At 49.4% G+C, this 144,179-nt stretch overlaps 3 protein-coding genes and 1 pseudogene across 4 annotated transcripts in view; 1 reads left to right on the top strand and 3 right to left on the bottom strand.

Annotated features, from left to right (window-relative positions):
- The window catches only part of LOC140208640 (uncharacterized), a 9,100-nt gene extending 875 nt beyond the window's left edge, over positions 1 to 8,225 (top strand). Inside the window, exons 2-3 of one of the 2 annotated variants that reach the window (XM_072277474.1) lie at positions 3,551 to 3,695; positions 5,747 to 8,225. In XM_072277474.1, coding sequence (XP_072133575.1) covers positions 6,071 to 7,528 — 1,458 coding nt within the window. In that variant the 5' untranslated portion in view covers positions 3,551 to 3,695; positions 5,747 to 6,070 and the 3' untranslated portion in view covers positions 7,529 to 8,225. Of the gene's footprint in view, positions 1 to 3,544; positions 3,696 to 5,746 lie in introns of those variants that run through there. The other variant, XM_072277475.1, reaches the window with a different exon arrangement.
- Positions 8,226 to 13,830: 5,605 nt separating this feature from the next.
- Positions 13,831 to 15,609, bottom strand: LOC140207858 (uncharacterized; annotated as a pseudogene).
- A 17,782-nt stretch (positions 15,610 to 33,391) lies between these two features.
- LOC140208617 (uncharacterized) lies at positions 33,392 to 36,025 on the bottom strand. The gene is made up of 2 exons (XM_072277422.1): positions 35,917 to 36,025; positions 33,392 to 35,278 (listed from the first exon to the last, which is right to left on the bottom strand). Exon 2 carries the CDS (start codon positions 34,952 to 34,954, stop codon positions 33,581 to 33,583), a length of 1,374 nt encoding a protein of 457 aa, XP_072133523.1. The 5' UTR covers positions 34,955 to 35,278; positions 35,917 to 36,025; the 3' UTR covers positions 33,392 to 33,580.
- Positions 36,026 to 46,535: 10,510 nt separating this feature from the next.
- On the bottom strand, positions 46,536 to 111,946 carry LOC140208616 (NACHT, LRR and PYD domains-containing protein 3-like). The gene is made up of 9 exons (XM_072277421.1): positions 111,855 to 111,946; positions 105,114 to 105,686; positions 79,557 to 79,723; positions 78,601 to 78,772; positions 78,437 to 78,502; positions 48,429 to 50,166; positions 47,895 to 47,981; positions 47,572 to 47,739; positions 46,536 to 47,425 (listed from the first exon to the last, which is right to left on the bottom strand). Exons 1-9 carry the CDS (start codon positions 111,862 to 111,864, stop codon positions 47,338 to 47,340), a joined length of 3,069 nt encoding a protein of 1,022 aa, XP_072133522.1. The 5' UTR covers positions 111,865 to 111,946; the 3' UTR covers positions 46,536 to 47,337.
- Between the last annotated feature and the right edge of the window lie 32,233 nt (positions 111,947 to 144,179).

A 144,179-nucleotide genomic window follows, 5' to 3' on the forward strand; every position in this document is an offset into this window, starting at 1 on the left:
GCAAAAGCTGTGGTGAGAAAATACTTCATTACCCGCTACGGGCCTGCTACATAAGTTATGCGAGAGTGCAGATGAATTCGATCAAACCTAGAGGACATCAAAGTTTTTATTGACAGTGATTGCTAGCTGTTAAAATGAATAGCTCAAAATATAAAATTTAGTGCCCACACGTTGTCACCGGGCAAAAAATTGCACAGCACAAGATTTTTCCACATTTTTTACACCTCCCTGATGCCCTCACCTACAAGATGTGCATCCAGCTGCAGCTTGTCACCCTGCACTTTAAGGATTTGGAACCTGAAATGGATGAATTCTGGATCATCCAGGAGTCGGAGGGGGTGATAGATATGACATGAAGAGAGGTGAGTTACACCCAAGGTGCAGGACACAGGAAACAGGGTGAGAGTCAGGAAGGGGAATGTGGGTAAACAGCCATTGCAGAAGACTCTTGTTGCCACCCCCACAACAACAGGAAGACCACTTTAGAAACTCTTGGTGGAGGTAGTTAGGATAGTTACTGTGATCTCCGGACACCGTGACCTGCAATCTCGGGACAGTCCTGCTCTCTTCCCTCTCTCTCAGCCCCACGATCCATACATGGGCCCTGGGGAGCTTCCGGCTGATGAGGGAATGGGAACCGATGGATCTCTCAGACAGAGCTGAGCTCCAGCTGTCTAAATGCAAGGATTGGGAACTCAGAGAAAGGGAACAAAATCTTTTACATCACCAGTTGAGAAAATCACCTTTGTTCTACCTCCAATCACAAACAAGAGAAACTCTGCAGAGAGGGCACAGTTTTAAGGTGCTTGGAAGTCAGTACGAAGGAGATGTCAGGGGTGTTGTGTTCTTTACACGTACCGTGGGTTACTAATAACAAACCATATTCTGGCAAAATTGAACTTTTATTTAACAGCAACAAAACCACGTTTTACACTGCCATGCTTTTCTATCATTCTTCATTTCTGCGCATGCTCAGAACTCTGTCCAGTCACGTCCTGACACGTGATATCACCACAAGGGGTAAGTTATTTACACAGAGTGGTGAATGCGTGGAATGGGCTGCCGGTAACTGTGATGAAGCCGCATACGTTAGGTTCTTTTAAGGGGCTCCTGGATAGGTACATGGCGCGTAGAAAACTACAGAGCTATGGGGAACTCTAGGGAATTTCTAAAATAAGTAATGTTTGACACAGCATTGTGGGCCGAAGGGCCTGTATTGTGCTGTATAAATGGGGAAGTCACTTACCCATGACCTCTGGTTGTCGTCCCGCCCAACATCAGTGGAAAAAGCTGCTTGCATTTACCCCATCTATACTCCCATAATTTTGTATACTTCTAACAAATCCTCAAAGCAATGTATAATTTCCGTGTTAATGCTTGGAGCCTTTTTTAGATGGATAAGATGATGAGGGGCATTGATCGTGTGGATAGCCGGAGGTTGTTCCCCAGGGCTGAAATGGCCAACATGAGGGGCGTAGCTTTAAGCTGCTTGGAAATAGGTACTGAGGGGATGGCAGGGGTAAGTTTTTTACACAGAGAGTGATGGGTGTGTGGAATGCACTGCCAGCAGAGGTGGTCAAGGCAGATACAATAGGGTCTTTTAGATAGGTACATGGAGCTTAGAAAAAAATAGAGTTTTATGTGCTAGGGAAATTCCAGGCAGTTTCTAGAGTAAATTTCATGGTTGGCACAACATTGTGGGCTGAATGGCCTGGAATATGCTGTAGATTTCTATGTTCTATGTTGAACAGCGAAATAACTTTGACTATCCTACAATCCTCTGATAATCCCCCGTTGCTAAAGATGATATAATTATCTCTGCCAGGGCCCCGACAATTTCTGCACTTGCCTCCCGTGGGGTCCGAGGGAACACCTTGTCATGCCCCGGAGATTTATCCACCCTAATCTGCCTCAGGATGGCAATCATCTCCTCTTCTTTAATCTGTACAGGACCCACGATTTTAATGCCGCTTTTCCACACTCTCATTGATACTCTGTCCATCTCTTGAGTAAATGACATGGAAAAAAATATTTAAGATCTCCCCCATCTGCTTTGCTTCCACACATGGATTGCCATTCCGGTCTTCCAGAGGACCAATTTTGTGCCTTGCAATCCTTTTGCTTTTAATCTATCTCCAGAATCCCTGAAGATCATCCTTCATTTTTTCTGCGAGGGCAATCTCATGCTTTCTTTTAGCCGTCCTGATTTATTTCTTATGTGTTCTCTTGCATTTCTTATACTCCATAAGAACCAACCTGCCTATCCCTGTTATGCAACTCCATTTTGTGCTTCACCAGGTTCTCAATATCTCTTGAAAACCAAGAGATACAGTTTCTATCTTTACCTTTTATTCTGAAAAGCACATACCCACTTTGTACTTACAAAATTTTGTTTGAAGGCCTCAATTTACCAAGCACACCTTTGCCTGATCCTAGTATCTAAATTCCAGGTGTTGATCCATGCCCTGAACACATCCGCCTTTCCTACACTGCTCTTTGTATTGAAATATACAGGGCTCAGCATATTCACTGCACCATGCTCAACGTTTTCATTCCTGGCTTTCCATCCTTTCCACAATCTGCTCTATTATTCAGGCTCCCATTCCGTCTGCAACTTTAGTTTAACCCTCCCTTACCCCCACATCCACCATGCAGCTCTATCACCCCTTTGGCTTTCCTCTCCCAGATCAATAAAAAGGAGGCGCATACCAGGTACAGGCAGATAGGAACAAATGGGGTACTTATTGTTACGTACCCCGTAACTGGGTTGCCAAACCAGCAGAAATGGAACACTCGTTGGAGTCTGGATTACTAGGAACTAATAAAGTTTTATTAAAGAAATAAGTAATACAGTACACTAATCGTAAGGATATAAATGCAACAGGTTAGCAATGATAATCCACGCATATACACAGAACTAGGGTAATAGGAATGAAACAAGCTCTATCGCAGTCTAGGGGTAAAATGATCAGTCTTAAGTGAAGCAGAGTTCAGTTCAGTTTAGTGCAGTTCGCAGTACCGTTGGAGAGAGAGAGAGATGCAATTTGGTTTCAGGCAGACCTTTTGATGTCTCGCAGTTGGTTTCGGGCAGACCTTTTGATGTCTCGCAGTTGGTTTCGGGCAGACCTTTTGATGTCTTCTAATCCCACTGTGGTCACCGACTGTGACCCCTCCGTTCCGGATATGATCATTCTTCCGCAGTGAACCCGGCACCCAGGCAAGGGTGGACACACACCCCAGGTTCCCACCTATCGTACCTTTACACCCTGTGAGCCTCTGGTCAGTTCCCGTGAACCGGCCCTCCAAACACTCACCAACTTGTGGGGGCACACTGCTCTTTCCAGGGTTTCATGGTGTGTCATGCCTTAGCAAACCTGTTCCTTTTATCCCCCTGCTGGGGTATCACCTGTCTATCAAACTTCAAACAGTTCAGGTTCAAAGCAACTGGTCTGTCAATATCTGAATTGTGTTTTTTTCCTGTTAATTCCTCTCTTCTCTCTTATTAGCATTTTGAATGTTTCTCCATTGTCTTTCTTATCTCTCTCATTAGCATCATCCATCCGGTACCTCTGCTTGGCGTCACACATGACACTATGAAGTACAGGAAATTCAAGTGAACACTTATGAAAGAAATAAAAGAAGGCATGAGGTTGCCCAGCAGACATGGTGAAGGAGAATCCTCAAGGATTCTGCAGGTGTGTTAAGTGTGAAAAGATTGCAAGGGAAAAAATTAATCCTCTGCAAGATCAGAATGGTAATCCACATGAGGAGACAAAATAGATGGGAGAGATTTTTTTTTGCATCTGTATTTACTCTGGAGATGGACACAGAGTCTATAGAAGTGAGGCAAAGCAGCATCAACTTCATGGACCCTGTACAGATTGCAGAGGTGGAGGTGCTTGCTGTCTTAAGGCAAATTAGTGTGGATAAATCCCCAGGGCCTGACAAGTTGTTCCCTGGGACCCTGCGGCAGACAAGTGCAGAAATTGTCGGGGCCCAAGCACAGATATTTAAATCGTCCTTAGTGACAGGTGATGGATTGGAGGATTGGAGGACAGCCAATGATGCTCCGCTGTTCAAGAAAGGCTCTAAAAATAAACTAGGAATTTATACGTTGGTGAGCCTGACATCAGTAGTGGGAAAGTTATTGGAATGTGTCTGCAGGAAATGGATATACAAGTATTTGGATAGATGTAGATTGGTTGAGGATAGGCAGCATACTGGATGAGACACTGTCTTTGGGAGAAGCCAGAGTGTGGTAGTAGATGGTTGCCTCTTTGACTGGAGGCCTGTGACTAGTGGTGTGCCACAGGGATCGGTGCTGGATCTGTTGTGGTTTGTCATCTAGATCAGTAATCTGGATGATAGTGTGGTTAACTGGATCAGCAGATTTCTGGATGACACTAAGATTGGGAGTGTAGTGGACAGTGAGGAAGAATATAATGTCTTGCAGTCTGATCTGGACCAGCTGGAGAAATGCAAAATGGAATTTAATGGAGACAAGTGCGAGGTGTTGCATTTTGATAGGACCTGGGTCTTACACAGTGAATGTTAGGGCACTGAGGAGCGCTGCAGAAGAAAGGGATCTGGGAATACATGTCCATAATTCACTGAAAGTGGTGTCACAGTTAAATAGGGACAGAAGGAAAGATTTTAGCATATTGGCCTTCATGAACCAAAGTACTGAGTACAGGAGATGGATATTTTGTTGACATTGTACAAGACATTGGTGAGGCCTGATTTGGAGTGTTGTGTGCAGTTTTATCACCTACCTACTGGAAAGATGTAAAAGAGGTTGAAAGAGTTTAGAGAAAATTCACAAGGATGTTGCCAAATCTGGAGGACTTGGGTTATTAGGAAAGATTGAACAGGTCAGGACTTTATTCCTTGGAACATAGAAGATTGAGTGGAGATTTGATGGAGGTATACCACTATTTTGAGGGTTATTGGTGAGGTAAATGCAAGCTGGCTTTTACCACTGAGATTGGGTGGGACGACAACCAGAGGCCGTGGATTAAGTGTGAAAGGTGAGACATTAGGGGGAACATGAGGGGAAATTTCTTCACACAGATGGTCATCCGGGTGTGGAATGAGCACAAATGGTGCATGTGAGCTGAATTTCAACATTTAAGATGTTTGTATAGGTACCTGCATGTTAGGGGTACGGGAGTAGGGAGTTGAAAAGCCTCAGCACCAACTAGATGGGCCAAAGGGCCTGTTTCTGTGTTGTAATTTACTATGACTCTGTGTCAAGAACATGAAATAATACTAATGTTTACTCTAATTCCTTCTAACAGCTGAGCAGACCAACCATACATCTGAGTTGGAGATATTTACATGGCGTTAAAACTGTGGCACTTTAAATTAACAGTACATACAAGAAAATCCCAGCTGCATGTTAACCAAGGCTATTTGTGTGAGAGTGTTTCAGTTACTGTGGGGCCAGGAACCCATGCAGCTCAGTGGGAACAGGGAATAATACCAATAGAGAGAGTCAAACTGAGCCAGGTCACAGATTGGAGATGGCAGAAATGCCCCATTCTTAGAGAGACAGGAAGAGCATCAGAGAATTTGATGGTCATTCCAGATACCAGCACTGTGCCCAGTTAGAAGATGATTTCTCTCTCCAACTTGGGAGGAACTACACTGCAACAGTGTGATACCAGATCACACCTTGGCAACTAAAGTGATCTCATCTGAAATGTTGTCCTACACCCATTGATGGATTTTGTAAATCTTTTTACAGGTTAAAAATGGCAAGGAATTTGTCTACGGGAATCTCGAACACAACACGACAGTTTTGCTGTCCCTGTCCAGATATTTAAGAAGTGGAGCAAGGGATTCACTCGATCATCCTTCCTGCTCAGACTGTGGGGAGGGATTCACTCGATCATCTCAACTTTAGGTACATCAGCAAGCTCACACTGGGACAAGGCCATTCACCTGTTCTGTGTGTGAGAAGGGATTGAGTCAGTCTGCCAACCTGTGGACACACCGGTCAGTTCACATCGAGCAGAGGCTGGTCATCTGCTGAATTTGTGGGGAAGGTTTCACTCGGTTATCTGACCTAATGGCTCACCAGCGAGTTCACACTGGGGAGAGGCCGTTCACCTGCTCAGACTGTAGGAAGGGATTCGCTCAGTCATCTCATCTACAGAGTCACCAACGTGTTCACACTGGAGAGAGGCCGTTCACCTGCTCAGACTGTGGGAGGGGATTTACCCAGTCATCCAATCTGAAAGTTCATCAGCGAGTTCACACTGGGGAGAGGCCGTTCACCTGCTCAGACTGTGGGAAGGGATTCACTCTGTCATCCCAACTGAAAGTACATCAGAGGGTTCACACTGGAGAGAGGCCGTTCACCTGCTCGGACTGTGGGAAGGGATTCACTCAGTCATCTCACCTACAGACACACTGGTCATTTCACACTGGAGAGAGGCCATTTACCTGCCCAGACTGTGGGAAGGGATTCACTCGGTCATCTCACCTACAGAGTCACCAACGAGTTCATACTGGGGAGAAGCCGTTCACCTGCTCAGTCTGTGGGAAGGGATTTGCTTGTTCATCCAATCTGAAGGTACATCAGAGGGTTCACACTGGGGAGAGGCCGTTCACCTGCTCAGACTGTGGGAAGGGATTCACTCAGGCATCTCACCTACTGAGACACCAATCAGTTTACACTGGGGGGAGGCCATTCACCTGCTCAGACTGTGGGAAGGGATTCTCTCAGGCATCCAAGCTGAAGGTACATCAGAGAGTTCACACCGGAGAAAGGCCATTCACCTGCTCAGACTGTGGGAAGGGATTCACTCAGGCATCTCACCTACTGACACACCGGTCATTTCACACTGGGGAGAGGCCATTCACCTGCCCAGACTGTGGGAAGGGATTCACTCAGTCATCCCATCTACAGAGTCACCAACGAGTTCACACTGGGGAGAGGCCGTTCACCTGCTCAGACTGCGGGAAGGGATTCGTTCGCTCATCCAATCTGAAGGTACATCAGCGATTTCACACTGGGGAGAGGCCGTTCACCTGCTCAGACTGTGGGAAGGGATTCACTTTGTCATCCCAATTGAAGGTACATCAGAGGGTTCACACTGGAGAGAGACCATTCACCTGCTTGGACTGTGGGAAGGGATTCACTCAGGCATCTCAACTACTGACACACCAGTCAGTTCACACGGGGGAGAGGCCGTTCACCTGCTCAGACTGTGGGAAGGGATTCACTCGGTCATCTGACCTACAGAGACACCAGCGAATTCACACTGGGGAGAGGCCATTCACCTGCACAGACTGTGGGAAGGGATTCACTTGCTCATCCAGTCTGAAGGTACATCAGCGAGTTCACACTGGGGAGAAGCCGTTCACCTGCTCGGAATGTGGGAAGGGATTCACAGAGTCATCCAAACTACTGGCACACCAGACAGTTCACACTGGGGAGAGGCCATTCATCTGCTCAGACTGTGGGAGGGGATTCACTCAGTCATCTAATCTACTGAGACACCAGCGAGTTCACACTGGGTAGAGGCTGATCACCTGCTCAGGCATTGGGAAGAGATTCTCTCAGCCATCTCCAACAAATGTGCATCATTGAGTTCACACTGGGGAGAGGCCGTTCACCTGCTGTGAATGTGGGAAGGGATTCACTCCGTTATCTAACCTTTTGACACATGACCGGGTTCACAATGGGGAGAAAGTTTCAATAAGCTGAATGCTGGATATTTGTCCATCACTGTTGCTGAATGCAATTTCGAGAGTGACTGTAGGTGCTGAACTCTGCAATTATTGCTGCTGCTCACCACACCCAGTTCTGCACCCTGGTCACTGGGCATGGGAGGAGTTTCTTCTACATATTCACCTTTTGTGGGACTGGAGTTTAATATTCTGGATCTGTGACAAATAAATCAGTTCTATTTTAACTCTGTCTCCGGTACCTTGTGAATTTATAACACACCTAGTGTACAGTAGAGAGTTAACTCCGGCTGGCTGGACCCGGCCAGTGATTCTGTCCCATGACAGTCCTTTTAAATCCTCCCCTGTTGTTCATCTCTCGCTCTCCCTAGGGTGATGAGTTCCAAACAGTCACCACTCTGTGGGTGAGGAGGTTTCCGTTGAATTTTCTGCGGACTGAAGAAGTCGAGCTGACTGCAGTTTTGTCTGAGATGTTCTTCACCCCTCTCATCTCTGGGCTGTGTTAACCTCCTTATTCAGGGCTCATTTCCACATTATGGGTCATTTTCCCTGCTTCTAAAGGGTTGTTAGAAAACACCACTGTCCTCTAAAGACTGAAAGCAGAATGGGAAACCATTAGTTGGATGTTCAACGGAGCAGGGTCAGAAACCAGAGGCGGGTCTGCACAGGGCCGAGTTTGGGGCTCTGGACGATGGTTGGGGTAAGAACGTATGATGAGGAGAAGGGAATCAGCAGTGGGGTGTGGCAGCGAATGACAGAGTGGAAACGTTGGAAGCTGATTGACAGAGAAAATAATTCGGTTGTCAGACTGATGACACAAACAATGCCTGTGGTGAGGTGCTCCACTGGTCGAGGAACATGTGTGTGGTGGGAATGGTTTTATCTATTGAGGGAGTTGTTCCTGCGTGTTTAACCTGTAATATTATATCCAGATGTTTATTTTAGATTATCCTATCTGTAATAATGTATTGATTATCTTATAAATTGTGAGATTCTGTCCCTAACTGGATCAGGCTTGAATTTATGGTGCCTTAATGAAGTTATGGTGCTCATTCATGAGTTTGTATTTTAAAGCAAGATTTTGGTGAATGATGTTTGCCTCTTGATTGTGCCTTCATATGTAATCAGATTGAGTTAAACTGCTAGAGGATCCTGGAATGTGTTAGATTGTGTCTGGTTTCTCGGCATTTGCTGCATTTATTGCCTCGTTTGTTTGTATTATATGTATTTTTGATTTTTTTTTCTTTCTGTGAACCACCTTGTCCTGTATTTCTGCAAGGAACCCCTCTGTTTCAGGGAAGAGGTCTCCAACTCTCTGTCAGGTGTTCAATGCTTCCTTGTCACCATCTCGTCTGCTCAGATCATTGGGATGTCTCCCATGGAGGGTCATACTCATTCCACTGGTTAATCTTTTCTTCCATCGTGATGATTCATTTTTCTCAGTTTGCCTCTCATTTATGTTTTCTGGTCTGTATTTCTTACCATGATTGCAGATACACACCTGGAGTGCTGAATCCAGTTCAGTTTTGATGAAAATATATACTTGTAAGTTTTATCTGACAGGTTGTGATTTTTTTTCATGTGTGTTATTTCTCTTCCTCCTTCCATCCAAGGTAGTGTTAATCTAAGTGGGGTTGAGTGTAAATAGTCGGCCTTTTCTCCTTGGAGTGACAGAGGATGAGAGGTGACCTGATAGAGGTGTATAAGATGAGGAGAGGCATTGATCATGTGGACAGACAGGTTTTTTCCCCAGGGCTGAAATGGCTAACACAAGAGGGCATTGTTTTAAGGTGCGTGGATGTAGGTATAGAAGAGATATCAGGGGTAAATTTATGCAGAGAGTAGTAAATGCGTGGAATGGGCTGCCAGTGGCGGTGGTTGAGGTGGAATTGATAGGGTCTTTTAAGAGTCTCCTGGACAGGTACATGGTGCTTAGAAAAATAGAGGAGTATGGGTAAGCCTAGGTAATTCTAGGGCAAGGACATGTTCAGCACAGCTTTGTGGGCCGAAGGGCCTGTATACTGTGTTGTAGGTTTTCTATGTCTCTAAGTCGCTGCATGTGAGGCTGCTGAACAAGATCACAGCTCATGGAATTACAGGAAAGATGCTTGTATGGGTCGAAGATTGACTGACAAGGCAGAAAGAGTCAGAATAATGTGGAGAATTCTGTTTTGCTGTCGCTAACTAATGGTGTTCCGTAGGGGTCAGTATTGAGACCACATCTTTTCACATTAAATCTGAATGATATGGATGACGGAATTGATACCTGGGTGATGAACTTTGCAGTTGATACAAAGATAGGTACGGGACAGGTAGTTTAGAGCAAAGCTGGAGTCTGCAGAAGGACTTTGATAGGTTTGGAGAACAGACAACGAAGTAGCAGATGAAATACAGTGTATGCAAGTGTCCAGTCATGTACAATTGGTAGAATGAATAAAGACGGAGAGAAAAAAATAAATGGGAGAAAATACAAAAATCAGAAATAGGTACTTGGGAGTCCGTGAACAGGAGCCCCTGAAGGTTTGCTTGCAGATTGAGTTAAGGATGACAACTGTAACGTTAGCATATAGGAGCAAGGATGTGGTACTGGAGCTTTATAACACATTGGTCAGATCACGCAGTTTCCGACCTCCCATCTGAGAAAAAGATATGCTCATATCGGAGCGGGTTCGGAGAAGGTTCACGAGAATGATTCCAGGAATGAAAGCGTTAACTTAAGATCTTTGACCCTGTACTCACTGGTCCAGAAGAAAGAGAGGGGATCTCATTGAAACCTATCAAATATTGAAAGGCCTCGGCAGAGTGGCTATGAAGAAGATGCACCCTACGCTGTGTGGGTCTGGGACCAGAGGCCACGGCCTCAATGTATAGAGCATCCACTGACAGCAGAGATGAGGAGGAATTTCTTGAGTCAGGGAGTGGTAAATCTTTGGAATTCATTGCCATGGACGGAGGAGATGCCAAGTCATTGAGTATATTTAAAAAGGATGTTCAAGGATTATGGGGAGAAGGCAGGAGAATGGAGTTGAGAGAGAGAATCAATTGGACACGAAGGAATGGTGGAACAGACTCGATTGGCTGAGCAGTCTCTGTCTCATATCTCATGGCTCAAGAAGAGTCTAGTGAGGTTGCATTAGGGTTAGGGTATTGTTAGGGTATCCGCACCTGGATTATTGTATCCAGTTTTGGTGGTTCTGCTGTAGGAGAGAGGACGTCAATCTGGAATGAGTGCAGGAGAGATTTACGAGAATGGTGCCGGTACTCGAGGGACTGAGTTCTGGAGAGAGGCTGGGCAGGTTGGGACTTCACACCTTGAAGTGCAGGAGATTGAGGCTGACATGATGCAGGTGTCCCAAACCCTGAGTGTACAGAACTGGGGAACGTGCGCAGTCCTTTTCCCCACTTTTGTGGAACCAACAACCAGACGGCACCGGTTCAAGGTGAGAGAGGATTGATTTAATAGGGATGCCAGGGGAAAATTATTAATCCACTCTCCCTTCCGGTTCATCGTTTAACTAACTCGATGAGTCCACTCTCAGGTTAAAGGAGCAACACCTCATATTACATCCGGGTAGTTTACAACCCGATGGCATGAACATCGATATCTTTAACTTCTACCTCTTCCTTTTTATCAAACCCACACGCCTGTCTCCTCCATTCTGTCTCCCCACTTCTCTCTTCTCCACTGTGGACCGTCTCCCTCTGGTTCCTCTTTTACTTCCTATTTTCCCCATGGTCCGCTCTCCTATCCTATCAGATTCCTTCTTTTCAGTCCTTTGAATTTTCCACCTCCCACCTCACAGCGTCTCACTTCATCTCCCACCTCCCCCACCCTCTCACCTTCACTCTTACCTGGTTTCACCTGTCATCTACCAGCTTGGACTCTTCCACTCCCCGCATCATCTTGTTCCAGCTTCTCCCCACTTCCAGTCCTGATGAAGGGTCTCGGCAGGAAATCTCTGTTTTGATTTATCCCCCTCTGTAGAAGCTACCTGACCTCCTGACTTCCTCCAACATTTTGTGTATGTTACTCTGCATCTCCAATATCTGCAGAATCTCATCGGGACAGAGTGCAGAATGCAGAGACTACATCGGGTCTCACTAATGTCGAGGAGGCCACACCTGGAAAGCTGGAAACAGGAGATGACCCCAACAGGCACGATGTTGAAAAGTTGCCTCATGTGGAAGGACTGTTTGGGACCCTGACTGGTGGTGGGGAGAGTGGTTTGGGGCAGGTCTGGCACTTCATCCACTTGCAGAGTTGGCTTCCAGCCCCCTGCACCCCTCCATATCGCTGTAAACCTCTCCCTCTTGTGGACAACACTGCCACTTGGTGGTGATTTGCCACAATAACAGGAGCCCCTGATTTGTGGACTCCATTGTCACCAGGTGGCGCTCTGCTGCAGGAACACAGAGACAGAAATGTGACGCTGCAGTCTGCTGAAATGTTTATTCAAGATTGTTTAATTCCATTTCCAGCAGAAAAATGTAACTGAGATCAAAATAGTTATTACTCTGGATCCAAAGGAACACAAAAACACAATAGTAAAAACATATATCCACAGCTTATATACTGTGCACGGATTGATTGGATGTCCATAAAGTGACGCTCGGCAGGGGATGTCTGCAAATAAGATGACAGACAGGAAATTATAAAGTAGATGTGTTTGGTGATGTGGAATGGGTGGGTTAGTTGGGTAGAGACATTTATCAGCCTTACTGCTTGGAGAAAGTAGCTGTCCCAGAGGCTGGCCGTCCTGGTGAGGATGCTGCGTCGTCTACCCAGATGGGAGTGGGGCAAACAGTCCATGAGTGGGATGGTGGAGGTAGATTATGAAAATCAGGTTGGTGCTTGATCTCAAGAGAGGGAATTTGGAAAATACCAATGAGACTCCTTTTTGAACAGCTTGTAATTGTGCCCACTAGGGAAAAGTTAATTCTGGATTGGGTGTTGTGTAATGACCCAAATTTGATTACGAAGCTTATGGTAAAGGAAACGTGGACTTGGTGATCATAACATGTTACAATTCACCCTGCACTTTGAGAGGGGAAAGGTACGAGAAGATGCATCATTATTAGTGGAGTGCGGGGAACTACAGAGGCATGGGAGAAGAGCTCACCAAAGTTGATTGGAAGGGGACACTAGCATGGATGATGGCAGAATAGCAATGGCTGGAGTTGCTCAATTTGACAGCCTCAGGGTTGAAGAGAAACACATAATACTCCAGCTGCACAGCTCCAACCTGAAGGCACGAATATCGATTTCTCCTTGCAGTTAAAAAAAAAATCACTGCCCATAGCCTTTCCTTCTACTCTTCACCCTGGCCATTCACCATTAGTTATGTAAATATGATGCTACCATTCATTACGAGAGGTCTATCCATAAGGATATATTGTTGAGATGTTTTCAGGCAATGGTTAAACCACACGGACAATTATGAGCAGTGTAGGGACTCATTTCAGGAAAAATGTGCTGGAGTTGGACAGAGTCAAATGGAGGTACCAGTTTAACTTCCCGACTGGCCTCAAACTTATCACCAGAGTCTCACGCTAGACCCCTTTGCTGCAATCTCTCTATCTTTTCCAGCTGGAACATCCTCTACCTTTCTGATTCCTCCTTGTTTTTCTGCCTCTTCTCTCTGTTTTCTTGCCTCTCTAGCCTTAAACTGCCTGTGCCTTTCCACAGCCTCCATCTTTAATTTTTCTAATTTGTACAGGAGCCCAAGCTCACTAGGTTTACTTTCAGGAAACATCTCCAACTCCTCCACTTTAAACACACCCTCATATACATAATGTTCAGCTATTATCCTCTGCATGTGTGACCTCCTCATTGTCAATTTCACCTTAGCAAGTTTTAACCTTTTAGCAATAATCAACAACTCAATCCTTCTGGTGTCCTTTAGTGCCTCAGAGGTTGGCGCTTCCAGAAATCTATCAACATCCATTGCTGCTGATTTTCCACACACAAATAAATCAAAAGGGATTTCTCCAATGAAATCGATAATTAATCAATACGCCCTCAAATCTGTGCATATCCCGGATGCAAGCCCAAATTTTGTTATGAAATGTAACGCTTTAGAAACGAAACAGCAGCAATAGACTACACCTGGAGTCTGGTTTTGATGTTAAATCCACTATCTTTATTAGTATCTACTAACAATATAGTAACTTAAGCAAGATAAACAAAAGTTAACAGTGTTATGTGTACGTGTGTATAAATATAACTCCCAAACTATTGAGCTCGGGGGAAACAAGGCTTGGAGTCTTGAGATGGTGAACTATGAGAGTTCAGTTCAACCACAGAGCAGTTGAGGAGAGAGGGATATTTGTAATCCAGGGTAAATGTCGAGAGAAGGCAATAATGTGAATTCCACAGTATCCATGGTGGTAAAACGAGAGAACAGTCGCTGTAGATGTTATCCGTCGTCGTTCCAAATCCATTTATGAATTATCACAGAAAGTGACTTGTCACAAGGGGTATCGTCTTCAAGTGAATTACCACACCACACCCAGGCAAGTGTTAACACATAAATGGTCTTCACAGGATACCCCAAATCCGATCCACTCCTATGGATCAAATGAGGTGACAACCACACATTCAATGTTCGCTGAATCGATAATTAACCCACCCTTGTGGGCAGTGGAAAGTTCTAAACAGTGACCCTTGGCCAGTAGTTCCCTTGTTTCGATCCTTCCATTTATCCTCCTTCATCTCCGTCTGACTGAGTATCTGTGTCCTTGGTTAAAACTAAACAAGCAGTGAGCAATGTAAACAAGCTGCAAGTCAGATTGATTTCCATTCTTAATCTCTCTCTCTCTCTCTCTCTTAAAATGACAGTCCACAGAAAATGAAACCTAGGGATTCATAACAATGGCCACTCCCCAGTGTGAACTCGCTGATGACACTGTAGGTTGGATGAATCAGTGAATCTCTTCCCACATTCTGAGCAGCTGAATGGCTTCTCCCCAGTGTGAACTGACTGGTGTGCCAATAGTTTGGATGATCGAATGAATCCTTTCCCACATTCTGAGCAGGTGAACAGCTTCTCTCCAGTGTGAACTGGCTGATGACTCTGTAGGTTGGATGACCGAGTGAATCCCTTCCCACATTCTGAGCAGGTGTACGGCCTCTCCCCAGTGTGAACTCGCTGATGTCTCTGTAGGGTGGACGAATCAGTGAATCTCTTCCCACATTCTGAGTAGGCGAACGGCCTCTCCCCCATGTGAACTGACTGGTGTGCCAGTAGTCTGGATGACCTAGTGAATCTCTTCCCACATTCTAAGCAGGTGAACGGCTTCTCCCCAGTGTGAACTCGCTGGTGACTCTAGGTGGGATGAATCAGTGAATCTCTTCCCACAGTCTGAGCAGGTGAACGGCTTCTCCCCAGAGTGAATTCGCTGGTGTTTCTGTAGGGTGGATGAATCAGTGAATCTCTTCCCACAGAATGAGCAGGTGAACGGCTTCTCCCCAGTGTGAACTCGCTGATGTCTCTGTAGGTCGGATGACTGAGTGAATCTCTTCCCACATTCTGAGCAGGTGAATGGCTTCTCCCCAGTGTGAATTCGCTGATGTCTCTGTAGGATGGATGAATCAGTGAATCTCTTCCCACATTCTGAGCAGGTGAATGGCTTCTCCCCAGTGTGAACTCGCTGGTGAGCCATTAGGTTAGATGACTGTGTGAATCCTTTTTCCTTTCCCAGAAATTCAGCAGATGACCAGCCTCTACCCAGTCTGAACTGACTGGTGTGTCCACAGGTGGGAAGACCAACTGAATCCTTTCTCACACACAGAACAGATGAATGGCCTTGCCCAGTGTGAACTTGCTGATATACCTTCAATTGAGATAACCGAGTGAATCCATTCCCACTATCTGAGCAGGTGAACGGCCTTTCCCTTGGAAAGTTACGGGCATGTCAGTCAGTCAGAAGACTGAGAGAATACCTCCCCACAGTCTGAACAGGAACAATGGTCGATCCCTTGCTCCAGTTCTTAAATATCTTGACAGGGACAACAAAACTGGCGTGCCGTGTTTGAAATTGCTGGAGGCAAATTCTTTCTCGTTTTTAACCTGTAAAAAGATTTACAAAATCCATCAATTGGTGTAGGACAACATTTCAGATGAGATTACTTGAGTTGCCAAGGTTTGATCTGGTATCACAGTGTTACAGTGAGGTTCAACCCAAGTTGGACAGAGAAATCATCTTCTGAATGGGCACAGTGCTGGTATCTGGAGTGACCATCAAATTCTCTGATGCTCTTCCTGTCTCTAAAAGAATGGGGCATTTCTGCCATCTCCAATCTGTGATCTGGCTCAGTTTGACTCTCTCCATTGGTATTATTCCCTGTTCCTGCTGAGCCCCATGGATGCCTGGCCCCACAGTAACTGAAACACCCTCTCACAAATAGTCTTTCTTGACATGCATCTGGGATTTTCTTTTATGTATTATTAACTTAAAGTGCCACAGTTTTAACGCCATATAAAAAATTCCTGCTGAGATGAATGGTTGGTCCACACAGCTGTTAAAAGGACTTAGAGTGAATTTTTGTATTATTTCAGGTTCTTGTCACAGTCACAGAAAATTACAACACAGAAACAGGCCCTTTGGGCCATCTGGTTTGTGCTGAACTATTTAAACTACCCACCTCCATACCCCTACCATCCAGGTACCTATGCAAACCTCTTAAATGTTGAAATTGAGCTCGCATGCACCACTTGTGCTGGCTGCTCATTCCACACCCGGATGACCGTCTGTGTGAAGAAGTTTCCCCTCATGTGCGCCTAACATCTCACCTTTCACCCTTAACCCATGGCCTCTGGTTGTAGTACCGCCCAATCTCAGTAGAGAAAGCCAGCTTGCATTTACCCTATCTATACCCCTCTATCACAATCAAATCTCCCCTCGGTCTTCTACATTCTAAGGAATAAAGTCCTGACCTGCTCAATCTTTCCTTATAACCCAAGTCCTCCAGACCTGGCAAAATCCTTGTGAATCTTCTCTGAACTCTTTCAACCTCTTTTACATCTTCCTGTAGGTTGGTGACCAAAACCGCACACAATACTCCAAATTTGGCCTCACCAATGTCTTGTACAAAGTCAACAGAACATCCATCTATTGTTCTCAGTACTTTGGTTCAAAAAGGCCAACGTGCCAAAATCTTTCTTTCCATCCCTATCTAACTGTGACACCACTTTCAGTGAAATACAGACCTGTATTCTCAGATGCCTTTCTTCTACAGCAATCCTCAGTGCCCTAACATTCACTGTGTAAGACCTAGGTCCAACCAAAATGCAACACCTCACACTTGTCTCCATTAAATTGCATTTTGCATTTCTTATCCCATTATTCCAGCTGATCCAGATTGCACTGCAAGCCATGATAGTCTTCCTTGCTGTTCACGACACCACTAATCTTGGTGTGATCCACAAATTTGCTGATCCAGTTAACCACACTATCAACCAGATTACTGATATAGATGACACACAATAACAGATACAGCACTGATCCCTGTGGCAAACCACTAGTCACAGGCCTCCAGTCAGAGAGGCAACCATGTGCTACCACACTCTGGCTTCTCCCAAAGACAGTGACTCACCCAATTTACTATCTCATCTTGAATGCTGAGTGACTGAACCTTCTTGACCAATCTCCCATATGAGACTTTGCCCAGTGCCTTGCTAAAGTCCATGTAGACAACATCCACTGCCTTGCCTTCAACCACTTTCCTCATAACTTCCTCAAGAGACTCTATAAGATTGGATAGACATGACCTACCGTGCACAAAGCCATGCTGTCTATCCTTTATCAGTCCACACCTATCCAAATACTTACAGTATATATCCGGTTCCTGCACATACATTCCAATAACTTACCCAAAACCTGTTGGGAAACTTTCAGAAACCAAAAGCAGACAACTAAAAAAGTCAGGTGAGCTCAGGGCATGGAATCATGATACTGTTGTCATTCATGCGTCTTGGTAGCACCCAACAGTCTGAGGCATTTAGAGGAACAAAATATCCTGGCCTCAATATCTCTTGAAAACCAAGGTTCCCTGCACCTGTAACTTTTCAACTTTTATTTTAGCAGGCATGTATAAACTCTACATCCTCAAAATTTCACTTCTGAAGGCCTCCCACTTACCAAGTACTCCTTTGCCAGAAAGCAGCCTGTTCCAAACCACACTTGTCAGAGCCTTTCTCATAGCATCAAAATTGACCTTTCTCCAATTTAGAATCTCAACCCGTGGTGCACCTCTCGTTTTCCATATTTACTTTGAATCTCATGGCATTATGATCACTAATTTCTGTCACCAGCCCTGGGTCATTTCCTAACAGCTTATTGCACACTTCTACGTCAAGAATTCTACGTACAGATTAAGGGCACATTTGACAAACTCTACTCCATCTCGTCCTTTTGCTGTATGGGAGTCCCAGTCAATATATGGAAAGTTAAAATCACTTACTGGAACAACCTTTGCATCTTGGCATGGTGCAATCTCTCTACAAATTTATTTCTCTAAATCCCTCAAACTGTTGGATGCAACCAAGTCCCCACAATGGATACAACTTCATAATTCCCTGTCCTGAGCTCATCTGGATTTCCTACGATGCTTCTTGCATTGTGATATACACAGCTCAGCACATTCATCGCACCATGCTCAACCATTTGATTGCTGACTCTGTCTGAGGTCTGAACAACATCTGACTGGTGTCAAGAAAACAAACTCTCTCTCATTGTCACAAAAACAAAGGAGCTGATTGTGGACTACAGCAGGAATGGAGACAGGCTAACCCCTATTGACATCAATGGATCTGGGGTTAAGACGGTGAACAGCTTTAAGTTCCTCAGCATAAACATCACCAAGGATCTCACATATAACCATATAACAATTACAGCATGGAAACAGGCCATCTCGGCCCTTCTTGTCCACGCTGAATGCTTACTCTACCCTAGTCCCACCGACCTGCATTCAGCCCATAACCCTCCATTCCTTTCCTGTCCATATAGCTATCCAATTTTACTTTAAATGACAATATCGAGCCTGCCTCTACCACTTCTGCTGGAAGCTCATTCCACACAGCTACCACTCTCTGAGTAAAGAAGTTCCCCTCATGTTACCCCTAAACTTCTGCCCCCTAACACTCAACTCATGTCCTCTTGTTTGAATCTCACCTACTCTCAATGGAAAAAGCCTATACACGTCAACTCTATCTATCCCCCTCATAATTTTAAATACCTCTGTCAAGTCCCCCCTCAACCTTCTACGCTCCAAAAAAATAAAGACCCAACTTGTTCAACCTTTCTCTGTAACTGAGGTGCTGAAACCCAGGTAACATTCTAGTAAATCTCTGTATTCTCTCTATTTTGTTGACATCTTTCCTATTATTCGGTGACCAGAACTGTACACAATACTCCAAATTTGGCCTTACCAATGCCTTGTACAATTTTAACATTACATCCCAGCTCCTATACTCAATGCTCTGATTTATGAAGGCCAGCATACCAAAAGCTTTCTTCACCACCCTATCCACATGAGATTCCACCTTCAGGGAATGATGCACCATTACTCCCAGATCCCTCTGTTCTACTGCATTCTTCAATGCCCTACCATTTACCATGTATGTCCTATTTTGATTATCCTACCAAAATGTAGCACCTCACACTCACCAGCATTAAACTCCATTTGCCATCTTTCATGTACATGGTCTGTACATACCGGCTGTGTTGTGAAAAGAGCACAACAGCACCTCTTTCACCTCAGATGGTTGAAGAAGTTGGGGATGGGGCCCAAAATCCAAAGGTCTTTCTACAGGGACACACAATTGAGAGCATCCTGACCAGCTGCATCACTGCCTGGTATGGGAACTGTACTTCCCTTAATCACAGGAACCTGCAGAGAGTGGTGCGGACAGCCCAGCGCATCTGTAGATGTGAACTTCCCACTATTCAGGACATTTACAGAGACAGGTGTGTAAAAGGGGCCCAAAGGATATTGGGGACCCAATTCACCACGACCACAAACTGTTCCTGCTGCTACCATCCAGGAAACGGTACCACAGCAAAGGGACCAACAGGCTCTGGGACATCATCTTCTACCAGGCCATTAGACTGATTAATTCATGCTGATACAATTGTAAACTATGTTATATCGACTGTCCTATGTATAAACTATCTGTTATAAATTACTGTGAATTGCACTTTTAACATTTAGATGGAGATGTAAAGATTTCTACTCCTCATGTATATGAAGGATGTATGCAATAAAGTCAATTCCATTCAATTCACCCTCTCCACCATCTGTTCTGTCATTCTGGCTCCCATTCCCCCTACAACTTATTTTAACCACACCACCCCTCCCCCCATCACTAGCACTAGCGAGCCTTACCACTGGGATATTAGTCCCCTCTTATTCTGTTCCCCTAACTAACAAATCCCCTATCACCCCTTTGATTTTTCTCTGCCAGGTAATCTCAACAGTTTCTAAAGTGGTCCACCTGTTGTTGTGCGGGATGGACACAAGAGTACTCTGCGATGGCTATTTAACCTCATTCCCCTTCCTGACTCTCACCCAGTTTCCTGTATCCTGCACCTTGTGTGTAACTCACCTCTCTTCATGTCATATCTATCACCCCCTCCGACTCCTGGATGATCCAGAATTCATCCATTTCAAGTTCCAACTCCTTAAACTGCAGGGTTACAAGCTGCAGCTGGATGCACATCTTGTACGTCATGGCATCAGGGACACCGGAGGTCTCCCCACCTTCCCACCAATCTCCCCTCAAATTTGTAATGACCAGTGTGCACATAAAGCTTGTATTATGCAATTTTTCCACATGTGCACAGTGAATTTTATATAGAGAGGTATTCATTTTAACAGCTATCAAATCACTGTCTATAAGAACTTTGATCTCCTCTGGGTTTGTTTAAGTTCATCTACACTCTCACACAACCTATGTTGCAGGCCTGTAACAGGTAATGATGGATTTTCTTGCCAGAGCTTTTGCACACGGTCCATGTGTCATTTGCTTGCTAAATGACGCTTAAAAGTCAGATTTCCAAATATCACTCCACTTCTTCCCACTTGCAAATTCTTCAGCAACTTTTGCATCACCACAATACACACAGGTAACACCAGTTTCTGTATTGTATATAAATATTTCCCCTGAACCCTCCCCCAGGTGACTGACGGTGGTGAACTCAGTGATGGCAATGCCAATGAATATGAAGGGAAGGGCAGTAGTCTGTCTCATTGGAGTCTGGCACATTTGTGATGTGAAAGCTACTTGTTGCCCAGGACAAAGGTGTTTGATATCATTATGTACCCAGAGAGAGTGGGACAAAACATGTTCTCACGGGTAGAAAAGTCCAGAACAAGAGGGGGTGGAACAAGCAACAGACACAAAATGCTGGAGGAACTCAGCAGGCCAGGCAGCATCTATGGAAAAGAGTACTAATGCTGAGTTCCTCCAGCAATTTGTGTGTGTTGCTCGGATTTCCAGCATCTGCAGGTTTTCTCTTGTTTGTGACTGGAGGCAGAACAAAGGTGATTTTCACAACAGCTGATGTAAAAGATTTTGTTCCCTTTCTCCGAGTTCCCGATCCTTGCATTTAGACAGCTGGAGCTCAGCTCTGTCTGAGAGACCCATCGGTTCCCATTCCCTCATCAGCCGGAAGCTCCCCGGGGCCCGTGTACGGATGGTGGGGCTGAGAGAGAGGGAAGAGAGCAGGACTGTCCCGGGATTGCGGGTCACGGAGTCCGGAGTCACAGCAACTACCCGAAGTCGGTGTTGAAAACGCCGCCCGGTGAGACCCCCAACCCGGAGACCCCTTCTCACCTCAACCGATCATCCGGGGCCTTTTGTGCCCCGCGCGCTGGTGAGCTCGAGCTTGGTCGGTTTAACGGCTGGGCTACTAATCACGTGACCAGCTCCTCCCCCACCGCTGTCAACAGAGGAGTCTGGAGCTCCGCCATTCCCATTGGTGCGAAACGATGTCAATCACTGGTTACAACCAATAGTGGAGGCGGACCAGCCGAGAGGGCGTTACCCCCGCTGACACCGTCTCCCGAACTTTCCGTCACGGCGGGACAACCGTCAAAGTAAATGTCCGCTTTCTGATTTATTTCCATTTCCCTCCGAGGGAAGTTGGGGCGTTTGTGAAGCGTCTCCTGCGGCCGGAGTCTGATGTGTCGCTGAGAGGTAGGAGGAGACCGCTCGGCCCGTCGGTTTGATGCCGGTTCCCCGGGGAGGGAGAGGATGAAGACGGTGAGAGAGGGGGCGGACAGGATGTTTGTCCCGGTGGGGACAGGAGGGGCTCATCTGTGGAAATGTCTGAGCCCACGGTGGTGGCGATTCACCACATTGGGGGGCAAACACCGGCAGACTGTTGCCCTGCAAGCGGGGCCAATGGTCCGGGCAAAGTGACAATTATTTGTGTTTTGTTGAGACTGTACCGGGAATATGGTGTAAAATCCCGCTCCCCACACTAACACGGGTCACACAGACCAAAGAACAAACTGCCGGAGGAACTCAGTGGGTCGGGCAGCATCTGTGGAGGGAAATGGACCGTCAACATTTCGGGCCGAGACCCTCCCTCTGGACTGAGAGTGGACGGGAAATAGTCCGAGAAAAGAGGTGAGGGGTGGGGATGGGGCAAGAGCTGGGGAGTGAGAGGTGGATCCAGGTGAGGGGGAGGTGGGAAGGTGGAAATAGTGACGGGGCTGGGAGGTGAGTGGTTGGGGCAACACGGGGCTGCAGAAGATGGAAATTAATTCCATAGAGGATTAACAAAGAGATTAGAGAGTATTTGTTATGGAGAGTGCAATGAAGATTCACCAGACTGATCCCTGGAGTGGTGGGGTCATCATATGAAGAAAGATCAAATGCAATAACCCTTTCATTTAGATAATCGAGGACTGAGAGGTGAACACATTGAAATGCACAACATCATTACTGGCTGAACCAGGGATCCCAGTCTCTGAAAAAGGGGGTGGACTGTCCAGGACTGAGATGAGGGGAAATGTCTCCACTCCGAGGGTGGTGAATGTCTGTAAATCCCCACCACAGAGGGTGGTGAAGACTCAGTGATCGTCTTCACATAAAATAGAGGCCGGCAGATGTCTGGAGACCAAAGGGATCGAGGAAATGAGGATCGGGCAGAAACATGTGGCTGAGATGGGAGAGCAGCCACCATCTTGTTGATGGTTAGAGGGGCTGAATGGCCACCTCCTGCTGTTTCTCACTTGATGTTTCAGTGTTCCTGTCCAGTGAAGCTGGAGGAATGTGAATAGAAATTAATGTAAATACACATGGACGGATTTAAATAAAACCTGCACATTTCTGTTTTGGGTCTGAATTGTGTGTTGGAGCCTGTGACTCTGTGACCTGGGGGTGGAGGGAAAGAGACAGGGAAGATATGGAGGAAAAAGTGAAAATGTATCTGGTGTAAATATGGAATAATGTGGGAAATGCAGCGGATGGGTCGGACAGCGTGTGAGGGGCAAGGAGCAGAGTCACCGGTTCAGGTGGGAGACCCTCCACCAGTCACGTGATCCCATTTCCTGTTCACGTTTTTCCACAGATCTGCATCATCTGCCGGTCACTGCTCTACATGTACGTGTAGCTTCATCTTTCACCCGTTCAGACAAGTCAGTGAGATCCGGATCTATCACGTCCTCTCGTTGTGGGTGGACAATGATTTACTCTGCAATATTTTCAGCATGTTTCCATATAACCACATAACAATTACAGCACAGAAACAGGCCATCTCGGCCCTTCTAGTCCATGCCGGTGTAAATATGGAATGATGTGGGAAACGCGGCAGATGGGTCGGGCAGCGTGTGAGGGGCGAGGAGCAGAGCCACCGGTTCAGATGGGAGACCCTCCACCAGTCATGTGATCCCATTTCCTGTTCACGTTTTTCCTGCTCAGAATGTGGGAAGAGATTCACTGATTCATTCACCCTACTGGTACATCAGCGAGTTCACACTGGGGAGAAGCCGTTCACCTGCTCAGAATGTGGTAAGCGATTCACTAGGTTATCCGGACTACTGGCACACCAGTCAGTTCACACAGAGGAGAGGCCATTCACCTGCACAGTCTGTGGGAAGAGATTCACTCGGTCATCCAACCTACAGAGTCATCAGCGAGTTCACACTGGGGAGAAGCCGTTCACCAGCTCGCAATGTGGGAAAGGATTCACTCAGTCATCCCACCTACTGGCACACCAGTCAGTTCACAATGGGGAGTGGCCATTGTTGTGAATCCCTAGATTTCGTTTGCTGTGGACTGTCATCTTAAGAGAGAGAGAGAGATTAAGAATGGAAATCAGTCTGACTTGCAGCTTGTCATGGCTCGCAGCTTGTTTAGTTTTAACCGAGGACACAGACACTCAGAGTCAGACGGAGATGAAGGAGGATAAATGGAAGGATCGGAACAAAGGAACTGGTGGCCAAGGGTCACTGTTTAGAACTTTCCTGTGCCCACAAGGGTGGGTTATTTATCGATTCAGCGAACATCGAATGTGTGGTTGTCACCTCGTTTGATCCATAGAAGTGGATCGGATTTGGGGTATCCTGTGAAGACCACTTATGTGTTAACCCTTTCCTGGGTGTGGTGTGGTAATTCACTTGAAGACAATACCCCTTGTGACAAGTCACTTTCGGTGATAATTTGTATGTGGATTTGGAACAACGATGGATAAAATCTACAGTGACTGTTCTTTCATTTTACCACCGTGGAAACTGTGGAATTCACGTTATTGCCTTCTCTCGACATTTACCCTGGATTACAAATATCTCTCTCTCTCTCCTCAACTACTCTGTGGTTGAACTGAACTTTCATAGTTCACCATCTCAAAACTCCAAGCCTTGTTTCCCCCGGGCTCAATAGTTTGGGAGTTATATTTACACAGACGTACACATACCACTGCTAACTATTGTTTATCTTGCTTAAGTTTCTATATTATAAGTAGATACTAATAAAGATAGTGGCTTTAACATCAAAACCAGACTCCAGGTGTAGTCTATTGCTGCTGGTTCATTTCTAAAGTGTTATGGTTCGTAACAAAATTAGGGCCTGCATCCTGGATAGGAACAGACTTGGGGGCGTATTGATTAATTATTAATTTCATTGGGGAAATCCCTTTTGATTTATTTGTGTCTGGAAAATCAGCAGCAATGGATGTTGATAGATTTCTGGATATGCCAACCTCTGAGGCACTAAAGGACACCAGGAGGATTGAGTTGTTGAGTATTGCTAAAAGGTTAAAACTTGCTAAGGTGAAATTGACAACCAGGAGGTCACAGATGCAGAGGATAATAGCTGAACATTATGCATCTGAGGATGTGTTTAAAGTGGAGGAGTAAGAGGTGTTTCCTGGAAGTAAACATAGTGAGCTTGAGCTCCTGTACAAGTTAGAAAAATTAAAAATGGAGGCTGTGGAAAGGCAGAGGCAGTTTGAGGCTAGAGAGGCAGAAAAACAGAGAGAAGAGGCAGAACAGGGAGGAAGCAGAAAGACAAAGGATGTTCGAGCTGAAAAAGTTAGAGAGATTGCAGCAAAGGGGTCTAGCGTTAGACTCTGGTGATAAGTTTGAGGCTAGTTGGGAATTTAAATTGGTACCTCCATTTGATGAAGCAGAGGTTGATAAGTACTTCCAGCATTTTGAGAAGGTTGCTCAGAGTTTAAAGTGCCCAAAAGAGGGTTGGCCTATTCTCTTACAAAGTGTAATTAAGGGGAAGGCTCAGCAAGCCTATTTTGCTTTTACAGTTGATGAAGCAGCTGATTATGACACAGTGAAACAGGCTGTGCCCAAAGCTTACGAGTTGGTCCCAGAAGCATACAGGCAAAAGTCTAGACATTTGAGGAAATCTGTGAACCAGACTTGTATGGAATTTGCTTATGAGAAGTTTGTGTGTTTTGACCGCTGGTGCACATATAAAAGTATAAATGAAGATGTAAACAACTTCAAAGAGTTGGTTTTACTTGAAGTATTCAAAAGGTGCGTCCCTGATGACAAAAGACGTATTTAGATAAAAAGGATGCTGCCACTTTGCAGGAGTCTGCTAGATTAGCAGATAAGTTTGCTTTAACTCATCAGGTTAAGTTTACCCCGAATAAGAACTTCCAAAAGAGTAGCAGGGATAACCAGGGTAAACCAGAAATTAAAGCTGGGACTCGTGACAAGAGTGAGGATGAAGGGAAGCAGTTGAAGGAGAAATATTCTGGTCTTTACTTGTTACTATTGTAAGAAAGCTGGTCATATGATGGCTAATTGTTCCATCCTGAAGGAGAAAAAGGAAAAGGAGGCAGTCCCAAGTGCCTGTAATCAGTATGTTGAAGCACCTATAAACCACAGGTTTTGTTGAGGCTCAGTTAAGGACTGAGAGGTCTGACCGAGTTAAGAAGGGAGTTGATCCTTTTATGTCAGATGGGTTTGTATTAGTAAAGGAAGGGTCAACCCTGGTACCAGTGAAAATTCTTTGAGATACTGGGGCTTCTCAGTCACTTATATTAGACAGTGTTCTAAAGTTTGGTGATGAGACTGACATTGGTGAGGTAAATCTTATTAAAGGCATTGGGGGTGGCATGGTTTCTGTGCCATTGCACAAGGTCACTTTACAGTCAGGGTTGGTTTCGGGACCTGTTAGGATCGGATTATGCTCCAGTTTACCAGTGGAAGATGTTACTTTGCTGTCAGGGAATGACCTGGCAGATGGTAAAGTTGTTCCTGCAGTGCAGTTGACAACTAAGCCAACCACTGACGACCCACAGATGGATTTTAACATTTATCGCAATAACTCAAAGTATGGCTAAAAAGCCTGCCAATGCGGACCGTTCTGCGCAGCATGATTCTGATACCCATGATAGCCAAAGTTGGGATTCAGGTTATGATGACTTAAAACAGAGATCATCTTCCTCTTTCCGTTCTGCTCCACGGAACCAGACCCAGTGCTAGAGACCGGATCGCCGTGGTCGTCCTGTGTCAGGTCATCCCCCTCAACAGCATCCAAAACAAGATAACGATTACTGAGGAGGATGGCCACAGGGGTGCTCTCTACTATCTGAGCTCTTCCCATCCCTTCCCTGACAGTCACCCACTTATCGATCTCCTGCTCATGTTCCATTATAAGCTGTAGGTCATCAAGCTGCAGCTCCAGATCCCTAACACGTTCTCTCATCAGCTGCATCTCGCACACCGGGCGCAGATATGGCCGTCTGGGAGACGGGTAGATTCCCGGGATTCCCACATCTTACACCCAGAGCAAAGTACTAACCCTGCAGACATGCTCTTGTACATGCCTATATGCTCAGTAAACATGTTCACTGCTTAATCCCCAGAGGAGAGAATGAGATGGGAAATGTCCAAATATGCTGATAACACAGAAGCAAAGGAAGGAAATTTAATGATAACATTCTGGTTTTGCATCAAGTAATTCAAAAGGCAGATTGTATTTTGGCCTTCACTGCACAGGGAGTGGAGATTATGTAATGGGCCGGTGTAGCTACCATTGTACAGGGTATTAGTGAGGCCACACCTGGAATTCTATGCACAGTTTTAATCCCCAAGCAGAAAGAAATCTTAAGAGTAGCTATGGAGCCAGCAGTGCAGTTTGACCAGTGTAATACATGGGATGCTTTACCAGCAGAGGTGAGATGATTTGGCCCTGAATTTAGAACATATTCACAAATGATAGGGTATTTGTGGAGCATCTTGATAGAGTATCTCTTCTCATCAGTCAGAGAGCGTTCAATAAGGGATGCTCATTTCAAATGGAAATGTGTGAAAATTCCTGGAAATTTATATTTTCTATTTAATTTCGCATTGTGATCAATGAGGTATCTATGTATTTGAATGTACAATCTTTGGGTTTCACTGCCCCGAGGGTGGGAAGGCCGGTTGGCTGAGTTATTCTGAGTTGCAGATAGATAATTAATTAAGGGGAGCGAGGGGAATGGACACAGGAGCTTAGATCATGCACGGTCGTCCGATCATAAGACACAGTAGGAAAAATTTTTCCTCTTCTCCGTTGTAATTGATAAGTCCCACTATTCTGAGGACGTGTTCCCCTGGTCCCCGACTGCAGGAAAAATCCTCTCCACATACTCTCTTTCTCGGCTTTTCGGTGTTCGAGAGCCTCCCTCATTTTTTTCTAAACACTACAGGATACAGGCCCAGAGACATCAAATGCTCCTCATGTGTTTAACCTGTCAGCCTTGGAATCATTTTTATGAACCTCCACTGGACTCTGTCCAATTCCAGCACATTTTTCCTACACTGCTCATAATTGTCCGTGTGCTTTAACCATTGCCTTATAACATCTCAACAATATATCCTTATGGATAGACCTCTCGTAATGAATGGTAGCATCATATTTACATAACTGTAAGGTGAATGGCCAGGGTGAAGAGTAGAAGGAAAGGCTATGGGCAGTGTTTTTTTTTAACTGGAAGGAGAAATTGATATTCATGCCTTCAGGTTGGAGCTGTGCAGGTGGAGTATGATGTGTTTCTCTTCAACCCTGAGGCTGTCAAGTTGAGCAACTCCAGCCATTACTATTCTGCCATCATCCATGCTAGTGTCTCCTTTCAATCAACTTTGGTGAGCTCTTCTCGCATGCCTCCGTAGTTCCCTCACTGCACTAATAATGATGCATCGTGTTGTACCTTTCCCCTCTCAAAGTGCAGGGTGAATTCTAACATGTTATGATCACTGGGTCCACATGGTTCCTTTACCATAAGCTCCCTAATCAAATTTGGTTCATTACACAACACCCAATCCAGAATTAACTTTTCCTAGTGGGCACAATTACAAGCTGTTCTAAAAGGCATCTCATTGGTATTTTCCAAATTCCCTCTTTTGAGATCAAACACCAGCCTGATTTTCATAATCTCCCTCCACCCATCCCACTCGTGGACTGTTTGTTCCACTCCCATTTGGGTAGACTGCGCAGCATCCTCACCAGGACTGCCAGCCTCTGGGACAGCTACTTTCCCCAAGCAGTTAGGCTGATAAATATCTCTACCCAACTAACCCACCCTTCCACACACCAAACACCTCTATTTTATAATTTCCTGTCTGTCATCTTATGTGCAGGCACTTTATGGACATACAATCAATCCGTGCACAGTTTATAAGCTGTGGATATATGTTTTTACTGTTGTGTTTTCCTGCTGCATTGGAGCTGGAGTAATAACTATTTCGATCTCAGTTACACTTGTCTGCTGGAAATGGAATTAAACAACCTTGAATAAACATTTCAGCAGACTGCAGCGTCACATTTCTGTCTCTCAGTGTTCCTGCGGCAGAGCGCCACCTAGTGACAATGGAATCCACAAATCAGGGGCTCCTGTTATTATGGCAAATCACCACCAAGTGGCAGTGTTGTCCACAAAAGGGAGAGGTTTGCAGCGATATGGAGGGGTGTAGGGGGCTGGAAGCCAACTCTGCAAGTGGATGAAGTGCCAGTCCTGCCCCAAACCACCCTCCCCACCACTAGTCAGGGTCCCAAACAGTCCTTCCACATGAGGCAACTTTTCAACATCGTGCCTGTTGGGGTCATCTGCAGTTTCCAGTTTTCCAGGTGTGGCCTCCTCGACGTTAGTGAGACTCGATGTAGTCTCTGCATTCTGCACTCTGTCCTGATGAGATTCTGCAGGTGTTGGAGATGCAGAGTAACAAACACAAAATGTTGGAAGAAGTCAGGAGGTCAGGTAGCTTCTACAGAGGGGGATAAATCAAAACAGAGATTTCCTGCCGAGACCCTTCATCGGGACTGGAACTGGGAGAAGCTGAAACAAGATGGTGTGAGGAGTGGAGAGTCCAAGCTGGTAGATGACAGGTGAAGCCAGGTAAGAGTGAAGGTGAGTGGGTGGGGGAGGTGGGAGATGAAGTGAGACACTGTGAGGTGGGAGATGGAAAATGCAAAGGAATGAAAAGAAGGAATCTGATAGGATAGGAGAGCGGACCATGGGGAGAAAAGGAAGTAAAAGAGGAACCAGAGGGAGATGGTCCACAGTGGAGAAGAGAGAAGTGGGGAGACAGAATGGAGGAGACGGGCATGTGGGTTGATGAAAAGAAAAGGTGGCGGTAGAAGTTAAAGATGTCGATGTTCATGCCATCGGGTTGTAAACTACCCGGATGTAATATGAGGTGTTGCTCCTTTAACCTGAGAGTGGACTCATCGAGTTAGTTAAACAATAAACCGTAAGGGAGAGTGGATTAATAATTTTCCCTTGGCATCCCTATTAAATCAATCCTCTCTCACCTTGAACCGGTGCCGTCTGGTTGTTGATTCCACAAAAGTGGGGAAAAGGACTGCGCACGTTCCCCAGTTCTGTACACTCAGGGTTTGGAACACCTGCATCATGTCAGCCTCAATCTCCTGCACTTCAAGGTGTGAAGTCCCAACCTGCCCAGCCTCTCTCCAGAACTCAGTCCCTCGAGTACCGGCACCATTCTCGTAAATCTCTCCTGCACTCATTCCAGATTGACGTCCTCTCTCCTACAGCAGAACGACCAAAACTGAATACAATAATCCAGGTGCGGATACCCTAACCCTAATGCAACCTCACTAGACTCTTCTTGAGCCATGAGATATGAGACAGAGGCTGCTCAGCCAATCGAGTCTGTTCCACCATTCCTTCGTGTCCAATTCATTATCCCTCTCAACTCCATTCTCCTGCTTTCTCCCCATAATCCTTGAACATCCATTTAAAATACACTCAATGACTTGGCGTCTACTCCGTCCATGGCAATGAATTCCAAAGATTTACCACTCCCTGACTACAGAAATTCCTCCTCATCTCTGCTGTCAGTGGATGCTCTGTACATTGAGGCCGTGGCCTCTGGTCCCAGACTCACACAGTATAGGGTGCATCTTCTTCATAGCCACTCTGTCGAGGCCTTTCAATACTTAATAGGTTTCAATGAGATCCCCTCTCTTTCTTCTGGACCAGCGAGAACAGAGTCAAAGATCTTCAGTTAACGCTTTCATTCCTGGAATCATTCTCGTGAACCTTCTCCGAACCCGCTCCGATATGAGCATATCTTTTTCTCAGATGGGAGGTCGGAAACTGCGTGATCTGACCAATGTGTTATAAAGCTCCAGTACCACATCCTTGCTCCTATATGCTAACGTTACAGTTGTCATCCTTAACTCAATCTGCAAGCAAACCTTTAGAGACTCCTGTTCACGGACTCCCAAGTACCTATTTCTGATTTTTGTATTTTCTCCCATTTATTTTTTTCTCTCTGTCTTTATTCTTTCTACCAATTGTACATGACTGGACACTTGCATACACTGTATTTCATCTGCTACTTCGTTGTCTGTTCTCCAAACCTATCAAAGTCCTTCTGCAGACTCTGGCTTTGCTCTAAACTACCTGTCCCGTACCTATCTTTGTATCAACTGCAAAGTTCATCACCAAGGTATCAATTCCGTCATCCATATCATTCAGATTTAATATGAAAAGATGTGGTCTCAATACTGACCCCTACGGAACACCATTAGTTAGCGACAGCAAAACAGAATTCTCCACATTATTCTGACTCTTTCTGCCTTGTCAGTCAATCTTCGACCCATACAAGCATCTTTCCTGTAATTCCATGAGCTGTGATCTTGTTCAGCAGCCTCACATGCAGCGACTTAGAGACATAGAAAACCTACAACACAGTATACAGGCCCTTCGGCCCACAAAGCTGTGCTGAACATGTCCTTGCCCTAGAATTACCTAGGCTTACCCATACTCCTCTATTTTTCTAAGCACCATGTACCTGTCCAGGAGACTCTTAAAAGACCCTATCAATTCCACCTCAACCACCGCCACTGGCAGCCCATTCCACGCATTTACTACTCTCTGCATAAATTTACCCTTGATATCTCTTCTATACCTACATCCACGCACCTTAAAACAATGCCCTCTTGTGTTAGCCATTTCAGCCCTGGGGAAAAAACCTGTCTGTCCACATGATCAATGCCTCTCCTCATCTTATACACCTCTATCAGGTCACCTCTCATCCTCTGTCACTCCAAGGAGAAAAGGCCGACTATTTACACTCAACCCCACTTAGATTAACACTACCTTGGATGGAAGGAGGAAGAGAAATAACACACATGAAAAAAAAATCACAACCTGTCAGATAAAACTTACAAGTATATATTTTCATCAAAACTGAACTGGATTCAGCACTCCCTGTGTGTGTGTATCTGCAATCATGATAAGAAATACAGACCAGAAAACTTAGATCAGAGGCAAACTGAGAAAAATGAATCATCACTATGGAAGAAAAGATTAACCAGTGGAATGAGTATGACCCTCAATGGGAGACAGCCCAATGATCTGAGCAGACGAGATGGTGACAAGGAAGCATCGAACACCTGACTGAGAGTTGGAGACCTCTTCCCTGAAACAGAGGGGTTCCTTGCAGAAATACAGGACAAGGTGGTTCACAGAAAGAAAAAAAAATCAAAAATACATATAATACAAACAAACGAGGCAATAAATGCAGCAAATGCCGAGAAACCAGACACAATCCAACACATTCCAGGATCCTCTAGCAGTTTGAATCAATCTGGTTACTTATGAAGGTACAATCAAGAGGCAAACATCATTCACCAAAATCTTGCTTTAAAATACAAACTCATGAATAACCACCATAACTTCATTAAGGCATCATAAATTCAAGCCTGATCCAGTTAGGGACAGAATCTCACTATTTATAAGATAATCAATACATTATTACAGATAGGATAATCTAAAATAAACATCCCGATATAATATTACAGGATAAACACACAGGAACAACTCCCTCAATAGATAAAACCATTCCCACCACACACATGTTCCTCGACCAGTGGAGCACCTCACCACAGGTATTGTTTGTGTCATCAGTCAGACAACCGAATTATTTTCTCTGTCAATCAGCTTCCAACGTTTCCACTCTGTCATTCGCTGCCACACCCCACTGCTGATTCCCTTCTCATCACACGTTCTTACCCCGACCATCGTCCAGAGCCCCAAACTCTGCCCTGTGCAGACCCGCCTCTGGTTTCTGACCCTGCTCCGTTGAACATCCAACTAATGGTTTCCCATTCTGCTTTCAGTCTTTTGAGGACAGTGGTGTTTTCTAACAACCCTTTAGAGGCAGGGAAAATGGCCCATAATGTGGAAATGAGCCCTGAATAAGGAGATTAACTCCCAATGTCATTCTTCCTCAACCCAGAGATTAGAGGGATGAAGAACATCTCAGACAGAACTGCAGTCAGCTCGACTTCTTCAGTCCGCAGAAAATTCAACGGAAACCTCCTCACCCACAGAGTGGTGACTGTTTGGAACTCATCACCCTAGGGAGAGCGAGAGATGAACAGCAGGGGAGGATTTAAAAGGACTGTCATGGGACAGAATCACTGGCTGGGTCCAGCAGGCCTGAGTTGACTCTCTTCTGTACACTAGTTGTGTTATAAATTCACTAAGAACCGGAGACAGAGTTTAAAATAGAACTGATTTATTTATCACAGATCCAGAATATTAAACTCCAGTCCCATTAAAGGTGAATGTGCAGCAGAAGAAACTCCTCCCATGCCCAGTGACCAGGGTGCAGAACTGGGTGTGGTAAGCAGCAGCAATAATTGCAGAGTTCAGCACCGACAGTCACTCTCGAAATTGCATTCAGCAGTGGCGATGAACAAATATCCAGCATTCAGCTTATTGAAACTTTCTCCCCATTGTGAACCCGGTCATGTGTCACAAGGTTAGATAACGGAGTGAATCCCTTCCCACTTGCACAGCAGGTGAACGGCCTCTCCCCAGTGTGAACTCAATGATGCACATTTGTTGGCGATGGCTGAGAGAATCTCTTCCCAATGCCTGAGCAGGTGATCAGCCTCTACCCAGTGTGAACTCGCTGGTGTCTCAGTAGATTAGATGACTGAGTGAATCGCTTCCCACAGTCTGAGCAGATGAATGGCCTCTCCCCAGTGTGAACTGTCTGGTGTGCCAGTAGTTTGGATGACACAGTGAATCCCTTCCCACAGTCCGAGCAGGTGAACGGCTTCTCCCCAGTGTGAACTCGCTGATGTACCTTCAGACTGGATGAGCAAGTGAATCCCTTCCCACAGTCTGAGCAGGTGAACGGCCTCTCCCCGGTGTGAATTCGCTGGTGTCTCTGTAGGTCAGATGACCGAGTGAATCCCTTCCCACAGTCTGAGCAGGTGAACGGCCTCTCCCCCATGTGAACTGACTGGTGTGTCAGTAGTTGAGATGCCTGAGTGAATCCCTTCCCACAGTCCAAGCAGGTGAATGGTCTCTCTCCAGTGTGAACCCTCTGATGTACCTTTAGTTGGGATGATAAAGTGAATCCCTTCCCACAGTCTGAGCAGGTGAACGGCCTCTCCCCAGTGTGAAATCGCTGATGTACCTTCAGATTGAATGAGCAAACGAATCCCTTCCCGCAGTCTGAGCAGGTGAATGGCCTCTCCCCAGTGTGAACTCGTTGGTGACTCTGTAGATGGGATGACTGGGTGAATCCCTTCCCACAGTCTGGGCAGGTGAATGGCCTTTCTCCGGTGTGAACTCTCTGATGTACCTTCAGTTTGGATGCCTGAGTGAATCCCTTCCCACAGTCTGAGCAGGTGAACGGCCTCCCCCCAGTGTAAACTGACTGGTGTCTCAGTAGGTGAGATGACCGAGTGAATCCCTTCCCACAGTCTGGGCAGGTAAATGGCCTCTCCCCAGTGTGAAATGACCGGTGTGTCAATAGGTGAGATGACTGAGTGAATCCCTTCCCACAGTCTGAGCAGGTGAACGGCCTCCCCCCAGTGTAAACTGACTGGTGTCTCAGTAGGTGAGATGACCGAGTGAATCCCTTCCCACAGTCTGGGCAGGTAAATGGCCTCTCCCCAGTGTGAAATGACCGGTGTGTCAATAGGTGAGATGACTGAGTGAATCCCTTCCCACAGTCTGAGCAGGTGAACGGCCTCCCCCCAGTGTAAACTGACTGGTGTCTCAGTAGGTGAGATGACCGAGTGAATCCCTTCCCACAGTCTGGGCAGGTAAATGGCCTCTCCCCAGTGTGAAATGACCGGTGTGTCAATAGGTGAGATGACTGAGTGAATCCCTTCCCACAGTCTGAGCAGGTGAACGGCCTCTCTCCAGTGTGAACACGTTGGTGACTCTGTAGATGAGATGACTGAGCGAATCCCTTCCTACAGACTGAGCAGGTGAACGGCCTCTCCCCAGTGTGAACTCGCTGGTGAGCCATTAGGTCAGATAACCGAGTGAAACCTTCTCCACAAATTCAGCAGGTGACCAGCCTCTGCTCGATGTGAACTGACCGGTGTGTCCACAGGTGGGAAGACCGACTGAATCCCTTCTCACACACAGAACAGGTGAATGGCCTTGTCCCAGTGTGAACTTGCTGATGTACTTTCAGTTGAGATGACTGAGTGAATTCCTCCCCACAGTCTGAGCAGGAAGGATGATCGAGTGAATCCCTTGCTCCACTTCTTAAATATCTGGACAAAGACAGCAAAACTGGCGTGTTGTGTTCGAGATTTCCGTAGACAAATTCCTTGTCGTTTTTAACCTGTAAAAAGATTTACAAAATCCATCAATGGGTGTAGGACAACATTTCAGATGAGATTACTTTAGTTGCCAAGGTGTGATCTGGTATCACACTGTTGCAGTGTAGTTCCTCCCAAGTTGGAGAGAGAAATTATGTTGTAACTGGGCACAGTGCTTGTATCTGGAATGACCATCAAATTCTCTGGTGCTCTTCCTGTCTCTCTAAGAATGGAGCATTTCTGCCATCTCCAATCTGTAACCTGGCTCAGTTTGACTCTCTCCATTGGTATTATTCCCTGTTCCCACTGAGCTGCACGGGTTCCTGGCCCCACAGTAACTGAAACACTCTCACACAAATAGCCTTGGTTAACATGCAGCTGGGATTTTCTTGTATGTACTGTTAATTTAAAGTGCCACAGTTTTAACGCCATGTAAATATCTCCAACTCAGATGTATGGTTGGTCTGCTCAGCTGTTAGAAGGAATTAGAGTAAACATTAGTATTATTTCATGTTCTTGACACAGAGTCATAGTAAATTACAACACAGAAACAGGCCCTTTGGCCCATCTAGTTGGTGCTGAGGCTTTTCAACTCCCTACTCCCGTACCCCTAACATGCAGGTACCTATACGAACATCTTAAATGTTGAAATTGAGCTCACATGCACCACTTGTGCTCATTCCACACCCGGATGACCATCTGTGTGAAGAAGTTGGAGGTGGACTGTCCGGGACTGAGATGAGGGGAAATGTCTTCTCTCACAGGGTGGTGAATGTCTGTAACTCCCCACCACAGAGGCCGGTGAAGATTCAGTGATCGTCCTCACATAAAACAGAGGCCGGCAGATGTGTGGAGACCGAACGGATCGAGGAAATGAGGATTGGGCAGAAACATGTGATCTCTGTCCCTCTCTCCCTCTCCCCTCCCTCTCCCTCCTCCCTCTTACCCGGCCATGTCCCCCCTTCCCCTCCCCTCCCTCCTGATCTCTGTCCCTCTCTCCCCGACCCCGACCCCGACACCCAACTCTCCCCTTCCTCTCTCCGTCTCCCCTCCCTCTCTCCGTCTCCCCTCCCTCTCCCTCCTCTCTCTTCCCCGGCCATGTCCCCCCTCCCCACCCCCTCCCTCCTGATCTCTGTCCCTCTCTCCCCGACCCCACCCCCAACTCTCCCCTCCCTCTCTCCGTCTCCCCTCCCTCTCCCTCCTCTCTCTTCCCCGGCCATGTCCCCCCACCCCCTCCCTCCTGATCTCTGTCCCTCTCTCCCCGACCCCAACCCCCAACCCTCCCCTCCCTCTCGCTGTCACCCCTCCCTCTCCCTCCTCTCTCTTTCCCGGCCATGTCCCCCCACCCCTCCCTTCCCTCCTGATCTCTGTCCCTCTCTCCCCGACCCCGCACTTCAACCCCCAACTCTCCCCTCCCTCTCTCCGTCTCCCCTCCCTCTCCCTCCTCTCTCCTCCCCGGCCATGTCCCCCCCTCCCCTCCCCTCTCTCCTGATCTCTGTCCCTCTCTCCCCGACCCCGACTCTGCACTTCAACCCCCAACTCTCCCCTCCCTCTCTCCATCTCCCCTCCCTCTCACTCCTCTCTCTTCCCCGGTCATGTCCCCCCATCCCCTCCCCACCCTCCTGATCTCTGTCCCTCTCTCCCCGACTCCGCACTTCAACCCCCAACTCTCCACTCCCTCTCTCCGTCTCCCCTCCCTCTCCCTCCTCTCTCTTCCCCGGCCATGTCCCCCCACCCCCTCCCTCCTGATCTCTGTCCATCTCTCCCCGACCCCGACCCCAACCCCAACCCCCAACTCTCCCATCCCTCTCTCCGTTTCCCCTCCCTCTCCCTCTTCCCCGGCCATGTCCCCCCACCCCCTCCTCTCCCTCCTGATCTCTGTCCCTCTCTCCCGGACCCCGACCCCCAACTCTCCCCTCCCTCTCTCCGTCTCCCCTCCCTCTGCCTCCTCTCTCTTCCCCGGCCATGTCCCCCCATCCCCTCCCCTCCCTCCAGATCTCTGTCCCTCTCTCCCCGACCCCGCACTTCTACCCCCAACTCTCCCCTCCCTCTCTCCGTCTCCTCTCCCTCTCCCTCCTCTCTCTTCCCCGGCCATGTCCCCCCGTCCCCTCCCCTACCTCCTGATCTCTGTCCCTCTATCCCCGACCACGACCCCCAACTCTCCCCTCCCTCTCTCCGTCTCCCCTACCTCTCCCTCCTCTCTCTTCCCAGCCATGTCCCCCCACCCCCTCCCCTCCCTCCTGATCTCTGTCCCTCTCTCCCCGACCCCGACCCCGCACTTCAACCCCGAACTCTCCCCTCCCTCTCCCTCCTCTCTCTTCCCCGGCCATGTCCCCCCACCCCCTCCCTCCAGATCTCTGTCCCTCTCTCCCCGACCCCGACCCCGCACTTCAACCCCAAACTCTCCCCTCCCTCTCTCCGTCTCCCCTCCCTCTCCCTCCTCTCTCTTCCCCGGCCATGTCCCCCCATCCACTCCCTCCTGATCTCTGTCCCTCTCTCCCCGACCCCGACCCCAACCCCCAACTCTCCCCTCCCTCTCTCCGTCTCCCCTCCCTCTCTCCGTCTCCCCTCCCTCTCCCTCCTCTCTCTTCCCCGGCCATGTCCCCCCATCCCCTCCCTCTCCCTCCTGATCTCTGTCCCTCTCTCCCTGACCCCGGCCCCGACCCCGACCCCCAGCTCCCCCCTCCCTCTCTCCGTCTCCCCTCTCTCTCCCTCCTCTCTCTTCCCCGGCCATGTCCCCCCACCCCCTCCCTCCTGATCTCTGTCCCTCTCTCCCCGACCCCGACCCCCAACTCTCCCCTCCCTCTCTCCGTCTCCCCTTCCTCTCCCTCCTCTCTCTTCCCCAGCCATGTCCCCCCACCCCCTCCCCTCCCTCCTGATCTCTGTCCCTCTCTGCCCGACCCCGACCCCGCAATTCAACCCCCAACTCTCCCCTCCCTCTCTCCGTCTCCCTTCCCTCTCCCTCCTCTCTCTTCCCCGGCCATGTCCCCCCATCCCCTCCCTCCTGATCTCTGTCCCTCTCTCCCCGACCCCGCACTTCAACCCCCAACTCTCCCCTCCATCTCTCCATCTCCCCTCCTTCTCCCTCCTCTCTCTTCCCCGGCCATGTCCCCCCACCCCCTCCCTCCAGATCTCTGTCCCTCTCTCCCCGACCCCCGACCCCGCACTTCAACCCCCAACTCTCCCCTCCCTCTCTCCGTCTCCCCTCCCTCTCCCTCCTCTCTCTTCCCCGGCGATGTCCCCCCATCCCCTCCCTCCTGATCTCTGTCCCTCTCTCCCCGACCCCAACCCCGACCCCCAACTCTCCCCTCCCTCTCCCTCCTGTCTCTTCCCCGGCCATGTCCCCCCACCCCCTCCCTCCTGATCTCTGTCCCTCTCTCCCCGACCCCGACCCCGCACTTCAACCCCCAACTCTCCCCTCCCTCTCTCCGTCTCCCCTCCCTCTCCCTCCTCTCACTTCCCCGGCCATGTCCCCCCACCCCCTCCCCTCCCTCCTGATCTCTGTCCCTCTCTCCCCGACCCCGACCCCCAACTCTCCCCTCCCTCTCTCTGTCTCCCCTCCCTCTCCCTCCTCTCTCTTCCCCGGCCATGTCCCCCCCACCCCCTCCCCTCCCTCCTGATCTCTGTCCCTCTCTCCCCGACCCCAACCCCAACCCCCAACTCCCCCCTCCCTCTCTCCGTCTCCCCTCTCTCTCCCTCCTCTCTCTTCCCCGGCAATGTCCCCCCACCCCTCCCTCCTGATCTCTGTCCCTCTCTCCCCGACCTCAACCCCGACTCCCAACTCTCCCCTCCCTCTCTCCGTTTCCCCTCTCTCTCCCTCCTCTCTCTTCCTCGGCCATGTCCCCCCACCCCTCCCTCCTGATCTCTGTCCCTCTCTCCCCGACCCCGCACTTCAACCCCCAACTCTCCCCTCCCTCTCCCTTCTCTCTCTTCCCCGGCCATGTCCCCCCACCCCCTCCGTCCTGATCTCTGTCCCTCTCTCCCCGACCCCGACCCCCAACTCTCCCCTCCCTCTCCCTCCTCTCTCTTCCCCAGCCATGTCCCCCCACCCCCTCCCCTCCCTCCTGATCTCTGTCCCTCTCTGCCCGACCCCGATCCCGCACTTCAACCCCCAACTCTCCCCTCCCTCTCTCCATCTCCCCTCCCTCTCCCTCCTCTCTCTTCCCCGGCCATGTCCCCCCACCCCCTCCCTCCAGGTCTCTGTCCCTCTCTCCCCGACCCCGACCCCGCACTTCAACCCCCAACTCTCCCCTCCCTCTCTCCGTCTCCCCTCCCTCTCCCTCCTCTCTCTTCCCCGGCCATGTCCCCCCTGCTCCTCCCCTCCCTCCTGATCTCTGTCCCTCTCTCCCCGACCCCGACCCCCAACTCTCCCCTCCCTCTCCCTCCTCTCTCTTCCCCGGCCATGTCCCCCCACCCCCTCCCTCCTGATCTCTGTCCCTCTCTCCCCGACCCCGCACTTCAACCCCCAACTCTCCCCTCCCTCTCTCCGTCTCCCCTCCCTCTCCCTCCTCTCTCTTCCCCGGCCATGTCTCCCCACCCCCACCCCCTCCCTCCTGATCTCTGTCCCTCTCTCCCCGACCCCGCACTTCAACCCCCAACTCTTCCCTCCCTCTCTCCGTCTCCCCTCCCTCTCCCTCCTCTCTCTTCCCCGGTCATGCCCCCCCATCCCCTCCCCTCCCTCCTGATCTCTGTCCCTCTCTGCCCGACCCCGACCCCCAACTCTCCCCTCCCTCTCTCCGTCTCCCCTCCCTCTCCCTCCTCTCTCTTTCCCGGCCATGTCCCTCCCTCCCCTCCCCTCCCTCCTGATCTCTGTCCCTCTCTCCCCGACCCCGGACTTCAACCCCCAACTCTCCCCTCCCTCACTCCGTCTCCCCTCCCTCTCCCTCCTCTCTCTTTCCCGGCCATGTCCCCCCATCTCCTCCCCTCCCTCCTGATCTCTGTCCCTCTCTCCCCGACCCCGACCCCCAACTCTCCCCTCCCTGTCTCCGTCTCCCCTCCCTCTCCCTCCTCTCTCTTCCCCGGCCATGTCCCCCCACCCCCACCCCCTCCCTCCTGATCTCTGTCCCTCTCTCCCCGACTCCGCACTTCAACCCCCAACTCTCCCCTCCCTCTCTCCGTCTCCCCTCCCTCTCCCTCCTCTCTCTTCCCCGGTCATGCCCTCCCATCCCCTCCCCTCCCTCCTGATCTGTCCCTCTCTCCCCGAGTCCCCCCGTCCCTCGACACTCCCCACCGTTGACGGTTTACGTTTCCCGGTCTCCGGGTCCCCCCTTATCCCATCCCCCTCTCTCCCTCCCTCTCTCATCCCATCCCCCCTCTCCCTCCCCCCTTATCCCATCCCCATTCCCCCTTATCGCATCCCCCCTTCATCCCATCCCCCCTCCCTCCCCTCTCTCCCTCCCCCTCTCATCCCATCCCCCTCTCTCCCTCCCCCTCTGTCGCTCCTCCCTTCGTTCTCTCATCCCATCCCCCTCTGTCCCTCCCCTCTCCCTCTCCCTCCCCACTCTTCCCCTCTCCCTCCTCCTCTCTCACCCCTCTCATCCCATCCCCCTCTCTCCCTCCCCTCTCTCATCCCATCCCCCCTCCCTCCCCTCTCTCATCCCATCCTCCCTCCCTCCACCTCTCTCTCCCTCCTCTCAGGTTTTATCCCCCTCTCTCCCTCCTCCCTTCATTCACACTCTCTCATTCCTCTCCATTTTCACCTTTCTCCCCCTCTCTCTTCCAATTTCTCTATCTCTCTCTCCCTTGTTCCCATCCGCTCTTCCTTTCGACTTCCTGCTTCCTGCCTTCCTCTCGCCGCTCTCCTCCTTTCCAGTCTCTCTCTCTCTCTCTCCGTTCATCCGCCCCCGTCCGTTATCTCTCTCTGTCCCATCACTGTCCCTCCCCACCCCCTTCTCTCTGTCGTTCTCAGTCTATCTCTCTCTAAGTCCGCCCCCCCATACTCCCTCTCTCTCTCTCTGACACACACTCTCTCCCTCCCTCTCTCTCTCTCTCCGTCCATCCCCCACGTCTGTTATCTCTCTCTGTCCCATCACTGTCCCTCCCCACCCCTCTTCTCTCTGTCGTTCTCAGTCTATCTCTCTCTCTGTCCGCCCCCCCCACACTCCCTCTCTCTCTCTCTCTCTATCTCTGTCACCCCTTTCACACTCTCTCTCTCTCTCTGTCACCCCTTTCACACTCTCTCTCTCTCCCTCTCTCTCTCTCTGTCACCCCTTTCACACTCTCTCTCTCTCTCTGTCACCCCTTTCACACTCTCTCTCTCTCTCTCTCTCTCCCTCTCTCTCTGTCACCCCTTTCACACACACTCTCTCTCTCTGTCACCCCTTTCACACACTCTCTCTCTCTCTCTGCGACAGACCATCGCCTGCCTGGTCGCGAATGTGATCTGCGCTCTCGCCTGCCCTCCCGCCGTCATCCTGTACTCGCTGAACGTCCCGGTCTTCCCCTGCATCGGGTACTGCTACACCGGGTGCCGGATGGTGAGTGTTCCGCACCCACCCCCCCGCACACCCAACACACTGGCGAACCAGCCCTCAACACCCCCTCAACCCCCGGAGATCTCCACTCGGCCTTCCCCTCTCCCGCGACGCTTTCCTCCCTCCCGGTAGCGCTCCCTCCCTCCACGCCAAGCTCCCTCAGAACCCCCCCTCCCCTCGGTTGTAGCGTCCCCTCCCCCGGCAGCTCCTTCCACAGACGGGCCACCCTCTGGGTGAAACAGTTTCCCCTCGGAGTCCCCTATTAAATCTCTAAAACCTGCGCCCTCTGGATCTCGATTCCCCGACCCTGGGGAAATGTCTGTGTTCGTTCACCCTGTCTGTGCCCCTGGTGGTTTTACACACCCCTGTCAGGTCACCCCGACACTCCCGGGAATAAATTCCCAACCCGCCCGACCTCTCTCCGTAACTCAGTCCCTCCAGTCCCGGCGACATCCCCGTAAATCCCCAGGATCTCCGGTCTCCTGTTCCCGGTGTCCGATCCGACGATGGCGGGGATGCCGAACGCCGCCTTCACCGCCCCGTCTCCCCGTCACCCCACTTTCAAGGAACCGTCACCCCCTCTCCATCACCCAAAACCTGTCACGCCTGTCACCCCCTCTCCGTCTCCCCACTTTCAGGGAACCGTCACCCGAAACCTGATGTGTTCCGTGAAGAGAAAGCTACATTCCCGAGACAGGAGTTACCAGAGATTTCTCTCCACTCCCCCCAACACTTGTAAACACATCTCCCTCTCCCACACTCCCCCTCTCTCCCCACCCAACGCGCTCCTTCCCTCTCCCCCGACTTTACCCCCATACCCAAACAACTCTTCCCCTCCTCCTTCTTACCGGCCATCTCTCCCTCTTCACTCCCCCCCTCACTATCTCTTCCCCTCTCACCCCTCCCTCGGAACTACCCCTCTTCTCTCTCACACTCTCAACTCTCCCACACTCTAGCTCTCCTCTCTGCTCAACTTTGTCTTTCACCCCCCTTTCCCCCTTTCCGTCTCTCACCCCCTCTCTCCCCTCTGCCTCGTTCACCCCTCTCTGTCCCTCATCCCCTCTCCGTCTCTCCCCCCTCTGTTCTCCACCTTTCTCTCCCTCCCTGTCCGACCTCTCTCATCTCCAGCCTCTCACATTTCCCTCCCACCTCTCTCTACCCTCTGACTTCCACCACTCTCTCCCCCCCGTCTGACTCTCCCTTTATCAACTGTTCTGTGCCACCTCTCCTCTTTCTCCCCATCTCTCTCCCACCCACCCCCTCTCTTCCTCACCCATCGCCCCCCAGTCTCTTCCTCCCCGTCTGGGTCTCCCACCTCCGCCTACCCCAAACTCCCGCTCCCGACCCTACCCTCTCTCCCCCCTCTTCTGTCTCTCTCTTCCCCGGCCCGAGCCCTTCTCTCTCCCTCTCTCACCCCATGTCTCCCTCTCTCCCTCTGGCAGAGGTCTGTGAGCGGGGTGACGGTGATTTTGCTGGTGAACTGCCTGGTCTCCCTGGTGATGTCCGTCCTCACGGCCATCGTCAACTGCAGGAACCTCGAGTGCTGCGCCGTGCGGCCTCCGGTGGTGAGTGGGATCTTCCTGTGCACCGGGGGGGTGTGGGCGGCGGGGGATGGGACATGGGTGGGAGAGATGGGGGGAGATGGAAAGAGGGTGGGGAGAGATGGGAGGGAGCAAGAGAGAGAGATGGGGGCAGAAAGGGAATGAAAGGGGTGGGGAGAGGAGGATAGGGAGGGGGAGAGAGAGGTGGGAGGAAGAGATGGAGGGACAGAGGGGGTGGAGAGAGGGACGGAGGGAGAGAGAGGCTGTGGGAGTGGGTAGTGGATCCCGTCTCCTCTCCTCACCTTCTCTTTCTCCCGTCCCCTCCTCAATCTGATCCCTCCCTCTCCCCCACCCACAGAGAATGATGGTGATCCACGCTAACCAGCTCGCACCGCCGGACCTCGCCTCCATCTTCTCCAGCGAACCGGCGCCCACCCCGGCCTCTGACGGGCCCCAGTGCCGACACATTCCCCGCTCCACGGGACAGCCCAAAGGATTCGGGCCGAGCGGCCTGAAAGGAAAATCAAGGCCGGATTTTGGAGACGGAGTTGGGGGTGGGGGTTGGTGGGTAACATTCCCGTGGTCACATTCCTCCCCGTGGGAACCCCCCAGTTCAAGCTCCCTTGTTACGAGTCGCCCTGTCCCACCCGCGGCATCCGGTCACTCCTGACACACTCCGCTCTCTGTCCCCTCTATCACCGCCTGTCTCACCCTGGCTGGTGGCCATTTTGTGATGGTTATCATTGAAACTGCTCTCCCAGCATCGTAGAAATAGTCACACCCTTTTCCTCACCTCCCACTCACTTCCCTCCCTGTTTATTCAATCTCAACTCCTCATCGCCCTCTCTTTCAGTTACCCTGTGAGTCTCTCCACTACTCACTCCATCACTCCTGACACCCTCCCCTCTCCGTCCCCTTGTCCTTTCTCCTGCCATCCAACACATCCTGGGTGGTGAACGTTGTCCGATGGGAAATTTCGCTCCCTCACCCGATCCCTTCCCTCTCTCGTTGAGTGAGTCTCTCCCCTCTCCCTCCGTTCAGACACTCAACTCTCCGTCCCATCAGCCCAGATCGCGTCTCGACCTCTCGCTCCCCATTTCCCCTGTCCGCGCTCTCCTTCTTGCCGTCCGTCTTATTTGCGAAGGATCGAAATCACCCACCCTTCCCCCACACGCCCCATCCTGTTCCTGCCCACCCTCTCCTTTCAGACCCCTCTTTCCTGGTCCTGCAACTTCCCCTCCCTTCCCGTCCCATCAGATCCCCTCCCACCTCGTCCCATTACTTTCCCTCCTTCCTGGTCAGATCACTCCCGCTCCCTTCCTGTCGTTTCACTCCTCCTCACCCCGACTCTATCTTATCCACATCACCACCAGTTTGTGACAGGAACTTTCGCCTCCCCTTTTCGTCCCCTATTGAGTCAATGACTTCGCCACGGTCACCGTCTCATCAGTCCACTCCTCGTCCCGTCACTCCTCTTCCTCCCAAACCCCTCACCCCTCCTCCCCAAAACCCACATGTATATGTGTATGTGTGAATATCTGAGATATATACATTAGTTTATTCAATGACAAAATTATTAGAATTAAAACATACATGAAATACCCAAGACTATATAAAACACAAATTAAAATACTGTTATTACAATCAATAACACACTCAATCCCGGGATTGTATCCACGGGCACCGCATGTTCCTTCGCCATAGATTCTGTGTGCGACTGTGACCATTGTAAGTCAGTGTCTCACTCCATCCCTGGCGGCCACATTAACCAAGGAACACACACAAAAATTCTGGTGAACACAGCAGGCCAGGCAGCATCTCTAGGAAGAGGTACAGTCGACGTTTCGGGTCGAGACCCTTCGTCAGGACTAATTTAAAGAAGAGATAGTCAGAGATTGGAAAGTGGGAGGGGGAGGGGGAGGGATGGGGCCAAGAGCTGGACAGTTAATTGGCAAACGGTATACAGAGTTGGAGAAGGGGGGGGGTCATGGGACAGGAGGCCTAGGGAAAAAGAAAGGGGAGGTGAACCCACTATAGTGAGAGGGACAGAGGGAGAAAAAAGGGAGAGAAAAAATGGGGAAAAATAATAATGATAATAAATAATAAATAAGGGATGGGGTACAAAGCAGAGGTGGGGCATTAACTGAAGTTAGAGAAGTCAATGTTCATGCCATCAGATTGGAGGCTACCCAGACGGAATATAAGGTGTTGTTCCTCCAATCTGAGTGTGGCTTCATCTTTACAGTAGAGGAGGCCGTGGAAAGACATGTCAAAATGGGAATGGGACGTGGAATTAAAATGTGTGGCCACTGGGAGATCCTGCTTTTTCTGGTGGACAGGGCTTAGTTGTTCAGCAAAGCGGTCTCCCAGTCTGCGTCGGGTCTCGCCAATATATAGAAGGCCACATCGGGAGCACCGGACGCAGTATATCACCCCAGCCGACTCACAGGTGAAGTGTCGCCTCACCTGGAAGGACTGTCTGGGGCCCTGAATGGTGGTGAGGGAGGAAATGTAAGGGCATGTGTAGCACTTGTTCCGCTTACAAGGATTAGTGCTGGGTGGGAGATAGGTGGGAAGGGATGTTGGGGGGACGAATGGACAAGGGAGTCACTGGGATTGTGTGATGGAACGGCGTGGAGGGAGCTTCACGCTGTGTCTGACCCCAGGAGTGTGTGATGGGACGGTGTGGTGGGAGATTCACGCTGTGTCTGACCCCGGGAGTGTGTGATGGGACGGTGTGGAGGGAGCTTCACGCTGTGTCTGACCCCGGGAGTGTGTGATGGGACGGTGTGGTGGGAGATTCACGCTGTGTCTGACCCCGGGAGTGTGTGATGGGACGGTGTGGTGGGAGATTCACGCTGTGTCTGACCCCGGGAGTGTGTGATGGGACGGTGTGGTGGGAGATTCACTCTGTGTTTGACCCCGGGAGTGTGTGATGGGACGGTGCGGAGGGAGATTCACTCTGTGTTTGACCCCGGGAGTGTGTGATGGGATGGTGTAGAGGGAGTTTCATGCTGTGTCTGACCCCACGAGTGTGTGATGGGACTTTATTTATTGTTTCCCTTTTTTGTCCCCTTGCCCGTCCTCTGGGTTCCCCCTCCTCCCCCTTTTCCTTCTCCCTAGGCCTCCTGTCCCATGATCCTTCCGTATCCCCTTTTGCCAATCACCTGTCCAGCTCTTGACTCCATCCCTCCCCCTCCTGTCTTCTCCTATCATTTTGGATCTCCCCCTCCCCCTCCAACTTTCAAATCCCTTACTCACTCTTCCCTCAGTTAGTCCTGACGAAGGGTCTCGACTGTACCTCTTCCTAGAGATGCTGCCTGGCCTGCTGCGTTCGCCAGCAACTTTGATGCGTGTTGTTTATTATCAAAGTTCTTATTTGTCACCATATACTACCCCGAGATTCATTTTATTGCAGTCATTTACAGGACAATAAATCAATATAGCAGAATTTATGAAAAACTATACAAAAACGAAGACTAACCAACGAGCAACGTGCAAAGGAAGGGAAATTTGTGCAAATAAAATATTAAATAATACTGACACGAGTTGTAAATTATTTGAAAGTGAGTCCGTAGGTTGTGGAATCAGTTCAGAGTTGATGTGAGTGAAGTTATCCACGCCGGTGTCTCAGAAAAAACCCGCCATCATCGGGCCCTTCCTGTCTGTGTAATTCCCCGGCATCAAACGTAAAAGTTGCCCGTGGACGCAGCAGGCCAGCCAGCATTACGTACTCCCGGGATAGTCCCACCCCGGGACACCGGTGTCCCAGACTGAGCCCCGGCCCCCGGGCTCTTCCTGTCTGTGTCATTCCCGGGGTCCCGAACCCGCACATCCGGCAGAAGCAGCGCCACTGGACAGGAGGCAGAAATACGTCACCACGGGAGACCAGCGAACGACGCACAGCGCGAGCCTGAAGCTAGTTCCGTTAAAAACGGTTGGGAATTAAACCTGGCGCGTGGCCATTAAAGGTAAGGGGAAGTGGGGGGCGGGGGGTTAAAGGGGAGGGCGGGGAATCGGCCAAACTGTCAGCATCCCGCGGGCGGGGATGTTCACACATTCAGATGTTCACACGAACACTGTCAGTCCGGGTCTGGGTTCCTGCAGAGATCTCAGTTCCTTCTCCCCGGTCTCACTGAACCGATTGTCGTACAGCCTGAAACAGATGGGAGAATAAAGATGAAATAAACAGATTACACAACAGTGTCAGTAACAGGGGACAACACTCACAGACAAATATCACCAGAAAACCCGCGGATCCGCTGATATTTTATCACATTGAACATTAACACAAACACTCACCCGATCCGCTCCAGACTCGGGAGGGTCAGTATGAGGCGGCGGAGAGCGGGGACAGATCGGTCTGTCAGCGAGTTGTAACCCAGATTCAGCTCCGTCAGTGATGGGTTTGTACTGAGAGCGGAGACGAGATCCTCGACACCAGAATCTGTGAGACCGACCTCACTCAGCCTGGAGATGAGAGAGAGTGAGGGTGAGGGACACAGAGAGACAGGAGACGGTACAAATCCCCAGTGTTTATCAGTAACACAATTACTGATCACATTAATGTTCAGTGTCAGACACCCAGTGACTGTAAACACAATCTCCCACAGTCTGGTACTTACCCCAGTGTCTGTATTTTACACTCCGGGTTCCTCAGAGCCGCAGACACCAGTTTCACTCCTGAATCTCCCAGTTTATTAAAACTCAGTCTAAACACAAACAGACAAATTGATGCACAAAGTGATTCAAACTGTGGGTCTGAGGGAATTTCTCTCACTCGGATATTTCAGGAAACATTAAATCCTTCAGTAAATCACTGATCGGAGATCCCATCACTGTCAATGTCCCTCACTGCCCAGCTCCAGGGTATTCACCGAATGTCAGTAATTTAGTCTGTCGATGTGACCCTGTAAACGCCACATAGTCTGTCTCATTCCCCGATGGCTAGAAAAGTGTTCCTGATGTGAGAGGGTCGGGAGGGGCAGGGATGAAGGAGGAACGGGGATGGGGAAGAGAGATCCCACAGGACGAAGGGTGATGGCATTTGTTACAATTCTTCACAATCGTATTTATCACACTTTTACCCAAATCCCTTTACATTGAAACAACACAACTGGACAGTTTCACAGTTCAGAGTGAGAGATAAATCAAGTTACCTCAACTCCCGGCACTTGTGCAGCCCGGGTCCCAGCCGCTGGATTCCTTCACACTGAATGTGGCATTTCCCCAGGTCGAGCTGTTTTATTGTATCACAGAGTCCGATGACATGAGACAGGACCGCGCAGTCAATCGGGGTCAGTGTCATTTCACTGAATGAAAGTTTTTCCACTGATCCCAGTGCGGCCTGAGCCAGTCCACGATTCTGAGACTCAAACAGGTAGTGTAATGTGTTCAGGAGGCTCCTTTTACAAGTTTCACTCCTCGTGTTTCTACTCTGACGTTTAACCTCCTCCTTCACCCAGTCAATCACACGGCAGGTTGTTTGATGAGGAAATGGGCCCAGAATCTCCTCCAGGCCCCGAGCTGTCATTGGGTTGGAGAGACCAGCAACAAAACGGAGAAATACCTCAAATCGACCGTCTGTCGTGCTGTGGGCTTCAGTGAGGAATCTCAGAATATCCCCGGGATGTGGATTCAGGAATTGTACGACTGCAGCTACAAACTCTTGGATGGTGAGGTGTGGGAATGTGTACACCACGCTCCGGGCAGAATCCTCTCTCTCCAAAAGCTCCATCAGGAACCCGGACAGGAACTGGGAAGGCTGCAGATTGTATTTGATCAAATCTCCATCTGTAAATACAATCTTCTTCTCGGACACTCCTCTGAAGGCCATCTGACCAACCCTGAGTAACACATCACGGGGGTTCTCAATCTCACGGCCGTGGTTTTTCAGGATGTTGTAAATATAGTAGCAATATAGTTGGGTGATGGTCTTGGGAACTCTCTGCGGGTCCCTGACTCTTTGTGTGAAGTAAGGACCCAGTGCCAGAGCGAGGATCCAGCAGTAGGAGGGGTTGTAGCTCATGGTGTACAGGATCTCGTTCTCCTTCACGTGTCTGAAAACAGCTGCTGCCACCGACTGATCTTCAAAATGCCTGATGAAATATTCCTTCCGTTCCTCACCAACAAATCCCAGGATTTCAGCCCAGACACTGATCTTCGCCTTTTCCAATAAATGTAACGCAGTGGGACGGGTGGTCACCAGCACTGAACACCCTGGGAGCAGCTTGTGCTGGATTAAACTGTACACAATGTCAGACACCTTGCACTTGAATTCAGGATCTGTGCATGTGGACCGAGGTTCTGTGTCTCTCTGACCGTCAGCAAAATCAATTTTGTCATTGAATTCATCCAAACCATCAAATATAAACAGCAATCCCTCTGGGTTCTTCCAGACCTCTCTCAGGATATTCCCAAAGTAAGGATACTGATCCAGAATCAGTTCCTTCAGGTTTATTCTGCTGTTAATGGAATTTAAATCCCGGAATTTGAAACTAAAGGCAAACTGGAATTGTTGGTATATTTTCCCTGTGGCCCAGTCATAAACAATCTTTTGTACCATTGTTGTTTTCCCAATCCCTGGCACTCCGGCCACTGCTGCCGAACTCCCAGATTTGGATTTACTCCAGGAAAAGCTGCTCTGGAACAGCTGATCAGTGCGGATTTTTTCCAGCTGTCCGCGGAGATGTTCCTCTCTCCACTCCTCGTGGTCTCTGCCTCTTGCCAGCAGCTCATGTTCCACCAGTCTCCGATCTCGAACAGTAGAAATGACCGTGAGCTCAGCGTATCGATCAACCAGCTGGAAAACCTTCACCTTCTCCCTCATCAGGATCGTGTTCACTCTCAGGGTTTCAGTTTGTGGCCGCAGAGTCTCCTTGTGTTTCTGCTGAACATCTTCCATGGGAACAGACAGTGGACAAACTGTTAGATGCCTCAACTCAGAACTCAGTATTTAAGCACACAAGAGTTAGCTCAAAGCTATTGCATTAATTGGATTCATCAATGGATGCTCGAACAGTAAATTCCATTTACAGACCCCTGACTGGACAGAGAAGCCTGTTCCAGATAAACACCAGATCATCACATTTCCACACGCTGTGATGGTGAGTATTTCCCTGGTAGTTTACTGACCTCCAAGTGTCCCGTACTGGCCAAACTCCCACTACTGTCAGAGCTATCATTGTTCCTGTGGAAGAAACTTTTAATCTCCAGTGTTCATGTGGTGTATGGAGATGGAGAAGAATGTAGTGGGCATTCTGTCAAAGGAACAGGTCGGGGAATCACAGCTCCCCCTCCCCTCTCACCATCACTGATTCAAAATACAAAGAGGTAGCTTTGCTGATCAGCACCTGCACCGTGGCTGGGTGGTTGGGTTGTGTGGGATATTAAAGTGTGTTCGAATCCTGTCATGGGTGTTCGGACGCGGTCTGGACCTTGCCAGGAGTGTGTGGGATCCGACAGAGTATCAGGACCCTGTCAAGGGCGTGTGGGGTGTCACAGTGTGTCAGGATTCTGTCAGGAGTGTGTGGTGTCTCACAGTGTATCAGGTCCCTGTCATACATGTGCAGGGTCTCACAGTGCGTCACGAACCTGTCAGGGACGTGTGGGGTCTTACAGTGTGTCAGGACCCTGTCAGGAGTGTGTGGGATCTCACAGTGTGTCAGCGGTGTGTGCGGTCTCACAGTGTTTCAGGAGCCTGTCAGGGACGTCTGGGGTCTTACAGTGTGTCAGGACCCTGTCAGGAGTGTGTGGGATCTCACAGTGTGTCAGGGGTGTGTGTGGTCTCACAGTGTGTCTGGGGCTTGTCAGGGGTGTGTGGGGTCTGACAGTGTGTCAGGACCCTCTCATGGATGTGTGGGATCTCACAGGGTGTCAGGACCATGCTCGGAGTGTTTGGGGTCTCACATTGGGTAAGGACACTGCGAGGTGTATGTGCGGCCTCGCAGTGCGTCAGGAGCTTGTCATGGATGTTTGTCGTCTCACAGTGTGTCAGGAACCTCTCAGGGGCGTGTGGGGTCTCACAGTGTGTCAGGAACCTGTCAGGGGAATGTGGTGTCTCACAGTGTGTCAGGACCCTGTCAGGGGTGTGTGGGGTCTCACAGTGTGTCAGGAACCTCTCAGGGGCGTGTGGTGTCTCACAGTGTGTCAGAAACCTGATAGGGCCGTGTGGGGTGTCACAGTGTGCCAGGACACTCTCAGGAGTTTGTGGGGTCTCACAGTGCGTCAGGTCCCTGTCAGGGGTGTCCGGGGCTTCACAGTGCGTCAGAACCCTGACAGGGACTTAGGGGTTTCACATGGTGTGAGGCTGCTGCCAGGGGTGTATGGGTTCTAACAGTGTGTCAGGATCCTGTCAGGGACGTGTGGGGTCTCACAGTGTGCCAGGACCCTGTCAGGTGTGTATGGGGTCTCACAGTGTGTCAGGAACTTGTCAGGGACGTGTGGGGTCTCAACAGTGTGTTATGTCCCTGTCAGGGACGTGTGGGTCTCACTGTGTGTCAGGACCATGTCATGGATGTGTGGGGTCTCACAGTGTGTCAGGACACTGCCAGGTGTATGTGCGGTCTCGCAGTACGTCAGGACCCTGTCATGGATGTGTGTCATCTCACAGTGTGTCAGGAACCTGTCAGGGGCATGTGGCGTCTCACAGTGTGTCAGGGCCCTGTCAGGGGCATGTGGCGTCTCACAGTGTGTCAGGGCCCTGTCAGGGAAGTGTGGGGTCTCACAGTGTGTCAGGACCCTCTCATGGATGTGTGGGATCTCACAGTGTGCCAGGACCCTGTCAGGTGTGTATGGGGTCTCACTGTGTGTCAGGACCCTGTCATGGATGTGTGTCATCTCACAGTGTGTCAGGAACCTGTCAGGGGCATGTGGCGTCTCACAGTGTGTCAGGGCCCTGTCAGGGAAGTGTGGGGTCTCACAGTGTGTCAGGACCCTCTCATGGATGTGTGGGATCTCACAGTGTGCCAGGACCCTGTCAGGTGTGTATGGGGTCTCACTGTGTGTCAGGACCCTGTCATGGATGTGTGTCATCTCACAGTGTGTCAGGAACCTGTCAGGGGCATGTGGCGTCTCACAGTGTGTCAGGGCCCTGTCAGGGAAGTGTGGGGTCTCACAGTGTGTCAGGGCCCTGTCAGGGAAGTGTGGGGTCTCACAGTGTGTCAGGACCCTCTCATGGATGTGTGGGATCTCACAGTGTGTCAGGTCCCTGCCAGGAGTGTTTGGAGTCTCACATTGTTTCAGGACCCTGTCAGGTGTGTGTGGTGTCTCACAGTGTGTCAGGAACCTGTCAGGGACGTGTAGGATCTCACAGTGTGTTAGGTCCTTGTCAGGGACTTGTGGGGTCTCACAGTGTGTCAGGACACTGCCAGGAGTGTGTGGTGTCTCACAGTGTGTCAGAACCCTGTCAAGGACCTCTGGGTTTTCATATTGTGTCAGGACACTGTCAGGGGTGTGCGGGGTCTCACGGTGTGTCAGGATCCTGTCAGGATTGTGTGGGGTCTGACTGTGTGTCAGGAACTTGTCAGTTGTATGTGGGTTCGGGCAGTATGTCAGAAACATATCAGGGGTGTGTGGGGTCTCTCACTCTGTCAGGACCTTGTCAGGTGTGTGTGAGGTCTCACAGTATGTCGGGACCCTGTCATGGACGTCCAGGGCCTCACAGTGTGTCAAGAGCCTATCACAGACGTGTGGGGTCTCACAGTATGTCAGGACCCTATCAGGGGTGTGTGGGGTCTCACAATGTGTCAGGACCCTGTCAGACGTTTGCAGAGTCTCACTGTGTGTCAGGACCCTGGCAGACGTTTGCAGGGTCTCACTGTGTGTCAGGACCCTGTCAGGTGTGTGTGGTGTCTCACAGTCTGTCAGGAACCTGTGAGTGGTGTGTGTGGGATCTCATAGTGTGTCCGGACACTGTCCGGTGCGTGTGTGTGGTGTCTCACAGTCTGTCAGGGACGTGTGGGGTCTCACAGTGTGTAAGAACTTTGTCAGGGACCTCTGAGGTTTCACATTGTGTCAAGAAACCATCAGGTGTGTCTGGGTTCTGACAGTGTGTCAGGACACTGTCAGGTGTCTGTCGCGTCTGACAGTCTGAGTGGTGTGTGTGGGGGTCTCACAGTGTGTCAGGACCCTGTCAGGGACATCTGGGGTTTCACATTATGTCAGGACACCTTCAGGGGTGATTTAGGACACTGACAATGGTGTGTCGGTCTCACAGTGTGTCAGGACCCTGTCAGGTGTGTGTGGGTTCTCACAGTTTGTCAGGACTCAGTCATGGATGTGTGGTGTCTCACAGTGTGTCCGGGCCCTGTCAGGGTCCTGTGCGGTCTCACAGTGTTGTAGGACCCTGTCAGGGGTGTTTTAGGACTCTGTCAGCGGTGTGTGGGGTCTCACAATGTTTTAGTATCCTGTCAGGGATATGGGGTCTCAAGGTGTGTCGGTCCCATAACAGGGGCGTGTGGGGTCTCACAGTGTGTCAGGACCCTGTTAGACATGTGCAGGGTCTCACAGTGTGTCAGGAACCTGTCAGGAGTGTGCGGGGTCTCACAGTGTGTCAAGACCCTGTCAGGTGTGTGTGTGTGGTCTCAAGGTCTGTCAGGACCTTGTCGGGGCTGTGCGGGGTCTTGCGGTGTGTCAGGACCCTGTCAGGGACGTCTGTGGTCTCATAGTCTTTCAGGACACAGTGAGGGACTTGTGGTATCTCACAGTGGGTCAGGACACTGTCAGAGACTTCTGGGGTTTCACATTGTGTCAGGACGCAGTCAGGGGTGTGCGGGGTCTCACAGTGTGTCAGGTCCCTGTCAGACGTGTGCAGGCTCTCACAGTGTGTCACGACCCTGTCAGGAGTGTGTGGGGTCTCATAGTGTGTCAGGGGTGTCTGTGGTCTCACAGTGTGTCAGGGCCCTGTCAGGGAAGTGTGGGGTCTCACAGTGAGTCTGGACCAGGTTAGGGGTGTGTGGGGTCTCACAGTGTGTCAGGGCCCTGTCAGGGAAGTGTGGGGTCTCACAGTGAGTCTGGACCAGGTTAGGGGTGTGTGGGGTCTCACAGTGTGTCAGGACCCTCCCAGGAGTGTTTGGGGTATCACATTGTGTCAGAACCCTGTCAGGTGTGTGTGGTGTCTCACAGCGTGTTAGGTCCTTGTCAGGGACGTGTGGGGTCTCACAGTGAGTCAGGACACTGCCAGGTGTATGAGGGGTGTCACAGTGCGTCAGGACCCTGTCATGGCTATGTGTCGTCTCACCGTGTGTCAGGAACCTGTCAGGTGCGTGTGGGGTCTCACAGTGTGACAGGAAGCAGTCAGGGACGTGTGGGGTGTCACAGTGAGTCAGGATCTGTCAGGAGTGCGTGGGTTCTCACAGTGTGTCAGGACCCTGTCAGCGACGTGCTGGGTTTTACAGTGTGTAAGGACCCTGTCAGGAACTTGTCGGGTTTCACATTGTGTCAGGACACGGTCAGGGGTGATTTAGGACACTGAACGGGGTGTGTGGGTCTCACGGTGTGTCAGGACCCTGTAAGGTGTGTGTGGGGTCTCACAGTGTTTGAGGATCGTGTCAGGTGTGTGTGGGGTTTCACTGTGCGTCAGGACCTTGTCATGGATGTGTAGTGTCTCACAGTGTGTCAGGGCCTTGTCAGGGGTGTGTGGGTCTCACAGTGTGTCAGAGCCCTTTCAGGGACGTGTGCGGTTTCACAGTGTTATAAGACTGTGTCAGGGGTGTTTTAGAACACTGTGGGCGGTGTGTGGGGTCTGACAGTGTTTCAGTATGCTGTCAGGGATATGGCGTCTCAAAGTGTGTAGGTCCCCTAACAGGGGTGTGTGGGGTCTCACAGTATGTGGTGTCTCACACTGTGTGAGGACCCTGTCAGACGTGTGCTGGGTCTCATAGGGTGTCAGGAATTTGTCAGGGACGTGAGGGCTATCAAAATGTATCAGGACCCCGTCAGGGGTGTGTGGGTTCTGACAGTGTGTCAGTACACTGTTAGGTTTGTCTGGGGTCTCACAGTCTGTCAGGAACCTGTCAGGGGTGCGCGGGGTCGTTCAGTGTGTCAGGGCCCAGTTAGGTGTCTGTCGGGTGCTACAGTGTGTCAGGACCCTGTCTGGGACGTCGGTGGATTCACAGTGCTTCAGGACACTGTCAGCTATGATTTAGGACACTGACAGTGGTGTGTGGTGTCCCACTGTGTGTCAGGACCCAGTCAGGTATGTGTGGGGTCGCACATTGTGTCAGTACCCTAACAGGGCTGTGTGTCGTCTCACCGTGTGTCAGGAACCTCTCAGGGGCGTGCGGTGTCTCACAGTGTGTCAGAAACCGTCAGAGACCTGTGGGGTATCACAGCGTGTCAGAATCCTGTCAGAAGTGTGTGCTGTCTCCCAGTGTGTCAGGTCCCTGTCAGATGTGTGCAGGGTCTCACAGTGTGTCAGGACCCTGCCAGGGGTGTGTGGGGTCTCACAGTGTGTCAGGATCCTCTCATGGATGTATGGGATCTGACAGTGTGTCAGAACCCTGTCAGGGGTGTATGGCGTCTCACAGTGTGTCAGGACCCTGTCATGTCTATGTGTCGTCTCACCGTGTGTCAGGAACCTAGCAGGCACGTGTGGAATCTCACAGTGTGTCAGTACCCTGCCAGGAGTGCTTGGGGACTCACAGTGTGTCTGGACCCTGTCAGGGCTGTGTGGTGTCTCCCAGTGTGTCAGGTCCCTGTCAGACGTGTGCAGGGTCTCACATTGGGTCAGGACCCTATCAGGTGTGTGTGGTGTCTCACAGTGTGTCAGGAACCCGCTAGGGACGTGTGGGGTCTCACAGTTTGTCAGGACTCTCTCAGGTGCGCTTGGGGTCTCACAGTGTGTCAGGACCCTGTCAGGTGTGTGTCGTGTCTCACGGTGTGTCAGGAACTTGTCCGGGACGGGTGGGGTCTCACAGTGTGTTAGGTCATTGTCAGGGACGTGTGGGGCGCCTCACTGTGTGTCTGGACACTGCCAGGTCTATGTGCAGTCTCGCAGGGCGTCAGAAACCTGTCATGGCTATGTGTCGTCTCACCGTGTGTCAGGAACCTGTCAGGTGCGTGTGGGGTCTCGCAGTGTGTCAGGAACTTGTCAGAGACGTGTGCAGTCTCATAGTGTTTTAGGACCCTGTCAGGGGTGTTTTAGAACCCTGTCAGCGGTGTGTGGAACCCGTCAGGACCCTGTCATGGCTATGTGTCGTCTCACCGTGTGTCAGGAACCTGTCAGGAGTGTTTGGGACTCACATTGGGTCAAGACCCTGTCAGGTCTGTGTCGTGTCTCATGGTGTGTCAGGAACCTGTCAGGGACGGGTGGGGTCTCACAGTGTGTTAGGTCATTGTCAGGGACGTGTGGGGCGTCTCACTGTGTGTCAGGACATTGCCAGGTGTATGTGGGATTTCGCTGTGCGTCAGGACCCTGTCATGGCTATGTGTCGTCTCACCGTGTGTCAGGAACCTTTCAGGGGCCTGTGCGGTCTCATAGTGTGTCAGGAACCTGTCAGGGGTGTTCTAGAGCCCTGTCAGCGGTGTGTGGGGTCTGACAGTGTTTCCCTATCCTGTCAGGGAAATGGGGTCTCAAAGTGTGTCGGTCCCCTAACAGGAGTGTGTGGTGTCTCACTGTGTGTCAGCACCCTGTGAGGGACGTGTGGGATCTCACAGTGTGTCTGGACCCTGTCAGGGGTGTGTGGGGTCTCACAGTGTGTCAGGACCCTCTCATGGATGTGTGGGATCTCACAGTGTGTCAGGACCCTGCCAGGAGTGTTTGGCGTCTCACAGTGTGTCTGGACCCTGTCAGGGGTGTGTGGGGTCTCACAGTGTGTCAGGACCCTCTCATGGATCTGTGGGATCTCACAGTGTGTCAGGACCCTGCCAGGAGTGTTTGGGGTCTGACATTGGGTCAGGACCCTGTCAGGTGTGTGTGGTGTCTCACAGTGTGTCAGGAACCTGTCAAGGACGTGTGGGGTGTCACAGTGTGTTAAGTCCTTGTCAGGGACGTGTGGGGTCTCACAGTGTGTCAGGACACTGCCAGGTCTATGTGCGGTCTCGCAGTGCGTCAGGACCCTGTCTTGGCTATGTGTCGTCTCACCGTGTGTCAGGAACCTGTCAGGTGCGTGTGGGGTCTCACAGTGTGTCAGGAACCTGTCAGGGACGTGTGGGATGTCATAGTGTGTGAGGATCTGTAAGGAGTGTGTGGGGTCTTACAGTGTGTCAGGTCCCTGTCAGGGGTGTCCGGGGTCTCACAGTGTGTCAGGACCCTGTCAGCGACGTGTTCGGTTTTACAGTGTGTAAGGACCCTGTCAGGAACTTGTCGGGTTTCACATTGTGTCAGGACACGGTCGCTGGTGATTTAGGACACTGAAAGGGGTGTGTAGGTCTCACAGTGTGTCAGGACCCTCTCAAGGATGTGTGGGATCTCACAGTGTGTCAGGCCCTGCCAGGAGTGTTTGGGGTGTCACATTGGATCAGGACCCTATCAGGTGTGTGTGGTGTCTCACAGTGTGTCAGGAACCTGACAGGGACGTCTGGGATGTCTCAGTGTGTTAGGTCCTTGTCATGGACGTGTGGGGTCTCAGTGTGTCAAGACACTGCGAGGTGTATGTGGGGTCTTGCAGTGTGTCAAGTCTCTGTCAGGGGTGTCCGGGATCTCACAGTGTGTCAGGCCCCTGTCAGCGACTTGTTTGGTTTTACAGTGTGTAAGGACCCTGTCAGGAAGTTGTCGGGTTTCACATTGTGTCAGGACTCAGTCGGGGGTGATTTAGGACAGTGAACGGGGTGTGTGGGTCTCACAGTGTGCCAGGTCCCTCTCATGGATGTGTGGGATCTCACAGTGTGTCAGGACCCTGCCAGGTGTGTTTGGGTTCTCACATTGGGTCAGAACCCTGTCAGATGTGTGTGGTGTCTCACAGTTTGTCAGGAACCTGTCAGGGATGTGTGGGGTGTCACAGCGTGTCAGGACCCTGTCAGGGGTGTGAGGGTTCTGACAGTGTGTCAGTACACTGTTAGGTTTGTCTGGGGTCTCACAGTCCGTCAGGTATCTGTCAAGGGTGCGCGGGGTCGCACAGTGTGTCAGGACCCAGTCAGGTGTGTGTCGGGTGCTACAGTGTGTCAGGACCCTGTCTGGGACGTCGGTGAACTCACAGTGTTTTAGGACACAGTCAGGGGTGATTTAGGACACTGACAGTGGTGTGTGGTGTCTCACTGTGTGTCAGGACCCAGTCAGCATTGTGTGGGGTCTCACAGTGTATCAGGAACCTGTCAGGAACGTGTGCAGTCTCACAGTGTTTTAGAACCCTGTCAGCGGCGTGTGGGGTCTGACAGTGTTTGCCTATCCTGTCAGGGATATGGGGTCTCAAAGTATGTCGGTCCCCTAACAGGGGTGTGTGGTGTCTCACAGTGTGTCAGGAACCTATCAGGGACGTGTGCGCTATCAAAGTGTGTCAGGACGCTGTCAGGGCTGTGTGGGTTCGGACAGAGTGGCAGGACACTGTTAAGTGTGTGTGGGGTTTCACAGTCTGTCAGAAATCTGTCTGGGGTGTGCGGTATCGTACAGTGTGTCAGAACCCTCTCAGGGACGTCTGTGGTCTCACAGTGTTTCAGAACACTGTCAGGGGTGATTTAGGACACTGCCAGTGGTGTGTGGTGTCTCACTGTGTGTCAGGACCCCCTCAGGGACGTCTGTGGTCTCACAGTGTTTCAGAACACTGTCAGGGGTGATTTAGGACACTGCCAGTGGTGTGCGGTGTCTCACAGTGTGTCAGGACCCTGTCAGAAGTGCGTGGGGTCTCATAGTGTGTCAGGGGTGTCTGTGGTCTCACAGTGTGTCAGGACCCTGTCAGGGAATTGTGGGGTCTCACAGTGTGTCAGGACCCTGTCAGAAGTGCGTGGGGTCTCATAGTGTGTCAGGGGTGTCTGTGGTCTCACAGTGTGTCAGGACCCTGTCAGGGAATTGTGGGGTCTCACAGTGTGTCTGGACCCTGTCAGGGGTGTGTGGCCTCTCTCAGTGTGTCAGTAACTTGTCAGGGCTTTGTTATGTCTCACAGTGTGTCAGGTCCCTGTCGGACGTGTCTGGTGTCTCACAGTTTGTCAGGAACCTGTTAGGGACGTGTGGGGTCGCACAGTTTGTCAGGAAATGTCAGGGACCTGTGGGGTGTCACAGTGTGTCAGTACACTGTCAGGAGTGTGTGGGGTGTCACAGATGTCAGAATCCTGTCAGAAGTGTGTACTGTCTCCCAGTGTGTCAGGTCCCTGTCAGACATGTGCAGGGTCTCAGAGTATGTCAGCACCCTGTCAGGGACCTGTGGGGTCTCACAGTGTGTCCGGACCCTCTCATAGATGTGTGGGATCTAACAGTGTGCCAGCACCCTGCCAGGAATGTTTGGGGTCTCACAGTGTGTCAGGAACCTGTCAGGGACGTGTGGGGTGTCTCAGTGTGTTAGGTCCTTGTCAGGGACGTGTGGGGTCTCACAGTGTGTCAGGACACTGCCAGGTTTATGTGGGGTCTCGCAGTGCGTCAGGACCCTATCATGCCTAAGTGTCGTCTCACCGTGTGTCAGGAACTTGTCAGGTGCGTGTGGGGTCTCGCAGTGTGTCAGGAAGCCGTCAAGGACGTATGGGGTGTCAAAGTGAGTCAGGATCTGTCAGGAGTGTGTGGGGTCCACAGCGTGTCAGGTCCCTGTCAGGGGTGTCCGGGGTCTCACAGTGGGTCAGGACCCTGCCAGGGGTGTGTGGGGTCTCACAGTGTGTCAGGATCCGCTCATGGATGTATGGGATCTGACAGTGTGTCAGGACCCTGTCAGGGGTGTATGGCGTCTCACAGTGTGTCAGGACCCTGTCATGTCTATGTGTCGTCTCACCGTGTGTCAGGAACCTAGCAGGCATGTGTGGGATCTCACAGTGTGTCAGTACCCTGCCAGGAGTGCTTGGGGACTCACAGTGTGTCTGGACCCTGTCAGGGCTCTGTGGTGTCTCCCAGTGTGTCAGGTCCCTGTCAGACGTGTGCAGGGTCTCACATTGGGTCAGGACCCTATCAGGTGTGTGTGGTGTCTCACAATGTGTCAGGAACCCGCCAGGGACGTGTGGGGTCTCACAGTTTGTCAGGACTCTCTCAGGTGCGCTTGGGGTCTCACAGTGTGTCAGGACCCTGTCAGGCGTGTGTCGTGTCTCACGGTGTGTCAGGAACCTGTCAGGGACGGGTGGGGTCTCACAGTGTGTTAGGTCATTGTCAGGGACGTGTGGGGCGCCTCACTGTGTGTCTGGACACTGCCAGGTCTATGTGCGGTCTCGCAGGGCGTCAGAAACCTGTCATGGCTATGTGTCGTCTCACCGTGTGTCAGGAACCTGTCAGGAACGTGTGCAGTCTCACAGTGTTTTAGAACCCTGTCAGCGGCGTGTGGGGTCTGACAGTGTTTGCCTATCCTGTCAGGGATATGGGGTCTCAAAGTATGTCGGTCCCCTAACAGGGGTGTGTGGTGTCTCACAGTGTGTCAGGAACCTATCAGGGACGTGTGCGCTATCAAAGTGTGTCAGGACGCTGTCAGGGCTGTGTGGGTTCGGACAGAGTGGCAGGACACTGTTAAGTGTGTGTGGGGTTTCACAGTCTGTCAGAAATCTGTCTGGGGTGTGCGGTATCGTACAGTGTGTCAGAACCCTCTCAGGGACGTCTGTGGTCTCACAGTGTTTCAGAACACTGTCAGGGGTGATTTAGGACACTGCCAGTGGTGTGTGGTGTCTCACTGTGTGTCAGGACCCCCTCAGGGACGTCTGTGGTCTCACAGTGTTTCAGAACACTGTCAGGGGTGATTTAGGACACTGCCAGTGGTGTGCGGTGTCTCACAGTGTGTCAGGACCCTGTCAGAAGTGCGTGGGGTCTCATAGTGTGTCAGGGGTGTCTGTGGTCTCACAGTGTGTCAGGACCCTGTCAGGGAATTGTGGGGTCTCACAGTGTGTCAGGACCCTGTCAGAAGTGCGTGGGGTCTCATAGTGTGTCAGGGGTGTCTGTGGTCTCACAGTGTGTCAGGACCCTGTCAGGGAATTGTGGGGTCTCACAGTGTGTCTGGACCCTGTCAGGGGTGTGTGGCCTCTCTCAGTGTGTCAGTAACTTGTCAGGGCTTTGTTATGTCTCACAGTGTGTCAGGTCCCTGTCGGACGTGTCTGGTGTCTCACAGTTTGTCAGGAACCTGTTAGGGACGTGTGGGGTCGCACAGTTTGTCAGGAAATGTCAGGGACCTGTGGGGTGTCACAGTGTGTCAGTACACTGTCAGGAGTGTGTGGGGTGTCACAGATGTCAGAATCCTGTCAGAAGTGTGTACTGTCTCCCAGTGTGTCAGGTCCCTGTCAGACATGTGCAGGGTCTCAGAGTATGTCAGCACCCTGTCAGGGACCTGTGGGGTCTCACAGTGTGTCCGGACCCTCTCATAGATGTGTGGGATCTAACAGTGTGCCAGCACCCTGCCAGGAATGTTTGGGGTCTCACAGTGTGTCAGGAACCTGTCAGGGACGTGTGGGGTGTCTCAGTGTGTTAGGTCCTTGTCAGGGACGTGTGGGGTCTCACAGTGTGTCAGGACACTGCCAGGTTTATGTGGGGTCTCGCAGTGCGTCAGGACCCTATCATGCCTAAGTGTCGTCTCACCGTGTGTCAGGAACTTGTCAGGTGCGTGTGGGGTCTCGCAGTGTGTCAGGAAGCCGTCAAGGACGTATGGGGTGTCAAAGTGAGTCAGGATCTGTCAGGAGTGTGTGGGGTCCACAGCGTGTCAGGTCCCTGTCAGGGGTGTCCGGGGTCTCACAGTGGGTCAGGACCCTGCCAGGGGTGTGTGGGGTCTCACAGTGTGTCAGGATCCGCTCATGGATGTATGGGATCTGACAGTGTGTCAGGACCCTGTCAGGGGTGTATGGCGTCTCACAGTGTGTCAGGACCCTGTCATGTCTATGTGTCGTCTCACCGTGTGTCAGGAACCTAGCAGGCATGTGTGGGATCTCACAGTGTGTCAGTACCCTGCCAGGAGTGCTTGGGGACTCACAGTGTGTCTGGACCCTGTCAGGGCTCTGTGGTGTCTCCCAGTGTGTCAGGTCCCTGTCAGACGTGTGCAGGGTCTCACATTGGGTCAGGACCCTATCAGGTGTGTGTGGTGTCTCACAATGTGTCAGGAACCCGCCAGGGACGTGTGGGGTCTCACAGTTTGTCAGGACTCTCTCAGGTGCGCTTGGGGTCTCACAGTGTGTCAGGACCCTGTCAGGCGTGTGTCGTGTCTCACGGTGTGTCAGGAACCTGTCAGGGACGGGTGGGGTCTCACAGTGTGTTAGGTCATTGTCAGGGACGTGTGGGGCGCCTCACTGTGTGTCTGGACACTGCCAGGTCTATGTGCGGTCTCGCAGGGCGTCAGAAACCTGTCATGGCTATGTGTCGTCTCACCGTGTGTCAGGAACCTGTCAGGTGCGTGTGGGGTCTCGCAGTGTGTCAGGAACTTGTCAGAGACGTGTGCAGTCTCATAGTGTTTTAGGACCCTGTCAGGGGTGTTTTAGAACCCTGTCAGCGGTGTGTGGAACCCGTCAGGACCCTGTCATGGCTATGTGTCGTCTCACCGTGTGTCAGGAACCTGTCAGGAGTGTTTGGGACTCACATTGGGTCAAGACCCTGTCAGGTGTGTGTCGTGTCTCATGGTGTGTCAGGAACCTGTCAGGGACGGGTGGGGTCTCACAGTGTGTTAGGTCATTGTCAGGGACGTGTGGGGCGTCTCACTGTGTGTCAGGACATTGCCAGGTGTATGTGGGATTTCGCTGTGCGTCAGGACCCTGTCATGGCTATGTGTCGTCTCACCGTGTGTCAGGAACCTGTCAGGGGCCAGTGCGGTCTCATAGTGTGTCAGGAACCTGTCAGGGGTGTTCTAGAGCCCTGTCAGCGGTGTGTGGGGTCTGACAGTGTTTCCCTATCCTGTCAGGGAAATGGGGTCTCAAAGTGTGTCGGTCCCCTAACAGGGGTGTGTGGTGTCTCACTGTGTGTCAGCACCCTGTGAGGGACGTGTGGGATCTCACAGTGTGTCTGGACCCTGTCAGGGGTGTGTGGGGTCTCACAGTGTGTCAGGACCCTCTCATGGATGTGTGGGATCTCACAGTGTGTCAGGACCCTGCCAGGAGTGATTGGGGTCTGACATTGGGTCAGGACCCTGTCAGGTGTGTGTGGTGTCTCACAGTGTGTCAGGAACCTGTCAAGGACGTGTGGGGTGTCACAGTGTGTTAAGTCCTTGTCAGGGACGTGTGGGGTCTCACAGTGTGTCAGGACACTGCCAGGTCTATGTGCGGTCTCGCAGTGCGTCAGGACCCTGTCTTGGCTATGTGTCGTCTCACCGTGTGTCAGGAACCTGTCAGGTGCGTGTGGGGTCTCACAGTGTGTCAGGAACCTGTCAGGGACGTGTGGGGTGTCATAGTGTGTGAGGATCTGTAAGGAGTGTGTGGGGTCTTACAGTGTGTCAGGTCCCTGTCAGGGGTGTCCAGGGTCTCACAGTGTGTCAGGACCCTGTCAGCGACGTGTTCGGCTTTACAGTGGGTAAGGACCCTGTCAGGAACTTGTCGGGTTTCACATTGTGTCAGGACACGGTCGCTGGTGATTTAGGACACTGAAAGGGGTGTGTGGGTCTCACAGTGTGTCAGGACCCTCTCAAGGATGTGTGGGATCTCACAGTGTGTCAGGCCCTGCCAGGAGTGTTTGGGGTGTCACATTGGATCAGGACCCTATCAGGTGTGTGTGGTGTCTCACAGTGTGTCAGGAACCTGACAGGGACGTCTGGGATGTCTCAGTGTGTTAGGTCCTTGTCATGGACGTGTGGGGTCTCATAGTGTGTCAGGACACTGCCAGGTCTATGTGCGGTCTCGCAGTGCGTCAGGACCCTGTCTTGGCTATGTGTCGTCTCACCGTGTGTCAGGAACCTGTCAGGTGCGTGTGGGGTCTCACAGTGTGTCAGGAACCTGTCAGGGACGTGTGGGATGTCATAGTGTGTGAGGATCTGTAAGGAGTGTGTGGAGTCTTACAGTGTGTCAGGTCCCTGTCAGGGGTGTCCGGGGTCTCACAGTGTGTCAGGACCCTGTCAGCGACGTGTTCGGTTTTACAGTGTGTAAGGACCCTGTCAGGAACTTGTCGGGTTTCACATTGTGTCAGGACACGGTCGCTGGTGATTTAGGACACTGAAAGGGGTGTGTGGGTCTCACAGTGTGCCAGGTCCCTCTCATGGATGTGTGGGATCTCATAGTGTGTCAGGACCCTGCCAGGTGTGTTTGGGTTCTCACATTGGGTCAGAACCCTGTCAGATGTGTGTGGTGTCTCACAGTTTGTCAGGAACCTGTCAGGGATGTGTGGGGTGTCACAGCGTGTCAGGACCCTGTCAGGGGTGTGAGGGTTCTGACAGTGTGTCAGTACACTGTTAGGTTTGTCTGGGGTCTCACAGTCCGTCAGGTATCTGTCAGGGGTGCGCGGGGTCGCACAGTGTGTCAGGACCCAGTCAGGTGTGTGTCGGGTGCTACAGTGTGTCAGGACCCTGTCTGGGACGTCGGTGAACTCACAGTGTTTCAGGACACGGTCAGGGGTGATTTAGGAGACTGACAGTGGTGTGTGGTGTCTCACTGTGTGTCAGGACCCAGTCAGCATTGTGTGGGGTCTCACAGTGTATCAGGAACCTGTCAGGAACGTGTGCAGTCTCACAGTGTTTTAGAACCCTGTCAGCGGTGTGTGGGGTCTGACAGTGTTTGCCTATCCTGTCAGGGATATGGGGTCTCAAAGTATGTCGGTCCCCTAACAGGGGTGTGTGGTGTCTCACAGTGTGTCAGGAACCTATCAGGGACGTGTGCGCTATCAAAGTGTGTCAGGACGCTGTCAGGGCTGTGTGGGTTCGGACAGAGTGGCAGGACACTGTTAAGTGTGTGTGGGGTTTCACAGTCTGTCAGAAATCTGTCTGGGGTGTGCGGTATCATACAGTGTGTCAGAACCCTCTCAGGGACGTCTGTGGTCTCACAGTGTTTCAGAACACTGTCAGGGGTGATTTAGGACACTGCCAGTGGTGTGTGGTGTCTCACTGTGTGTCAGGACCCCCTCAGGGACGTCTGTGGTCTCACAGTGTTTCAGAACACTGTCAGGGGTGATTTAGGACACTGCCAGTGGTGTGCGGTGTCTCACAGTGTGTCAGGACCCTGTCAGAAGTGCGTGGGGTCTCATAGTGTGTCAGGGGTGTCTGTGGTCTCACAGTGTGTCAGGACCCTGTCAGGGAATTGTGGGGTCTCACAGTGTGTCTGGACCCTGTCAGGGGTGTGTGACCTCTCTCAGTGTGTCAGTAACTTGTCAGGGCTTTGTTATGTCTCACAGTGTGTCAGGTCCCTGTTGGACGTGTCTGGTGTCTCACAGTTTGTCAGGAACCTGTTAGGGACGTGTGGGGTCGCACAGTTTGTCAGGAAACGTCAGGGACCTGTGGGGTGTCACAGTGTGTCAGTACACTGTCAGGAGTGTGTGGGGTGTCACAGATGTCAGAATCCTGTCAGAAGTGTGTACTGTCTCCCAGTGTGTCAGGTCCCTGTCAGACATGTGCAGGGTCTCAGAGTATGTCAGCACCCTGTCAGGGACCTGTGGGGTCTCACAGTGTGTCCGGACCCTCTCATAGATGTGTGGGATCTAACAGTGTGCCAGCACCCTGCCAGGAATGTTTGGGGTCTCACAGTGTGTCAGGAACCTGTCAGGGACGTGTGGGGTGTCTCAGTGTGTTAGGTCCTTGTCAGGGACGTGTGGGGTCTCACAGTGTGTTAGGACACTGCCAGGTTTATGTGGGGTCTCGCAGTGCGTCAGGACCCTATCATGCCTAAGTGTCATCTCACCGTGTGTCAGGAACCTGTCAGGTGCGTGTGGGGTCTCGCAGTGTGTCAGGAAGCAGTCAAGGACGTATGGGGTGTCAAAGTGAGTCAGGATCTGTCAGGAGTGTGTGGGGTCCACAGCGTGTGAGGTCGCTGTCAGGGGTGTCCGGGGTCTCACAGTGTGTCAGGACCCTGTCAGCGACGTGTTGGGTTTTACAGTGTGTAGGCACCCTGTCAGGAACTTGTCGGGTTTCACATTGTGTCAGGACACGGTCGCTGGTGATTTAGGACACTGAAAGGGGTGTGTGGGTCTCACAGTGTGTCAGAACCCTCTCAAGGATGTGTGGGATCTCACAGTGTGTCAGGACCCTGACAGGGACGTGTGGGGTGTCTCAGTGTGTTAGGTCCTTGTCATGGACGTGTGGGGTCTCATAGTGTGTCAGGACACTGCGTGGTGTATGTGGGGTCTCGCAGTGTGTCAAGTCCCTGTCAGGGGTGTCCGGGATCTCACAGTGTGTCAGGCCCCTGTCAGCGACTTGTTTGGTTTTACAGTGTGTAAGGACCCTCTCAGGAAGTTGTCGGGTTTCACATCGTGTCAGGACACGGTCGGGGGTGATTTAGGACAGTGAACGGGGTGTGTGGGTCTCACAGTGTGCCAGGTCCCTCTCATGGATGTGTGGGATCTCATAGTGTGTCAGGACCCTGTCAGGTGTGTTTGGGTTCTCACATTGGGTCAGAACCCTGCAGATGTGTGTGGTGTCTCACAGTTTGTCAGGAACCTGTCAGGGATGTGTGGGGTGTCACAGTGTGTCAGGACCCTGTCAGGGGTGTGTGGGTTCTGACAGTGTGTCAGTACACTGTTAGGTTTGTCTGGGGTCTCACAGTCTGTCAGGAACCTGTCAGGGGTGCGCGGGGTCGTTCAGTGTGTCAGGGCCCAGTTAGGTGTCTGTCGGGTGCTACAGTGTGTCAGGACCCTGTCTGGGACGTCGGTGGATTCACAGTGCTTCAGGACACTGTCAGCTATGATTTAGGACACTGACAGTGGTGTGTGGTGTCCCACTGTGTGTCAGGACCCAGTCAGGTATGTGTGGGGTCGCACATTGTGTCAGTACCCTAACAGGGCTGTGTGTCGTCTCACCGTGTGTCAGGAACCTCTCAGGGGCGTGCGGTGTCTCACAGTGTGTCAGAAACCGTCAGAGACCTGTGGGGTATCACAGCGTGTCAGAATCCTGTCAGAAGTGTGTGGTGGCTCCCAGTGTGTCAGGTCCCTGTCAGACGTGTGCAGGGTCTCACATTGGGTCAGGACCCTATCAGGTCTGTGTGGTGTCTCACAGTGAGTCAGGAACCCGCTAGGGACGTGTGGGGTCTCACAGTTTGTCAGGACTCTCTCAGGTGCGCTTGGGGTCTCACAGTGTGTCAGGACCCTGTCATGGCTATGTGTCGGCTCACCGTGTGTCAGGAACCTGTCAGGTGCGTGTGGGGTCTCGCAGTGTGTCAGGAACTTGTCAGAGACGTGTGCAGTCTGACAGTTTTTAGGACCCTGTCAGGGGTGTTTTAGAACCCTGTCAGCGGTGTGTGGAACCCGTCAGGACCCTGTCATGGCTATGTGTCGTCTCACCGTGTGTCAGGAACCTGTCAGGAGTGTTTGGGTCTCACATTGGGTCAAGACCCTGTCAGGTCTGTGTCGTGTCTCATGGTGTGTCAGGAACCTGTCAGGGACGGGTGGGGTCTCACAGTGTGTTAGGTCATTGTCAGGGACGTGTGGGGCGTCTCACTGTGTGTCAGGACATTGCCAGGTGTATGTGGGATTTCGCTGTGCGTCAGGACCCTGTCATGGTTATGTGTCGTCTCACCGTGTGTCAGGAACCTGTCAGGGGCCAGTGCGGTCTCATAGTGTGTCAGGAACCTGTCAGGGGTGTTCTAGAGCCCTGTCAGCGGTGTGTGGGGTCTGACAGTGTTTCCCTATCCTGTCAGGGAAATGGGCTCTCAAAGTGTGTCGGTCCCCTAACAGGGGTGTGTGGTGTCTCACTGTGTGTCAGCACCCTGTGAGGGACGTGTGGGATCTCACAGTGTGTCTGGACCCTGTCAGGGGTGTGTGGGGTCTCACAGTGTGTCAGGACCCTCTCATGGATGTGTGGGATCTCACAGTGTGTCAGGACCCTGCCAGGAGTGTTTGGGGTCTGACATTGGGTCAGGACCCTGTCAGGTGTGTGTGGTGTCTCACAGTGTGTCAGGAACCTGTCAAGGACGTGTGGGGTGTCACAGTGTGTTAAGTCCTTGTCAGGGACGGGTGGGGTCTCGCAGTGTGTCAGGAAGCAGTCAAGGACGTATGAGGTGTCACAGTGAGTCAGGATCTGTCAGGAGTGTGTGGGGTCCACAGTGTGTCAGGTCCCTGTCAGGGGTGTCCGGAGTCTCACAGTGTGTCAGGACCCTGTCAGCGACGTGTTGGGTTTTACAGTGTGTAAGGACCCTATCAGGAACTTGTCGGGTTTCACATTGTGTCAGGACACGGTCGCTGGTGATTTAGGACACTGAAAGGGGTGTGTGGGTCTCACAGTTTGTCAGGACCCTCTCAAGGATGTGTGGGATCTCACAGTGTGTCTGGACCCTGACAGGGACGTGTGGGGTGTCTCAGTGTGTTAGGTCCTTGTCATGGACGTGTGGGGTCTCATAGTGTGTCAGGACACTGCGTGGTGTATGTGGGGTCTCGCAGTGTGTCAAGTCTCTGTCAGGGGTGTCCGGGATCTCACAGTGCGTCAGGCCCCTGTCAGCGACTTGTTTGGTTTTACAGTGTGTAAGGACCCTGTCAGGAAGTTGTCGGGTTTCACATCGTGTCAGGACACGGTCGGGGGTGATTTAGGACAGTGAACGGGGTGTGTGGGTCTCACAGTGTGCCAGGTCCCTCTCATGGATGTGTGGGATCTCATAGTGTGTCAGGACCCTGTCAGGTGTGTTTGGGTTCTCACATTGGGTCAGAACCCTGCAGATGTGTGTGGTGTCTCACAGTGTGCCAGGTCCCTCTCATGGATGTGTGGGGTGTCACAGTGTGTCAGGACCCTGTCAGGGGTGTGTGGGTTCTGACAGTGTGTCAGTACACTGTTAGGTTTGTCTGGGGTCTCACAGTCTGTCAGGAACCTGTCAGGGGTGTGCAGGGTCGCACAGTGTGTCAGGACCCAGTCAGGTGTGTGTCGGGTGCTACAGTGTGTCAGGACCTTGTCATGGATGTGTAGTGTCTCACAGTGTGTCAGGGCTTTGCCAGGGGTGTGTGGGTCTCACAGTGTGTCAGAGCCCTTTCAGGGACGTGTGCGGTCTCACAGTGTTATAGGACCGTGTCAGGGGTGTTTTAGAACACTCACGGCGGTACGTGGGGTCTGAGAATGTTTCAGTATGGTGTCAGGGATATGGTGTCTCAAAGTGTGACGCTCCCCTAACAGGGGTGTGTGGCTTATCACAGTGTCTGAGGACCCTGTCAGACGTGTGCTGGGTCTCACAGGGTGTCAGGAACTTGTCAGGGACGTGAGGGCTATCAAAGTGTGTCAGGACCCTGTCAGGTGTCTGTGGGTTCTGATATGGTGTCAGGATCCAGTTAGATGTGTCTGGGGTCTCACAGTCTGTCAGGAGTCTGTCAGGGGTGCGCAGGGTCGCACAGTGTGTCAGGTTCCAGTCAGGTGTGTGTCGGGTGCTACAGTATGTCAGGACCCTGTCTGGGACGTCGGTGGACTCACAGTGTTTCAGGACACTGTAAGGGGTGATTTAGGACACTGACAGTGGTGTGTGGTGTCCCACTGTATGTCAGGACCCAGTCAGGTATGCGTGGGGTCGCACAGTGTGTCAGTACCCTAACAAGGCTGTGTGGTGTCTCACAGTGTGTCAAGAACCTGTTAGGGACGTGTGGGGTCTTACAGTTTTTCAGGACACTCTCAGGTGTGCTTGGGGTCTCACAGTGTGTCAGGACACTGCCAGGTATATTTGTTGTCTCACAGTGCATCAGACCCTGTCATGGCTGTGTGTCGTCTCACCGTGTGTCAGGAACCTCTCATGGGCGTCTGGTGTCTCACAGTGTGTCAGAAACCGTCGGGAACCTGTGAGGTGTCACAGTGTGTCAGGACACCGTCAGGAATGTGTGGGGTGTCACAACGTGTGAGAATCCTATCAGAAGAGTGTGGTGTCTCCCAGTGTGTCAGGTCCCTGTCAGACGTGTGCAGGGTCTCACAGTGTGTCAGGACCCTGTCAGGGGTGTGTGGGGTCTCACAGTGTGTCAGGACCCTCTCATGGATGTGTGGGATCTCACAGTGTGTCAGGACCCCGTTAGGGCTGTGTGGGGTCTCACAGTGTGTCAGGTCCATGTCAGACGTGTGCAGGGTCTCACATTGGGTCAGGACCCTGTCAGGTGTGTTTGGTGTCTCACAGTGTGTCGGGAACCTGTCAGGGACGTGTGGGGTCCCACAGTTTGTCAGGTCTCTCTCAGGTGTGCTTGGGGTCTCACAGTAGGTCAATACCCTAACAGGGCTGTGTGGTGTCTCACAGTGTGTCAGGACCCTGCCAGGAGTGTTTGGGTCTCACATTGGGTCAGGACCCTGTCATGTATGTGTCGTGTCTCACGGTGTGTCAGGAACCTGTCAGGGACGGGTGGGGTCTCACAGTGTGTCAGGACCCTGTCAGGGGTGTGTGGGGTCTCACAGTGTGTCAGGACCCTCTCATGGATGTGTGGGATCTCACAGTGGGTCAGTACCCTGCCAGGAGTGCTTGGGGTCTCATAGTGTGTCTGGACCCTGTCAGGGGTGTGTGGGGTCTCACAGTGTGTCAGGAACTTGTCAGGGCTGTGTGGTGTCTCACAGTGCGTCAGGTCCCTGTCAGACGTGTGCAGGGTCTCACATTGGGTCAGGACCCTATCAGGTGTGTGTGGTGTCTCACAATGTGTCAGGAATCCCTTTGGGACGTGTGGGGTCTCACAGTTTGTCAGGACTCTCTCAGGTGTGCTCGGGGTCTCACAGTGTGTCAGGACACTGCCAGGTATCTGTGGGATTGACAGTGTGTCAGTACCCTAACAGAGCTGTGTGGTGTCTCACAGTGTGTCAGGACCCTGCCAGGAATGTTTGTGGTCTCACATTGGGTCAGGACCCTGTCAGGTGTTTGTGGTATCTCACGGTGTGTCAGGAACCTGTCAGGGACCGGTGGGGTCTCACTGTGTATTAAGTCATTGTCAGGGACGTGTGGGGCGTCTCACTGTGTGTCAGGACACTGCCAGGTGTATGTGGGGTCTCGCTGTGCGTCAGGACCCTGTCATAGCTATGTGTCGTCTCACCGTGTGTCAGGAACCTATCAGGGGCGTGTGGGGTCTCACAGTGTGTCAGGAATCTGTCAGGAACGTGTGCAGTCTCACAGTGTTTTAGGACCCTGTCAGCGGTGTGTGGGGTCTGACAGTGTTTCCCTATCCTGTCAGGGATATGGGGTCTCAAAGTGTGTCGGTCCCCTAACAGGGGTGTGGGGTCTCACAGTGTATGAGGACTCTGTCAGACGGGTGCTGGGTCTCACAGTGTGTCAGGAACCTATCAGGGACGCGTGGGCGATCAAAGTGTGTCAGGACCCTGTCAGGTCTCTGTGGGTTCGGACAGTGTGGCAGGACACTGTTAGGTGTGTGTGGGGTTTCACAGTCTGTCAGGGACGTCTGTAGTCTCACAGTGTTTCAGGACACTGTCAGGGGTTATTTAGGACACTGACAGTGTTCTGTGGTGTCTCACTGTGTGTCAGGACCCTGTCAGGGATGTGTGGGGTCTCACAGTGTGTCAGTACCCTAACAGCTCTGTGTAGTGTCTCACACTGTGTCAAGACCCTGTCAGAAGTGTGTGGGGTCTCATAGTGTGTCAGAGGTGTCTGTGGTCTCACAGTGTGTCAGGATTCTGTCAGGGAATTGTGGGGTCTCACTGTGTGTCAGGTCCCTGTCAGACGTGTGCAGGGTCTCACATTGGGTCAGGACCCTGTCAGGTGTGTCTGGTGTCTCACAGTTTGTCAGGAACCTGTTAGGGACGTGTGGGGTCTCACAGTTTGTCAGGACACTCTCCGGTGTGCTTGGGGTCTCAAAGTGTGTCAGGAAACGTCAGGGACCTGTGGGGTGTCACAGTGTGTTAGGACACTGTCAGTAGTGTGTGGGGTGTCACAGCGTGTCAGAATCCTGTCAGAAGTGTGTGGTGTCTCACAGTGTGTCAGGTCACTGTCAGACGTGTGCAGGGTCTCACAGTGCGTCAGGACTCTGTCAGGGACGTGTGGGGTCTCACAGTGTGTCAGGACCCTGCCAGGAGTGATTGGGGTTTCACATTGGGTTAGGACCCTGTCAGGTGTGTGTGGGGTCTCACAGTGTGTTAGGTCCTTGTCAGGGACGCGTGGGGTCTCACAGTGTGTCAGGACACTACCAGGTGTATGTTGGGTCTTGCAGTGCGTCAGGACCCTGTCATGGCCATGTGTCGTCTCACCGTGTGTCAGGAACCTGTCAGGTGCGTGTGGGGTCTCACAGTGTGTCAGGTCCCTGTCAGGGTTGTGTGGGGTCTCACAGTGCGTCAGGACTCTGTCAGGTGTGTGTCGGGTGCTACAGTGTGTCAGGATACTGTCAGGGACGTCGGTGGACTCACAGTGTTTGAGGACACTGTCGGGGTGATTTAGGACACTGACTGTGGTGTGTGGTGTCTCACAGTATGTCAGGACCCTGTCAGAAGTGTGTGGTGTCTCATAGTGTGTCAGGGGTGTCTGTGGTCTCACAGTGTGTCTGAACCACTTCAGGGACCTGTGGGGTGTCACAGTGTGTCAGGACACTGTCAGTAGTGTGTGGGGTGTCACAGCGTGTCAGAATCCTGTCAGAAGTGTGTGGTGTCACAGTGTGTCAGGTCACTGCCAGACGTGTGCTGGGTCTCACAGTGTGTCAGGAACCTATCAGGGACGTGTGGACTATCAAAGTGTGTCAGTCCCTCTCAGTGGTGTGTGGGCTCTGACAGTGTGTCAGGACACTGTTAGGTGTGTGTGGGGTTTCAGAGTATGTCAGGAATCTGTCAGGGGTGTGCGGGGTCGCACAGTGTGTCAGGACACTGTCAGGTGCGTGTCGGGTGTTACAGTATGTCAGGACCCTGTCAGGGACGTCTGTGGTCTCACAGGGTTTCAGGACACTGTCAGGGATGATCTAGGACACTGACACTGGTGTGTGGGGTCTCACTGTGTGTCAGGACCCTGTCAGGGGTGTGTGGGCTCTCACAGTGTGTCAGGACCCTCTCATGGATGTGTGGGATGTCACAGTGTGTCAGGACCCTGCCAGGAATGTTTGGGGTCTCACATTGGGTCTAGACCCTGTCAGGTGTGTGTGGTGTCTCACAGTGTGTCAGGAACCTGATAGGGACGTGTGGGGTCTCGAAGTTTGCCGAGACTCTCTCAGGTGTGCTTGGGGTCTCACAGTGTGTCAGAACACTGCCAGGTATATGTGGGGTCTCACAGTGCGTCAGGACCCTGTCATGGCTGTGTGTCGTCTCACCGTGTGTCAGGAACCTCTCAGGGACGTGTGGTGTCTCACAGTGCGTCAGGACGCTGTCAGTGACGTGTGGGGTCTCTCAGTGTGTCTGGACCCTGTCAGCGGTGTGTGGGGTCTCACAGTGTGTCAGGGTCCTCTCATGAATGTGTGGGATCTCACAGTGTGTCAGGACACTGCCTGGAGTTTTTGTGGTCTCACATTGGGTCAGGATCCTGTCAGATGTGTGTGGTGCCTCACAGTGTGTCCGGAACCTGTCAATGACGTGTGGGGTGTCACAGTGTGTTAGATCCTTGTCAGGGACGTGTGGGGTTTCACAGTGTGTCAGAATCTATCAGCAGTGTGTGGGGTCTCAAAGTGTGTCAGGTCCCTGTCAGGAGTGTCTGGGGTCTCACAGTGTGTCAGGACCCTGTCAGCGACGTGTTGGGTTTAACACTGTGTAAAGACCCTGTCAGGGACTTGTCGGATTTCACATTGTGTCAGGACACGGTTAGGGTGTGTGAGTTCTGACAGTGTGTCAGGACACTGTTTGGTGTGTGTGGGGTCTCACAGTCTGTCAGGAATCTGGTAGTGGTGTGTCGGGTGTCACAGTGTGTCAGGACCCTGTCAGAGACGCCTGTGGTCTCACAGTGTTTTAGGACCCTGTCAGGTGTGAGTTAGGATACTGACAGTGGTGTCTGGTGTCTCACTGTGTGTCAGGACCCTGTCAGGGGTGTGTGGGGTCTCACAGTCTGTCAGGAATCTTTCAGGGGTATGCGGGGTCGCACAGTGTGTCAGGACCCTGTCAGGGACGTCTGTGGTCTCACAGTGTTTCAGGACCCTGTCAGGGGTGATTTAGGACACTGACAGTGGTATGTGGTGTCTCACAGTGTGTCAGGACTCTGTCACAAGTGTGCTGTGTCTCATAGTGTATCAGGGGTGTCTGTGGTCTCACAGTGTGTCTGGACCCTGTCAGGGTTGTGTGGGGTCTCACACTGTGTCAGGACCCTCTCATGGATGTGTGGGATCTCACAGTGTGTCAGGATCCTGCCGGGAGTGTTTGGGGTCTCACATTGGGTCTGGACCCTGTCGGGTGTGTGTGGTGTCTCACAGTGTGTCAGGAACTTGTTAGGGACGTGTGGGGTCTCACAGTTTGTCAGGACACTCTAAGGTGTTTTTGGGGTTCACAGTGTGTCAGGACACTGCCAGGTATTTGTGGGGTCTCACAGTGCGTCAGGACCCTGTCATGGCTATGTGTCGTCTCACCGTGTGTCAGGAACCTCCCAGGGGCGTGTGGTGTCTCACAGTGTGTCAGGAACGGTCAGGGATCTGTGGGGTGTCACAATGTGTCAGGACACTGTCAGGAGTGTGTGCGGTGTCACAGCGTGTCAGAATCCTGTCAGAAGTGTGTGGTGTCTCACAGTGTGTTAGGTCCTTGTCAGGGACGTGTGGGGCCTCACAGTGTGTCAGGACACTGTCAGGTTTATGTGGGGTGTCGCAGTCCGTCAGGACCCTGTCATGGTTATGTGTCGTCTCAGAGTGTGTCACGAACGTGTCAGGGACGTGTGCGGTCTCACAATGTTTTAGGATCCTGCCAGGGGTGTTTTAGAATACTGTCAGCGGTGTGTGGGGTCTGACAGTGTTTCAATATCCTGTCAGGGATATGGTGTCTCAAAGTGTGACGGTCCCCTAACAGGGGTGTGTGGGGTCTCACAGTATGTGGTGTCTCACACTGTGTGAGGACCCTGTCAGACGTGTACTGGGTCTCACAGTGTGTCAGGAACCTATCAGGGACGTGTGGGCTATCAACGTGTGTCAGGTCCCTCTCAGTGGTATGTGGGTTCTGACAGTGTGTCAGGACACTGTTAGGTGTGTGTGGGGTTTCACAGTCTTTCAGGAATCTGTCAGGGGTGTGCGGGGTCGCACAGTGTGTCAGCACCCTGTCAGGTGCGTGTCAGGTGTTACAGTGTGTCAGGACCCTTTCAGGGACGTCTGTGGTCTCACAGTGTTTCAGGACACTGTCAGGGGTGATTTAGGACACTGACAGCGGTGTGTGGTGTCCAACAGGACCCTGTCACGGTCATGTGGGGACTCACAGTGTGGCAGGACCCTAACACGGCTGTGTGGTGTCTCACTGTGTGTCAGGACCCTAACACGGCTGTGTGGTGTCTACAGTGTGTCAGGACCCTGTCAGAAGTGTGTGGGGTCTCATAGTGTGTCAGGGGTGACTGTGGTCTCACAGTATGTCTGGACCCTCTCAGGGGTGTGTGGGCTCTCACAGTGTGTCAGGACTCTCTCATGGATGTGTGGGATCTCACAGTGTGTCAGGGCCCTGCCAGGAATGTTTGGGGTCTCACATTGGGTCTAGACCCTGTCAGGTGTGTGTGGTGCCTCACAGTGTGTCAGGAACCTGATAGAGACGTGTGGGGTCTCAAAGTTTGCCGAGACTCTCTCAGGTGTGCTTGGGGTCTCACAGTGTGTCAAAACACTGCCAGGTATATGTGGGGTCTCACAGTGCGTCAGGACCCTGTCATGGCTGTGTGTCGTCTCACCGTGTGTCAGGAACCTCTCAGGGTCGTGTGGTGTCTCACAGTGTGTCAGGAACCGTCAGGGACCTGTGAGGTGTCACAGTGTGTCAGGACACTGTCAGTAGTGTGTGGGGTGTCACAGCGTGTCAGAATCCTGTCAGAAGTGTGTGGTGTCTCCCAGTGTGTCAGGTCCCTGTCAGGGGTATGTGGAGTGTCACAGTGTGTCAGGACCCTCACAGGGACGTCTGGGGTCTCACACTGTTTTTGGACCCTGTCAGGGGTGTGTGGGGTCTCACAGTGTGTCGGGACTCTGTCAGATATGTTTGGGGTTTCTACTGAATGTATTTGGCTGTGATTGGGAGCGTAGGAAAACATTGATTGTGTACATATTTACTTTAGAGAGTGTGAGAATGGGAGAAATGATGTTCTTCAATAATCAGGGAGTGTATCTGTTTGATATTCAGAAATGGTTGTGGGAAATTCACTGTCATGTCTGTTCCCTCGGCAAACAACATGAGGATTAGTGAAGGACAAGCTTGTTGCGATTTACCAAACCCATGGTGCAGGGAAACTGAGGGGTTTCATTGACCGGATGTGGACTGGAACATCATTAACAGAGGTGACAAAGACATGAGTAGTTTGTAAAGTTCCTGATTCGTCTATCTCTGGTCCCAGATTTAAATTATTGTCTTTGGGATTTGTTCTTGTAAATGAAAGAGACTGAACCAGGATTCTGGCTGAGATTCCTTATATTTCTGTTAAGAGGTTCGAATAATCAGTGAAACATGGGCTGATGCAATGTTAATAAGTTTTGTGATATTTGTCTTTCTTACACTCTCTCCTCTGTCCAACTCAGTCTGCGGTGATGAAGCCTCACAATCTCTGAGCCCATGCACTGCCCCGGGCTCTATTTTCTCTGACGTGATGGGTTTATGGATGCAGTGAGCTTCCCATCCAGACCATCACAATTTAACTAATTACAATATTATTTATAGATGTTTTCAGTCCTTTGCACCTTCCTTGTCGCTATCCCACAACCCTCAGTTTCCCTGTCCTAATTCCCATCTCTCACCCTTCCACAGTGTCCATCACACAATGCCGGTAGACAGGAATTTCAGCTTCTGTAGACTGAGCTGAGGAATATGTCCCCCAATCTCACCCTCTCTAACACTGTAGCAGTGTTTGCACGAGGGAGTGCAGATGTGAACACAGCGGTGTTCATATGCTGCTCTGTGGTTGAACAGACCGGTTGGGATGTTACCTGCTTTTCTAATTAAAGTGATGCTATTATTACTATTCTGTGACTGGAACTTCAGTGGACGCCCAACTCTAAGAAAAGATAATCTGCAGGAACTGGGGGAGTTTAGAAAATGGTTAAGGATGAGGCTGTTCAGGAGGGGGCAGTGGCTGGCAAGAGAAGGTTTTGACTTTTTCGTGTGTTTTTTTTCCATTCTCCGGATCGCCCCCTTCTCCACCCAGACTCCGGTGGGGATCTGTAGTTGCAGGTCCCAGAGCGGTGTGACAACTCTAGTCAAACTCGCCAGCTCTCTGCCTCTTTCCTCAAAATGTTCTTTGAAATCTCTCCCTCTAGGAAACATGTTTTCCTGTGTCTCACTGTGTTCTCTGTCACAGTCCCAACATTTACCTGGTCAGATCTTTGTGGCTCAACAATTTAACCGCCTGACGTAAAGTACCACCGTTGGTGGAAACAGAGGTCAGGTCTCAACATTATGAACTCTGCTTCGGCCACATCTGGGCCATTGCGTACCGTTCCAATTGCCCCACTACCGGAGGGATGTTGAGGCTTTAGAGAGGGAGCACAAGAGATTCACCAGGATGCTGTCTGGTTCAGAGGGCATGTGCTATCATGAGAGGCTGGAGAAAATTAGATTGTTTTCTCTGGACCATCGGAGGCCGAGGGAGCTCTGACACAGGTTGACAACATTATGAGAGGCTTAGATAGAGTAGACAGAGAGAATAGGTTTCCTGGGGTTCAAATGTCTATTACTAGAGGGCCTGCAGTGAAGGTGAGAGGGGGTTGGATTAAGGAGGATGTGAGGGATAGTTTGTTTTTTTTTAAATCAGAGAGTCGTGGATGCCTGGAATGCACTGCCTGGTACGGTGGTAGAGGCAAATTGTTAGAGACTTCTGAGAGACGTTTGGATAGACAAATGGATGTAAGGAAGATGGACGCATATGGACATGGTGTAGGAGACAGAGATTAGAGCTTGGGTGTGTCTGATTTACTTCTTAGCTGTTTCGGCACAATATGATAGGCCTAATGGCTTATCTCAGCGTTATACTCTGCAATGTTCAATGCACGGTCACTTACCTTTCAGCTCACTGAGAAACTCTAGTAAAAGTTGAGCGGGAATTGGTCGATGGGAGGGATCACAACCTGATGAATTTAAACAAATTGAGGAAATCATTTTTGTAAATTTGTAAAGTGTGCTGTGTTGTGATCCAAATTTAAATTAATTGCTGATATTATCTCACCATATATCTGTATTTCCTTCAGTATTTTGTCCAAATTTGGGACACAGTTCTGCATTTTCACAAAGGTTTCCCACATCACCCTCCGGGCGCGGGAGCCTTTCTCCATCACCAGGCTCAGGAGGAGTTTAGAACTGTCCGCCCGCTCTCCCTTATCAGCGAGATCAGAGATTTTCTGTGAAGAGTAACGGTGAACATATTGGGGACTGACAGATTCACACAGAGAATGAGAAGTAAATAATGTGCTCTGTAACGGGATCACACTGAGCAGTCAAAATCCATAAATAATTCCTCACTGGATTAGATGGTGTAAACAGAAATCAGAAAATAATGATCACTGATGAAGAAGTTAGGAAGATTTTTATAACAGAGTGAACAGTCTCAGAGAAGTTGCAGAAAAGATGTTGTGATTCATTTCCTCAGTCCGCCAGTGTCCAACATGACAGCGGATTACCGGCTGACACCTGACGCCTTTCCTTTGCCTTTTCTGGTGGAGGTTTATTCAGTGATTACACATTACAACATGGCAGTATTCCCCGATCCACACTGTTTGCAGTTACAGATTGTAACACAATCATCTCCACCCAGAACAGAACACACTCCAGCTCCTGTGGCAAGCACTGAGGCTGTCCCGGTTCTCAGTGACATCCTGCCGTCACGCTGCACGGTCTTCCCAAACCGAAACCTCCCGTCATATTTCCATTTAATACCCTAAGCTCACACAACTGTTACCTGCTCAACTCACTCTGAACACTGAACACTGAGCAGCCACCCACCAGTCCGCGGGGTCTTTTCACCTCTTTCTATCACTGCTTCAGATTCACATATTTGTGATTGTATGTACAGTATTTATTTCCCAGTTGTTCGTTTATCTGATTTATTATCCGCTGAGTCAGAGTTCCGACACCCATCAGTCCTGTGATGTGTGACAATTCAAACCCATTCTCCCTCCCACTCACCCGATGTTCCTCTCCGCTGAACTGATTCTCGGCCGTTAACGCCAGGCTCACTCCGTGCACCCCTCCTTCCATCGCCTGCTCCAGCCTGTCCCGGTAGAAATCCGTCAACTGCAGCAGCTGGGAATCGTTCCAGCCTGCCAGGAGCTCGGAGATCTCTGAGCCCGGACCTGTGAAGCACAATGGCGAAAATTAAAGAAATTACTGACAGCATATTGAGCAGCAACTTTCTCTGTGGACCATAAACATCACGAAATACAGTCCAAAATATATAAATGGGGGTGGGAGTGCTGGAGAGGAACAGGGTTTATGGTTCCATCTGTTGAAAGCTGCTTTTTTTAATCCCCAAGAATATACCTCTGTGTTTGTAAAGAACTCTGCTTATTCCTGAGAGTATCATAACCCATCAGCATCACTCTCCTGGTACTGCCCATCACCACCGCTTTGCTCTGGGTTACTGTCTGCCTGCCTGGTCAACCCCTTCCTCAACAAATCTCTGGAATATCTCACAAAATGCAGGAGATACTCAGCATGTCAGGCAGCATCTATGGAGGGGAATAAACAATCAATGTTTCGGGACAAGGCTCTTCATCAGCCTGGAAATGAGGGGACAGAAATTCTAGATGTTGACACATTACTTTCTATTCCTTTTGGTCCTGATCCAAAACATCAAATGTTCATTTCTCTCCATGGATGCTGCCTGACCTGCTGAGATCTGCCAACATTTTGTGTGTCTTTTGTTGCCCGAAATTTTCAGCATCTGCAGAATGTCTTGTCTTCTGGAGTAACTCGCTATTTTAATGTGCATCACAATCTGTTAGAGGAGCAGGAGCAGATGGTAATTGTACTCCTTCCACGTGTGACTTTGTTTTCCCCAGAGATGTTAACTCTCTCTGCTCAGTTTTCACAAATACTTTGTCAATTGCCGATGTTGATTTAAACCCAGGCACAGAAACAGCAGAGTATTTATAAATTAAAATAATTCGCCAACATCCCCGTGTCCTTTCCCGATGTTGACGTCACTGAAACTCCTCCCCTGCTCGACCTTGACAAATATATAAATAAATAAATAACAGGCGGGTCTAACATTAATTGGGGTTTAAAGGAGAATACTTTTTTTTGTTTTTTTTTAAACTGAGGCAAACACTTCTAAACATCTTCGGCCTGTCCACTGAAGCCTTGACAAGGCCTGGTCCACCTGCGCCCATCCACCCACAGTCACACAATGTCCATTTCCGATCTCCCCATGGATTGTACACTGGGCCAGGATTCATCCACCCACAGTCACACAATGTCCATTTCCCCTCTCTCCATGGATTGTACACTGGGCCAGGATTCATCCACCCACAGTCACACAATGTCCATTTCCACTCTCTCCATGGATTGTACACTGGGCCAAGATTCATCCACCCACAGTCACACAGTGTCCATTTCCACTCTCTCCATGGATTGTCCACTGGGCCAGGATTCATCCACCCACAGTCACACAATGTCCATTTCCACTCTCTCCATGGATTGTCCACTGGGCCAGGATTCATCCACCCACAGTCACACAATGTCCATTTCCACTCTCTCCATGGATTGTCCACTGGGCCAGGATTCATCCACCCACAGTCACACAATGTCCATTTCCCCTCTCTCCATGGATTGTCCACTGGGCCAGGATTCATCCACCCACAGTCACACAATGTCCATTTCCAATCTCCCCATGGATTGTGCACTGGGCCAGGATTCATCCACCCACAGTCACACAATGTCCATTTCCGATCTCCCCATGGATTGTCCACTGGGCCAGGATTCATCCACCCACAGTCACACAATGTCCATTTCCAGTCTCTCCATGGATTGTACACTGGGCCAGGATTCATCCACCCACAGTCACACAATGTTCATTTCCCCTCTCTCCATGGATTGTACACTGGGCCAGGATTCATCCACCCACAGTCACACAATGTCCATTTCCGATCTCTCCATGGATTGTCCACTGGGCCAGGATTCATCCACCCACAGTCACACAATGTCCATTTCCGATCTCTCCATGGATTGTACACTGGGCCAGGATTCATCCACCCACAGTCACACAATGTGCATTTCCAGTCTCTCCATGGATTGTACACTGGGCCAGGATTCATCCACCCACAGTCACACAATGTCCATTTCCCCTCTCTCCATGGATTGTCCACTGGGCCAGGATTCATCCACCCACAGTCACACAATGTGCATTTCCAGTCTCTCCATGGATTGTACACTGGGCCAGGATTCATCCACCCACAGTCACACAATGTCCATTTCCCCTCTCTCCATGGATTGTCCACTGGGCCAGGATTCATCCACTCACAGTCACACAATGTCCATTTCCACTCTCCCCATGGATTGTACACTGGGCTAGGATTCATCCACCCACAGTCACACAATGTCCATTTCCACTCTCTCCATGGATTGTCCACTGGGCCAGGATTCATCCACCCACAGTCACACAATGTCCATTTCCCCTCTCTCCATGGACTGTACACTGGGCCAGGATTCATCCACTCACAGTCACACAATGTCCATTTCCGATCTCTCCATGGATTGTACACTGGGCCAGGATTCATCCACCCACAGTCACACAATGTCCATTTCCCCTCTCCCCATGGATTGTACACTGGGCCAGGATTCATCCACCCACAGTCACACAGTGTCCATTTCCAGTCTCTCCATGGATTGTACACTGGGCCAGGATTCATCCACCCACAGTCACACAATGTCCATTTCCCCTCTCTCCATGGATTTAACACTGGGCCAGGATTCATCCACCCACAGTCACACAATGTCCATTTCCACTCTCTCCATGGATTGTCCACTGGGCCAGGATTCATCCACCCACAGTCACACAATGTCCATTTCCACTCTCTCCATGGATTGTCCACTGGGCCAGGATTCATCCACCCACAGTCACACAATGTCCATTTCCGATCTCTCCATGGATTGTACACTGGGCCAGGATTCATCCACCCACAGTCACACAATGTGCATTTCCAGTCTCTCCATGGATTGTACACGGGGCCAGGATTCATCCACCCACAGTCACACAATGTCCATTTCCCCTCTCTCCATGGATTGTCCACTGGGCCAGGATTCATCCACTCACAGTCACACAATGTCCATTTCCACTCTCCCCATGGATTGTCCACTGGGCCAGGATTCATCCACCCAGAGTCACACAATGTCCATTTCCGATCTCTCCATGGATTGTACACTGGGCCAGGATTCATCCACCCACAGTCACACAATGTCCATTTCCCCTCTCTCCATGGATTGTGCACTGGGCCAGGATTCATCCACCCACAGTCACACAATGTTCATTTCCGATCTCCCCATGGATTGTCCACTGGGCCAGGATTCATCCACCCACAGTCACACAATGTCCATTTCCCCTCTCTCCATGGATTGTCCACTGGGCCAGGATTCATCCACCCACAGTCACACAATGTCCATTTCCCCTCTCTCCATGGATTGTACACTGGGCCAGGATTCATCCACCCACAGTCACACAATGTCCATTTCCCCTCTCTCCATGGATTGTCCACTGGGCCAGGATTCATCCACCCACAGTCACACAATGTCCATTTCCCCTCTCTCCATGGATTGTACACTGGGCCAGGATTCATCCACCCACAGTCACACAATGTCCATTTCCCCTCTCTCCATGGATTGTACACTGGGCCAGGATTCATCCACCCACAGTCACACAATGTCCATTTCCACTCTCTCCATGGACTGTACACTGGGCCAGGATTCATCCACCCACAGTCACACAATGTCCATTTCCCCTCTCTCCATGGATTGTACACTGGGCCAGGATTCATCCACCCACAGTCACACAATGTCCATTTCCGATCTCCCCATGGATTGTACACTGGGCCAGGATTCATCCACCCACAGTCACACAGTGTCCTTTTCCACTCTCTCCATGGAATGTGCACTGGGCCAGGATTCATCCACCCACAGTCACACAATGTCCATTTCCACTCTCTCCATGGATTGTACACTGGGCCAGGATTCATCCACCCACAGTCACACAATGTCCATTTCCACTCTCTCCATGGACTGTACACTGGGCCAGGATTCATCCACCCACAGTCACACAATGTCCATTTCCCCTCTCCCCATGGATTGTCCACTGGGCCAGGATTCATCCACCCACAGTCACACAATGTCCATTTCCCCTCTCTCCATGGATTGTACACTGGGCCAGGATTCATCCACCCACAGTCACACAATGTCCATTTCCCCTCTCTCCATGGATTGTACACTGGGCCAGGATTCATCCACCCACAGTCACACAGTGTCCATTTCCACTCTCTCCATGGATTGTACACTGGGCCAGGATTCATCCACCCACAGTCACACAATGTCCATTTCCAGTCTCTCCATGGATTGTACACTGGGCCAGGATTCATCCACCCACAGTCACACAATGTCCATTTCCGATCTCCCCATGGATTGTCCACTGGGCCAGGATTCATCCACCCACAGTCACACAATGTCCATTTCCGATCTCCCCATTGACTGTACACTGGGCCAGGATTCATCCACCCACAGTCACACAATGTCCATTTCCACTCTCTCCATGGATTGTACACTGGGCCAGGATTCATCCACCCACAGTCACACAGTGTCCATTTCCACTCTCTCCATGGACTGTACACTGGGCCAGGATTCATCCACTCACAGTCACACAATGTCCATTTCCCCTCTCTCCATGGATTGTCCACTGGGCCAGGATTCATCCACTCACAGTCACACAATGTCCATTTCCCCTCTCTCCATGGATTGTCCACTGGGCCAGGATTCATCCACCCACAGTCACACAATGTCCATTTCCAGTCTCTCCATGGATTGTACACTGGGCCAGGATTCATCCACCCACAGTCACACAGTGTCCATTTCCCCTCTCTCCATGGATTGTACACTGGGCCAGGATTCATCCACCCACAGTCACACAATGTCCATTTCCAGTCTCTCCATGGACTGTACACTGGGCCAGGATTCATCCACCCACAGTCACACAATGTCCATTTCCGATCTCCCCATGGATTGTCCACTGGGCCAGGATTCATCCACTCACAGTCACACAATGTCCATTTCCCCTCTCTCCATGGATTGTCCACTGGGCCAGGATTCATCCACCCACAGTCACACAATGTCCATTTCCACTCTCTCCATGGATTGTACACTGGGCCAGGATTCTCCACCCACAGTCACACAATGTCCATTTCCACTCTCTCCATGGACTGTACACTGGGCCAGGATTCATCCACCCACAGTCACACAATGTCCATTTCCCCTCTCTCCATGGATTGTACACTGGGCCAGGATTCATCCACCCACAGTCACACAATGTCCATTTCCCCTCTCTCCATGGACTGTACACTGGGCCAGGATTCATCCACCCACAGTCACACAATGTCCATTTCCCCTCTCTCCATGGACTGTACACTGGGCCAGGATTCATCCACCCACAGTCACACAATGTCCATTTCCACTCTCTCCATGGACTGTACACTGGGCCAGGATTCATCCACCCACAGTCACACAGTGTCCATTTCCCCTCTCTCCATGGATTGTCCACTGGGCCAGGATTCATCCACCCACAGTCACACAATGTCCATTTCCACTCTCTCCATGGATTGTACACTGGGCCAGGATTCATCCACCCACAGTCACACAATGTCCATTTCCACTCTCTCCATGGACTGTACACTGGGCCAGGATTCATCCACCCACAGTCACACAATGTCCATTTCCCCTCTCTCCATGGATTGTGCACTGGGCCAGGATTCATCCACCCACAGTCACACAATGTCCATTTCCCCTCTCTCCATGGATTGTACACTGGGCCAGGATTCATCCACCCACAGTCACACAATGTCCATTTCCCCTCTCTCCATGGATCGTACACTGGGCCAGGATTCATCCACCCACAGTCACACAATGTCCATTTCCACTCTCTCCATGGACTGTACACTGGGCCAGGATTCATCCACCCACAGTCACACAGTGTCCATTTCCCCTCTCTCCATGGATTGTCCACTGGGCCAGGATTCATCCACCCACAGTCACACAATGTCCATTTCCGATCTCTCCATGGATTGTCCACTGGGCCAGGATTCATCCACCCACAGTCACACAATGTCCATTTCCCCTCTCTCCATGGATTGTCCACTGGGCCAGGATTCATCCACCCACAGTCACACAATGTCCATTTCCACTCTCCCCATGGATTGTACACTGGGCCAGGATTCATCCACCCACAGTCACACAATGTCCATTTCCACTCTCCCCATGGATTGTCCACTGGGCCAGGATTCATCCACCCACAGTCACACAATGTCCATTTCCCCTCCCTCCATGGATTGTACACTGGGCCAGGATTCATCCACCCACAGTCACACAATGTCCATTTCCCCTCTCTCCATGGATTGTACACTGGGCCAGGATTCATCCACCCACAGTCACACAATGTCCATTTCCAGTCTCTCCATGGACTGTACACTGGGCCAGGATTCATCCACCCACAGTCACACAATGTCCATTTCCCCTCTCTCCATGGATTGTGCACTGGGCCAGGATTCATCCACCCACAGTCACACAATGTCCATTTCCCCTCTCCCCATGGATTGTACACTGGGCCAGGATTCATCCACCCACAGTCACACAATGTGCATTTCCGATCTCTCCATGGATTGTACACTGGGCCAGGATTCATCCACCCACAGTCACACAATGTCCATTTCCCCTCTCTCCATGGATTGTACACTGGGCCAGGATTCATCCACCCACAGTCACACAATGTCCATTTCCCCTCTCTCCATGGATTGTACACTGGGCCAGGATTCATCCACCCACAGTCACACAATGTCCATTTCCCCTCTCTCCATGGATTGTACACTGGGCCAGAATTCATCCACCCACAGTCACACAGTGTCCATTTCCACTCTCTCCATGGACTGTCCACTGGGCCAGGATTCATCCACCCACAGTCACACAGTGTCCATTTCCCCTCTCTCCATGGATTGTCCACTGGGCCAGGATTCATCCACCCACAGTCACACAATGTGCATTTCCGATCTCTCCATGGATTGTACACTGGGCCAGGATTCATCCACCCACAGTCACACAATGTCCATTTCCGATCTCCCCATGGATTGTCCACTAGGCCAGGATTCATCCACCCACAGTCACACAATGTCCATTTCCAGTCTCTCCATGGATTGTACACTGGGCCAGGATTCATCCACCCACAGTCACACAATGTCCATTTCCAGTCTCTCCATGGACTGTACACTGGGCCAGGATGCATCCACCCACAGTCACACAATGTCCATTTCCAGTCTCTCCATGGACTGTACACTGGGCCAGGATTCATCCACCCACAGTCACACAATGTCCATTTCCACTCTCTCCATGGATTGTACACTGGGCCAGGATTCTCCACCCACAGTCACACAATGTCCATTTCCACTCTCTCCATGGACTGTACACTGGGCCAGGATTCATCCACCCACAGTCACACAATGTCCATTTCCCCTCTCTCCATGGATTGTACACTGGGCCAGGATTCATCCACCCACAGTCACACAATGTCCATTTCCCCTCTCTCCATGGACTGTACACTGGGCCAGGATTCATCCACCCACAGTCACACAATGTCCATTTCCCCTCTCTCCATGGACTGTACACTGGGCCAGGATTCATCCACCCACAGTCACACAATGTCCATTTCCACTCTCTCCATGGACTGTACACTGGGCCAGGATTCATCCACCCACAGTCACACAGTGTCCATTTCCCCTCTCTCCATGGATTGTCCACTGGGCCAGGATTCATCCACCCACAGTCACACAATGTCCATTTCCACTCTCTCCATGGATTGTACACTGGGCCAGGATTCATCCACCCACAGTCACACAATGTCCATTTCCACTCTCTCCATGGACTGTACACTGGGCCAGGATTCATCCACCCACAGTCACACAATGTCCATTTCCCCTCTCTCCATGGATTGTGCACTGGGCCAGGATTCATCCACCCACAGTCACACAATGTCCATTTCCCCTCTCTCCATGGATTGTACACTGGGCCAGGATTCATCCACCCACAGTCACACAATGTCCATTTCCCCTCTCTCCATGGATCGTACACTGGGCCAGGATTCATCCACCCACAGTCACACAATGTCCATTTCCACTCTCTCCATGGACTGTACACTGGGCCAGGATTCATCCACCCACAGTCACACAGTGTCCATTTCCCCTCTCTCCATGGATTGTCCACTGGGCCAGGATTCATCCACCCACAGTCACACAATGTCCATTTCCGATCTCTCCATGGATTGTCCACTGGGCCAGGATTCATCCACCCACAGTCACACAATGTCCATTTCCCCTCTCTCCATGGATTGTCCACTGGGCCAGGATTCATCCACCCACAGTCACACAATGTCCATTTCCACTCTCCCCATGGATTGTACACTGGGCCAGGATTCATCCACCCACAGTCACACAATGTCCATTTCCACTCTCCCCATGGATTGTCCACTGGGCCAGGATTCATCCACCCACAGTCACACAATGTCCATTTCCACTCCCTCCATGGATTGTACACTGGGCCAGGATTCATCCACCCACAGTCACACAATGTCCATTTCCCCTCTCTCCATGGATTGTACACTGGGCCAGGATTCATCCACCCACAGTCACACAATGTCCATTTCCAGTCTCTCCATGGACTGTACACTGGGCCAGGATTCATCCACCCACAGTCACACAATGTCCATTTCCCCTCTCTCCATGGATTGTGCACTGGGCCAGGATTCATCCACCCACAGTCACACAATGTCCATTTCCCCTCTCCCCATGGATTGTACACTGGGCCAGGATTCATCCACCCACAGTCACACAATGTGCATTTCCGATCTCTCCATGGATTGTACACTGGGCCAGGATTCATCCACCCACAGTCACACAATGTCCATTTCCCCTCTCTCCATGGATTGTACACTGGGCCAGGATTCATCCACCCACAGTCACACAATGTCCATTTCCCCTCTCTCCATGGATTGTACACTGGGCCAGGATTCATCCACCCACAGTCACACAATGTCCATTTCCCCTCTCTCCATGGATTGTACACTGGGCCAGAATTCATCCACCCACAGTCACACAGTGTCCATTTCCACTCTCTCCATGGACTGTCCACTGGGCCAGGATTCATCCACCCACAGTCACACAGTGTCCATTTCCCCTCTCTCCATGGATTGTCCACTGGGCCAGGATTCATCCACCCACAGTCACACAATGTGCATTTCCGATCTCTCCATGGATTGTACACTGGGCCAGGATTCATCCACCCACAGTCACACAATGTCCATTTCCGATCTCCCCATGGATTGTCCACTAGGCCAGGATTCATCCACCCACAGTCACACAATGTCCATTTCCAGTCTCTCCATGGATTGTCCACTGGGCCAGGATTCATCCACCCACAGTCACACAATGTCCATTTCCGACCTCTCCATGGATTGTACACTGGGCCAGGATTCATCCACCCACAGTCACACAATGTCCATTTCCCCTCTCTCCATGGACTGTACACTGGGCCAGGATTCATCCACCCACAGTCACACAATGTCCATTTCCGATCTCCCCATGGATTGTACACTGGGCCAGGATTCATCCACCCACAGTCACACAATGTCCATTTCCAGTCTCTCCATGGACTGTACACTGGGCCAGGATTCATCCACCCACAGTCACACAATGTGCATTTCCACTCTCTCCATGGATTGTACACTGGGCCAGGATTCATCCACCCACAGTCACACAGTGTCCATTTCCCCTCTCTCCATGGATTGTACACTGGGCCAGGATTCATCCACCCACAGTCACACAATGTCCATTTCCCCTCTCTCCATGGATTGTACACTGGGCCAGGATTCATCCACCCACAGTCACACAGTGTCCATTTCCACTCTCTCCATGGACTGTACACTGGGCCAGGATTCATCCACCCACAGTCACACAATGTGCATTTCCGATCTCTCCATGGATTGTACACTGGGCCAGAATTCATCCACCCACAGTCACACAACGTCCATTTCCAGTCTCTCCATGGATTGTACACTGGGCCAGGATTCATCCACCCACAGTCACACAATGTCCATTTCCCCTCTCCCCATGGACTGTACACTGGGCCAGGATTCATCCACCCACAGTCACACAATGTGCATTTCCACTCTCTCCATGGATTGTCCACTGGGCCAGGATTCATCCACCCACAGTCACACAATGTCCATTTCCCCTCTCCCCATGGATTGTACACTGGGCCAGGATTCATCCACCCACAGTCACACAATGTCCATTTCCGATCTCTCCATGGATTGTCCACTGGGCCAGGATTCATCCACCCACAGTCACACAATGTCCATTTCCAGTCTCTCCATGGATTGTACACTGGGCCAGGATTCATCCACCCACAGTCACACAATGTCCATTTCCGATCTCCCCATGGATTGTACACTGGGCCAGGATTCATCCACCCACAGTCACACAGTGTCCATTTCCATTCTCTCCATGGATTGTACACTGGGCCAGGATTCATCCACCCACAGTCACACAATGTCCATTTCCACTCTCTCCATGGACTGTACACTGGGCCAGGATTCATCCACCCACAGTCACACAATGTCCATTTCCACTCTCTCCATGGACTGTACACTGGGCCAGGATTCATCCACCCACAGTCACACAATGTCCATTTCCGATCTCCCCATGGATTGTACACTGGGCCAGGATTCATCCACCCACAGTCACACAATGTCCATTTCCACTCTCTCCATGGACTGTACACTGGGCCAGGATTCATCCACCCACAGTCACACAATGTCCATTTCCCCTCTCTCCATGCATTGTACACTGGGCCAGGATTCATCCACCCACAGTCACACAATGTCCATTTCCACTCTCTCCATGGATTGTACACTGGGCCAGGATTCATCCACCCACAGTCACACAATGTCCATTTCCAGTCTCTCCATGGATTGTACACTGGGCCAGGATTCATCCACCCACAGTCACACAATGTCCATTTCCACTCTCCCCATGGATTGTACACTGGGCCAGGATTCATCCACTCACAGTCACACAATGTCCATTTCCAGTCTCTCCATGGATTGTACACTGGGCCAGGATTCATCCACCCACAGTCACACAATATCCATTTCCACTCTCTCCATGGATTGTACACTGGGCCAGGATTCATCCACCCACAGTCACACAATGTCCATTTCCCCTCTCTCCATGGATTGTACACTGGGCCAGGATTCATCCACCCACAGTCACACAATGTCCATTTCCAGTCTCTCCATGGATTGTACACTGGGCCAGGATTCATCCACCCACAGTCACACAATGTCCATTTCCAGTCTCTCCATGGATTGTACACTGGGCCAGGATTCATCCACCCACAGTCACACAATGTCCATTTCCACTCTCTCCATGGATTGTACACTGGGCCAGGATTCATCCACCCACAGTCACACAATGTCCATTTCCGATCTCTCCATGGATTGTACACTGGGCCAGGATTCATCCACCCACAGTCACACAATGTCCATTTCCACTCTCTCCATGGACTGTACACTGGGCCAGGATTCATCCACCCACAGTCACACAATGTCCATTTCCGATCTCTCCATGGATTGTACACTGGGCCAGGATTCATCCACCCACAGTCACACAATGTCCATTTCCAGTCTCTCCATGGATTGTACACTGGGCCAGGATTCATCCACCCACAGTCACACAATGTCCATTTCCACTCTCCCCATGGACTGTACACTGGGCCAGGATTCATCCACCCACAGTCACACAATGTCCATTTCCCCTCTCTCCATGGATTGTACACTGGGCCAGGATTCTCCAGGGTATCAACTCGCTATATTGCAGGCAAATCTCTTTTAAGAACCAATCTTGTTTTTTGGACCGGGAGTGAAGTGTCTACGGAATCACAAGGCAGGTTGAGCAGACAGCGCCCACTGTTTTAGTCCTCCTACCACTGGTGGCGCTCTGGTGGGTAACGGACAAGTATTACAGCAGTGCGGAGTGAAACATTTCTGCTGACCAATGGGACATCTATTCCTCTCATCACTGAATTATACAGATTTCTCAGTCACAACTGATTCTCACCGTCTCCTTTCATTTTAACATCGCCTGGCATTGACACCTATGGCAATATACGATTTGATTCAACATAGAAACATTCTGACATCCCTAACAACGCAATCCCACCCACAGCATCAAGACATCTAGTCCTAAACCGTTACAGTTTCTTTAGCAGGACTTTAAGACCATAATTATCCCCAGAACTCCGATCAAAATTTATTTGAGCATATCACCTGGTTATTATCAGATAGTTACATGGCACGTTGTTAAACACAATGTAGGCGTCATACATCCAAAACAACATTTGGCAAAAAATCTTTAAAATAAATAAAACAAAATGCTGGAATTATTGAACAAGACACAGGGTGTGTCAATATTTTTGGTGGAAGACCCTGTATCAGCACTGAGCCTGTGTGTCGGAGCCATGTACTGTTCTCTATCTACATTGTATTCCGCGTTGTGCATTTATGGTGCTTATTATGCTGACTAGTCGCATCAGTCGGGGTTTGGTAAACGCGAAGGGAATCAGTTACATATGTTGTTGCCAAAACTGAAAGAAGGAGTGGAACATACTATGAAGAAAATGTGAAAGGGGAAATCATCGGGACCAGATAACATTCTGGTTGAACTGTATGAAGCGCTAGACGATTTTGGTGCAGAGAAATTAGCAACCTTATTGAATAGAATATACAACGGTGGCAAAGTACCAGAAGATCTTTTAAAGACATTGTTTATTGCACTGCCAAAGAAACCAGGTGCAACAGAGTGTGGACAGCACAGAACAATTAGTTTAATGAACCACCCCACAAAGATTCTTCCTAGAATCATGATGCTCAGAATAAGAAACAAAATCAAACCAGAGATCAGTGAAGAACAGTGCGGCTTTGTCGAAGGCAAGGGGACATCAAACACCACTCATACTCTCAGGAATATTATCGAAAGATCAATAGAAGTACAAGAAGACCTATACTTCTGTTTCATTGACTACACAAAAGCCTTTGACACAGTGAAACTCCAGGTCATCTTGAAAATGCTTAAAGATGTTAATATCGACGGGAAAGATCTTAGAATAACCAGGAATCTCACTGGCAACAAAGTGCAGCCATACAGATAGACAATGAGATTGGTGAATATCAGCCAATAAAGCGAGGAGTCAGACAGGGTTGTGTTCTATCACCAGACCTGTTCTCCCTGTACAGTGAAAACATCATGAGAACCATACAAGACCTACCTGGAATAAGCATGGGAGGATACAATATCAACAACCTCCGCTCAGTACTGATAGCAAACAGTGAAGTAAATTTTAAGAAACTAGCATCTACCATCAACACAGAGAGCGAAAGACTTGGCCTAACCTTAAACAAAAAGAAAGCTGAAGTAATGGTAATATCAAAGAAACCTGATATCCAAACTGTGGGATCGCAAATGAAATCCTGAAACAAGTTCACAACTTCAATTACCTTGGATCATGGGTAACATCTGATGGCAAATGCGAAACAGACATAAAAGCAAGAATAGCAATGGCAAGAACAGCATTGACAGAAATGAGAAACATCCTAACGAACAAGGAAATAACGATTGACATCCGCCTTAGAACTCTCAGCTGCTGCATTCCTCCTATATTAGACAATAGACAATAGGTGCAGGAGTGGGCCATTCGGCCCTTTGAGCCAGCACCGCCATTCACTGTGATCATGGCTGATCATCCACAATCAGTATCCAGTTCCTGCCTTACCCCATAACCTTTGATTCCGCTACCTTTAAGAGCTCTATCCATCTCTTTTCTGAAAGAATCCAGAGACTTGGCCTCCACAGCCTTCTGGGTCAGAGCATTCCATATATCCACCACTCCCTGGGTGAAAATGTTTGTCCTCAACTCCGTTCTAAATGGCCTACCCCTTATTCTTAAACTGTGGCCTCTGGTTCTGGACTCACCCATCAGCGGGAACATGCTTCCTGCCTCCAGCGTGTCCAATCCCTTAATAATCTTATATGTTTCAATAAGATCCCCTCTCAGCCTTCTAAATTCCAGTGTATACAAGCCCACTCGCTCCAATCTTTCGACATCTGACAGTCCCGCCATCCCAGAAATTAACCTTGTGAACCTACGCTGCACTCCCTCAATAGCAAGAATGTCCTTGCTCAAATTTGGAGACCAAAACTGCACACAGTACTCCAGGTGTGGTCTCACCAGGGCCCTGTACAGCTGCAGAAGGACCTCTTTGCTCTTATACTCAATTCCCCTTGTTATCAAGGCCAGCATGCCATTAGCTTTCTTCACTGCCTGCTGTACCTGCATGCTTACTTTCAGTGACTGATGAACAAGGACACCTAGATCTCATTGTACTTCCCCTTTTCCTAACTTGATTCCATTTAGATAATAATCTGCCTTCCTGTTCTACCACCAAAGTGGATAACCTCACATATATCCACATTAAACTGCATCTGCCATGCATTTGCCCACTCACCCAGCCTGTCCAAGTCACTCGGCATTCTCATAACATCCTCCTCACATTTCACACTGCCACCCAGCTTTGTGTCATCAGCAAATTTGCTAATGTTATTTTTAATTCCCTCAACTAAATGATTAATATATATATATAGTAAACAGCTGCGGTCCCAGCACTGAACCCTGCGGTACCCCACTGGTCACCGCCTGCCATTCCGAAAGGGACCCATTAATCGCTACTCTTTGTTTCCTGTCAGCCAGCCAATTTTCAATCCATGTCAGTACTCTGCCCCTAATACCATGTGCCCTAATTTTGCCTACTAATCTCCTATGTGGGACTTTATCAAAGGCTTTCTGAAAATCCAGGTACACTACATTCATTGGCTCTCCCTTGTCCATTTTCATAGTTACATCCTCAAAAAATTCTACAAGATTAGACAAACACGATTTCCCCTTTGTAAATCCATGCTGACTCGGACCAATCCTGTTACTACTATCCAGATGTGTCGTAATTTCATCCTTTATAATTGACTCCAGCATCTTTCCCACCACCAACATCAGGCTAACTGCTCTATAATTCCCTGTTTTCTGTCCTCCTCCCTTCTTGAAGAGAGGGACAAAATTAGCCACCCTCCAATCCACAGGAACTGATCCTGAATCTATATAACATTGGAAAATGATTACCAATACGTCCACGATTTCTAAAGCCACCTCCTTAAGTACCCTGGGATGCAGACCATCAGGTCCTGGGGACTTATCAGCCTTCAGACCCAACAGCCTATCCGACACCATTTCCTGCCTAATATAAATTTCCTTCAATTCATCCATTACCCTAGGTCCTTTGGCCACTATTACATCTGGGAGATTGTTTGTGTCTTCCCTAGTGAAGACAGATCCAAAGTACCTGTTCAACTCGTCTGCCATTTCCTTATTCCCCATAATAAATTCACCCGCTTCTGTCTTCAAGGGCCCAATTTTGGTCTTAACCATTTTTTTCCCCTTTTTACACACCTAAAGAAACTTTTACTATCCTCCTTTATATTCTTGGTTAGTTTACCTTCCAACCTCATTTTTTCTCCGCGTGTTGCCTTTTTAGTTACCTTCTGTTGCTCTTTAAAAGTTTCCCAATCCTCCGGCTTCCCACTCGTCTTTGCTATATTATACTTCTCTTTTATTTTTATACTGTCCATTGCTTCCCTTGTCAGCCACGGCCTCCCCTTACTCCCGTTAGGATATATTGATGTATGGTTGCGAGCCATGGACCATCACAAATGCAGTGGGACAAAAAATCAATGGAGTAGAGATGTGGTTCCTCAGAAGAATGCTATGCATAGCATATAAGGGCAGGATAATCAACGAAGAAGTTCTACAGTGAACAAAAACAAGATGTACATTACTTTAAAAAGACAGATTAACAGCAATCCAAGTTCTTTGGACACATCATGCGAAGAGAGAGATTAGAACATTTAGGTACAACTGGAAAGCTGGAAGGAAGAAGAAGCAGAGGCAGACGGAGAATGAAAATTATAGGTGGATTAACATTATGGTTAGAAACAGGGGAGGCAACAACTACGATTCAGAGGGTCAGGGACCGTGATGGATGGAGAGGCATGATCGCCTACGCCGAACAGCAAGGCACCTGAATAATAATAATAACGTATCACCAACTTTTGTAACAATTATCACTGGAGTTCAGGGAATGCCATGCAAGTATAACAAATCGTTGGGGTTCGCCAGCAATGTCAAGTTGATTCTGTTAGAATTCACGCTACATTCTCAACAGATGGTTCTCAATCTGTCGATTATTTTAATATCCTGAGCTACTTGAGTGTATCGACATGAAGAAAGAGGATGTGCTGGAGCTTTTGAAATGTATTAAGTTAGATATGTCACCAGGACTGCAGGAGATATATCCCAGGCTGCCGTGAGAAGTGAAGGAGGAGATTGCTGAGCCTCTGACGATGATCTTTGCATCATTAATATGGTCAGGAGAAATACTAGCGGATTGGAGGTTTGCAAATCTTGTTCCTTTGTACAAGGAAGGGTCTGGAGATAACCCAGTAAATAACAGAGCGATGAATCTTACTTCAGTGATGGGCAAGTTGTTAGAGAAGATTCTGAGAGGCAGGATTATGAGCATTTGGAGATAAATAATCTGATTAAGGATAGTCAACATCGCTCTGTCAAGGGCAGGTCATGCTTTACGGACCTGATTGAATTCTTTGCGGATGCAACAAAACACATTGATGAAGGTAGAACAGTGGATCTGGTGTATGTGATTCGAACAGAAGAGGAGCGTCCCGCTCCCTCCGGATGAACCACACCTGGTGACATCGAGATTCATCGGCACTGAGGAGGACGTTAGAAGGACCTTCCTGAAGATAAATCCAAGGAAGGCGACGGGCCCAGTAGGCATCCCAGGACGGGTTCTCCGGGCCTGTGCAAGCGAGCTAGCTGGAGTGTTTGCTGACATCTTCGACTGCTCCTTCCTTCAGTCTAAGATCCCCTCGTGTTTTAAGAAGGCAACGATAATCCCAGTGCCGAAGAAGAGCAAGGTGGCATGCCTGAATGACTATCGACCTGTGGCTCTGACATCAATTGCTATGAAGTGCTTCGAGGGATTGGTTATGGCACACACCAACTACAGCCTACCGGTCAACCTCGACGCTTTGCAATTAGCATACCGGAGCAACAGGTCAATGGCAGATGCCATCTCTCTGGCCCTACATTCCTCCTTACAACACCTGGAAAATAAAGACGCATACGTAAGGCTCTGTTTCATTGACTACAGCTCTGCCTTTAATACCATCATTCCAAATAAACTGATTCCTAAGCTCCAGAACCTGGGCCTTAGCACTCTGATCTGCAGCTGGATCTTCAACTTCCTCACAGACAGGACCCAGGCTGTAAAAATAGGGGACAAACTCTCCTCTACAATCACTCTGAGCACCGGTGCCCCACAAGGCTGTGTACTCAGCCCCCTGCTGTACTCACTGTACACCCATGATTGTGTATCCAAGTTTCTATCAAACTCAATATGTAAGTTTGCTGATGACACAACAATTGTAGGCCGTATCTCGGGTAATGATGAGTTTGAGTACAGAGAGGAAATTAAGAACCTGTTGGCATGGTGCGAAGACAATCACCTATCCCTTAACGAGGAGTAGCGGACCGCATGACCCATCGATGGTGCGCAAGTGGAACAGGTCAAAATCTTTAAGTTCCTCGTGGTCAATATCACAAATGACCAGACTTGGTCCAACCACGCAGAGTTAACTGCCAAGAAGGCCCACCAGTGCCTTTATTTCCTGAGAAAACTAAATAAATTTGGCTTCTCCCCTAAAACCCTCATTATTTTTTATAGATGCACTGTAGAAAGCATTCTTCTAGGGTGCATCACAACCTGGTACGGAAGTTGTCCTCTCTAAGACCGAAAGAAGCTGCAGAAGATCGTGAACACGGCACAGCACATCACAGAAACCAATCTTCCGTCCGTGGGCTCACTTTACACCGCAAGCTGTCGGAGCAGTGCTGCCAGGATAATCAAGGACACGACCCACCCAGCCAACACACTTTTCGTTCCTCTTCCCTCCGGGAGAAGGTTCAGGAGCTTGAAGACTCGTATGGTCAGATTCGGGAACAGCTTCTTTCCAACTGTGATAAGACTGCTGAACGGATCCTGACCCGGATCCGGGCCGTACCCTCCAAATATCTGGACCTACCTCTCGGCTTTTTTGCACTACCTTACTTCCCAGTTTTCTATTTTCTATTTATGATTTACAATTTAATCTTTTAATATTTACTAATTTTAACTATTTTTAATAGTTTTAATATTTAATATTTGTAATCCAGGGAGTGAGAAGCGCAGAATTAAATATCACTGTGATGATTGTACCAATTGTTCGGCGACAATGAAGTATAAAGTATATGGATTTCAGGAAGACATTTGACAAGGTTCCCCAGGCAAGGCTCATTCAGAAAGTAATGAGGCATGGGATCCAAGAGACGTTGCTTTGTGGATTCAGAATTGGCTTGCTCACAGAAGGCAAAGGATAGTTGTAGATTGTTCGAATTCTGCATTTAGAACGGTGACCAGGGGTATCAAATTTTAATACAGAATATAATATTAATGGTCAGACTCTTGGCAGTGTGGCGGATCAGAGGGATCTTGGGGTTTGTGTCCATAAGACACTCAAAGCTGCTGTGGAGGTTGACAGTGTTGTTCAGAAGGCGTATGGTGTGAGTGCTTTCATTAGTTGTGGGATTGATTTCGAGACCTGTGAGACAGAAACAGAAACACAGAAACCCTACAGCATAATACAGGCCCTTCGGCCTAGAATGCTGTGCGTACATGTATTTACTTTAAATATTCCCTAGGGTTACCCATAACCCTCTATCTTTCCAAGCTCCATGTCCCTATCCAGGAGACTCTTAAAAAACCCTATCGTATCCGTGTCCACCACCGTCGCTAGCAGACTATCCCACCCACTCAACACTTTCCGTAAAAAAAAAAACTTACCCCTGACATCTCCTCTGTACCTACATCCAAGCACCTTAAAATTGTGGCCTCCCGTGTTAGCCATTTCAGCCGTGGGGAAAAAAAGCCTCTGACTATCCACATGATGCTTAAAGCCATATAAGACCATAGTTAGACCTCACTTGGATACTGTGTTCAGTTTTGGTCACCTCACTACAGGAAGGATGTGGACACCGTAGAGAGAATGCAGAGGAGATTTATAAGGATGTTGCTTGGACTGGAGAGCATGCCTTATGACAATCCGATGACTGAACTTGACCTTTTCTCCTTGGAGCGATGGATGATGAGAGGTGACCGGATAGAGGTGTATAAGATGACAGGCATTGACCTTGTAGATAGACAGAGGCTTTTTCCAAGTGCTGAAATGGTTAAATGAGGGGTGATATTTCAAGGTGCTTGGAATTAGGTACAGAGGGATGTCATGCAGATACAGGTGGGTGCATGGAATGCACTGCCAGCAAGATGGTAGAGGCGGACACAATAGGGTCCATTCAGAGACTCTGAGATATGTATACAGAGCTTAGAAAAATAGAGGGTTATACTGTAGGGCAATACTGGACATTTTCTAGAGTAGGTTACATGGTCAGCGCAACATTGCTGGCTGAAGGACCCGTAATGTGCTGTAGATTTCTATGTTCTCTCTTTTCATGTTTTATTGTTTCACAACATTGAATGACATTTGATTTCATGTGTCTTTTCTGACAATGATCAACATAAAAATACTTACGTAAGTCAAAGTGAAAACATCTATTTAAAGTGATCTAAATCAATTCCAAATATAAAACACAAAATAATTGATTGTATAAATATTCATCCTCTTTTAATGTAACACCACCTCTGCACAGGTGCAGCTAATTGGTTTCAGAGGTCACATGATTAGTTAAATGAGATCTATTTTTGGACACCTGTGTGCAGTCAAGGTGTTTCAATTGATTACACCGGTATCTGGAAGGTCCAACTGCTGGTGAGTCAGTATCCTGGCAAAAAACTACACCCTGAAAACAAAAGAACACTACAAGCAACACTGCAAGTAGGTTATTGAAAAGTGCAAGTCAGGAGATGGATATAAGAACATTTCCAAGTCACAGTTAAGTCAATCATCAATAAATGGAAAGGATATGGCACAGCTGTAAATCTGCCGAGAGGAGCTGTCCTCAAACTGAGTGACCGTGCAATAAGAGGACTGGTGAGGGAGGCCACCAAGAGACCTACGACAACTTGTGAGGATTTACAAGCTTCAGTTGCTGGGATTGTAGAGACTGCGCAGACAATAACTGTTGCCCGGGCGCTTCACCAGTCACAGATTTATGGGAGAATGGCAAAGACAAACGCACTGTTGAAAAAAGAAAACTCACAAAAAATTTCGGCCAGAGTTTGCCAGAAGGCATCTGGAAGAGCCTGAACTTCGAAGGTCTGATTAACTCAAAATTGTTCTTATTGGCCCTCAGACTAAATGGTATATTTGGTGTAAGCCAAACACTACACTAGACACTAGAATACTACAGGCCCTTCGGCCCTCAATGTTGTGCCGACCCATATATTCCTAAAATAACCCACACTACTCCGTAACCCTCTATTTTTCTTCCATCCATATGCCTGTCTAAGATGCTCTTAAATACCCCTAATGTTTTAGCCTCCACCACCATCCCTGGCAAGTCATTCCAGGCACCCACAGCCCTCTGTGTAAAAAACTTACTCCTGATGTCTCCCCTAAACTTCCCTCCCTTAACTTTGTACACATGCCCTCTGGTGTTTGCTATGCGTGCCCTGGGAAACAAGTACTGGCTATCCACCCTATCTATGCCTCTCATAATCTTGTAGACCTCTATCAAGTCCCCTCTCATCCTTCTACGCTCCAAAGAGAAAAGTCCCAGCTCTGCTAACCTTGCCTCATAAGACTTCTTTTCCAATCCAGGCAACATCCTGGTAAATCTCCTCTGCACCCTCTCCATAGCTTCAACATCCTTCCTATAACGAGGTAACCAGAACTGAACACAATACTCTAAGTGTGGTCGCACCAGAGATTTGGAGAGTTGCAACATGATCTCTCTCCTCTTGAACTCAATCCCCCTATTAATGAAGCCGAGCTTTCCACAGGCCTTCTTAACTACCCTATCAACCAGTATAACAACCCTGAGGGATGTATGGATTTGACCTCCGAGGTCCCTCTGCTCATCCACACTCTTAAGTAACCGACCATTAACCCTGTATTCAGCCTTCTGGTTTGTCCTTCCAACATACATCACCTCACACTTACCCTGATTGAACTCCATCTGCCACTTTTCTGCCCAACTCTGCATCCTGTCTATATCCTCTTTTAACCTTCGACGACCTACAGCTCCAGCCACAACTTCTCCAATCTTTGTGTCATCCGCAAACTTACTCACCCATCCTTCTGCCTCTTCATCCAGGTCATCTATAAAAAAATCACAAAGAGCAGGGGTCCCAGGACAGATCTTTGTAGCACTTCACTAGTCACCGACCTCCAGGCAGAATACATTCCTTCCACTACTACCCTCTGCTACCTTCCTGTAAGCTATTTTTTAAAATTATCCAAACTACCAAGGTTCCACTGATCCCATGCCTCATGACTTTCTGGATGAGTCTGTCGTGGGGGACCTAGTCAAATGCCTTGCTAAAATCCATGTAGACCACATCTACCACCCTACCCTCATCAATTTATTTTGTTACCTCCTCAAAAAACTCAATTAGGCTCGCGAGGCACGACCTTCCCTTCACAAAGCCATGTTGACTATCCTTGAGTAGCCTGTACTTCTCCAAATGCTCGTAGATCCTATCCTTAAGAATCCTTTCCAATAGTTTGCAGACCACCGACATAAGACTCACCAGTCTATAGTTCCCAGGATTCTCCCTATTACCTTTTTTAAACAAGGGAACTACATTTGCCATTCTTCAATCATCCGGCACCTCCGAAGCCAAAGAATATTCAAATATCATAGCTACTGCTCCAGCAATCTCTTCTCTCACTTCCCACAGCAACCTGGGGTATATCACGTCTGGCCCTGGAGACATATCAGTCTTGATGTTTCTAAGAAGATCCAACACTTCTTCTTCATTAATGTCTACATTGTCCAGCACACAGGCCTGTTCTATTTCAACCTCACCCCGATCAAGGTCCTTTTCACTTGTGAATACTGAAGCAAAGTATTCATTTAGGACTTCCTCAACCTCCTTAGCCCCTAGGCACATGTTCTTTATCCTTTAGTGGCCACACCTTCATTCTTGTCATCCTTCTGTTCTTCACATAACACCTTGGGGTTCTCCTTAATCCTACATGCCAAAGGCTTCTCATGCCCCCTTCAAGCTCTCCTAAGTCCTTTCTTAAACTCCTTCCTGGCTACCTTATATTTCTCATGAGCCCCTCCTGCTTCCTGCTTCTTATATCTAACATATGCTTCCTTCTTTCTCTTGACGAGTTGCCTCACGTGTTTTGTCAGCCACGCTTCCCATTTCCTACCATTTTTCCTTGTCTCAGTGGGACAAAACTATCCAGAACCCATCACAAGTTGTCCCTAAACTTCCTCCACATTACTTCTGTGCTTTCACCCTTGAACATCTGTTTCCAATCTACTCTTGCCAGTTCCTGCCTCATCCCTTCATAGTTAGCCCTTCCCCAGTTACGCACGTTCCCATTTTTTCTGGTTTTTTTTCCCCTTTTCCATAGCTATGCTGAAGCTAAGGGAGTTGTGGTCACTCTCACCAAAATACTCCCCCATCAAGAGGTCTGCCACCTGACCAGGTTCATTACCAAGAACTAGATCCAGTATGGCCTCTCCTCTCGTCGAACGGTCACATACTGTGTCAGGAATCCTTCTTGAACACTCCTGACAAATTCAGCCCCATCTATCCCTCTTGCAGTCAGGAGGTGCACATCATCAAAATCACACGATTCCTACAATGAAGCACCATGCTGTGGGGATGCTTCACTGCAGCAGGCCCTGGAAGGCTTGCGAAGATAGAGGGTAAAATGAATGTAGCAAAAAACAGGGAAATCCTGGAAGAAAATCTGATGTGGTCTGCAGAACTGCGACTTGGGAAAAGATTTTTCCAGCAGCACAATTACCCCAAGCGTAAAGTCAAAGCTATGCAGGAAGAGCTTAAAAACAACAAAGTTAATGCCCTGGGGAGGCTAAGTAAGGGTCCAGACCTCAATCCAATTGAGCATTTTTGGCTGGACATGAAAAAGTGCAGTTCACTAACGATTCCCATGCAATTTGACAGAGCTTCAGCAGTTTTGTACAGAATGGGGAACAACTGAAGCCTGTAATTTCTGCCAAAGTGCGAGCTACTAAATATGGACGAGAAGGGGGTGTGTATATTATTTATATATAGCATAAAATTATATATAAATAAATGCCAATAAATCTCACAACATATATCGGTGATATTAACCCTGTTTCTGATTCTGAGAACTTTTATCTGACCGTTGAGTAATTCTTTTTTTTTTTCATGTCCATTAATCCTCTCCCTCATGCTGTGGTAGGCAGTGCTAAGTGCACTCGAGTGTTATTTCAGTTCTTTTTTTCTGTAAGTTTTCCAGATCGGCTCCAGACCGAGATATCATGCCAAAGGAATACATTAACACAGGCAGAGCGAACGTATTTATTGCCTTTGGTATATTGTTACTACTTAGCTCAGTTTGGCAGATTATCTTAAGCTTTGAAGTAAATTCTGTTGAAACATTTCTCTTTATCACACGATGATCTATTTTCTTTGTTTGTTAATATCCTTAATATACTTATGTTTCATATCGATCCATCTGTTGTATTGAGTCCTGATGCTCTGTCATACACTACAAGCTCTACTACACCTTTCATAATGTTTAATGTTTTGTACTTTTCTAGTCAAATGCTCATGTTTATACCTTTGGAAATTAGTTCCATTATTTGAATTAATTGTTTTAGCCATTCTGATGCAAGAGAGCGAATAATTTCAAATCATTCTGTACAGCAAGTGTGTCAAGGCATAATTCATTAGTGTTCTTTTTTCCTGTTTTGATATCCGATTTTTGTCCGATTCAGTAAATTAGAGAGCGGGTTTAAAGCTAGACAAAACCATAGTGGGCTTAGCGTTTTGCTCTGGAAATGCCTTCATTTATTTGGATAACAGTAGTTGTTCCTTTGCGTTTGTTAATAGGGCAATTACTGTCCACCAATGCTTCAGATGTTGTAAGTATCAGGCGTATATATTAGGAAGTTCTATGAACCATGAGTGAGGGACAGAATCAAACGGTTTTTGGCAGACAATATAACACTGAAAGATGTCTGCTTTCCCCAGGGCTTGATATAGAATTACGTAATATATATTATCAATTGTTCTTAATTCCGTTCATACCCAAACAGTATTCTTTCTGCTCTTCTGTAAGTATATTGTGTTTGTCTAAGTGAGTAGTTATTAGTTACGACATGCACAATGTTACAATTTTAAATGTAAAATTGTCTCATTGTTATTAAGAGCCAATAATAACAGTGAATAGTGACCATTCAATAGTCTTATAAATGCAGAATTAAAGATGTTCTTTTGGCTGGCGGTACTTACATTCAGACTTTTATATCTTCTGCCCCACGGGAGTATGAAAGAGAGAATGTTTGAGGTGGGTTAGGGATCAGCAGCAAGGCTTTGAGCGGGGGAAGTAGCATCTTGTGAACCTGATTGAGTTCCTCCAGGAAGTGAGAAAACTGACGCATGAAGTTACACAGCGGATGTTGCCTACTTGGATATCAGTCGGGTGTTTGACAAGGTCCCACGTGGGAGGCTCATACAGGAAATTAACATGCTTGGGAACTGTGGTGAATTGCCTTTGGGTTTAAAGATATCTTCCCCATAGCAGACAGGTGGTAATGAGGTTTAACCTGGCTGGGGCTCTTTGCCCAGTGATGTTCCACAGGGAACCACACTAGCATCGGCCATTTATACATATATGTTCCTTTCCCCAGGAGTAGCCTCAAAACCTACCCAACAATGCTCTGGAAATTACTTTGCCAGAAAGCAACCCCTCCCACCCCACCCAGTCACCTATTCCAATTTAGGATGGGAATAGATGTTGGGACTGTCAATGACAGTCGCTTCCCAGAGATGGTCTCTCCATCCTGGTGACTACATTTTTCTTAATTCATATCGCAAAAATACTCTCTTATGTGGATAGCTGCATTTCCTCCAATACACATCCTGGAAACCATCAGAGCAGGTAGTACATTTCCCGTAGTGGGCTAACTGGTGCCTCATTACACCACATGTACCACACCCACACACTTCCCCTCTCCTCTGACCAACCATCCAACAAGGAATCATATTTACACTCCTCCCTGCCACATTCTGCAAACACATCACCCTCATATTTCACTCACCTGCACATTGTTGGGCACTTGACAATTCCGTGTTTAATGAGCCTCCGAGTTGACAGACAGTCGCCTCACTTGTACTGGTTCCAGGGTCCTGATCAGTGTCTCTGACGTCACTGTCTCTGGGCTGACAGACAGTCGCCTCACTTGTACCGGTTCCAGGGTCCTGATCAGTGTCTCTGACGTCACTGTCTCTGGGCAGACAGACAGTCGTCTCACTTGTACCGGTTCCAGGGTCCTGATCAGTGTCTCTGACGTCACTGTCTCTGGGCTGACAGACAGTCGCCTCACTTGTACTGGTTCCAGGGTTCTGATCAGTGTCTCTGATGTCACTGTCTATGGGCTGACAGACAGTCGCCTCACTTGTACCGGTTCCAGGGCCCTGATCAGTGTCACTGATGTCAATATCTCTGGGCTGACTTTGCTCTCCCTCCTCTGTGGCCAGACCACATTCAACTGGGACACTGCTCTCAATCTGATCCTGGTTTGGTACCTTGCTTCCCGTGATCTGATTATCTCTCCGTGAGCGGCCTTGTAAAAGTTTGCGAAATGATCTCCGTAGTCGATTTAATTTCCCACCTGAAATAAATGATGAATTGCAAGTTAGACTAGAGTGATTTAGAGTGGAGCAAAAGACGGTGTACATGAAACAATACAAAAACTACACTGAACTAGGTAAGACAAAACACAAAAACTACACTAGACTACAGACCTATCCAGGACTGCATAAAGTGCACAAAACAGTGCAGGCGCTACAATAAATAATAATAAATAATAAACAAGACAGCAGGCACAGTAGAGGGCAGTAGGTTGCTGTCAGTCCAGGCTCTGGGTATTGAGGAGTCTGTTGGTTTGGGGGAAGAAACTGTTACATAGTCTGGTCGTGAAAGCTCGAATGCTTCGGTGCCTTTTTCCAGAGAGCAGGAGGGGGAGAACAGTTTATATGAGGGGTTCCTGGGGGTCCTTCATAAAGCTGTTTGCTTTGCGGATGCAGCGTGTGGTGTAAATGCCAGTGATGGCGGGAAGGGAGACCCCGATGATCTTCTCAGCTGACCTCACTAACCACTGCAGGGTCTTGCGATCCGAGACGGTGCAATTCCGGAACCAGGCAGTGATGCAGCTGCTCAGGATGCTCTCAATACAACCTCTGTAGAATGTGGTGAGGTTGGGGTTGGGAGATGGATTTTTCTCAGCCTTCGCAGAAAGTAGAGACGCTGCTGGGCCTTCCTTGCTATGGAGCTGGTGTTGAGGGACCAGGTCAGATTCTCCGCCAGTTGAACACCAAGAAATTTGCTGCTCTTAATGATCTCTACGGAGGAGCCTTCAGTGTTCAACGGATCGTTGTCGCTCCGTGTCCTGCTGAAGTCAACAACCATCTCTTTTGTTTTGTTCACATTCAGAGACAGGTTGTTGGCTCTGCACCAGTCCGTTAGCCGCTGCACCTCCGCTCTGTGTGCTGACTCATCATTTGTGCTGATGAGACCCACCACGGTCATGTCATCGGCGAGCTTGATGTGGTTCGAGCTGTGTGTTGCAGCACAGTCATGGGTCAGCAGAGTGAACAGCAGTGGACTGTGCATACAGTCCTGGGGGGCCCCCGTGCTCAGTGTGATGGTGTTGGAGATGCTGCTTCTGATCCGGACTGACTGAGGTCTCCCAGTCAGAAATCTAGGATCCGGTTGCAAAGGGAGGTGTTCAGTCCCAGTGGGCTCAGGTTTCCAATCAGTTTCTGAGGAATGATTGTGTTGAATGCTGAACTGAAGTCTATGAACAACATTCAAACGTACATGTCTTTTTTGTCCAGGTGGGTTAGGGCCAGATGGAGGGTGATGGCAATGGCACCGTCTGTTGAACGGTTGGGACGGGAAGCGAACTGAAGGAGGTCCAGTGAGGGGGGCAGCAGGGTCTTGATGTGCCTCATGACGAGCCTCTCAAAACACTTCATGATGATGGATGTGAGTGCAACGGGACGGTACTCACTGAGGCAGGACACTGAAGACTTCTTCGGCACGGGGACGATGGTGGCAGCCTAGAAGCACATAGGAACCGCACCGCTGCTCCGGGAGATGTTGAAGATGTCAGTGAGAATCTCAGCTAGTGGGTCTGCACATCCTCTGAAAACTCTGTCAGGAATACTTTCTGGTCCAGCAGCCTTCCGTGGGTTGACCCTGCGCAGGGTTCTCCTCACATCACCCACGGTAAGACACGGCACCTGGTCATTTGGAGGAGGGGTAGTCTTCCTCGCCGCCACGACATTATTCGCCTCAAACCGAGCATTGAAGTTATTCAGCGTATCTGAGAGGGAGGCATCACCAGCACAGGCAGGCGGTTTTGTCATGTAGTTGGTGATGTCCTGAATGCCCTTCCATATGCGCCACGTGTCTCCGCTGTCCTGAAGGTGGCTGTGGATTCGCTGGGCATGTGCACACTTTGCCTCTCTGATGGCTCGGGACAATTTGGCCCTCGCTGTTGTTAGCGCTGCCTTGTCGCCTGCTCTGAATGCGGAATCATGGGTCCTCGGCACCGCACGCACTTCCGCGATCATCCATGGCTTCTGGTTAAAGCGTGTCGTGATAGTCTTGGCCACAGGGACATCATCAATGCACTTGCTGATGTAGCTAGTCACTAATGCCGTGTACTCCTCTAAGTTGGTAGAGTCGCCATCGGTTGCGGCCTCCCTGAACAGTGCCAGTCAGTATGCTCAAAGCAGTCTTGAAGAGCAGAGATGGCTCCTGCTGGCCAGGTTTTCACCTGCTTCTGAACCGGTCAGCAGCGCTTGACGAGCAGTCTATATAACACAAGCAAAAATCTCCCTGGGTCACAAACAGTCCAGTCACCTGTGTCACACACATCTCAGCCATCGGAATACACACTGCCAGATCCCCTAGATCCGCTGTGTCAGAGTGTCACATTCCCTATGTCACAGACTGGCCAATCCCTTGTGTCTCAAACTGTCCGGTCCCCTGGGCCACAGACTGACCATTGTCTTGGGTCACACACCGTCCGCTTCCCTGGATCACAGACTGACCATTACCTAGATACGCACACTGCCCCGTCCCCTGGGTCACAGACTGACCATTACCTAGATACGCACACTGTCCCGTCCCCTGGGTCACAGACTGACCATTACCTGGATACGCACACTGTCCCATCCCCTGGGTCACAGACTGACCATTACCTAGATACGCACACTGTCCCGTCCCCTGGTTCACAGACTGACCATTACCTGGATACGCATACTGTCCCGTCCACTGGGTCACAGACTGACCATTACCTGGATACGCACACTGTCCCGTCCCCTGGGTCACAGACTGACCATTACCTAGATATGCACACTGCCCTGTCCCCTGGGTCACAGACTGACCATTACCTAGATATGCACACTGCCCCGTCCCCAGGTCACAGACTGACCATTACCTAGATACGCACACTGTCCCGTCCCCTGGGTCACAAACTGATCATTACCTACAGACGCACACTGTCCCGTCCCCTGGGTCACAGACTGACCATTACCTACAGACGCACACTGTCCCGTCCCCTGGGTCACAGACTGACCATTACCTACAGACGCACACTGTCCCGTCCTTACGGTCAGATCAGCCGCATGATTACACACAGTGAGATCCCCTGGACCACATATCCTCCGTACGCTTTGACATACTGTATCCTGTCCCCTAGGTCACAGACTGACTATTGCTTTGATACGCACACTGTCCAGTCCCCTGGGTCACATACTGACCGTTCCCTTAAGACGCACACTGTCCTGTCCCTTGGAGGAATCTTTTCTGTACCCTTTCCATCTTATGGACTGCAGTAAGGCCTTTGACGAGGTTCCACACGGAAGGTTAGTTAGGAAGATTCAATCGTTAAGTATTAATATTGAAGTAGTGAAATGCATTCAACAGTGGCTGGATGGGAGATGCCAGAGAGTAGTGGTGGATAACTGTTTGTCAGATTGGAGGCCGGTGACTAGTGATGTGCCTCAGGGATCTGTACTGGGTCCAATGTTGCTTGTCATATATATTAATGATTTGGATGATGGGGTGGTAAATTGGATTAGAAAGTATGCAGATGATACTAAGATCGGTGGTGTTGTGGATAATGAAGTAGGTTTTCAAAGCGTGCAGAGAGATTTGGGCCAATTAGAAGAGTGGGCTGAAAGATGGCAGATGGAGTTTAATGCTGATATGTGTAAGGTGATACATTTTGGTAGGACTAATCAAAATAGGACATACATGGTAAATGGTAGGGCATTGAAGAATGCTGTAGAACAGAGGGATCTGGGAATAATGGTGCATAGTTCCCTGAAGGTGGAATCTAATGTGGATAGGGTGGTGAAGAAAGCTTTTGGTTTGCTGGCCTTTATAGATGAGAGCATTGAGTATAGGAGCTGGGAAGTAATGTTAAAATTGTACAAGGCATTGGTAAGGCCAAACTTGGAGTATTGTGTACAGTTCTGGTTACCGAATTATAGGAATGATATCAACAAAATAGAGAGAGTGCAGAGAAGATTTACTAGAATGTTACCTGGGTTTCAGCACCCAAGTTACAGAGGAAGGTTGAACAAGTTAGGTCTTTATTCTTTGGAGCGTAGAAGGTTGTGGTGGGGGGGGGGTACTTGATAGAGGTATTTAAAATTATGAGGGTGTTAGATAGAGTTGACATGGATGAGCTTTTTCCATTGAGGGTAGGGGATATTCACACAAGCGGCCATGCTTTGAGAGTTAGGGGGCAAAAGTTTAGAGGTAACATGAAGGGGAACTTCTTTACTCAGAGAGTGGTAGCTGTGTGGAATGAGCTTCCAGCAGAAGTGGTTGAGGCAGGTTCGAAATTGTCATTTAAAGTAAAATTGAATAGGTATATGGACAGGAAAGGAATGGAGGGTTATGGGCTGAGTGCAGGTCGGTGGAACTAGGTGAGAGTAAGCGTTCGGCATGGACTAGAAGGGCTGAGATGACCTGTTTCTGTGCTGTAATTGTTATATGGTTATATGGTTAATGATATCCATCCTGTGCCTTACCTACATGTATGAACAGTTCCAAGGAATGGTGCATCTGTACCCTTGGTTCCCCCCACCATTCTACAACACTTTTCAGGGCCTTACAATTTACAACGCAACTCCTACCCTGGTTTAACTTTACAAAGTGAACCCATTCCTTGGAGCACTTTCCATGTTCGTCTCAGTCTCCTTGTAAGTTTACGTAAACCCACTATACTACCAATTTTGATGTCATCTACAAACTAACGAACAACATTAATTTTATCTATGAAGTCCTTAATTGAAAGAGCAAGCAGTGGACCCAACACCCATTCGCACCACTGTCACAAGTCTCCAAAATTAATAGCCCTCTGATTCCTTCCACCTTGCCAGTTCCATATCCATTTGGCTGTTTCGCCCGTAAGAAAATGAATCTCAGTGCTTTTTATTTTACGGTGACATCCATGTACTTTGATTATAAATTCACAGTGAACTTTGAACTTTAATTCTCCAAAGATTACACGTAGGCAATGTGTGGAGTCGACAGTTGTCATGTTTGACATCATTAGCTGCAGTGCAGAATACAGGCGAGGACAGATCTTGTGACAAGACTATAAACTGTTGGCTGGACCAGTTGGGGGAGTGTGTGCTGTTCTGATACTACAGGAAGGGTGTATGAGTACCGGAGAGATTGCAGATTGAATATTTAATTACAAAAGATTGAATCGGATGAGAACATTTTCTGACTCAGAGAAAATCATTTTCCTCCATAGATGCTGCCTGGCCTGCTGAGATCCCCTATCATTTTGTGTGTTACCCGTTTTAGTTCCCCTCTGGAAACGCCGTCTGAATCACATTAATCCTGCTCACCAATGACATTGCATTGTCTCGATAGACTTCTTTGATTTCATGTCTGTCTCCTGCTGTTTTATATTTCCTGTGCCATCGAAGCTCCTTAAACTCTTTTTGTTTTTGAGAAACCCACATTCACCATTTGTCCACAGACCTGATATTCATTGGGGTATTAAAACATCGAAGCAGACCACACATTTATCTACAACGAGCTATATCCTGATTCTCAGCTATTCTCGGCTCAGCTACAGAAAACGGATTTCAGAAACACCCCTTAGCCTCATCTCCTTCGCACAGCAGTCACGAAAACCAGGCGGGAGTTGATAGCTACCCTTCCAAAACCTGCAATGTTGCGTTATCACACAATCTCTGAAATCCCTGAAATGCTCCAATCATCTGGCTCTGAATTGTGTAAATGAAAGTTGGAGATGTCTGTCACCTCTAAACAGGCCCTGGTGTGCAACAAACCCTGAACCTGGACTTTTACATAACAAACAACACAACACCGCTGTCACATTCCTGTATGTTTGACTCTCAACCACCTGATTCAGGGTCTCTGGCTCCTTTCACTCAGGTGAAGCTTTGCCTGGTGAGCAGAGTCATTCGACCATTACTGGTGTCAGGTCCCTGCACTGGAACTGTTAGATTGATTCATCACTCAAAGTTATGGGGATAAGGCAGGAACTGGATACTGATTGTGGAAGATCAGCCATGATCACAGTGAATGGCAGTGCTGGTTCGAAGGGCCGAATGGCCTACTGCACCTATTGTCTATTGCCTCTTTACCAAACGGGGATTCAATGGCCCTGTTTGATGAAACTTTTCCGTGCTCGTTCGCATCTGTGTAAGTTTCTTCATGTCAACTATCGTGCACAAATGCGACAGAAGTTTAATTATAAAGATCCCAGTGAATGTACCTGTAGCCATTGTGATTCTGACTGACGATTGTTGATTGTCGTCGTCTTGTTTGCACTTCAGTCCCTGTGCAGGACAGCTCCACCTGCCGGCAATGCCCTGAATTGCACACAACATGCAGACAGTGAGTCAGAGAGAGTCGGATTACTTTGCAAATATGACAGTATCACCATCCTGTGTATCAGAGCAGCAGTTCGCTTAAGGACACAACATTCCCTGTGAACATCAACTCCCACACCATGTCTGTATGTCTGTCCAGTGATGTCTGCCGCATCCCACTGATAGAGTCACACAGCAACAGAACACAGACACAGACCCTTCAGCCCAACGAGACAATGCTAACCACAGTGCCCACAGAGATTGTCCTAATTTCCTCTGTTCGGCTCATTTCCCCCCCGGCTTCTTCACACCATCTGCACATCCCAACTGCTTCTGGAATTATACAATTGTGCTGCCTCATCCACTTCCTCTGGCAGGTCCCTCCACATCATCATCAAACTCTGCGTGAAACCGTTGCTGCTCGTGTTAGTTTACAATCTACTTACCACTCCTCTGCCCATTTAGATCCCCTATAAGCTACGATAATCTTCACCGTGAGTACCATCTACTAATTTTGTGTCATCCGCGAGCTTACTGGTCAAGCCTTGTGCACTTGCATTCAAATCATTGCTATCAAATAACGAACATCAAATGTCCCACCTTGTAGCTTTGCGGTTAACCACTAGTTACCCGCCCCCATTCTGAGGAGAAGCCTTCAACCACCACTCTTGGCTTGCTACCTTCAAGGCAATTTTTAAATCCATCCAACTTTCTCTCTCTGTACCGCATGTGACCTTATCTTCCAGAACAAGCTGTCGTGAGGCATCTTGCCAAAGGCTTTACTGTAGTTCAATGTACAACAACCACTCCCCCCACCCTAATTGACAATCATCTTCAAAAATCTTTAAAAAAAGTATTGTTGAACACAACTTTAGATGCACAATGCCATGGTGACTCCTGATCAGTCTCTGTCGAAACACATGTTGGTAGATATTCTGTGTGTGATTGGTCCACATTGTGGAAAGTTATCTCCGACACCTCCCCTTCCATTTTCTCCATTTACCATCAAAAAGCCAAAATGGCAACCCGAAATAAGTTTATGCTTCTCCAAATGCTGTCCCCAAGTATCCGTTCCAAGGGTTGGCCCACCCCCGATGTAACACTCACTGGTCTATAATCCCCAGGATTAAACCTATTCGGTTTATTGAATTACAGAACAACATTTGACAGCCTCCAATCATGTGTTACTACCCCTGTGGCCAGGGAGGATACAATGATCATTGTCAATGCACTGTAACCTCCCCTCTCACTTCCTGTAGTAACGTGGTGTTTATTGGTAGATTCAACAACATCTCTTTCTTAACATTGAGGAAACGCATTTTAAGATAATTGTGACCTAACACAGCGATGCAAGGAAACATCAGAACTGATAAGAGTTTCAAATCAACAAAGAATATGAGGGAATGTGCGTGGCTTCACAGAGCGATTAGCAACTCTGGAGTGATAGCAACTGGGTCTGACAGAGGCATTACTGGTATCGCTAGGTTTATTCAGTCCCACTCCAGCTATTTTCTACCTTCCTTGGTACGGAAATGTAATGTCTACAGGACCAGCGTTTGGATAAATGAGACTCACCAAACTTTCTCCTGACTGAATCAATGGAAACTCTGAGTCAGAAGGGTTCTCTCCGGTTGGTGCTGTCAGTCCTCGGGCTGGTTGATTGTTGCTGTTCCCTTGTCTTCATTTGTGTTTTCTTTCAGTCATAGACTTTCCTTCCAATAAATCTCACAGGCCAGGTCTAACTTTAACCAGAGAGATAATGAAGCACGTTACTATTACAGAGGAGAACAAAGCATTAAACTCATTGAAATTTAAATATTGAACGCATATATAATGATCCGAGTGAAGATATCTGGAACTGTTCCTCACACTTTACAAAACCTGACATGGGATACAAAGGAACACACACAAATTGCTGGAGGAGCTCATCAGACCAGGCAACATCTGTATGTCGACTCTACTCTTTTCCATAGATGCTGCCTGGCCTGCTGAGTTCCTCCAGCATTTTGTGTGTGTTGCTTGGATTTCCAGCATCTTGGACGAGGAGAAGATGGCAGCGCGACGCAGCGCGCAGCGGCCACTCCGGTGGATGATATCTGTAATCTGTCAAGTAGGGTGCCGTGCACAATCCTGATTTGATGGAGACAGACGTGAGAGAACGGAGGAACATCAAGAGAAACTTCTGAAATATCTTTTTCGCTGCCATTGTTACTGTGGGATCCAGAATCTCCGCAGGGGAAGGTCCCGAATTCTCGGCTTTGCTTGTTGCTCGGCGGCCAGGGATGGTGTGGAAGCGCTCGGCAGAGATGGTGCTCAGTGCTCGGTGTCGAGGGCTGATCGGAAGCTCAAAGTTTTTGGACGGACTCAAAGTTGGCTGTGGTGGGCTGCTTCCATGCATCGACAGTTGTCGGTGCCTGGTGGCTTATGGCAGAGAGAGTTTCTCCTTTCTGCCGCCTGCTATCGGGGACTATCGGGAGTTGCTGGGAACTTTGAGACTTTTTTTACTGTTCCCATGGTCTGCTCTTTATCAAATTATGGTATTGCTTTGCACTGCTGTAACTATATGTTATAATTATGTGGTCTTTGGTCTTTAGTCTTTGGTTTGTCCTTTTTTTGTGATATCACTCAGGAGGAACATTATATCATTTCCTAATGCATGCATGCATTTCTAAATGACAATAAACGAGAACTGAGTGCCCTCATAATCTAATCTGAAGATTTTCTCTTGTTTGTGATGGGATACAAAGAAGTCATCGTTCATTCATAGTATAAGAATCAAGTTATAATACATGGGAGTAGAATTAGGTGATACGGTCATTCTAGTCTGCTACATAATCAATCATGAAAGATTATTTTTCCAACACCGTATTCTTGCTTCACTGCTATAACACTCGACCTAATTATCAATCCAGAACATGAATATACCCAACGATAGCCTTCACTACCCTCTGTGGTATCAAATTCCACAGGTCAACCACATTTGACTAAAGTAATTATTCTCGTCTCAGTTATAAAGTGATGCTTCTTTATCCTGAGGCTGCACTCTCAGATCCCAGACTCTATCTAATTAAGACATCCTCTCCATTCCCACTGTATGCAGGCTTGTTGTTAATCAGTTGGTGTAAATCATCACTCCCGCCCACACCACCCCCTTCAACCACCATCCCTCTGAACTCCACTGAACACAGGCCCAGGGCCATCAAATGCTCCTTATGCGTAAAGCTTACCATTCCTCAGCAACAACTGTACTGAACACGTTCCCAGGAAGAACAGGACAATTGGTACCAGGATAATTTTACTGGGAAAAACTCTGGTTTCTTTACTGTTCTACTAACTATCAGAAAACAAGCGCTGATACACTGGTCCATTTCCAGCAGATTTAAAGTATTCCACGGTGAATGTAATAAAGAGAAACTAGAATTATAGAAATACGCAGCAGGTAAGGAACTGACGTGGAGTGAGGAACAAAGTTAAAAAATCAGTTTCCTAACCATTCGTCAGAATGGATTCAAATATTATCCAGTTTTTAGTTGAAATTTTGGGTTGTTCTCCATGAAGCAGTGGGGACTGAGGGGAAATCTGGTAGAGGTTTATAAAATTATGAGAGGCAGAGACAGAGTAGACAGGGAGTACCTTTTTGCTGCTTAGAAATATCTAAAGCCAGAGGACATGCATTGAATGTGTGAGGGAGTAGATGCCGGTAATTTGCCGTGGTGCGCTTACCATTTTCAAATTCACAAGCTAAGGCAGAACTGGAACCTAATGACCCTCTGCCTTGGCCAGGGCTCAGGCTGGTTCCCCGGTCTATAGATTGTGAGAGGATGCGGATACACTTCAGTTTGTCTCCAGCAGCTAAACCGAGCACATTTGTTCACTATCTTCTTGCTGTGTGGGATCTTGCTCAGCACAGTTTGCTGCGAAGTTTCCCGCATTGTAGCAGGAACAAAATGTAAAATTATAAAGTAGAAAATGCTGGGAACTGAGTACATCAGACTACATCTGTGAAAGGAGAAATGGTGGAAGACCTAGTAACACAAGTGGGACTGTTCAAGATGCTGCCGACCTGCTGAGCGTTTCCAGTATTTTCTCCTTCTTACTTTAAATTTCCTGCAACTGTAGTTTTCTTTCTTTTCTCGTTATTTTAATGCACAGATAGTAACTGATTGCAAAATGTCAGCAACACCTCAAACTGTGCAAATGCTACCCCACCCCAACTGGTTTGTTAGCTCTGAGTTCATTCTGACCCTGGTGTAATACATCCCATGCAGTGAATGCTCACAGCATCTTTTCCTCCCACTGTCATTCTGTTACATTTGCTCCCGAAGCCACTGTCTCTACGCTGAGAGGTGGTGAACACAGATCGATAAAAAATTGCACCACTCCTTGCAGCTCTGAAGACAAGATTTTCACTGTAATTCGGTACATGTAAAAAAAAATGATTTTAATCATGTGGAAATATTAGACAACCTGGGTTGCTCCTTTGGAAATTCTGGAAGGAGCATACACACTTCCGAGAAACCCAGATACATGGAAAAAAAAGAGTTAATTCTTGCATTAATAGGGTCATATATCGGGAAACATTGGCTGCATTTCGGCAAGTCATAGCCATGAAAAGAAAATGGAAATAAACTTCCCAGTCCCCTGAGAGAACGTGAGAAATTTGGATCTCACTATCCTGTCTGAACGGGGAAATATTAAACTAATCATACAAGTGTAGTAGTGTCCTGAATGTGCAAATACTCCGTTTAACCTTCTCTGTCTGCAAGAATACAACAGGCCGAACGGCTGCTTCCAGTCTGCTGGAAATATGTAAAACAATTATCGACCACAGGCATCGATCCAGGTGAAACTTAGATCCGAAACCGGACCGGGTAAAGTTCCCCAGGTACAAATCAATGGATGGGTTTAGTCCTGGCATCATCTCTTCATTGCTGTCCTGGGACCAGAACCCAGGTGCTGAGCGGCGGCTCATCTCGAGCGGTTCGGTGTGAAGGTGTCACAACCCCGCCCGAACCGGGCAGGATGTGTCCAGGAAGGAGGACGAGGCCACCTGGTCCCGGCCGCAGAAACAAGCAAAGCCGATGACTCAGAGGCGTTCTCCTCCGGAGAATCCGGACCAGACAGCAGCAGCGACAGCGAAGCGGGCATTTCAGAAGTTTCTCCTGGTGTTCCTCCGTGCTCTTACGTCTGTCTCCATAAAATCAGAATTGTGCACAGTACCCTACTTAACAAATACAGATATCATTCACCGGAGAGGCCGCGCACGCTGCGTCGCGCCGCCATCTTCTCCTCCCTCCTCAAATATTTAAAGGGAATCTGAGGAGCAACTACTTCACTCAGAGGATGGTGCAAATGTGGATGCTGGCTCAATTGCAGCGTTTAAGAGAAGTTTGTATGGGCAGATGAACGAGGGAGGTATTGACATCTATAGCCTGGGTGCACGTAGATGGTGCCAGGCAGAAAATGGCACCGACTAGATGGGCTCAAAGCCCTGTTACTGTGCTGTAAGAGAATGCATTACATCGTGCGTTCTACACAAGTCCATTTCCCAGGAGAGTTAAATCATTCCAACGAGATGTTCTAAAATAACTGCAAATACAAGAAGCACTCAACAGATAAAGAATACCTGTGGAGAGGAACAAAGTTAATGCTTCACCTCCAACACCCTGTGTCGGAATGACTTCAAACTATTTCTGATTTGATTTTAGTTCTCCAGCATCTTGAGCGTTTCTTTAATATCCAGCTGCTCACAGATAGGCGACAGCGAGTGGGAATTTCCAAACACGGTGAGAATACTGAACTCGAGGTAGATAACCAACGATGTAAACACTGAACAGCACATTCCAGGTACTTACTACCTCTGTGTATTGAGATTACCTCTCAGGTCTATTCGATCTTTCTGCTGGTTTCTATCTATGGCCATTCAGCCCCTCTAACCATCAACAAGATGGCGGCTGCTCTCCCATCTCAGCCACATGTTTCTGCCCGACTCTCATTTCCTCGATCCCTTCGGTCTCCACACATCTGCCGGCCTCTGTTTTATGTGGGGACGATCACTGAGTCTTCACCGGCCTCTGAGGCGGGAATTTAAAAACATTCACCACCCTCGGAGTGGACACATTTCACCTCATCTCAGTCCCGGACAGTCCACCCCTTTTTTAGAGACTGGGATCCCTGGTTCAACCGGTAATGATGTTGTGCATTTCAATGTGTTCACCTCTCAGTCCTCGATTCTCTAAATGAAAGGGTTATCACATTTGATCTTTCTTCATATGATGACTCCAGGGATCAGTCTGGTGAATCTTCTTTGTACTCTCTATCATCTTTATTAATCCTCTATGGAATTAATTTCCAACGACTGCAGCCCCATGTTTCCCCCCACCCACTCTAATCCCACCCCTGACACTACCTCCACTTCCCCAACTCGCCTCTCACCTGCATCCACTTCTCACTCCCCAGCTCTTTCCCCATCCTCACCCCTCACCTCTCTTCTCAATTTCCCATCTAGTCTTGGTCTTAAATACCCCCAACCTGGCCTCCGCAGCTGCCTCTGCTAATTCCACAAATTCACTACACTCTGGCTAAAGAAATTTCTCTGCGTCTCTTTTAAATAGGCGCCCTCAATCCGAGGCTGATACACCATTTTAATTGTGTGGAAGTTGACTGCCTGGGTTACTGATTGGAATCTTCCACAGGGAGAGTTAAGTGAAATGTATACATCATTGAGGAGGCCAGATAGTTGGAAAATTAATGAATAAATGGCCGACAGCTCGGGGAAGTTAAGGAGACTCACTGCCTAACATCAGACCACCCGACTCGACACTGGTCTCAGCACTGACCGATGGGAAACTGATCTCTCCCCCGGAGGACCCTCTCCCTCTCCCTCTCCGGATCCCGCAGACGATCCGCTTCAACAACGAGCGGGAAAAAAGAGCACCGACCATCCGGGGGCTGTGAGCATGCGCAGAGTGATTATTGCGCAATCAGAGCGGCGGGATCCCCAGGGAGCAAATTCCAGTGACCCACCAGACTCCGCGGGAAAAAGTAACGCCCCTCACAACTCCTTTAACCTACCACGCCGCCAACCCCCCCCCCCCCCATCAACCCAAATACATGGCCTCTTATCTTTGACATTTCAACCCTGGGGAAAATATTTTGTCTATCTACTCTATTGATGTCTGTCCTAAACTTGTAAACGTCTATCAAGTCTCACCCCAGCCTGCGTGGGTCCAGAGAAAACAACACAAGTTTGTCCAAACTCTCGTTACAGCTCATGCGATCTAATCCAGGCAATATCCTGGTAAACCTCTTCTGCACCCTCTCCAAAGACCCCTCATGCTCCCTAGAATGGGCCAACCAGAACTGTATGAAACACTCCAGATGTGGTCTAACTAGTTTTATAAAGCTGCGACACAACTTCCCGACTTTTGAACTCAGTGCTTCAACTAATAAAGACAACCACGCCATTTCCCTTCTTAACCACCTGATCAATCCGTGCAATCTCTTTCAGGGAGCGATGAACTTGGAGTCTGAGATCCCTCTGATCATCAACACTGTTCAGGGTTTTGCATTTAACGGTGTACTGTCTCTTTACATTCAACCTATCGAGCTGCCAAGATGATCATCACTACTCAAATCTGAGTTGTCTCAGGTCCTGTTGAATTTATTGCCAAGTGCACAAGTACGGGAAGGTACAGGGACAGAGAAACACTGACTTGCAGCAGCATCACAGGCAGGTGCATTCAGATAACACACAGAACAGAAATTATACAATCCTCTGTCAGTAACAATATAGAAATATGTTTTACGTCATCCTGCTAACAGGACCAGAACAACAGGGGCTGAGCGGCGGCTCATCTCAGACGGTTCGGTGTGAAGGTCTCACAACCCGGACCGACCCCGGCAGATTCTGTGAAGGAAGCGAGGCAAGGCCGCCAGTTCGGGAAAGTTCATCCCCTCCCGCTTCAGGTTTCACCGATCACCTTGTGTTTCTCTCTCCTCCCCACCCCCGCCTTTATTTCTCCAGTCCTGCCGAAGGGTTTTGGCCCGTAACGTCCCCATTCACTCTCATTAGGGAATGAGCAAAGTCGCTTTAACCCTTTGTCCAGCAGGGAAACCGATATTACCTATACCCTGATATAGGAGACACCACTTACATCTGATCCCGTAACCGGATGGTGTTCAGTGCGGTGCCGGGTAACCACAGTCTGACTTCCTGGATGAGCGATAATGGACCTGGATCAGAGTGCTTAAGCTGCACAGACAGTTCAGTCTGAGATGAGGCATAAATTGACATTTTCGGACTCCAATGGGTGCTAAATAACTCGCACATCACCTGACAACAGATGACGGGCGCGCAAGGTTTCCCAAATGGTCTCATCGTGAGCCCGGGAGCGCGAGAGTAATGAGCTCCGCGAGAGCGCGCGTGTCGGGCAGTGGGCGGGGCGGTGAGTTGAGCTGGTGCGCGAGAGCCCCAGGGAGTCTGCACCGGGATTGACAGGGAACGGGGAGCGTGTCTCTCGGTCCGATACCGTGCTGTCCAGCACCCCGAGTTAGTCATAAATCCGACCCCCTAACGCAGCTGGGGCACATAAATAACCCACAAAGCTGGACGTAAGTAATTAATGTTTGTTTTCAGTTCAAGTACATAAATAAAATCCTGTGTCCCTTCGCATGCAGTCATCATACCCGTTTACATTAATTAAATCGTCAGAGCTTTTGTAGTCAACGGACCAACACGCATAACCAGACCACACGGGCCCTCGAAACTGCTGATGCAGATACTGACATCATTGCTGAACTGATCCAAAAGTTCATTATGCATTCCCCATGTCCATCCCTGTAATACTAAAACCCGCTGTTTATCAAGAATCTCAGCCTTCAACAGAATCAAAGACTTTGCTTCCGCTGGCAATAAACGAGAAGAGTTCAAATTGCTTACAATCGACACAGGAACAATAGATGTATTCGTCTGAAATAAGAAACTCTGAAAACGGAACAGGTGTTTGCTGTACCGCACCCTTGCTTTGAAACAGAAGGCCGTTGTTCTAGAGCTGATCTTAATCTTTACTAAACCTGGGGAAAATTTAAATCATGTAAGCAGGAAACAGTTGGAACACAAAAGGCCCCACAGCCAGAAGGGGCTTAAAAAAAAAACAAAAATGTCCTTGATCGCTGATCCAATGCACAGACAACTCGGCGTTTGGACATAAAGATCGGAAATAAATATCAGAAGCTGAATTATTTTCACCTTAATTCCCGAAGAATACTCTGATAGTGTGGATACGGTGTATCGTTTCTTACAAATAGCCCCGCCCACCGCCCCACACGGATCTCTCGTAACCATGGTAACACACACAACACCGGAGGAACTCAGCAGGTCAGGCAGCTCTGTGGATGGGTGTAAACAGTCAACGTTACGGACCGAGTCCCTTCATCAGGACTGGAATGGAAAGGGGAAGCGGGCAGATGATTGACTGATTTGGAAGGTGCGGCTTGTTGTTCTGTGAGACTCAGTGCTCAGGGTCTGTGAGCAAGCAGCAGCCTGTCCCGGCACATTCCTGAGAACAGGGAGCGGCCGTTCCGCTGAAATCAGATCCAAACCGGTTCGGCAAAACACTGTCATTCAAGCGTGAAGAAAGTTTAACCTTTTCTGCTACAGGGAACAGCGATAGAACCAGTGACGCTATATGAAGTACTTTAGCTGGGGTCTCGAATGTCGACTGTGCACTTTTCCATAGATGCTGCCCGGCCTGCAGAGTTCCTCCGGCATTTTGTGTGTGTTTCTCGGATTTCCAGCATTTGCTGATTTTCTCTTCTTTGAGAGAGATCGGTGACGGGTCACTGACCCGTGGGATGTTTCATATGTCACTACCGGGATGAAAGATGCTTTCTGCTCGCACTCAGTTGAAACTAGAATGGAGAGTATTTCTGGTCGAAGGCAACGACGTCGTTTCGCTGAATCCATTTGGACAGTAATTGACTCGTTAGCACGAACATGCCAGGACTCCCTTCTCCCACTAAATTTACTCCCGAACCGCCCAAAGCCGAGTCTCGCTTTAAACGCTGAATAGTTGTGTAGAATCATAGACAACACTTACCTCTGACGTTGTAACCGGACGGCGTTCAGTGAGATCTCAGGAAATCACAGACTGGCTTCCCGGGTGACCGACAACGTTCCTGCACCGGTGTTCTCACCCTGTACGGAGAGTTGAGTCTGAGCTGCTGCTCCAGAGACCACTCGGCTGTGACGTGTCCGTCGCTCATTACAGATGGACAGGGCCGGGTGAGCCGGGGTAGAGCGGGACTGCCGCAGTCCGGGTCACACTAACTCTCACCGGCTCAGGACGGGTTTGACAGCGGGAGGAGGCGGGAGCGGGATCAATGTAGCAATCCTGAAGAGGAAAACAAACCGGCTGCGTTAACCTTTCTGTCCGGATTTCCGTGTCGATCTCTCTTTTTTCTTTCATCGCAACCAGTGGGGCGGAGTTTCTCTGTTTAACTCAGCGAGTCCCAGGCTGCGGATTTGATCCAGCCCAGGTTCTGGGAGGGTCTGACCTCCGCCCCGTGTGTAAACGGGACTGCCCGGCGTAGGTAGAGTTTCAGCTCAAACGTCCCCCACCTGTTCAGGTACAGGGAGCTGTCTTTCAGCTGCAACTAAACCAAACAAGTTCGACTGGAAAAATACTGGGAAAGGTTATTGTATTTCCATCCGGACAACTATTGTCACAAGAAACCCCCTCGCCCACGGTTAACAGCGGGTTTCATTTCACAAGCAGTGATTGTTGATCCACACCCCGCCAGAAATGCTTCTGGAATTTGTTTCTCTTTAAAGGCATTTATTCCAAACAGCCAGAAGTTTTACCGAGGGACGGAGTGACGCACTCACTGAAAACTCACATATGTTGAAATGGCCGACAGGGAGGGAATGATGCTCTGATGGAAAATGATCACGGGGGGAGCGGGGAGTTGTGTGCTGATTAAACAGGAAGCCTGACTCCCCTCTGTCTCCTGACCTAACCCTCACTCTCCCCATCCCTCTACCCATCTACCCTATCTATACTCTCATGATTTTGCAGAACTTCGTCAAATCTCCCCCAAATCTTCTGCGTTCCAAGCAACATAGTCATGACCTATTCAATCTTCCCTTATAACTCAGGCCCACCAATCACGGCAACAACATCTTTGTAAATTTTCGTTGTACTATGTCAACCTTATTTACATCTTTCCTATAGGTAGGTGACGTAAACTGCACTCAATACTCCAAATTAGGCCTCATGACCATCTTAAATCATCCAATCTCCTGTACTGAATACTTTAATTTATGAAGACCAGTGTGCCAAATATTCCTTTACTACCTTATCCAGCTGTGCAGTCACTTTCAATGAATTGTGGACCTGCATTCCCGGTAGCCTTTGTTCTACGGCACTCCTCAGTTCCCAAGGAAACAGTCTGTCCCAAGCCACACTTGCCAGATCCTTTCTGATACCATCAAAATTGACCTTTTTCCAACTTAGAATCTCAACCCGTGGTCCAGACCTATCTTTTCCCATATTTACTTTGAATCTTATGGCATTATGATCACTAATTTCTGTCGCCAGCCCTGGATCATCAGCTTATTTCACACTTCTACGTCGGGAATTCTACGTACTGATTAAGGGCACATTTGACAAACTCTTACAGTATGGGAGTCCCAGTCAATATATGGAAAGTTAAAATCACTTACTGAATCAACCTTTCATTCTTGGCATTGTCTGCAATCTCTCTACAAATTTATTCCTCTAAATCCCTCAGACTGTTGGGTGCAACCAAGTCCCAATAATGGCTGCAATATCATAATGAGGGGTTGAAATTTGGTGAAAGAGGGAGGGAGATCGTGCATTCTAAAAGGTTTACTAAAATGTTGCCTGGGTTTCATCTCCTAAGTTACAGAGAAAGGTTGAAAAAGTTGGGTCTTTACTCTTTGGAGCGTAGAAGGTTGAGGGGGACTTGATAGAGGTGTTTAAAATTATGAGGAGGATGGATAGAGTTGACGTGGATAGGCTTTTTCCATTGAGAGTGGGGGCGATTCAAACAAGAGGACATGAGTTGAGAGTTAAAGGGCAGAAGTTTAGCGGTAACATGAGGGGGAACTTCCTTATTCAGAGAGTGGTAGCTGTGTGGAACGAGCATCCAGTAGAAGTGGTTGAGGCAGGTTCGATGTTGTCATTTAAAGTTAAAATGGACAGATATATGGACAGGAAAGGAATGGAGGGTTATGGGCTGAGTGCAGGTCGGTGGGATTAGGTAAGATTAAGAGTTCGGTATGGACTAGAAAGGCCGAGATGGTCTGTTTCCGTGCTGTAATTGCTATATGGTTATATGGTTATAATTCCCTGTCCTGAGCTCATCTGGCTTTCCTATGATGCACATTCACCAGAAGCTTGGGATGGGGCCCCAAATCCAAAGAACTTTCTCCTGGCACACACATTCCAATAACTTTCCCACTACTGATGTCAGGCTCGCAACATATAATTTCCTATTTTATTAACAGAGCCTTTCTTGAACAGCGGAACAACATTGGCTGTTCTCCAATCCTCCAGTACCTCACCTGTCACTCAGGATGATTTAAATATCTTAGCTTGTGCCCCGACAATTTCTGCACTTGTCGGCCGCAGGTTCCCAGGGAACAACTTGTCAGGCCCTGGGGATTGATCCACGCTAATTTGCCTTCAGACAGTAAACACCTCCACCTCTGTAATCTGTACAGGGTCCATGAAGTTGATGCACCTTTTTCACCTCAGATGGTTGAAGAAGTTTGGGATGAGGCCCCAAATCCTAAGAACTTTCTACAGGGACACAATTGAGACCATCCTGACTGGCTGCATCACTGCCTGGTATGGGAACTGTACTTCCCTTAATCGCAGGAACCTGCAGAGTGTGGTGTGGACAGCCCAGCACATCTGTAGAGGTGAACTTCCCACTATTCAGGACATTTACAGGGATAGGTGTGTAGACAATCGACAATAGGTGCAGTAGGCCATTCAGCCCTTCGAGCCAGCACCACCATTCACTGTGATCATGGCTGATCATCCGCAATCAGTACCCTTTTCCTGCCTTCTCCCCATATCCCTTCACTCCGTTATCTTTAAGAGCTCTATCTAACTCTTTTTTGAAAGAATCCAGAGAATTGGCCTCCGCTGCCTTCTGAGGCAGAGCAATCCACAGAACCACAACCCTCTGTGTGAAAAAGGCCCCAAAGGATATTGGCCACCCAACTCACCACAACCACAAACTGTTCCTGCTGCTCCCATCCAGGAAACAGTACCACAGCAAAAGGACGAACAGGCTCCGGGACATCATCTTCCACCAGGCCGTCAGACTGATTAATTCATGCTGATACAATTGCATTTCTATGTTATATTGACTGTCCTATGTACAAACTATTTATTATAAATGACTATAAATTACACATTGCACATTCAGACGGAGACATAATGTAAAGATTTCTACTCCTCATGTATATGAAGGATGTATGTAATAAAGTCAATTCACCCTCCCCACTGTCTGTTCTGTCATTCTGGCTCCCATTCCCCCTACAACTTATTTGAACCACATCACCCTCTCCCCACACTAGCACTAGCGAGCCTCACCACTGGGATATTAGTCCCCTCTCACCCCTTTGACTTTCCTCTGTCAGTGATCCCCCCGACAGTGTCTAAAGTGGGTCCACCTGTTGTTGTGCGGGACGGACACAAGATTACTCTGCGATGGCCATTTCACCTCATTCCCCTTCCCGACTCTCACCCAGTTTCCCGTGTCCCGCACCTGGGGTGTACCTCACCTCTCCTCATCTCACATGGGGGCAGAACAAAGGTGATTTTCTCAACAGCTGATGTCAAAGATTTTGTTCCCTCGGAGGGAAATGGAAATAAATCAGAAAGCGGACATTTACTTTGGGATTTGTTCCGCTTTGACGGAGAGAGCAATGCCAGGTTGATTCAGCGGGGTAACGCCCTCTCAGCTGGTCCGCCTCTACTATTGGTTGTAACTAGTGATTGACATCGCTTCGCACCAATGGGAATAGCGCAGCTCCTGAATCCTCTGTTGACAGCGGTGGGGGAGGGGTTGGTCACGCGATTCGTAGCCCAGCCGTTAAACCGACAAAGCTCGAGCTCTCCAGCGCGCGGGTGACGTAAGACACGGCGCACGTGAGGGCAGATCTCGGTCTGGGGAGCCCATGTGTGACGTCAGGCGCGTGCGTGCACCTGTGTGACGTCACCTGTGGGGGAGCGCTCGTATTTAAAAACACCTGAATGGACGGTTCTTATGATTTCGGTGGGACAACAACATTAATCACGGGTTTCATCACTGAATCCAGTGTTGTGAGATGTAAAGTCCCCTGTTATGTGTCCGGCTGTGCCGTGTTGTTGGTGGAGTGGGCAGCCTGGTGTTTGTCTAGATTCGGGTCACAACACCAGAATTGCCAGCGGGGTCCACACACAGTGTATTAGTCAACAGAAAACCTCTCGTCCCTGCAGTCTCTGTCTCCTGGTAAACTCAACACCCTGACAATGTGGACCAGAGACACCCCTTCCTCTCAGAGTCAGGGAATCACTCAGACAGCTGATCACTGAGAGGAATTATATTTATTGGTCATTAAAGTTCACCCAGATTGGTTTGGACGGATTTGATGTGGAGTTCGGGGTGTCACAGTGAAAGGGCCGGACGGCCGAACTCTCTCCGTTGTCCAAACATCCTTCCAGGTGAGGCGACACTTCACCTGTGAATCTTCCGGGGTCGCCCGTTGTGTCCGCTGCTCCCGATGCGGCCGCCTCGACACTGGTGACACCAGACCCTCCGCAGTTGTGCGGGGTCGGGTTGTTTTTATTGGGGGGGGGTCGATGTTATTGTTCCCTTTTGTGCGGGAGGGGTGGGTTTTGGGGGTTGATGATCGCAATGCCGTTCTTTTTGATGCGGGGGGTGGGGTGGGAGTTTGATTTTTCTCTCTGAACGACTTTCATGTTCTTTCTTTGTTTCGTGGCTCTCTGGAGAAGAAAAGAAACTCAAGAGTTGTTTATGGATACCTGCTTGATAATAAATTAATCTTTGAACTATCCGCTCCGAGCGGAACTTCCCGCTGTCCAAACATTTTCATTCCGATTCCCATTCCTGTTCCGACCTGTCAACCCATCGCTTCCTCTTGTGCTAAGATGAGGCCACCCTCAGGGTCCAGGATCAGCACCTTATATTCCGGCTGAGTACCCCCTCCCCAACCTGATGGCATGAACATGAATAGTGGACTGCTGACTGGCACTGGAAAAGGGTCTGGCCAACAGGAATCCAGAATGAATGTTCACCATTGTCAACACATACATTGCCCCTTCATAGTGTGGGTGGGGGTCATCAATCGAATCTGCTGCTTCAGAAGTCCATTAAATCGTTCAATCAAGCCAGCTGCTTGGGGGTAATAAAGTATATGGTGGACCCAATAAATACCTTGCTCTTTCTCCCAATCCTGGATCTGTTGCCCTGTAAAGTGGGATCCATTATCTGACTGTATTTCCTCGGATGTGCCATAATGTAACAACAGGTATTCCACCCCCGGAATAGTGGACTCCTGACTGGTACTAGGAAAGGGTCTGGCCAACAGGAATCCAGAATAAGTGTCCACCTTTGTCAAGACATATTTATCATTCTTGTGTGGGGGCAGGGGTCCAATGTAATCAATCTGACATACTTTCGCCGGGTACAGAGCCTCTCTTAATATGGCCAAAAGGTCCACGCGAGACAGAGCGAGACTTGACTTGCTGGCAGATAGGACATTCCGACACAGTAGTCCGACAGTCATCCACCGTCAAAGGTCTCGTCCCCACTCTCGCGTCCCCTTCTCCGCGGGACGGCCGGACTGTTCGTGGGCCCATCTAACTAGAGGCACTGTAATAGCAGATACCGCAGCCAAGCCGTCTACTTGATTATTGTGGAGCGTCGTAATGTCCTCCTGGTGGGCATTCACATGATACACATAAATATCGCGCCTCTGCACCTCTTGTCATACCTGCTGCCAATATTCCTTGTCCCAGATAGGTTTATTATGAACTGCCCACTGGTGCATCTGCCAGCTCACCATACAGACAGCCATTCCATTAGCCACCGCCAACGAGTCGGTATATATTCTAATTTCCTTGGTGGGGAGTGAAGAGGGCAGGGTAACCGCCACAAGTTCCGGCAGCTGACTGGATCCGTCCTCTCCTTCTTGTATTAACTGAGAATCGTCCAAGGTTCGCAGGGCAGCGGCCTTCCACGGTTGGCCCTCTCACACCCAACGGTTCCAGCCGTCCGTAAACCAGGCACCAGCCTTTTCACTCGATGTCAATTCCTCGTACGGCCGGCCCCATCGAATGGGGGAGGGTTCGAGAGGGGGAGCCGCCTTCTCTTCCTCGGTTCCCGCTGTCATAGGTCATCTGGCTACTTGTTCCTGAAGACGGCTGACTCCTTCGGATACTTTAGCGGCCCGGTCCTGTATATACCATTTCCAATTCGATATGGATGACTGCTGTGCACGCCCCTGCCTCACCTTCGCATCTGGGACGAGCACCCAGGACATAATAGGCAAATCAGGTCGCAACACCGTGGAGTCTGATCCCGTGATGGACTCCATTTCCACCAGGGCCCAGTAACAAGCCAGGAGCTGTCATTCTAACGGGGTATATCGTCCGGCAGCCTCCGGTATAGTGCGTGATCAGAACCCGAGGGGCACCCTCCTCCCATTCTGCAGCTGCCACAGACTCTACACGGCCCCGTTATCGTGAACAAACACCCGCAATTCATACGGGGCCCCCGGGACCCGAGGTGAAAGGGGAAGAGTCTGTTCAGCTGCTGTTTTGGCCTGCTCGAATGCCTCCTTTTGCTCATCTCCCCATGTGAGTTTGCTCTTCTTACGAGTGACCGCGTACAGTGGTTTCAGTAGGAGAGTCAATTCGGGAATATGTCTTCTCCAATATACCAATAACCACATAAAGCGCTGAACTTCTTGTTTATTAGCGGGAGTAGCTGTGGTTTGTATTTTATTTCGTACCTTTTCCGGTATATTCCTCTCCCCAGCATGCCAGTGGATGCCCAGAAACGTCAGGGATTGACTGGGACCTTGCACCTTACCTTCATTCACAGCCCATCCCCTCTCTCGCACACACTGTAACAGGGACCGCAGCGCCTCTGCGACACCCTCCCCGTCCGGTCCCTGTAACATGACATCATCGATGTAGTGGTGAACTCCGACGTTAGGGGGCAGTGCGCAGGTCTCCAGATCACCTGCCACTATCCCGCGGCATGAGGTCGGACTATGGACAGGTCCCTGTGGCAAACGAGTGAAGGGATATTGCCGACCGTTCCAGGTGAAAGCCAACTGCTCCTGTGATTCCTCCTCCAAGGGAATCGAACAGAAGGCGCTGGCCAGATCAATAACAACATACCATCGACCATCTGCATCATCCGGAATATCATCCACCAGCGTCACTATGTCGGGCACAGCAGAACTCAACGGGGAAGAGTATCAATTCAATTGTCGATAGTCAACAGTCGTTCGTCAAGACCCGTCTGGTTCCTTTACCGGCCAGACTGGGCTATTGTACGGGGACGTGGCGGGTTGAATAACCCCAGCTTGCTCCAAGGAGGCAATAGTTTCAGTCATTTCCTTGTGACCTCCCGGGATCCGGTATTGTGGAACCGACACTATCTGCGTCGGTGGAGGCATAAACAGGGGCTCCCACTTTGCCCTCCCGACTACACCCGCATGCTGCGGATCCCAAAACTAAAGGTCCCTAACGATGTCTTCAGTTGCAGTCCCCGTAACGCATTCATTCCGAAGATACGCTCGGTGGTTACAGCAATTAGGACAGACACAGAACGCGGGACGTTTTTGTCAATCGTTACTCGTACCGTTACTTCCTGGGCCCTAGTAAGGGCACTACCCCCACCCCCCATCCCTTCAATATTATACTCGGGTCCCCTCCACTTATCGGGGTCTCCCGGGATCACAGTATGTTCTGCCCCACTATCGACCAGAGCAACAGTCCGTTGATTATTTCCCTTAGCCCAATAGACATAATGGTATATAACGCCTACGGTGCCCCCGGGTCCACATCGAATGGATCTCATATGTCGGGGGAACCCGGTCATCCCACTAGGTCTGGGAGGGTTTGGGAGGCCGCCATTTCCCGGTCTCCTCCTGTATGGCCTTTTTCATTACGTCCTGCAATTCAGCTGACGATGGGTACAGTGAGAAGGCAGGAGGAGCAGGAGGGTCCACCGGCGTCTTCCCAGCTTCCATGTGCTCACGATACATAGCATACAATATACTAGTCTGCACCCCGTCAACCTTCTCCTTACCGACGCCTGCTTTCAAAAGGGTAGCGAACATCTCCCCTGCGCGTCAGGGCGGGTTTCCTAGTCCCATTGGTACCGTTAGTACCTTCCCCTCCAATATTCGTTAGCCGTGTCGAACGGATTCGGGGTTTAACCACCTGCAAGTCCGAAAGGTTCGCCGAGGCACTAGTCACGTCCTCCACATCCTCCTGAACTGAGGGCCCCAACAATGCAAGAGCCACAGCCCGAATGGATGGGGCGGCTGACCGCACCAATCTCGTGTACATCCCTCCGGTGAATTCCTCTTGGTCGGGATCTCGACCCCGTCGCCACTGTGCGTCCCAGTCCCCAGACATCCTATTGACCAGGGCCTGTTGTCTTCAGCGGTGAATGCCTTCAGCGGCAGTCTCCCAGTCCCACTGTACCTGTGAAAGGTTATACTAGCCCCTCCATCATCCCACAAGCGGAGTAACCATTCCGCTAGCGACTCCCCAGACCTTTGCTTAAAACGGACAGCCACCTCAGATAGCTCCTTATCATTATACTCGAGAGTCTGTACTCCCGGCTGCCCGGGTACAGTCTTTTGAGAAGACACAACAGCAGGCCGAGCCTGCAATGGTTCTGGGGGTAAAGCAGTTTCCCCCTCACCGAAGGACCCATTATCATTATCACCATACTATATATCCCCATCCCAGGTATCTGGATCTCCCTTGGATAACAACATTGATCTTATCTTCACGGCATCGGGGGTATAATTCTGGCGGCGAGCCGCCTCCTGATGTTTAATTTGCACTAGCCTACATGCCATCTGAATTCCCTTCTCCTCAGCTTCCTGCGCCCTATTCTGACTGGTCCTCACCACCTCAATCATGACTGAGCACCTCTCCTTCATAGCATTCCGTCATCCCTCGACGTATCTCTTTCTTGTTCCACCTCACGGGTCCTTTCCAACTGTTGGCACAAGGCTGTGGCCAGCAGCCAATAGCCATCGGTATGAGAACCTTGTTTTGATGGAAAATTTATTTCTCGCAACAGTCTAGCCATCTTACTTCGCAGTTTCTTGCCAGTATTATCTAGGCGATCATCCCAGTTTATGGGAGGTCCCAGCTTAGCAAGGGTGTTAGCAAGCGCAGCAAACCCATCAGTATTATCCGCCCACCTTCTTCTTACAGAAACATCTGACTGATGCTAAACTCGGGCACATCATCAGTGACGTTACCTGGGGTCGTCAGGTGTTTCGGGTCTTTCAACATCATACACCCTCGCCCAGGCGACCCAGCCGGGGTTGATCAGACCCCGGCCTGTGTCCTAGCAGCTACCCACGGATCTGCCCTCTTTATCCAGAGCCATCCTGACGCTTTCTCTGCCGCATCTATGGCGGTAGAAATGGCTCTCCTTCTTCTCTCTCCCGTGACTCCAAGTGCAGTGTGTACTTTGCAGAGCGACTGGCCTGCAAAGCCACGACACCCGACCTCCACGGGCCAGCACTCCTGCTCTCCAGCCTCTTCTCTGCAAGTTGTTCTTCAGATCTTCATACTTGGCTCTTTTCTGCTCGTAGACCCCCTCCATGCGTTCTTCCCGCGGCATGGTAAGCTCCAGCATAGGGACGTGCTTCAGTGAGTCAGACCACAACACAATGTCGGGCCGCAGTGTAGTCTCTGTGATGTGGGGAGGAAACTGCAGCTGTTTTCCCAGGTCTGCCTTTAGCCCCAGTCCTGCGCAGTGAAGAGCAACCCAGTTGCTTTCTGGTGTTCTGTTGGTCTTTCCCCCTCTTTGACAAAGCAGATGGTATTCTTGACCGGACTTGTTTTCCGGCAGATGTTAAGGGTGCTGCAGATTGTCTCCGCAATTGTCCGGAGGACCTGGTCATGCCGCCACCGATAACGGCCATCGGCAAGAGCTCTGGGGCAGCAGCTCAGAATGTGCTCCAGCGTACCGGTCTTCTCACAGAGGGGGCAAGCTGGTCGTTCTGCAGGGCCCCAGCAGTGCAGGTTGGACGGGCTAGGAAGGACGGCATAAACAGCCTGGATAAGGAACCTGATGCGGTGTGAATCCACCTTCCAGAGATCATTCCACGTGATCTTTCACTCGATCACCTGCTCCCATTTGGTCCAGGCTCCTTGCTGTTTCATTGCTACCGCTCTGCTGGTCCTCTCCTCCTCTACAGCTGCCCTTACTTCATTCTGGACCAGTTCTCGTCACTCTTTCCCTTGTACTTTGTCAAACTGGGGGACTTCAAGGCCTCCGAGTCCAACTCTTCCCTTGGCGACCGCCCCCACCAGCACTTTGTGACGCAGTTGCGCCTCAGCTTCTCCCACCGCAGCTTCCGTTCTCCACTCTCTTCCAGTTCTCACCACCACTCTTGCTCCGGCAACCTGTGGATCTGAAGATTCCCGAAACTGCAGCACCTCTCTTGCTCACAAAACCTTCAACTCCTCCTCGATGGATTTCAGGAGGAGCCTCGGTTTGCAGTTACTCCTGTACAGAGCGATGCTGCTGATGTTCCTTGGTAAACCCAGCCATCTTCGCAGGAACCGGCTGACGACCCTCTCTAATTCAGCAACAGTGGGAATTGGAAACTCAGAGAAGCAATGGCCAGAGGATTCTCGGTCGTACACCGTGCTGGTAAATCCATGTCTTAATCCGCCCTGGAAGGCCAGTCCTGTCAACCTCTTGCAGCCATTGTTCAAACTCCCCACAGGTGTTTCTTATCCCCGCCTTATCTCTGAGTGTTGCATCAAACCTCTTCTCAAGACTTTTAACAGGGTTCTCTGTGATGGTAGGGGTTGGAATGTCCTCAATAGAGAAATTTCTCCTGTGCTCTCCCCCTTCTCCAGCACTACAGATCCTGATTTTACAGGCTTAAAGGACATCCTTGCCCACCTCATCACCCTTTCCACCCCCTTCAGAATCCACACAGCACCGGGCACTGACTCCATACTGATGGTCAGATCATCCACGAAGTCTCGTATTGGTGGTTGCTGGCGGATCCCAGATCTTGATTTCGGACCTCGACACTCCGGCTCTGCAGATTTTACCAGCGTGTTCATTGCCAGGTATGCGATATTGTTCCGGGGAAACCTCTTTGATCCAGCGAAACATTTTCGGCAATCCACGTATCCTGCTGCCACGCCGCCAATTGTTTCACAGAACTGATACCCAATAAGAATAACCGTGACGGGTGGCTGCTGCGACTATTTGGTTTCGCTTGAACAAATCAACCCAGACTCGGTAGTTCCTCCGAGTACTCGCTTCATTGTTAATACAGAGAAGGAAATAGAGAGTTGTGAGAAATGCTTTTTATGAAACATACCTACACCACAAACAGGTAGGGCTAACTTAAGCAACCCCTGGTAGTCTACACCTCCGAGTATACTTAGCAACGCCTGCGTGGTCCCTGAGGCAGGCGATCGACCATGGACTGGCTGGGGTGGAGGTCCTTGGCGCCGGTTTGGCTGCTCGGCCCGAAGCTGGGGCCCAGGCGAGTGGTCGGCCCAAGAACGGACTTTCCCACCTTTATACCTGTATCGCCCCCCCCCCCCCCTCCAGTCGATGGTCGGGAGACAGGCAACAACCGGCCATTGCCTCCTTCAGGGACAATACATCCTATTAATCTTACAAACAAACAATGTTAAAAAAAACATTCTTTAGAGACAAGGTGATTAATTACTTTTACACAAATCAGCACTTTCAGCTTGCTCTGAGGCATATGATCGGTAGACCAGAGTCACATATATTGTTCTCCCCTTATCTAATATCAAGGGTCAATCCGCCCAACAACATAACAGACCCACAGATTCGTAATTGTTAACCATTTCTCTGCCATGCCAATTTTCATACATCATATGCTTACCTGTACAAGTAGTTAAGGAGGATTTTATTCAGTCAGAGAGCAGTGAGTCTGTGGAATTCTCTGACACAGACGGCGATGGGGGGCAAGTCTGTGGGTACATTTAAGGCAGAAGCTAATAGTTTGCTGATCAGTCAGGGCCTTACAGGATATGTTGAGGAGGCAGGTGTATGGGGTTGAGTGAGAACCGGGATCAGCCATGATAGAACGGTGGAGCAGACTCGATGGGGCTGAATGGCCTAATTCTGCTCCTATGTCTTATGGTCTTATACTGCCGGTGTCTTACACAGTGAAGATTGGCACAAAATACTTCAGCTGCTATTTCTTTGCTCTGTTACTAACTCGCAGCATCATCTTCCAGCAGTACAATATCAACTCTTGCCTCACTTTTACCCTTTATATATCTGAACAACTTTTGATACTTGATATTATTGGCTCACTTACCTTAATTTTTCATCTTGTCTCCCCAGAGTGACTTTTTTTTTTCCCGGTGGTCTCCTGTTTGTTATACAAAAGCTTTCCAATTCTCTAACTTCCCACTGTTTTCTTGTTATATTATATGACCCCACTTTTGCTTTTATCAAAAACAGGAGAAAATCTGTGGATGCTGGAAATCCAAGCAACACATACAAAAAATACTGGAGGAACCCGGGAGGCCGGGCAGCACATATGGGAAATAGTAAACAGTCGACGTTTCGGGCCGAGACCCTTCATCAGGACTGGGGGGAAAAAGATGAGACGTCAGAGGAAGAAGTGTGGGGGTTGGAGGGGTGGAAGAAGTGGTAGGTGATAGGTGAAACTGGGAGAGGGGTGAAGTGAAGGAAAACAACTTCTTAGGATATAATTTCCTTAACGATTCTCGAAAGATCACTGCTAATGCCTCCACATCTCCTCAGCCACCTCTTTCAGATCTCTGGGGTGAACACCATCTGGTGCAGGTGACCAATTTATCTTCAGACCATCTCTGTTTCCCAAGAACCTTCTCCCGAGTAACGTAACTTTATACATTCTGACCACTGACATCTGGGAATTCCATATTCCTGCCAGTGTCTTCGACAGATAAGAGTGATATACAATACTTGTTCAGTTCATCTGCCATCACCTTGCACCCCCACCCCATTACTACCTCTCCAGCATCATCTCCCAGTGGTCTGATATCCACATCCGCCTCTCTTTTACACCATATGTGCCTGAAGAAAAAATTGGTATCCTCTTTAATATTACTGGCTAGCTCACCTATGTGTTCCATCTTTTCCTTCTTAAGTACTTTAACTGCATTGTGTTGGTTTTTAAACACTTCCCAATCCTCTAACTTCACTCTATGCCCTCTCTTTGGTTTTTATGTTGTCTTTGGTTTCTCTTATCAGCCACGGTTTTGTCCCCTTACCTTCAGAATACTACTTCCTCTTTGTGACGTGTTCATTCTCTGCCTTCTGAATTGCTTCCAGAAATTCCAGCCATTGCTACTCTGTTTTCATCCCTGCCTGTGTTCTTTTCAAACCAATTTTGACCATTTTTTTTCTCTCATGCCTCTCGAATTATTCCACATCTGACTTTAGCTTCTGCTTCTCTAATGTCAGGGTGAATTTGATCATATTCAGATCACTTGCCCCTAAGTGTTCTTTGAATTTAGTGACCTAATTAATTCCAGTTCATTACAACACCCAATCCAGAATAGCTGATCCCCAAGTGGGCTGAACCACGAGCTCCTCTAAAAAAGCATCTTGTAGGCATTCTAGGAATTCCTCCTCTTGAGACCAACACCATCCTAATTTTCTGAATCATCTGCATGACAATTCCCCATGACGATTGTAAGATTGCCCTTTTGGCACACATTTTCTATCTCCCATTGTCATTTGTGGACCACAGACTTACTGCTGTTTGGAGGTCTCTACACAATTCCCATCAGGGATTTTTTTTTACATTTGCTCTTCCTTAATTCTACCCACAGAGATTCTACAGCTTCCAACCCTATGCCACCTCTTTCTAATGATCTTATTTAATTTTTTTAGCAACAGAGCCACACAACCCCACTACTAGCTTGTTCTTTCAACAAATATATAAGTATCTGGGAACAAGAGGACCTGCGGATGCTAGAAATCTGGAGAAATACACAACGTACTGGAGGAGCTCAGCATGTCAGGCAGCATCTATGGATGGGAATCAACATTTCAGGTGAAGACCCTTCATCGGGAATCTTGATACCCACGCATCTGGAATATCAACAATCAAAAACAATAGAAAGTAGTGTGAAATAAGGAAAACCCTTGACAAAATTTAGTTCAAGGGTTAAAAAAAACCCTGCCAAACAGAGCACAATAGTTAGCAAATACAACAAAGGCAATAAACACTTTCATCAATACCGACACTGACGTTTTTAAAATAAAAAAATGTCTTGGTGACATTTCAATCAGTAAAATCTACAAAGGTAACTAAGAAATTTAGAAAACTTTAAAAAAGAGTACATACACTCAGACCCACTTAGATTAACACTATCTTGGACAGAAGGAGGAAGAGAAATAACATACATGAAAAAAAAATCACACAACAGTCAGATAAAACTTCTAAGTATATATTTTCATCAAAACTGAACTGGATTCAGCACTCCCTGTGTGTGTATATGCAATAGTGATAAGAAATACAGACCAGAAGACAAAATGACAGGCCAAAACAGAAAAACGAATCATCACTATGGATGAAAACATTAACCAGTGGAACGAGTATGACCCTCCATGGGAGACATCCCAACGATCTGAGCAGAGGAGATGGTGACAAGGAAGCATCGAGCACCTGACTGAGTTTTGGAGACCTCTTCCTAGAAACAGAGGGGTTCCTTGCAGAAATACAGGACAAGGTGGTTAATAAAAAGAATTCAAAAATCAAAAATACATAAAATACAAACAAACAAGGCAATAAATGCAGAAAATGCCAAAAGGAACAAGACACAATCCAACACATTCCAGGATCCTGCAGCAGTTTAACTCAATCTGATTACTGACAAAGTTACAATCGAGTGGCAAATATCATTCACAAAAATCTTGCTTTAAAATACAAACTCATGAATGCCCTCGATCACTTCATAAAGGCACCATAAATTCAAGCCTGATCCAGTTTTACAGTTAAAATATTACAAATTATATGAAAAGCAATACATTTTTTCAGATAGGACAATCCATAATAACCAACCAGATATAATATTACAGGATAAACAAGCAGGAACAACTTCCTCAATAGATATAACCACTCCAAACACACACACATGTTCCCTGACCAATGGGGCACCTCACCACAGGTTTTGTTTGTGTCATCAGTCTGACAACTGAATTATTTTCCCTGTCAATCAGCTTCCAAATGTTGCTACTCTAATATCATTTGTTGCCACGCCCCACTGCTGATTCCCTCTTCATCATACATTCTTACCCCAACCATCGTCCAGAGCCCCAAACTCTGTCCTGTGCGGACCCGACTCTGGTTTCTGAACCTGCTCCGTTGAACATCCAACTAATGGTTTCCCATTCTGTTTTCAGTCTTTAGAGGACAGTGGTGTTTTCTAACAACCGTTTAGAAGCAGGGGAAATGACCCACAATGTGGAAATGAGCCCAAAATAAGGATGTTAACTCCCAATATCATTCTTCCTCAGCCCAGAGATTTGAGGGGTGAAGAACATCTCAGAAAGAACTGCAGTCAGCTCAACGACTTCAGACCACAGAAAATTCAACGGAAACCTCTTCACCCACAGAGTGGTGACTATTTGGAACTCATCCACAGGGAAAACCAGGGGTGAACAACAGGGGAGGATTTGAAAGGACTGTCGTGGAACAGGATCACTGGCAGGGTCCAGCTGGCCTGAGTTGACTCTCTACTGTACACTAGGTGTGTTATAAATTCACTAAGTACCGGAGACAGTGTTTAAAATAGAACTGATTTATTTGTCACAGAACTAGTACCATTAAAGGTGAATATGTAGAAGAAACTCCTCCCATGCCCAGTGACGAGGGTGCAGAACTGGGTGTGGTGAGCAGCAACAATAATTGCAGAGTTCAGCACCTACAGTCACTCTTGAAATTGCATTCAGCAACATCTGGCATGCAGCTTACTGAAACTTTCTCCCCAGTGTGAACCCGGTAGTGTGTCATAAGTGTAACATGCTGTAAGGTTTCACTGCTAACGTAATGGCCTCTCTGTAATGTTTCACTGCTGAGGTTTGTCTGTATCAGCAATGTTTAGGTTCATTATCATCATCATCAGATGCCGTGCCCGGTTTGAGCTTTGACTGCCATGGCCCACACACTCCTGTTTCGGGTCAAGTGGATCAATTCATTTGTATTCATTTCCAGTTCTCTGGCTGCTGTCTCCATCATCATTTGTCTTCCTCTTGCTTTCTTCCCTTCAATCTTTCCCATAATTACCGTGCATTCCGACTCCTCTTTCCTAATCGCATGTCCAATATGATGCAAAGAATATCATGGACAAAATGAATATCTAACGAGGATGTCATGAACAGAGCAAACACAAAAAGGGAAACGTTTAGGTTACAACTAGAGATAACAGGGTTTTCAGGGGAAGAGCTATCCAATGACAGAAACATTCTTCCTTGTAAGTCTGGAAGAGAGATTTTCATGGTCTTTTGCTGGGAACAGATGAGAAGATGCGAATGGAGAGAGTGGACTGTTTTTCCTTTTTTTTTTGTTTACTTCACTAACCACATAGTCAAAGTCACAATTATAAAGCTCAATCGTTTTATCACATATTGTGGACTGTTTCTTATTTCAGGGTACAGTACTGATTTGTAACAGGGGACACATCACACAGCCTCCACCCAAACAAGATTTCTTAAGTTTGGCCGGGCGGGGGGGCTATGAACCCCTATATTAAGCTGCTAGCTGAAGTGAGAGTTACATAAGGTTAGAATACTGAGTGAATCGCTTCCCACATTCACAGCAGGTGAACGGTCTCTCTCCAGTGTGAACTCAATGATGTACATTAAGTTGATTTTGCTGAGAGATTCTCTTACCAAAGTCTGAGCAAGCGATCGGCCTCTACCCGGTGTGAACTCGCTGGTGTCTCTGTAGTTGAGATGTCCAAGTCAATGCCTTCCAACATACTGAAGCCTGAGTTGTACTTCTCCATCAAAGCTACGTCGCAGGCTCCGCGTAGACGCATACTTGACGTGGCACGCTGGGCCGTAACATACGCCGTAGCCTAACATGCACCTTCCCAAAAACGTAACTACGTGTCACGGCGATGCAGACCGCAGGATCTGTGATTGGTCCGCTTGGTAGCAGCGCATTTCCTGTTGCTTCGACGTTGGAAAATGGACCTAATCGAGGAGAGATTAAGTGAGGAAGTCAGAAAATATGTACATTTGTACCACACTTTGTCGGCAGACTATGAAGACTTGCAAATGGCATCAAATTGGTGGAAAGAAATTTTGACAAACCGGTTTGGACGTCGTGGAATGCACAATGGAAAAACTCTGCGTTGCAGTAATTTCAATAAAAGTAACTCCTGTTCAACGTCTATTAGCTCCGACTCCAACAAGATATACTCAGCAGTCGCCACCATTTCCAGCTCAACACGAGTCAATTCAAAACAGTGGGATAGAAAGCCCAAAGCCAACTAGCATTTTGGCAGAGCGACGAAGACACACGAATGCATAAGTAGAAATGCTCACAACGGCATAGGCCACTTGCATGGGCTACTGCGTAGGCTACACTGTAGAACCTATGCAGAGGTATAACTCAGGCTTCAGCAGGTGAACGGCCTCTCCCTAGAATGAACTCGCTGGTGTGCTTGTAGGTGGGATGACCGAGTGAATCCCTTCCCACATTCTGAGCAGATGAACGGCCGCTCCCCAGTGTGAACTCGTTGGTGACTCTGTAGGTTGTATGACTGACTGAATCTCTTCCCACAGACTGAGCAGGTGAACGGCCTTTCTCCAGTGTGAACTCGCTGGTGTGTTTGTAAGTGGGATGATCGAGTGAATCCCTTCCCACAGTCTGAACAGGTGAATGGCCTCTCCCCAGTGTGAACTCTCTGATGTACCTTCAGTTCAGATGACCGTGTGAATCCCTTCCCACAGTCTGAGCAGGTAAACGGCCTCTCCACAGTGTGAACTCCTTGATGTATATTCAGTTCAGATGACTGAGTGAATCCCTTCCCACAGTCCGAGCAGGTGAACGGCCTCTCCCCTGTGTGAACTCTCTGATGTACCTTCAGTTGAGATGAGCAAGTGAATCCCTTCCCACAGACTGAGCAGGTGAATGGCCTCTCCCCAGTGTGAATTGACTGGTGTCTCAGTAGGTGGGATGACCGAGTGAATCCCTTCCCACAGACTGAGCAGTTGAATGGCCACTCCCTGGTGTGAACTGACTGGTGTCTCAATAGCTGAGATGACAATGTGAATCCCTCCGCACAGTACGAGCAGGTAAACGGCCTCTCCCCAGTGTGAACTGACCTGTGGGCTTGTAGGTGGGCTGACTGAGTGAATCCCTTCCCACAGTCTGAGCAGGTGAACGGCCTCTCTCCACTGTGAACTCGCTGATGTACCTTTAGTTTAAATGACTGAGTGAATCCCTTCCCACAGTCTGAACAGGTGAATGGCCTCTCCCCAGTGTGAACTCTGTGATGTACCTTCAGTTCAGATGCCTGAGTGAATCCCTTCCCACAGTCTGAGCAGGTGAATGGCCTCTCCCCAGTGTGAACTCTGTGATGTACCTTCAGTTCAGATGCCTGAGTGAATCCCTTCCCACAGTCTGAGCAGGTGAATGACCATTCCCCGGTGTGAACTCGCTGGTGAGACATTAGGGTGGATGACTAAGTGAATCCCTTCCCACAGTCTGAGCAGGTGAATGGCCACTCCCCAGTGTGAACTGACCAGTGTACTTGTAGGTGGGTGACTGAGTGAATCCCTTCCCACAATCTGAGCAGGTGAACGGCCTCTCTCCACTGTGAACTCGCTGATGTACCTTTAGTTTAAATGACTGAGTGAATCCCTTCCCACAGTCTGTGCAGGTGAACGGCCGCTCCCCAGTGTGAACTCTGTGATCTACCTTCAGTTCAGATGACTGAGTGAATCCCTTCCCACAGTCTGAGCAGGTGAATGGCCTCTCTCCAGTGTGAACTCGCTGATGTATCTTCAGTTTAGATGAGCAAGTGAATCCCTGCTTGCAGTCCAAGCAGGTGAATGACCACTCCCCGGTGTGAACTTGCTGGTGAGACATTAGGGTGGATGACTAAGTGAATCCCTTCCCACAGTACGAGCAGGTGAATGGCCACTCCCCAGTGTGAACTGACCAGTGTGCTTGTAGGTGGGTGACTGAGTGAATCCCTTTGCACACACCGAGCAGGTGAACGGCCTCTCTCCAGTGTGAACTTGGTCAGATAACCAAGTGAAATTTCCTCACAAACTGAGCAAATGACTATCCTCTGCCCAATGTGAACTGACTGGTGTGTCCACAGGTGGGATGACTGACTGAATCCCTTGTCACACCAAGAAACGGTGAATGGCCTTGTCCCAGTGTGAACTTGCTGATGTACCTTCAGTTGAGATGACCGCATGAATCCACTCCCACTGTCTGAGCAGATTAATTGGATCCCGTTTAAAATTACGGGCATGCCAGTCGGTCCGATGATCGAGTGAATACCTCCCCACAGTCTGAGCGGGAAGGATGATTGAATGATATCAAATATTAAATACCTCGACAGAGACAGCAAAACTGATGTGTTGTGTTCTAGATCCCCGTAGACAAATTCCTTGTCGTGTTTAACCTGTAAAAAGATTTACAAAATCCATCAATGGGTGTAGGACAACCTTTCAGATGAGATCACTTGAGCTGTCAAGGTGTGATCTGGCATCACTCTGTTACAGTGAGGTTCAACCCAAGTTAGAGAGAGAAATCATTTTCTAACTGGGTACAGTGCTGGTATCTGGAATGATCATCAAACTCTCTGATGCTCTTCCTGTCTCTGTAAGAATGGGGCATTTCTGCCATCTCCAATCTGTGACCTGGCTCAGTTTGCCTCTCTCCATTGGTATTATTCCCTGTTCCCACTGAGCTGCATGGGTTCCTGTCCCCACAGAAACTGAAACACTCTCACACAATAACCGGCAGTGCATTCCATGCATCCACCACTCTCTGTGTAAAAAACTTACCCCTGACATCCCCTCGGTATCTGTTTCCAAGCACCTTAAAACTATGCCCCCTCGTGTTAGCCATTTCAGCCCTGGGAAGAGCTTCTGGCGATCCACACGATCAATGCCCCTCATCATCATATATATCTAAAAAAGGCTCTAAACATAAACAAGGAAATTATACATTGCTGTGGGGATTTGCCAGAAATACTGTATACAAAATTATGACAGTATAGATAGGGTAAATGCAAGCAGCTTTTTCCACTGAGGTTGGGTGGAATGACAACCAGAGGTCATGGGTAAATGGGGAAGGTGAAAATTTTACGGGAACATTTGGAAAAGCTCTTTCCTGAAATGGTCATGAGAGTGTGGAATGAGATGCCAGCACAAGTGAAGAATATGAGCTCGGTTTCACTATTTAGAAGAAATTTGGATGGGAGCCTGGATGGTAGGGGTCTGAAGGCGAAAGTCCCAGTGCAGGTAGTTGCAGTAGAGACCTTAAATGTTTTTTCAGCATTGACTAGATGGGCCAAATAGCCTGTTTCCGTACTGAACTTCTCCATGTTTCTATGACAGAGAAGATGGACAAACTTGTTTGGAAGGGAATAGGTAGGAGTGACAATGGAGCAGCAATGGCTGGAGCTTCTGGGAGCAATTCGGGAGCTGAGTGATTGATACATCCCAAAGAAGTGGAAGCATTGGAAAGGCAGGAGGCCACAACCATGGCTGAAATGGGAAGCCAAACTGAAGGCAAACAAAAGAGCAAAAGCTATTGGGAAGCTTTTAGAAACCAACAGAAGACGACTAAAAAAAAAAGTCAGACGAGCACGGGGGTGGAATTATGATATTGTAGTCATTAATGAGTCTTGGTAGCACCCAACAGTCTGAGGCATTTAGAGGAACAAAATATCCGGGGCCTCAATATCTCTTGAAAACCGAGGTTCCCTGCACCGGTTACCTTTCAACTTTTATTTTGGCAGGCACATACAAACTAAACACCTTCAAAATTTCACTTCTGAAGGCCTCCCACTTACAAATACTCCTTTGCCAGAAAACAGCTTTCCCCAAACCACACTTGTCATATCCTTTCTGATACCATCAAAATTGACCTTTCTCCAATTTAGAATCTCAACCCATGGTCCAGACCTCTCTTTTTCCATATTTACTTTGAATCTCATGGAATTATGATCACTACTTTCTGTCACCAGCCCTGGAATATTTCCTAACAGCTTATTGCACACTTCTACGTTGGGAATTCTATGAACTGATTAAGGGCACATTTGACAAACTCTACCCCATCTAGTCCTTTTACAGTATGGGAGTCCCAGTCAAAATAGGGAAAGTTAACATCACTTACTGAATCAACCTTTGTTTCTTGGCATGGTCTACCATCTCTCTACAAATTTGTTCCTCTAAATCCCTCAGACTGTTAGGTGCAACCATGTCCCAATAATGGCTACAGTATCATAATTCCCTGTCCTGAGCTCATCTGGCTTTCCTACGATGCTTCTTGCATTGTGATATACACAGCTCAGCACATTCATCGCACCATGCTCAACCATTTGATTGCTGACTCTGTCTGAGGTCTGAACAACATCCGACTGGTGTCAAGAAAACAAACTCTCCCTCATTGTCACAAAAGCAAAGGAGCTGATTGTGGACGACAGGAGGAATGGAGACAGGCTAACCCCTATTGACATCAGTGGATCTGGGGTTGAGAGGGTGAACAGCTTTAAGTTCCTCGGCATAAACATCACCGAGGATCTCACATGGTCTGTACATACCGGCTGTGTTGTGAAAAGAGCACAACAGCATCTCTTTCACCTCAGACGGTTTTAGAAGTCTGGGATGGGGCCACAAATCCTAAGAACTTTCTACAGGGACACAACTGAGAGCATCCT

This window comes from Mobula birostris, chromosome 13 (genome assembly GCF_030028105.1).
Source record: "Mobula birostris isolate sMobBir1 chromosome 13, sMobBir1.hap1, whole genome shotgun sequence".
NCBI classification, from domain to species: Eukaryota; Metazoa; Chordata; class Chondrichthyes; order Myliobatiformes; family Myliobatidae; genus Mobula; species Mobula birostris.

Coding starts and splice junctions, on each gene's coding strand:
- LOC140208617 (XM_072277422.1), bottom strand. CDS start 34,954: ATGGCTCACCAGCGAGTTCACACTGGGGAGAGGCCGTTCACCTGCTCA.
- LOC140208616 (XM_072277421.1), bottom strand. Junction 78,503..78,600: donor GAAGGAAATACAGATATATG/GTGAGATAATAT, acceptor TAAATTCATCAG/GTTGTGATCCCTCCCATCGA. Junction 50,167..78,436: donor GTTTCTCAGTGAGCTGAAAG/GTAAGTGACCGT, acceptor TTCCCATGGAAG/ATGTTCAGCAGAAACACAAG.